Consider the following 144,179-nt stretch of genomic DNA (forward strand, 5'->3'; position numbering starts at 1 on the left):
AGTTACCAAATGGAGTCAAAGAATCATTGTAAATTGTGCAGCCTCTTCCATGTGGCATTATGGTCATTCTTTTTAAATGGTAAAAGTGAAATTTCCTAACACACACACAAGAAAAGGATTTCACTCTCTTTCCATTTTACTAACATTACCTTCTTGTTCATATTTTCATCTACCAATGGCTCTTAGTTATGACACCAGTTATATAAGGGTATCTATCAGTCTACAGGAACATAAGGAAACATAAGTCATAAGGAAAGTAATGAATACATTTCTTTTTGAATAGCATTACCCCTCCCTCATTCCCCCCCCCCCCAGATTGTAAAAATTTCCAACATAGTGTTTAGTAAGTTTCATTGTTGCATTGGTTCACCCTTTGTCCTTTGTCTCACCATTTCTGTGATTCCCCTTCCCTTCCACAAATCAAGTGAACTTATATACAGGACAAGGGGTACAGAAATCAAAAACAGTGACAACAGGAAATAAACCAGAAGGGTAGAGATGAGGAAGAAAAAGAGAAATAACTGTAGACAGTACACACACACACACACACACACACACACACACACACACACACCTCTTCTTTCCTTTTCTTGGAGTTCATTTCAATAAGCATTATTGAGCTTTTGTGATGAGAGCACCTACTTTCTGTGACCCTTTTGGGAAAAGGAATTCTGGTTTTTATGACTCCAGGGAAAGAAAACAGGATAAGGGCAGAGAGACTTTGCTTCTGAGGATTTTCCATTCTTTTTCATTTCAAAATATTTAGCTTATAAAAATGTCATACTTTGGGGGTAGGGTTCTTTTTCTTTTCTGAACCTCACTGTCAATATGTGATTTGGAGATGTTTTTGTTTGTTTTTTGTTTTTTGGCCAGTCCTGGTGCTTGGACTCAAGGCCTGAGCACTGTCCCTGGCTTCTTTTTGCTCAAGGCTAGCACTCTGCCACTTGAGCCACAGCGCCACTTCTGGCCGTTTTTTGTATATATGGTGCTGGGGAATCGAACCCAGGGCCTCATGTATACGAGGCAAGCGCTCTTGCCACTAGGCCATATCCCCAGCCCCTTGGAGATGTTTTTATAGGAATCTCTTTTTTTATGTTACCCCCTCCCTTGTTTTTTTCCACTTTCCCTCCCCCCAACTCCCCTCCCCCACAAGTTGTAAAGTTCATTTCCAACATAGTGTCTTGTATCACTGTAGCAGTGGTTCACCCTTTGTCCTTTGTCTCACCATTTTGTCATTCCCTGTCTCTTCCCCAAATTGGACAAATGTATATATGCAAGACACAGGGTATTGAAATAAACACTAAGTCATTTATAACATGCCAGCAGTAGCTATGTCAATTGTCTCCTGTGGATGATGTGTTACTACTGAGATAGGAAGATACTAGGAGTAGTTAATCAGGTTGAGTTGCTTGTGTCCTAATTTTAGATTTATAATATCTGTTTCAGCTTCTCATTTCCTTTCTGAACATGAGGAGATTGATCTAGAATATTTTCAGGTAACATCTAATTCCTAAGTTCTGTGATTCTCAAACGATTATTTACTTTAAAAAAAGTTTCATTACGCTGTTATCACAGTTATGTGATATTGTCTCAAGCAAGATAATATCTTATTTATGATTTCTCCATCTAAAATAGTTACATCTTTTTGCAGGTTAACAAGAGAGTGTAGCATAGGCTAACATCATCCTACATATGATCATTAATCAGGCTTATCAAAAATGTACATATGTGTATCACAAAACATGATCAGTTTTCTTTGTCACAATAATTTTAATATGTATTTCAATGTAGTGCCAAAGGTTTTGGTACTTTAAAGTTTTAAACAGATTTTCTGACTTCGAGAGAAAACTGATTGATAACCATGTTTGCATCTCTTTCTATATAGTAGAAGTAAGGAATATATTTCTAAAATAAATATGGTCCATATACATATGTGGCTTTATGTTCTAAATAAGTACCAAAACTAGAATGGACTTCCAGCCAATGGCTGACCTATGCAGTGATTCTGAGTCAGATTTTTGTTGACTAATCCAAACTCCCTCTAGCATGAGTGGCTGAAGGATCCTCAACAGCCTTGAGAAGTCTCTCTGAGCTAGCAGCGATATCTACAATACATCTATGCACTTCCATTTGAGGGTTCCTGGCTCTCCCCAGCTTTTTGGACTTTGTATTTCTTTCACATGTAATTCTTGATCATTTAGTTCCATCTTCCCATCTGCTTCTTCTCAGAGCACCTGGCCCGACATAACCAGTGAGTAATAAACGATGTAAAGCAAAAGTAAAAGAACAATTATGACACTGGATTAGAAGTGTGCTATGTTCTCCTTCATAAGGCCAGGAAAGGAGGAAATGCCATTTGAGCCATGTTGCTGGCTGATTTACAAAGTAAAAGTAAATTGCTTGGGAAAATAGGATGGGTTAGATCGGCTTGTACATTTCTCACTCCAAAGCTGATACTTTTAATTACAACTGCTTTTAAATATTATTTGAGATGGTGATAAAGTATATGTAATGGGAATGTGTATTTGTATTACAATCCACATTATACAAAGCATTGCAAATATGTGGAAAAAATTAGCCCCAAAGGGGTTAGGAAAAGGCTTCAGAAACCGTAAAATGAGACAATTAGCCTGTGTATGGCTGAGGTTGTATTTCCTCTCATCCTCCTTCCTTCCAACTTTAGTTTCTCCCATCTCTTCTATTTATTTCTTTAGTGATCTAGCAGTTTCTATACTAATTCGCCACTTAGCAGTTTTAAAGTAGCAAATGACATTGAATTTATCTTTTTTTATATTTCCTTCTGTCTTTTCCTGGTACTATTTCCTGAAACATCTCCATTACCTAAGTTAGTATTTAATGCATTTCAAAATATTGCACTGTATAGATTAATAAACACATTCTTATTTGGATCTGACACACAGACTCTGAGAAGAGCCTTTTTAAAAAATCACTTCCCATAGGTACCAAATCTTCCTGTTAGAATCACATTCATTGAGAAGCCCTTCCCCTAAAATAAGAATTCAAAAACAACATTTTCTTATAAGCCTTTGAAAGTCTTACATGGTTTTACTTCTTTTTGTTGTTGTTCTGTTCATTCAATAGTTTAAAGCTTGGTAATTTAAAAACATCTTTTTAAGCTTTTGTAAGGACTTTGATAAGCTAGTTTTGAATGGTTTCCCTTGCTTGTTCTTTTGGCAAACCTGGCATTTCTCCCCTTTTCATAATCAGAGAATAAATGTCCTTCTTTCTATGGACCAGAGTGTATGGGAAGACTTTTCATAAGAAAAAGAGCATTCAAAGAATTACTTTCCTAAGCTTAATAAAAAGCAGTTGTGGCTGAAAAACTAATGATGTCATCTAAGTGTTAGATTGCTTAGGCAGCAATGAGGAAATTCCAGAATTAACAAGTGTGCTGGTACAGCTGTGCCCGCAGTTGAACAGTTCAGGATGTTCTTCTCATACTCACAACTGACATTTTGCTCCATATTGGAATCTGCAAGAATGATTGACTCCCTCCATTTCCAAATTGCTAAAACATTTATAAATGACTCTATTTAGAAAGTATAAAATTTTAAATTGATGCAATGCATTGGCCATTTTAACTAAAAGTTATTGTGTATTATTTGGCTTGATTTTGTAATAAGCAGTAATTGCTCATTTTAATTGGCAGGTCCTTTCAAATGATTTGCAACATGGAAAATACTTTTAAGAAATGAGTTTAGGAAGGAGAATTAGAAGCCAATGATAGCCGGGCACTGGTGGCTCATGCCTGTAGTCCTAGATACTCAGGAGGCTGAGATCCGAGGATTGTGGTTCAAAGCCAGCCTAGAAAGTCTGTGAGATTCTTCTCTCCAATTAGCCACTAGAAAACCAGAAGTAGCTCTATGGCTCCCTGGGGTACAGCTTAAGAGTATAAGAACTCTTGGACAGCTCTCAGGCCCTGTGTTAAAGCCCCACAAGGCAATGATAGCCTTTGGATTGACTGTTGAGTTCTCATTTCAGCTCTAGTTATTGTTATCTAAAGGATAGATGGATGCTGATTATCCATCCTACCAATGAGATAAGAACAAATTGTCTAAAATAAAACAGTAGGTATCATTTCATAACTCAAATCTTTTGGACAGCATAATAGAAATTGAAAGAACATCTAAGCATTTTCATTTGAAGGAATGGTTTTGAAGGAATGATTTTAGTATGTTATTACACTATATTATTCCTTTGGGCCTATGTTTATTGTGATCATAATTTCTTCCCTCTTTTTTTCTCTTTATTTTTCCCCTTTGCAAAAGAATGAAAAGGAATATTACACAGATTAGCAGATTGTACACCATACCAAGCAGAAATTAATGGGTTTAGACAATACAATTTTTTATTTATCCATCAAAATTAAATATACACATGTTTATTTTCCTTAGATCAACACAGGCTGAAAGTTCAACTCTTTTATAATTATGTCTATATGTCTTTCACTACTGAAATTATTCACTTTACAGCTATATTTAACTAGAATTAAGATAATGGAAGTTTTTTTTAAAGAATTTACTTAAACATAGTAAAATTATTGTCTAAATGTGATCAAAATTGATGGTATTTGATTAGGTGTGATGAAATGTAATTATGTGTCAAAATGTACTATAATAATTTAAGGCTGTTACTTCTGAAAGAGAAGTTATAACTGTGGGTTATAATTTAGAGTATGTTTTGGAGCAAGCCTTATTTAAAGTCACATTAGTCCTCTGAGCCTCAGTTTTATAGTATGAAGCTTAAATTACTTTATTATCTCCCCAAGAAGATATTTATGGATGAAATATATATTACATTATAATTATAACATGTAAGTATATTATATCTTATATATTCTATATTTCTATATTATATATGTTATATATAGAAGATACATAGTATATATACTACATATATACTTATCTGTGTATATTTGAACATATATATGTATATTCTATACACAAAAAGGCCTTTATGAAACAAGGAGTATAATGCCTCACAATTAATAATATATCAACAAATATTATTTTCATTTGTTTGCTTTTTTTCAAAGAGTCTTCCTATTTTGCCATGTCATGAATAAAAGTGAACATGGATAAACTACCAGAATCTTTCTGCTCTTCTAAAGAAACAATGATATTTCTTCTATTTTGAAAAATTCTACTGGTTTCCAGGTCAACGGAAAACTCATTCAAAATTCTTTTTCAATTGTGTAGCAACCAAATGAAAGTCTGGCATTTCTAAAGGTGTCAGCTGAGCCTGAATTAGGACATTTCCAGGAAAGGAAGAAATAAGATAGTAAATAGAAGGTTATTTCATCATTTTCTGGTTAATCTTTTGAAAAAAAAAAAACTTCAGATTTTCTCATCCTATGTCCTCTTTTATGATATTGGGATATACTGATCTACAGCTACCATATTTCATTGTTATTCTTCTTTCAGTGGTAACACTGATGAGATTATTTAACTATGATTTGAAGGTTCAAATGATTTTAATTAAAATTTCAATTTTATTAAAAACTATTAACTCATCTCTAATGGTAACACAACTCTAAATCATTTTAGCAAAATACATGTTAGAATATGATTACTGTACATTTCTCCTTCTTCACATCAGACAGGTAATGTGCCTACATCATAACAAGGTTTGAGGGTAGCACATGTCATGCAAGCACATGAGGACCAAATTATCATGCTTATGAACTGAAAAGGGATCATAATTATTATTTTTTTATTTCTTACCAGTTCTGGGGCTTGAACTCAGGGCCTGGGCATCATCCCTAACCTTCTTTTGCTCAAGGCTAGCACTCCACTACGTGAGCCACAGCTCCCCTTCCAGCTTTTTGGGGCTAGTTTACTGGAGACAAGAGCCTCACAGATTTTCCTACCCAAGTTGACTTTGAATCATGATCTTTAGATCACATCCTCCTGAGTCGAGGATTACAAGTGTGAGCCACCAGCAACTGGCTTATAGTTAAAATTTTAAAGATTAAACTGAACAAAATATGGTATGACAGGATCCTCATAAGTACAGTGCATCAAGGATTATAACAAAATATATGTATTATATATGTATAAAATATACATACATTTGTGTGTGTGTGCATGTGCCCGTGCGTGTGTTACAAGAAGTTGAACTGAGTAGTTTTCTAGGCAGGCAGTCTATGAGTTGAGCCACAACACAGCCTTTTTTTTGAGTGTGTTATTTTGGGATAAAGTCTCTCACTTATACCAGGATCAGTCTGGACCACAGTCCTCCTATTTACACCTTCTGCATAGTTGACATGATAGGCATGTACCACAATGCCCAGCTTTTATAGGCTGAGATGAAGTTTCTCAAAGTTTTGCCCAGGCTGGACTTGAACCATGATACTGCCTCCTGATCTGTACCTCCCAAGTAGCTGGGATTACAGATATGAGCTACCAGAGCTCACCTTTAAAGCTATTGTACCTTATTCAAATTTTCTATGATGATAGTATACTATCAGAGAATACTCTGACATTTGTCACTTTCTAGAAGGCACATTTTTGTAGCATTAAGGTTTTCTCTAACAAATCCTGAAGATAATTATAACATTATAACATTATAACTAGTTTGCATGCTACAAACAGGTATTTTGTAAATTTGTAAAGAAATAGTGCTGCTTGTTGGGCACTGGTACCTAATGCTTGTAATCCTAGCTACTCAGGAGGCTGAGATCTGATGATTGAGGCTCAAAGCCAGCAAGAAGGTCTGTGAGACTTTTATCTCCATTTAACCATGAAAATGTGCCCGTCAACCTATAAGTAAACCCAACGGATAGTAAAAGACAAATAATTACACCTGGACTTGATAAATTAACCAGCAGTCTAAGCATTGACACAGTGAGAACAAAAAAGGATATTCTTAGGAGAGGACCACAAGAGCTCAATAACTATGTGCATATGATCATATAAAATGATGCTTATCGAAATGAACTCCAAGAAATGGAAGCAAGAGTTTTTTTTTTTATACTATTTGCAGTTCTTTTTTTTTTCATTTCTTCTTTCTCTTTTTCTTTGGTTTATTCCCTTCTGTCCCTGTTTTTTACTTTTGTACCCTTTGTCTTGTATATAAGTCTATCTGATTTGGGGAGGGGGAGGGGAAGAGGAAGCACAGGAACAGTGGGACAAAACCCAATTCAACAGTGAAACCCACCAGATGCTATGTTGGAAATGAACTATATAATTTGTGAGGAGGGAAGTAGAGAGGAGAAAAGCTGGAAGAGAATGAGGGAGAGGGTGACAATGTTCAAAAGAAAATGTTCTTATTACCTGCCTTATGTAACTGTAACCCCTCTGTACATCACCTTTACAATCATTGAGAAAGCTAGAAGTAGAGTGGAGCTCAGGGACAGGTCCCAGGCCTTAAGTTCAAACTCCAGGACTGCTCCCCCCACAAAAAAAAGAAGGAAAAAGAAATATTGGTACTTGACATTCTTATTTACTACACATTCTCCATCCTTCTTTTGCCTCACTTTAATCTGTATTCTGTGAATGAGACATTTCTTACTTGCTGTAAACACCTACCATAGAACTCATAACTGAATTAAAATGTGAGAAACTGATGTTACACAGTTCCTATATTATATACATTCTCAATCATACTTTTAGATATCTCTATAGTTCTATGTTAGTTTAGTTAATATCTTCTCTACCAGCACATTCAGATATTTTATAATAATAGTGTATGTTGCTTTTATTTCAGGTCCTTTTAACTTTTCTACTCTTTTTTTGTTATGTTTGATCACATCTGACTTCCTAGTACTTAAGGATTTGGGCAGGAAAAAAATATTCAGCAAATGGGGCTGGGGATATGGCCTAGTGGCAAGAGTGCCTGCCTCGGATACACGAGGCCCTAGGTTCGATTCCCCAGCACCACATATACAGAAAACGGCCAGAAGTGGCGCTGTGGCTCAAGTGGCAGAGTGCTAGCCTTGAGCGGGAAGAAGCCAGGGACAGTGCTCAGGCCCTGAGTCCAAGGCCCAGGACTGGCCAAAAAAAAAAAAAAAAAAAAAATATTCAGCAAATGAAAACTCCCAATCCAATTTTTACACTCCTTTTCACATGTTTATTTGCATGTATATTTTATATTTTTTCTTACTCTTCTAAAATGCAGATATAAAGTTGAATCAATATTTTGCATTAGATTTTTAGAACGTGAATTCTGAGACACACTGATTATTAAAACTACAGCAGTGTAAAAGTCCCTTACCCCTCACTCTCTCTTAATCTCCTTGTCTTAATGCTAACTGAATGTAACAGTGCACTGGAATTAGAATGTTGTCCAGCATTTTCAGTGACAAAGGAAAAGATGTCATTCAGATGTACTGTTTTGTCCTGGTCACCATAGAAGAAGCAGCCAATCCTTTTCTCTGTCAGTACATCATAAATAATCTTCTATAGCTTTTTCCATTAGACAGAACTCAAATCTATATAGATTACATGGTCCTTTGATTCTAGAGTCTGTTCTTTAAAAACTTCATCTGGAATAACATTAAAATGAACCAAAGATGAAAATTCTGTCAGTTATTCTTCCCTCTGAGTTTGCACATCAATTAGGCTAGACTGTCTAAACCAAGTGAAGATGAAATTACAGATGAAGACAAACAAATCATAAGTTTTTAAAGTAATACTTTAATTGTTCCTTAGTATTTCAGCTGAGATTGAAGCCAAATGCCAGAAAAAAACTTCTTTCATTGCTATTGAATCACTACTACTAGTGAAGAATGTAAATGGCTTTGTTAATAAGCCGGGTGGTGAGAGAGGAGCTTTCTTTTGACAGGCTTCAGTAGTGTGAATGGCTTCCTTCTCAGAGGTCTTCCGATTCTGGCACAGCAGCATCCTCGGCAGGTTCTGAAGTTAGAACGATGGGAATATTCTCAGATATCCACCCTTTCGGAGTCCTATTAAAGGACCGTCTGCCAGAGAGAGGATTTGCAAAGGCCATGAACCTGGGATCTGTTAGCAGGAGTAGCTCAAAATCTGGAACTTTGAATTTGACCATTTTGGAAGCTTTTTCAAAGCCTCCAAATGGGGTGGCAACTCTGTGAGAAATGAAAATAAAAAGTAATAACAATTAATGTTCAAACCCATTTGCCAGAAAACAGAAAAAAAATCTTAATTCGCAGTTCTGTGGGCATGTTGTTTTGGCATTCTAAACATGTTTTTCAGTATTTGAGCTCTGAGTCCAAGCCTTTCCATTGAAATGCTTATATGCTAAGACAGGCATTTGATAGCAAACTATTTAAAAGCTGCTTTGTATATAAACTTCCTTTTGGGTTAAATTATCCCTCTCCTATACCATGAGCTCATCACAAATATTTCTTGCCTCTATGCCTTTGCTAATCATGTTTTTCCTATTTAAGATACTTCTGCCTTTCCTCTACTTGGTTCATCTCCCCACCAGCCATCCCAGACCACACTTCCTTAGCTCAGTTCCTGTAGCAATTAAGTTATAAATGTGCTAGATTTATGACTTTTTCCCTTCACAAATATAAAAGTGAAATTTGATTATTTTCTTTATGCATTGAATTCTAGATTTCTTGTTTCATTTTTAATACTCTGTCATCATTTTTTCTAGTAAGTTTATGTTCTTCTATTACCAGATAATATCTTGAGCCATCTAAAGAAACCAAATAAAATTATGAATATCCATTATTTTCCCAGATTGTGCTTACAAGTATATAAATAGAAATAGAAAACATTGCCTTTACTCTCAAAGAGCTTTCAATGCCCAAGTACACCTGATCATGCAAAATAATACTTATAAAAATAAACTCCAGGAAATGGAAATGAGAGTTTTTTTTTCTTTTGGCTATTTTTCTTTTCTTTTTGTTTTGTTTGTCTAGATGTCTTTGGGAGTGTAAGGGGAGGCACAGAAAGAGAGGGACAAAGGGTAAACATGCAGCAATGGTACTCACTGGATACCATGTTGGGTAGGATAGGAGAGAAAACCTTGTGGGTGGGATAGGAGAGAAAACCAGGGAGGGTAGGGGTGAAATTGTCCAGAAGGAAATGTACTCTTTCCCTGACTTATGGAACTGTAACCTCTCTGGTTTTAGCATTCTCAAAGAAAATAATCTTAAAAAAGAACTTGCTATCTTTTGAGAGTCAAATTTTTTGTCTTTCCCATAGAAAAAGTGTACTAAATTATGTGAAAGGACTCTCCAAGGAAGGAAACAGACAACACAATAAAAATAAATGAATGAATCTATACGGAGGATATTCAAGCTTCCAGAGGAAAAAAAACCAAAACATTAGGATCGTAATGAGGAGCCAAAGATACAATCAAAGACAACTTTCTTGAGTTGAAGTAGAGGTTACAGAGCAAAAGGAGTCTCCAAATTCTAATCTAAAGTAATGAGGAGGGAAAAAGAAAAAAAGAATATACTACCTGCACATTTTTGTTAAAAATTTAATGACCCATGTGGGGAGTGAGAGGAGGTGTGAAAAAATTGAGTTGTTATAATCTTTTTCAAAACATTGAATACTTAAAGGGAGTGGGAAAATGTCAACTAAGTGTTAAAAAGGAAAAAGGCTTTAATTCTTCATGTACCAAAGTTAAAAAAAATAGGCATGCTTGGATTTAGATTGGTATTCTCTTCCTAAGAGAACGACTTCCTATGAGATTAACATGTTCCAGTTAACAGATGGATGAATAATTAAGTCACAATGTGAAAAGGTACTGGCAGTGACAATAAAAACACTTTAAAAATGTGATCATGGGCTGAGAGCGGTTCATATCTGTAATTCTAGCTGCTCAAGAAGCTGAGATCTGGGGATAAATGTTCAAATCCCACTAGGACAAAACCAAATCCAAAAGACTCTTATCTCCAACTAAGCAGCATAAAGCAGGAAATGGAGGCATAGCTCAAGTGTAGAGTATAAGATGTGATTGGAAAAGCAAAGCAGGAATGTGAAGCCTTGAATTCAAGCCGCAATACTGGCACTATATGTGAATATATAAAATTAAAATTACCAAAGCTAGATATTACCGAGAAAGAAGGCCTATCTGGTTTACAATATTTATACTACAGAGAAGTACAAATTAGCCAGTATTGCCTGTGGCAAAGTACATGAGTGGAATAAGTAGTTGTAGACTTTATCCTCTCATGTATAAATGGTAGTCAGAAGTCATAGTTTTGTTATTGAACATAATGTAAACAGATTTTTAATATATGCATTTAACTACACAAAAAAATGATGTGGGGTAGCCAGATGTCAGAATCTCATGCTTCGGAGGCTGAGGTCTGAGGATCATAGTTCAAAGCCAGCACAGGCAAGAAGGTCAGTGAGACTTATCTCGCACTTAAAAAAAAAAAAAAGCCAGAGATGCAGCAGTTGTGGCTCAAGTGGTAGATCACTGGCCTTGAGCAAAAATGCTTAGGGACAATGCCTAGTCCCTGAGTTCAAGCCCTAGTACTGGCACAAAAACAAACAAAAATGGTGGTTTGGGAATGTAGCTTCATGGTAGAGTGCTTTCCTAGCATGTATGAGGCCCTGGGTTCAATTCCTCAGTACCACAAGGGTGTGGTGTATAAATAAAAGGATTTCTGTCTTTCAATTGACACATATAATAAAAGCAAATGATATAAATTATAGAGCAATAGACAAAGAAAACAGAACCATATAAAAGGTGGCATTCTTGAGTCAGTCCAGCTACCTTGAAATCTCATTTTCACTTGAGACAAATTAAGTCAACCTTCCCAAACACAGGGCTTTCCAAGCTTGTAAAATTTATTAGTTTTTCAGAATGTGTTTAATAAGTGCCTACAGATGCCCGGTGGTGTGGTGGATGCCAAGATCTCAGTGCTAAATAAGTGCACATAGTTGCTGCTCTCCTCTGTGTCTGCATCTCAGGAAGACCCAGTTCTAGGAAGAGGATAGATTAACCAATAGCATAATCTAGTGAGTAGTGCTATGATGAAAAGTAAAGGAGAGTGAGGAGTTGGAAGTTTATATGCTTATACCATTGCTGAATTTTTAGTTCAGGGGAAAGAACACTAGTTAAATATATCTGTAAAATGGCATTTCAGCAAAGCACTGAAATAGAATGACTAAACTACTGATAATATGAGGAAGACATTATGGACTAACAGAACAAAAAGGAAAAAGGCACCAAGGTACGATGGAGTTTTGTTAAAAACAATGAAGAAGGCCAACATGGCAGGACCTGTGTGATGAAGTTGGAGACATGGGGGCAAGCACTGTAAGACTGCAGGCCCTGATGGCAAGTTTGCACTTCATAGGTAATAGCATGGTTAGCAGGAAGTAGCTGTGATCTGATTTTCACTTAAAATTTTTATATGTTTGTTAGACACCCTGAGAGTTATGTCTGGTGGAAGGCTGGGGTGCAGGGAAAGGTTAGGGGTTTTTGGCATTACTAGCAAGTAGATGCTCCTCAAACCCATGGAATCTCATGTAATCATAGCCCAGAATGATCACACAGAAAGAGAAAAAAATAGTGTCCTTCCATTCAGAGGTTGGAAAGGGAGGAACCAGCAATGGAGGCTAAGAAAGAGGAGGCTGGAGAGTTAGTGCTCTCAAAGGCAAGGAACATAATTTGTGTTTAGGAGAGAAGATAAGTCATATTCTGTTGTGAAGCTGAATGAATTTATAAGTGAATTCACTATCGGACATGAAAACATGGGGAATATCTCTTTATGTTCGAGTGGTTTGATGCATTCAGACTGAAATGAGGTCAAGAGATAATGAGACAGGAGGAAGTAGATACAGTGATAAATAGCTCTTTGAGAATAGTTTTATTATCAAGAAACTGGATAGAAATCCTAGATAGTCGGTAAAGAAGTCGAGAGAAAAGGAGGATTTTTATTTAAGAGACATTTTAATTTGTCTCTCTACTAAAAGTAAGAACTCAGGAGGGAGAAATTTATTTTTTTTTAAAGTCTGATGAAGAAGATCAGGTAGGCTGAGTCTGAGAATGGAAAAGAGGGGTTGGGAATAATTGCATTTGTAAGGGCTGATTTTAGGAGCTGTTATATAACTCATCAGATTTCTGATGAGAAAGCAGAGAGTTTATGGAATCAGCACTCAGTTGGTAACCTTGGTAACGGGAACATAAGTTAGATCATTTCTAATTTGCTTTCACTCTTATAGAAATAACACCTGGGGCTATCAGGTGATGGCGGTGTGGGTTGGGAGTTTGCCTATGTGGGGAAAGAGGAGATGTAGCCTGTCCTTAGGACACTGGCTATAGCATGTTCTAAGGTTATCTGATAGTGCTGAGATATATGATCATCAATCGAAGGGGAGACAGTCAAGAAAGCTTTTTTTTTTTTCATTTAGCTCACATTTTACCTGTGAGGAAACAGATGGTATTGACCAGAACTGAAGCATTAGCAGCTGAGCACAACAGAGAGAGGAGCAGGGAAGACATGAATATATGCAGTGAAATATTGGTGGACTATAAGAATCTAAGTAAGTAAAATACGTTCAGAAGGGCATGATGACCTTTTCTAAATGAGAACAATGCTGTTCTCAAACCAGAGAGAGAGAGAGAGAAATCTTTGGCAAATGAGAGGAATGTATGTCCAGTGGCTCTGTGGCTCCGTGGCTCCAGCCACGGCTCTAACAGTCATGCTGTGCCATATTATTAAAGCCAAGCTTTCTTGACTCTAGTATTTTTCTCCCCGCTAATGAACTAGATACTTCATATCCTACTATACCTCTTCTCAAGATGGCTGACTTTATCCTTTTAGTCCTAACTTGCTGGGAGAATAGATCATAAATTGGTTCCAATAACCTTGTCCCGATCACTATTTCAGCAGTCATGTTAGAATGGACTCCCGTCCAGGGCTGAAACACACTTTTCTAGAAATAAGAGGTCAATTAAAAAAAGCCTTTAACAATTTAGATCAGCATTCAAGCATTATTTAGGATTATTAATAGGATTTAGGATTATTAATATTCAGAAAGCATTGTACTGCTAAGAGCTAGTATTTATCACATGAATGCTATGCACCAGACGCCACTTTAAGTGCTGGTCAAACTGTTGGTATTGATACCACTTGGGGTGCTCCTTAGTTTGGGTGCTAATTTTTTCATCCTGGGTAGGCCCTGGAATTCTAAATTTCTGTCTAGTTTCCAGGTGATGGAAGTGCTTTTGATTTGTGACCACACTTTGCTTACCAAAGGCTTTACATGAATATCTCATTTAATCCTCACAGCAACCTTTCTGAGCTGATTTTACTTTTTTACCCCATTTAAAAGGCAGAGATTAGCTAAATGACTAGCCCAAAGTCATGTCCCTATTAATTTAGGGAACCATGATTTGAACCCAGGTATCCAGTCTTGCTGGAATTCTACTTTGCTAGTCATTTTCACACCCCCACAAAAGAATTCTTACATTTTTTTAAAACTCAACCCTCCTAGGCATGGGCTCTTCCACAGAGCTAGATCCTCAGACCTCTTAGACCACTTGCTAGGTCCAGAAGTGTGTTTTAGAGTCTCAGCCTACATGGGCTGTGTACTTACATCATATCCAACCCATGGTTTCATGTGTAATTGCTGTCAGACTCATAACAAGATCATCTACTTCAGTGATCCACACTTTGTTATCTGACTTAGTGATGAAAAATGTCTGACTCAAACTTGCTTCAGTACAAAAGTAAATGTCTTCTTAGATGCTTAAGATGTGCAAGGCAATCTTTTATCACTTTAGACATTTGCCATTATATGTCAATAATTTGCTGATTCATTCATTATTCATAGCCTGTCTAGATAGTCTGCTGTGTGAATACCAAGGAAAAGACTGCACTGTACTTTAGTCACCAATGAGCTTACAGACAAGCAAAGAGTGAAAGGGGGACAAGGAGACATATATTAAATAAACTAGTTACTGTAGCAGAATTGCCTGAGGGCAGAGGGGAAAAAAGCACTTCCTTAAATTTAGTTTTAGACCAAGTCCAGCATTATTAGGGATCAGTACAAAACAATGAAATAACACACCTTGTTAGAAAGTTACTAAGAATTGGGGGTTGGGAATGTGGTTCAGTGGCAGAGAGATTGCCAAGAACACCCAAGGCACAATCCTCAAAATAGAAAAAAAAATTATAGTAACTTAAATTTGAAAATAATTTGGAATTCTTTTCAAGGCGTCTGGGCAACTTGACAGGTGGCACACCTGTTACTGGGGTTTTTAAGAAGGGATAGAGTCACCTATTAGATCCAAGATGCCAAAGAAGAACATTTCTAGATTGAAGCTGAATCTGATTCTAGAAATAAATTTTATTCACATATGTATTTTCAGGTCTAATCAAAGAAGAAGAGCTCCTCTGTACTCAGATCCACTGTTGGGTTTTATACTTAGTGAGCTGCTTTTGCTCTTCTTAGCCAATTCTGTGGGCTTCCTCTCCCCCGGTATCCACCCCCAGATGAATTAGTGGGTCATTTTCTTTCCTTGTAAACATCAGAATTCAACCTCTGTCCTACCATCCATCTCCTACCTCCTAGTACAGAGCCAGTAAAAAAAAAATGCTGTTTAGAAAGCAGGATTTTATTTTCTTTGGCAATACTGAGACCACATCCTGTTTATTTGAAATTTATTACCTTCTACATACAAATGAAAGGGAATCCTTTAGCATTCAAAGTGAGAGACTTTTTGTAAGATTAAAAAAATTCCATGAAAAGATCTGAAATACCCTATTCAAAGATACTTACATCTCTATAATTCCCACAAGAGTAATTCTGTAGAAATAGGTCTGATTTTAAAAGGTTTTCACATTCTGTCATCTGCGTTTTGAATAATAGGCCTGTTTTATCCACGTTCACAGTTAATAGATGCTTCCTAGTTAATGTTGATTGGCCAGTAGTGGGGATTATATTCCTAAAAATTACTAACACTGGACATACAATACACCCGTAATAATTACTAATTATTCTGTTGGGTAGAATGATTGCATAGAAATTAAAATAAGGTATTCTACAAAATAGCTAATTTATGTATTTTTAAAGGTATCAAATCATAAAATTAATTTTACCAATGAGAAAAAATAGAGACTAAGTGCTAAACCCAAGACAATATACCTATTTGAAGCAAGGCCAGAAATCTCTTTGCTCCCAGCTTACCTTTTCTTGCAGGTTCCATAAGTTTGAATGCTGCATAAAATTTGACTACAGTCAAGAGAGTACAAGAGTACAAAGCTGTATTCAGCCATTTTGAAACTGTGAATGTACTTGGGATCTGATATTCATCATGTTCTTATCACCGCTGGATGTGGTCAGACTACATCCTGCTTCCTACATCTTATTAACATCTAATAATTGTGTGTCATAACATGGGATACCAAATAGTATTATTTTACTTTTAACTTTTAGGGCATCTGGAAACTGCTTCTCCCCCCCGCTCCCCACCCCGTTTGGTTTCTCAACTATGAAAAGACATATCAGAAAAAGTTCAATGCAACAATGACTTGAATTATGTAGTAAAGTGAAATAAAAATGATATGTATTACATTTTATTTAACTATGTAGAATTGTGTGAAGACCTAATTCTTGATCACATTGTTTTCTCATAATCTTCAGTATTTTGGTAAAGTAAAATCATGTTATCTACAGCAGAAGAAGCACCCTTTTGACCCTAGAAGCTACTTTAATCTCTCTTCTAAGTGATGGATAAATTTAGAGAATGACTTCTGAAGCACTTACAGTGGAAAGGCTCAGATAACTATTAGAGTTCTTTTCCTATGTAGTTTTTTTAAAGGAAAATTTTAACTACAGTGTAAGTAATTAAGTATCAAAGCTGGAAATAGAGCTGTGGTTCAAGTGCTAGAGGGCTAGCCTTGAGCAAAAAACCGCTCAGGGACAGTGCCCAGGACCGGTGTTCAAGCCCCAGGACTGGCAGACACACAAAAAGAAGCTTACTTAAACAAGCTTTTCTAGTTCTTATGAAATTAGTTCAACACTAGAATTTAAAATTTTCATATATAATATTTCATATTCCCATTTGCAAACATTTAAACCAAGAGATATGATTGTTCAGTAACAACATGCTGCAACAATGCACATAATCATCAAAGCCTTAGGCATTGCCTGCTCTTGCACATGTGCTTTCAGCAGTTATCACCCTTTGTATTTTCATCATGTGTGATCCACTGAGTCCCTGCTGTTAATTTTCTGAAAATCTACTTTCTGAAAAGAAAGTGGAGCCCAGAAAGGATGGTAAATCTGCAATGTGCTTAATAAAAATGATAAAGTCAAAATTTTAGATTGGTTGGAAGGCAACATGTTTATAGCAGAAGTTGGGAAGTATCATGGGGGATATAAACCAAGCATCAGCAGTACAGCCCTGGGCTCTGCTTCCTGACTATGCATGGTTTTTGTCACGAGCCATCTCCTATGCCCATGCCCTTGCCCATGGATACCAAGGGTCAACTGTATTTTATTCTAAAACAATCATCAAGTAATCAAGAAATGGACTATGAGCCATTAAAAATATCCAGTGCCCCCATGGAAATATATATGTATTATATATGATATATGTTATGTAATATAAGATAACATTATATAATATATGTGATGTATATGCACAAATGAATACCAAGGAAAACTAGTTCCCATTATAGAAACTAGTCCACATACATTGCTTCAGAGACATATTCTCTGGCATAAATTTTTATTTGTACATGTGCTGGGATATTTTGGGACACTGAATTTCTAAATTACATTTAATCTGTCTGGGAGCCTATAAAATAAATAATAAAGTGGAAGTTTAGAAACTCTGTAACTGAGGTTACACAGTAATTCTCATAACGCACATTAGAATAATTTACCTACATTACATCTGAAATTCTTGAATAGCTTCTCCACTTACCACCGTATATATTATAAAAATTTTTTAAAGTATGGGGGAACACAGATATAGTGGGATAAAGGGTGAACAAATGTAGCAGTGGTACTCACTAGACACTATGCAACTTCTGGGTGAGGATGGGCGGGAAAAACAGAGAAAACAAGGGAAGAGGTGATATTGTCAAAAAAAGAAATGTACTCTTTATCTGACTATGTAACTAGCCCCTTCATACATGACCTTTACAATAACAAATAAATTAAATAAATTATGGGGGATAATTTTGCAATTATAACTGTCGTATCTGTATCATTGTTTATACTAAAAAGGTGCATGGCTCAAGTGGTAGAATGCATGTTTAACAAAAACCTAAGGTCCTAGCTCAAACCTAGCACACACACACGTATTTGCCTTGTCGTAGATTATATTCCATATTTCTATTTCATTTAAACATTTGTCAAAAGACAAATACTTGTTTGTTCCTCCCAGAGGATTCAGTCCTGTGCACACGGGAAACATCTTAGCCTCACGCGCCAGCAGCGTCACCTCCAATGACCGAATTACCTGTTGAAGCTCCTGTAATCGGGCAGCTCTGCCTTTCCTTCAGGTGTGAAGAGTTTAGGATACAAAGCTGCCAGGAGCTCTGGATCTTCACTGATGGCCTGTTCCCAGGGGGACTGGTAGTACTTGGGGACAGCGGTGCTATTGAATCTTTCAGGGGGAATTTCCTTCAGGGGCCCAGCATATCCTTTGGAGAAACAGTAAAAACAGTTTGTTGTCAACAAACAGCATCTCCTAGAGTTCCTAAACACCACCTACCACTTCCTTGTGTCCAATTTTCCATGCTGGGATAAATTTATGAGAAATTACCCATTTTTATAACCGCTCACAAAACAGCAGACAGAAAGTGGTGGACTCCTATAAGCTTCTGGAATTTAAAAAAGACATTCCTCCTCGCTCCTCCCTCCTCCCCTGGTCAGTCCTGGGACTTGAACTCGGGGCCTGAGTGCTGTCCCTGAGCTCTTCTGCTGAAAGCTGGTGCTCTACCACTTGAGCCACAGAACCACTTTTGGTTTTCTGGTGGTTAATTGGAGATAAGAGTCTAACAGACTTTCCTGCCCAGGCTGGCTCTGAACTGCTATCCTCAGATGTTCATATTCTAAATATCTAGAATTACAGACATGAGTCATCAGCACCCAGTCATGTTTAATTTTTCTAAATCATACATTATTTTCCCCTTGACTATCTCTCTATTATATGTCTATCTATATTGTCTACCCACCTATCATTTATCCTTCTATCATCTATCATCATCTATCTATCTAGGATCTATTATCTATCATCTATCTGTTCATGTAAAACTGTTCATTTAGGGGCTGGGAATATAGCCTGGGGCAAGAGTGCTTGCCTTGTATCCATGAAGCCCTGGGTTCGATTCTTCAGAATCACATATACAGAAAAAGCCAGAAGTGGTGCTGTGCCTCAAGTAGTAGAGTGCTATCCTTGAGCAAAAAGAAGCCAAGGACAGTACTCAGGCCCTGAGGTCAAGCCCTAAAACTGGTAGTAAAGAAAAAGAAGAAAAAAAAATGCGTTCATTTAATTATTTGAAAAATGTGCCCCTTATATTTACTTACATTAGACTTGAGACCTTATAACTAATTTAATTAAAAGCTGAATACTGATTGTATGCTAAGCTGCACAAAAATAGCAAAGAAAACAAACTCTTCTCTTCTTTTTTTTTTGCCAGTCCTGGGCCTTGGACTCGGGGCCTGAGCACTGTCCCTGGCTTTTTTTGCTCAAGGCTAGGACTCTGCCACTTGAGCCACAGCACCACTTCTGGCCGTTTTCTATATATGTGGTGCTGGGGAATCGAACCCAGGGCTTCATATATATAAGGCAGGCACTCTTGCCACTAGGCCATATTCCCAGCCCCACTATTCTCTTCTTAAAGATTATTCTTCAGAAGTAACATCTGGGTCTTAGCTTTCTTAAGTATTTGAGTGGCAGATTTTATAGGCGGAGATGTTTTATAGGCCATTCAAAAAGGCAAACTATTATTCAGGTCCCATCCTTCTCCATGCCTCCATCCTTTACTTTCTACCTCTCTCTATATTTTTTAACCTAGATTTTCTGCTTCTGGTCTTACCACTCTGATTTATTCTTTTTTTTTTTTTGCCAGTTTTGTGACTTGAACTCAGGGCCTAGGCTCTGCCTGAACCACTCTGTGTTCAGGCTAGTTCTCTACCACTTGAGCCACCGTGCCACTTCCAGCTTTTTCTGTGTGTGTGGTACTGAACCGAACCCAGGGTTTCATGCATGCTAGGCAAGCACTCTACCTCTAAGCCGCATTCCCAGCCCCAACTCTGATTTATTGTTCTTAAAAAAAAAAACTAGAACATTTCTAGAATGACTTTTAAAACCACTTTAAAGAGGCTGAGATCTGAGGATCAAGGTTTCATACCTGCTTAGGTAGACAAATCTGAGAGACTCTTGTCCTCAATTAAGCAGCAAAAAGTCAGAAGTGGAAGTGTGGCTCAAGTGACAAACAGCCTTGAGGGAAAAAGCTGAGCAGTGCACTAGTTCCTGAGATCAAGCCTTAGTACTGACACAGACCCAAAAGTTATTGTCTAAATAGATGATAGAGTGATGTCATATAGTGGTATCTAACAATATTTCTAAATACTGTTCTAGTTAAATAATAAAGATTTGGTTTCCTTTTATGACAATGAACAAATATTTATATTCTTTCCTCCTCCCCCTCCTTCTCCTCCTCCTTTGAGACAATGCCTTGTTAGACAACCCACATCTATCTCAAACTTACTATGTAATTAAAGCTGGCTTCAAACTCACTCAATCTTTATGCCCTACCTACGTTCACAGTGCTAGGATTAAAGGCACAAGCACCATGCCTTTAATACATACTCTGATTTTTTGTTTGTTTTTCTCAGTTGTGGAGCTTGAACTCTGGGCCTGGGTGCTGTCCCCTGAGCCTCTCTGTACTCAAGGCTATTGCTCTACCACTTGAGCCACAGCACCACTTTGAGTTTTGGGGTGGTTCATTGGAGATAAGGGCCTCACAGACTTTCCTGCTCTGGCTGGCTTCAAACCTCAATCCTGAGATTTCAGCCTTCTAAGTAGCTAGGATTTAGGCATGAGCTGCTGGCACCCGGCTGGTATGTACTCTTAAGGGACTGCATTTGAAATCCTTCGGGAGAGCAGAAACTAATGAAAGCCATCTCTACATCATATGACTTGCCTGTAAATGTGCGATAGGACCTGGGTTAATTCTTGATTAATCAATATGGCTTCAGATGCATTCACAAAGCCTTAGTCCTATCTATAGAGTGAGAATTGTAAAATGTGATAGAGTTAGTGAGAAAGATAATATGTAGCATTGTGGTTCATAAGTGACTCAGTCTTATACAAACCATTTTAATATAACTACAAATGTTGTAATTTCCAATATAGCATGATTACAAACAAATAGGATGGAGTATGTGAAAGAATACAGTACATGGCTCCTAGAAATATTTTTGATTCCTTTGAATTTGAATGTTTACATTTATTAAAGTTGCCCATCAGTGAGGAAAGCTGTTTTTAAATGCCACTTAATTGCCAGGCACCAATGGCTCATGGGTGTAATCCTAGCTACTCAGGAGTCTGAGACTTGAGGATCATTGTTTTGTTTTGTTTTGTTTTGTTTTTGGCCAGTCCTGGGGCTTGGACTCAGGGCCTGAGCACACTGTCCCTGGCTTCTTTTTGCTCAAGGCTAGCACTCTGCCACTTGAGCTACAGCGCCACTTCTGGCCATTTTCTGTATATGTGGTGCTGGGGAATCGAACCCAGGGCCTCATGTATATGAGGCAGGTACTCTTGCCACTAGGCCATATCCTCAGCCCGTTGAGGATCATTGTTTGAAGCCAGCCTGGGTAGAAAATTCCCTGAGAGTCTCACCTTCATTAAGCACCCCTTCCCCCCCCCCCCAAAAAAAAAAAGGCCAGAAGTAGAGATTTGGCCCAAGTGGTAGAACACTAGCCGTTGAACAAGAAAACTCAGGGCTAGTGCCTGGGCCTTGAGTTCAAGCCTCACAACAACATACATACATACACACACACACACACACACACACACACACACTGCCACTTAAGGCTTCAAATGAGTCGCAGAGGCGAGCACATGCCTGTCTTGTGTTTGTAAGGGGATCGCTTACCTGGTGCTATGCTCTCTGGGTTTGGAGGGCTTCGTGGATCTGGGGTGTTGGGGGGAGTCAGGGGCGCTTGCTGTAAACCAGCTTGCATAGGACTGCTGTCCACTTTCTCATTCTGCATAGCAATATTGTGCTGTATTTGGTTAAAGAACAAAAAAGGAAAACCTTTGTTGAAAATCCATTATGCTAGACAAACTAACAGGAGCTGTATATTTAAGATTCTATTTAAATTTGGAATGCAATGCCATTATAATGGTTCACAAGGCCACTATACTTTACATGGTAATAAGATCAAATTCAGGGGAAAAAACTCAGTGGAAAGCAAAGCAAGAGATACCAATATTGCCTTTTCTGCTTTATGACACATTAGGAAATTAGTATATATTTAAGAATATTTAGGAAATATTCAATACTGTGTTTTTCACTTATACACTTATTAGATTTCATGGTCAATACATTTTAAAATTTATTGTTCAGAAACAAACTACTCTTATTTTATAAAACTTGGATAATAAAAGTCTGTTTTGTCATACAATTCAAATGCCAGAAATAAAGGACATAATTAAGAGCTTTACCTGATATGTGAAGAAGGCAGTACAATTGACAGTTATTTTCATACTCTGCCTGCCTTTTTCACTCATGTTAATCATGAAGCATACAAATAAAAGTCTGCTTTTAAATCCCTATTATATTATAATTCTTTATTTTTTTTCCTGGCCATATCAAAACCCTCATGTATTCTGCAGATAATGACAAGGATAGAATGAAGTTATCATGTATAAATTACATTTGTGCAGTGGTGATCATCTGACTTGATGCTTCCTTTCTGACTATTTTCAAGAAAATTGCTTTTTTAAATAAAAAGACCCTGTTAGGAGAAATCAGACAGACTTACTTTGGGAAGGCCTTTTCTCAAAGCAATCTCTGCCTGAGGTTTAAACTTATAGCAGAAATACTTAAACTTTGAACCTAAATTACTGTGAATAAAGCTTAAGTGTTTTAGTCTTGCTCTCAGATCTACCTGTCTAGCCTCATCTGTCATCAGTTTCTGAAGATATAACCTAAGTTTCAAACTAAATCATGTATATACAACCTTTTTTAGTTTTTTAATCACATATGCTTTCCTGCTTTTGATACTTTGATCAAAGAAGTTCTGTGGCAAGACTCTACTTTTCACTCACCATCACACGAACATCAACCTTCTATTTATTTCTTACCACTTTAAGTCCATCTAGTACTTCTGAATAGAACATGACTTTAATCTTTAGAAATCCTTTCTTGTTGCCTATTCAATAATATGCAAATTAATGCTCAGTAATCATTGATTTGTGTGTGTGTGCCCATGCACACACACACATGCTGGTCCTGGGACTTGAACTCAGGGCCTACGTACTGCCCCTGAGCTTTTGTACTCAAGTCTGGCACTCTACCAATTGAACCACATCTCCACTTGTGGATTTTTGGTGGTTAATTAGAGATGAGTCTCACAGACTTTTCCTTCTTCTGAGATTAGGCGCATTCAGGGTGGTATGGCCTTAGACTCTCACAGACTTTTCCTTCTTTGAACCACAATCCTCAGATCTCAGACTCTTGAGTAGCTAGGATTGCAGGCATGAGCCTCCAGCACCCAGCTAGGACTCATTATCTTATACCCACTTAATACACATTGTTTCGTGCTTTTTAGAACATTTCCACTGGCCAGTTTCCCATTCCTGGGGCAGGTTCTACTCATTCCTGCTTCACAGCTCTGTTTCATCTGCTTGGAATGGCTCCCCGCTATTCTTTCTCAAACCAAATCCTAGATTTTCTAGGACTTGTGACCTATCCTAAAATCTCCTTCCTTCCAACTTTACCTGCCTGAAATGTCTCCATATTTTATATAAACACAACTTATGAATACATTTGTTCTTCTTAGCTAGATTGTTAACTTCATTTGGTCATTTGGGGTCCCCACCTAGATTCTAATCTGGTTTAAATGTAGTTGGGCATTATCATTCTTTTTCCTTAGGTAAGACAATGCTACACTTAAAGACCACTTCTAGTAATGATTTCTTTTTTTTTTTCTCAAATTTTTATTATCAAACTGATGTACAGAGAGGTTACAGTATCATACGTTGGGCATTGGATTCTAGTAATGATTTCTAAAGACAAAGCCTTTGTATATGTACACATATTTCCTTGAGTGTATTTACATTTGGAATTTAGCTTCTATCTTGAGTGTTTAACTTCATTGACAAAATTAGTTTTGTTTTGACTTTTTTTTCACTTCTGAGCCTACATGCCTTCTTTAAAAGGTAGAAAGTTCTTGCCAATTTTAACTGTAAATAAAAAGTGGGATAAACATAGGAAGTTTAGATATGTAATGGATAAATATTTATCTTTTCTACATTGGTAGAATATATCCTTCAAATAAATTTTACCAGACCTACAAGCCATTCCACCTACATTAATTTTTTTTCTTATTTATTGTCAAAGTGATGTACAGAGAGGTTACAGTTTCATACGTAGGCCTTGGGTACATTTCTTGTACTGTTTGTTACCTCCTCCCTCATTCCCTCCTCCCCCGTCACCTTTCCCTCTCCCCCCATGAATTGTTCAGTTGGTTTACACCAAATGGTTTTGCAAGTATTACTTTTAATGTTGTTTGTCTTTTTATCCTTTGTCTCTCGATTTTGGTATTCCCTTTCACTTCCCTAGTTCTAATACCAGTATATACAGTAGTATCCAGGGTACTCAGATGAGATACAGTGATAGTTCAGGTACAACCACAGGAAGAGGATACAAGAGGATCATCAACAATAGAAGCTACAGTTTCACATGGCATGTTGAAAGTAATTACAACAGTGATATAACAGTCGTTTCCATAACATGGAGTTCATTTCACTTAGCATCATCTTTTGCGTTCATAAGGGCATAGCTATTAGGCTCTTGTGATCCTCTGCTGTGACTAGCCTAAACCTGTGCTAATTATTCCCTATGAAGGAGACCATAGAGTCCATGTTTCTTTGGGTCTGGCTCACTTCACTTAGTATAATTTTTTCCAAGTCCCTCCATTTCCTTACGAATGGGGCAATGTCATTCTTTCTGATAGAGGCATAAAATACGATTGTGTATATGTGCCTCATTTTCCTTATCCATTCATCTACTGAGGGGCATCTGGGTTGGTTCCATATTTTAGCTAGGACAAATTGCACTGTGATGAACATTGTTCTGCTGGTGGCTTTAGTGTATTCTTGTTTGTGGTCTTTTGGGTAGATGCCCCAAAGTGGGGCTGCTGGGTCATAGGGGAGCTCTATGTTTAGCCTTCTGAGGAATCTCCATACTGCTTGCCAGAGTGGCTGAACCAGTTTACATTCCCACCAACAATGAAGTAGGGTTCCCTTTTGGCCACATCCCCTCCAACAATTGTTACTGTTAGTTTTCTTGATATAGGACATTCTTACTGGGGTGAGATGGAATCTCAATGTTGTTTTGATTTGCATTTCTTTTATGGCCAGTGATGTAGAGCACTTTTTCTTATGTCTCTTGGCCATTCTCATTTCCTCATCAGAGAAGTCTCTTTGTAAGTCTTTAGCCCACTTGTTGAGGGGGCCGTTGGTTCTTTGCAGTTTTGTTTTGGAGGAATTTAATTTTATTAGTTCTCCATATATTTTAGATATGAGGCCTTTGTCCATTGTATGGCCAGTAGAGATCTTTTCCCAGTCTCTGGGCTTTCTGTTTATCTTGCGAGCTATGTCCTTTGCCCTGCAGAAGCTCTGCAGTTTGATGCAGTCCCATTTGTCCATCCTTTCTTTGATTTGTAGCCTTTCTGGGTCTTTGTTAAGGAAGTTCCGTCCTGTGCCAAGGAGCCCAAGTGTTTCTCCTACTTCTTCTTTTAGTGTTTTCAGGGTGTCTGTTTTTATTTCGAGGTCTTTGATCTATTTGGAAATGATTTTGGTGCAGGGTGATATATAAGGATCTAGTTTTAGTTTGTTGCAGGTGTTGAACCAGTTTTGCCAACACCATTTGTTAAAGAGGCTTTCTTCCATCCTATTTTTTAGCTCCTTTATCAAAGATTAAGTAGGCATAGTTCTGTGGGTTCATTTCTGGGTCTTCAATTGTATTCCATTGGTCTTCAGGCCTGTTCGGGTGCCAATACCAAGCTGTTTTTATTACTACAGCTTTATAATACAGCTTGAAGTTTGTTATTGTAATTCCTCTGGCCCTGTTCTTTCTGCTTAGGATTGGTCTTTTATTGTTCCATATGAACTTCTGGATTGCTTCCTCTATTTCATTAAAAAATGGTTTTGGGATATTAATGGGTATTGCATTGAATTCCTACATTAATTTTTTCGTGTGTGTGTGTGTGTGTTTTGTTTTGTTTTGTTTTTTTGCCAGTCCGGACTCAGGGCCTGAGCACCGTCCCTGGCTTCTTTTTGCTCAAGGCTAGCACTCTGCCACTTGAGCCACAGCACCACTTCTGGCCACTTTCTATATATGTCGTGCTGGGGAATTGAACCCAGGGCTTCATGTATGGGAGGCAAGCACTCTTGCCACTAGGCCATATTCCCAGCCCCCTACATTAATTTTTAAGAATGTTACTAGCAGTCATCTGAAACCTTTTCCTGGAGATTAATGATGAGCAGGAAAATCAACTCTTTTGGTTATCTGGAGACACCCACTAGCTCTATTATCATTGTTAGGTATCAAACAAAGTCTGATAATGGCTAGTGACTTATTTTGGTTATGATACAAGCCTTAAATTATAGTGTTTCATCTATCCATGAACAACTTTAGAAAATTTGGAAAGGGCAAATGGAAATGTGTTTTCTTTTATCTTTGTTGACTCTAAAAAAATTAAAATAGAACAACATCTTACAAGTTATAGTCATGTAACTTAAAATATATATGATATTTTATATGATTTCTGTTGGAATATCAATAGAGATGGAAGTAATTGTTTTGTTTGTGGTATACTTTGTATACCACACTTTGTATGCATGCAAATTATGTTTTGGACAAACTATATATATATATATATTCAGACTCTGAAGGTATATAGTTTGATCTTATTTCAGATTCTGTGTGTGTGTGTGTGTGTGTGTGTGTGTGTGTGTGCATGTGTGTGTGTTTTGCGTGCGTGCATGTACCCGTACTGGTGTTTGAACTCAGGGCCTGGGTGCTTTCCTTTAGCTTTTCCCCTCAAACCTGGGGCTCTACCACTTGAGCCACACCTCCACTTCTGGATTTTTGGTGATAATAAGAGTCTCATACTTTCCTCTGGCTTCAAACATGACCCTCAGATCTCAGCCTCCTGAATAGCTAGGATTATAGTCATGAGCCACCAGTACCCAGCCAGAATTATTTTTTTATGAAACCTTTTCCTTTTATCCAATATTATACATTTTCTAGAGCTTTCAAGAAGTTCAATGTCTTTTTGAGGAGATCAACAGAAGAGAATTTTAGTTAATATGAATTTCTCTCTTTTTTATGATTCCTTATTTTCTTCACCTCTTTTTTTTCTGCCTTTTATTTAAGAAATAAGTGATCTCATCCACTAGGGCTTCAAAACTCGTGGAGCAAGCAATGCTTTTTGTTTTTTTAAAGAATAAATATTTCCTCTCATTGTTTGGGCCACAGAAAGTATAATATGTGGCTTGCATTTGCCGGTGTCCTTGAGTGGTAAAGAAAGCTCAAAGCTGTATCATTTCTGTTTTTAGAAGGACACTTGACAGTTGAACAAATAGCATTGATTACTGAAGATTTAGCTTTTCATTTGTTTGAGCTCCTAACCATTATAATAAAATCAGAAATATATAAAAATAAGTTAAATCATTATTTTGACAATAGTTATAACTCAAGAGAATTGGTAAAAAGCATTATCCAAACATTATCAGTAAATTAGGCTTATATAACATAACTCATATAAAGATAATTCAAGAACTAGTCTGTAAGTTAACATCTGCATTTTATCTTCCAGTGTTAGTTGGTCTTTTCCTTACTAGACAAAGGCTGTATTTACTCATCTTTGAACTTACAACATAGTTCCCAGAACATAATAGACAATTCTTATTTGACAAACAGATATAAACTTGATGCAATGTTACCTTTAAAAATTCTGTCATTTTAATAGTGACCCAGGTTGTAACCTGAACTTGGACAAAGTAATTGTGTCATTATATTATGAGGCTTATACTCTTCAATGATTTCTGTGCAGATAATTCTTAGAATGAAGACAACACAGGTTATTTAAATCAGAAGGCATTTTTTGAGAACATCTGAGATCATATTTTGCAAATAAGAAATCCAGAAAGGCAAAAGAAAAAAAGTTTAAATTAGCTTCACATCACATGGTGGGTTGGGAGAGCCGTAATTATCTGATTCCCAGGACAACATTTCCTTTATTTACACCAAGCAAGGTGTTGGTCCCAAAGTCATAGAATTCTAACACCTGGATCCAATCTCCTTTATTATGTTATTTCTTCAATCCTACTTTCCTCATCCTGAAGAAGGGAGAGTGGATTTCATCAGACTTTAGACTACATTAGATAATTCAACACAGTGTGGTTTCATTGCAGACTTTATTATTACTTATTGTTGTTTCTTTTTCAGCATTTGTTTATTGTAAGATGTCTTTGTGGATTATTTGATTTATTTAGTGCCCTGTTTCCTAGGAATAGTGAAGAATTCTCATGTTTTTGATTTTTTGTTTACACTTTTGAATAACTGTAACTTTTGACTACTGACAAAGAAAATCATTGTCAATAATTTCAGAAACCAGGAGAGAATATGTATAGTCTACACGCATTTTAAATCTTGTATGTTATTCGGAATTGTAGAGTAGTGTTCTCAGAGTTGTGTCACTATCCATTCTCAGTGGTGTAAGTGGCACTATTCATTCACTTAGATGTCTAGACTCGTAGATGATTTTGCAAGACTTTCCTGACATGACCTTGCCCAATATTATTTCATGAACTATCTTCTTTGTTGTCATTATTGAAAGAAAGCGATTACATAACAAACTGTCAGTGGAATAGGCATTATTTTCAGCTCATATTGTATTTGTCACAGATATTTTCTGATAGAAGGATACTGTGCGTAATTTAAGGGTCATTATCTTTATTTACCACTTCAAGTGAAAAATCATCCTTCACATATGTAAGTATTGTGAATATGAGTTAACATCTCACTAGATTCAAAACTGCAACTAGACAATCTATAGATGTTGAAGAATTCTCATTCATATGAACAAATTTTTGTTTTCAGTGTTAGAGCTAGAAGCCAAGCCCTCACATGTGCTATACAAATAAATGCTCTTCTTCTGAGCTACATTCCCATTTCCAAACATTTTTCATTTAAAATATACTTTCAACACTTAATACTAAGCAGGTCAAGATAAATGGAAAATTTTAAATTAATGCAACGCAATTATTTTTGCTGTCGTGGGTATTATTTTTTATAGTTTCTTGTGGTAAGTCTGGTAAAAAAAAAAGATAGTAAGCTCAAACTGTAAAGAAATGAAATGTTCAAAATACTTCATTATTGCCAGACATTAGTGGTTTATGGCTGTAATCCTAGTTACTCAGGTGGCTGAGATCTGAGGATTGGGGGCCAAAGCCAGCCCTGGGCAGGAAAGTCTGTGAGACTCTTATCTCCAACTAACTACCAAACAACAACAACCTGGACTCAGGGCCTGAGCACTGTCCCTGGCTTCTTTTTGCTCAAGGCTAGCACTCTGCCACTTGAGTCACAGCGCCACTTCTGGCCATTTTCTGTATATGTGGTGCTGGGGAATCGAACCCAGGGCTTCAAGTATACGAGGCAAGTGCTCTTGCCACTAGGCCATATCTCCAGCCTGAAAGTGGAGTTCTTAATCATTGAACTAGGTTAGAAGCATGGCTCGAGTGGCAGAGCCTAGAAAGCTCAGAACCAATAATTAGGCATCCTTACTTTGTCCTCCATGGGTCCCAAACTTCCCTACACAAGATGGAAAAACATTCTTTGACAGGAGACAGGCTGAGTCTGCAGTACCCTGGCATTTTCATGACTGCAATTTTATTTAGCTAATAAAATCTTATCCTTACTTTGTAGAGTGCAATGTGCTTTGGAAGTGTTTCCAATCTCAAACATTGAACTGGTAGTGATAAGACCATGGAAACATTTAGTACCAGTTCTCTCCACTCCCTCTCCCTTCTTTGAGCAAAACAGTCAAATTTCTCAGTGCCAAATCTACAAGCTTACAATGTCTCTATTGAATTGAAAGCAAGCTCATATCATATGGAATAGCTCTTTTGTTTATCCACCCAAACTACTCATTATCATTAAAAGAATGTCTACCAAAATCATTTGGAAGAAAGTATGTAGAATAATTAGCTTGGAAATCTAGTCAAACATATAAAATGTAGACCTGTGCCCCATGCATTTAGATGCCATATGGTCAAGTTATACCTACGTTTATTTGTGCTCTAGACTCATACTGGAAATTCTCAAATGTATATTTGTCAGATCTTCTTTGACGCATCTTAAACAGTCTGGCACCACGATTACTGAGATGGGACAGTTCTTCCAACATGATGTCTCTGGGGATGCTGACTTTTTTCCCCAGATCCATGCCCTCTGCATCTGCAAAACAACATTCCGATACATAAAAACCACCAAGTGAACATTTTAAAATGCTTTGCTTTTCATCTTCCTTCCTTCCTTCCTTCCTTCCTTCCTTCCTTCCTTCCTTCCTTCCTTCCTTCCTTCCTTCCTTCCTTCCTTCCTTCCTTCTTTCCTCCCTCCCTCCCTCCCTCCTTCCTTCCTTTCTTCATTTTTGCTGTCAATTGTGAGGCTTGAACAGGGCTTAGGTGCTGTCCCTGAGCTCTTTTGCTCAAGACTAGTGCTCTACGACTTTGAGTGACAGTGCCACTTCCAATTTTTGAGTGGTTAATTGGAGATAAGAGTCTCATGGGGACTTTTTCTGCCTGGGCTGGCTTCAAACTGTCATCCTCAAATCTCAGCCTCCTGAGTAGCTAGGATTATAAGCATGAGCCACCGTTGGCAGGATAAAATGATTTTCTAAGGTCCATAGTTTGTTACCTAGTAAATGCTATTGGGAGCTCTTAAATCAGATGGTGTTGGGTTAACCTGCTTCCATCACTTTCTAACTGCACAATCATTGATATATTTGCATGATCATGTATATACACATACATAGAAATAGATCAATCCAATAAGTAACATATATGCATATATATGTATATATACACATATGCATATGTGTGTATATATGAATATATATGTTACTTATTTGATCTAAACCTCAATTTCTTTATCTCTCAATTAAAGCTAATAGTAACAGTATTAATGTTCATGTGAAGAGTTAATATAAGAATTAAGTAAGCTGGGCTCTGGGGTCTCATGCCTATAATTGTAACTATTCAAGAAGCTGACATCTGAGGACTATAGTTCAAAGCCAGACCAAGCAAGAAAGTCCATGAAACTCTTATCTCCAATTAACCTCAATTGAAAAAGCTCAGGGACAGCTTCTAGGCCCTGAATTCAAGCCCCAGGGATGGTCCAGCATTCTCTCTCTCTCTCTCCCTCTTTCTCGCTCTTGCTCTCACTCTCTCTCTCTCTCTCACACACATGCACACAAACACATGCATGTATACAAAAGAAATAGATAAAATGTTTCATATAAATTAGTATGATATCAGGAAGGTAAGATGAATTATCTGCCAATCGCATAGAGTTCCTATGTTATTATGCTGTGGTTATGTTATCATGTAGTGGTTCACAGGAGTTGACTAATACATTTTCAGGAATTATGAAACCCAGTAATATTAAGATTGTCACAAGCTGGGCATGGGTGGCTCATGCCTGTAATCCTAGCTACTCAGGAGGCTGAGATCTGAGGATCACAGTGCAAAGCACACCCGGGTGGCAGGAAAATCCATGAGACTTTTATCTCCAATTAACCACCAAAAAACTGGAAGTAGTACTGTGGCTCAAAATGGTAGAACACTAGCCTTGAGTGGGACAGCACCCAAGCCTTGAGTTCAAGCCCATGACCAATAACAACAAAATTTACATAATTTTAATAATTAAATAAATCACATAAAAACCAAAGCAATAATTGCTCAAAGTATCCACCTGTAATTGTCTTGCTACTTCTTTTCTATTAGGCTCTGGAAGTTCTATCTATTTTAGGTGTTTTGTGAAAATACTGTAGAGCTCATCTAATGTTGTATTATTGCACCTCCTCCCAACTCTACATTTACTGCCTGTATGATGGTTGCTTGAAATTATTTTGCTATCATTGGAATATTTAAGTACAGAAATAAGCAAACTCTACAAGTCAAGGCATTTTTCTCTTTAGAGAACCAGTTATTAAATATCTACTATTATACTAGACACATCCATCAATGTCAGTACTATGTAAGTCAACATCCTTTGCATAAACAAATAACAAGCAACATAAATTATACAAGTTTCATTCTCTTCCCTTTAAAAAGTTAAATTTGATCGTGTCCCTAAAACAGGAATTCCAAAGACCATTTGTGACTTGGAAATCTAATATATGATTTACTATCATTACTTAAACTTCAGTAAAGAATGCTATCCACGGAGAAGATAGATTCCAAGTTCAGCTGTTCCCTGCCCTTTGCTGCAAACCCCACGTGCAGGGTCTTTAAACATAGTATGTTTAATCTTGATACTTGATAGATGATGTGTCTTATTCAGGGTACATATCCTGGCCCTCGTGGCTTAGAAGGCTGTCTTTGTGACATTAGATCATCTATTGAAAATAATATTGCTAAGCATACTTTCCTACTGCTGTCATTCAGAGTGATTCCAACTCACTCACAAATAATTGAAGTAAGAATAAAGATTGTTTAAAACTGTTTCCTATGTCTGAGTACCATCTACAGCTCTGATAGAATGGATGAAGCCATCAAAGAGGAGTTAGCTAAAGTTTATTGGCTGATTTATTTAGAAACTTACAGAAGCAAAGAGATTCTGTGTGCCCTTGCATAGGACTCTACAAACAGTTGAGTCATTTGGTCAGAATGTGCATAATTCATATATTACATATAATATACTTATATATCATATAATGTATAATATGCAATTATATAATCTATATGTTTACATTTATATGAATTATTTATAATTTATATGTAATATATGTTATTACATATATTTTAATGGTTTTACATATATAATAACCAGCATTGTTCAGACTGTGATATCTAATAATGCACAAAAGATGCCAATCAACAAACATTTATTGATATTTTTTCTAGATAAAAGATTTGAAACCCATCTGGGATTCTCTGCTTCTACTTCAAATACCTTTGGGTTTTCTTCTACTTCAAATATCTTTGTCTCAATTTGAATTCTAATATAAAGTCTTCTAAAATGTGCCATTAATAAAAGTAATATACTATTAATCTATTAACATCTAAGACAGGAGATTGCCAATGTAATGAATTATGCAGGTTAAAGTATAGAAGTAGAACATCTAGTGCTACTTATAGAAAGTATATAAAGAACCTCATTAAAAAAACAAACTAGGATGATGCTGAGCACTCATAGCTCATTCTTATACTGCTAGCTACTCAAAAGACTAAGATTTAAAGATTGAGATTTGAAGCAAAGTAAAGTCCATGAGACTCTTATCTCTAATGAACCAGTGAAAAGCTGGAAGTGGAGCTGCGTTTCAAGTACTAGAACACCAACGTTGAGCAAAAAGGCTGAGACAACGCCCAGACCCTGAGTTCAAGCCCCAGTACCAGTATAAACTAACAACAACAAAATACATACATACATACATACATACATACATACATACATACATACATACATACCATCTAGGGTGATAGCATAGTATGGCTAGAATTAAAATCTGCAATTTCAATTTTGATGTAAAATGATTCAGTTTATTTTCTGGTTTTAGTTTTCTGAAGGGTCATGTTAGTATAAGATGTTCAGAAAATCTGTGAATTATATGATATAAGTCAAAATAAGTAAAAGAAAGTGAAAATTGTATAAAATAATCCTATGCTTTTTAATAATAAAAATGTAAGCTTTCTGGGCTCTGTTTTTCCCCCACTTGAGATTATGACAGTGCTGGTATAAAAAGTTAAGTCAACTAACACTCACAAACCTATCCACTGAATTCTTGTTTTTTTTAATTTCCTTCCAAGTTTTTATATTTGATGTGAGTTATATCAGGCCTGCCTGAAATCCCTCATTTTGATGCTGACTCACGGGAAAAGTCAGAGAAGTCTTCACAGAATCTTCCATCTTAAATTCTATACCTTACGTCCTTGTGATTTATGTCAATATTACCAATTCTTTTGTTACTGGTGAAGAAACTCAAACACACTGACATTTGCCTTCTGTTCTGGGCTCAGTAAATCAGGACGGTGGAATCTTAGAATCTGTTGTACAAGCAAGTTCAGCCTTCTACACTTTTTGATTGACAAGTCCAGCTTCTACACGTTTTAGTTAACAAGTACCGCCTTCTATACTTCTTGGTAAGGACTCTGAGGCCTAGTCTGGAACCAGGCTCCTGGTACCATTTCAACAACATCACTCAGCTTAGAACCTGGGCTTCCTGTTTTTTGACTACAAAGCTAAACTGTCTTCCTGATATAATAAAAAATAATCTGTCCAGCTCGCCTCTGTGTGCCTGGGGAAGCCTTTTCCCAGTCACAGGAGAAAAACAAAAGTGAACCAACAAACATAGCAAGAGAAAAATGGCTCTACCAGAACCAAGGTTAAAAACAAAACCAAAAACCTATAGTGTGAAAAATCCTATGTATGAAATCAGCCTTCTGAGCTAATTGTCTCTTTCCTTATCCTCCTCTATCAACAATATCTGTGTGTAAAGACAGGGAACATAATATTCCCTGGCCAGCTTACAGTTATTTTAACTCCATTTCCCTTACCAGCGTTTCTAACCAGATGCACATTGATCTAGAGTACCTCTCCTTATGCATTTCTGATTGCTCCATTTCTTTCTCTGTCAATTCATTACTGGCTCTCCTTTTCTCCTTCCCCATTCCTCTACCTTTAGCCTCAAGTTTCAAGTGTGTTACTGAGAACAGAATGTGATTAAATCTGGGAAAACACATAGAGATTTGGGGTAAATTGAGCAGGACTAATGGGTGAGGGACTCTAATGGGCCATCTTTTCTTGTCCCCCACATATGTGCCCAGGTGATGGCAAAATGCTTTTTTGGGCTGTCTTGAAAACAACAGTTGTTAGATACTAGCAACTGTGGCTAAGATGCTTTTATACAAAGCCGAGATTTGTGTCACCATAGTAATTCGAGGGAACTTCACTGCTAGCTCTGCCATCGCAATAAGCTGATGAGATACAATATGCTTATAAGAAGGTCAGTCTGCAAGTAGACAGACTTGGTGATATATACTTTTTTATGTGTGGTTTTGGTGGTCCTGGGGCTGAACTCAGGGCCTAGCCAATGTCCCTGTGCTTTTGTGCTCAAGGCTACCACTCTGCCATTTGAGCCACAACTCCACTTCTGGCCTTTTTGAGGCTTAATTAGAGGTAAGAGTCTCATGGACTTTCTGGCCATGGCTAGCTTTCAACTGCGACCCTAAGATCTCAGCCTCCTCAGTAGCTAGAATTACAGGTGTGATCCACCAGCACCTGGTTGAAGATTTTTTTTTAATGTTTTTAATTCTTTTCAGAACTTGTTGGGCGTGTGATATATTTGCTTCTGATATATCACCAAATTGTAATGGGTCCATAATGAGCATGCTTTGGGGTGTAGTTTACAAAAGTTTGGAACTTTCCACCTCTTTACAACTTATTCTACCCAGTGAGTCTATATGAACAGAATTTTTCAGTGATTTTTATGGTTGTGTCTCCGTCTGGTGGAATAAGAGATCTGATATAATGCTCTCCCTTTTTAATTCTCATGTTTTCTTACAAATTCATCTCAAAAGATACTATCTGTAGTCTCTTTCCTATATAATAAAGATACTAAATTTCCACCTCATATTTAGAAGACACTGTTATACTTCATTCTCTTTTAGGCTAAATGTTTTTGAAGTGATGTTTATAAAATGTTTAAAAGATTTTTTCAGCCTTGTAGGTCTAAGCAGAACAAACACTATAACAAATGCATGACTTAGACTGAGATAATGTTAAATTAATTGATTGACTTTTCAAAATTCTGCTTCAATTAAAAAAAATAACTTTGCCAGGCACCAGTAATCCTAATTACTTGGGAGGCTGAGACCAGAGGATCACAGTTTGAAGCCAGCCTTGGTAGTAAGTCTGTGAGTCTCTTATTTCCCACTAACCACCAAAACAGCTGGAAGTGGAACTGTGACTCAAGTGATAGAATGCTAGCCTTGAGCACAAAAGCCCAGGGACAGCGCCCGGTCCCTGAGTTCAAGTCCTAGTACCAGCATGCGTGCACACGCACACACCCACACCCACACACCACACACCTATCCTAAATCTAGTTTTAAGGTAAATAATTTTAATCTCAAGTTCAAATGACTATTTGACTTTCTTTTTCCTTCTTGGCAAGGAAAACTATACAGACAGTCCAAGTAAATTGCCTGGAAGCAGAGCCACAAGGATATATAAAATTTAAAAGAAAATGGGAATTTGGAACTTAGGATCAGTAAAGATTGAATTCTGGCATCTAACTCAGAATTATTCTCATTTTATCCAAACTAATCTGATATTGTAGTAAAATCTGAGAAACAAGGTGAACCCTGCACTGTGATATTGTATTTAAAAAAAAAAAACAGTAAGCAAAACTTAACAACAGGTTCCTTTAGATTGTGAAGAGCTCATAGAAGTCTCTCCTTGGTTCTGCTCAGCTTGTTTGGTGAAGGGTACCACATTGCAAACACTCAACCATTTTCAGATGTTCCAAGCTGCTTGCAGCCCAACAGGAGATCCCCTTCCTTGACAAAAAGGGGACATGAGACATCTCAAAAATTCTACACAAGTGTCTAGAATGGCCCAACTTTGCCTGGAAAGGATCTTATGCTTAAACTGTTACCCTTTGTTTATGAACAAAATTGAATTTCCCTTCCAACATTCAAAATGTGACTGTTGAAAGCATTGCTCTCCAGAGTTATTTGGTACTTTAAAAAATTCACAATATCATAATAACCTTGTCTCTAAAACACATTAAATTTTTGGAGTGGTTTTGAATTTTTGGAATGTTTTGAAACTCTAAAAACTATTTTCCTCAGAAATTACAAACAAAAGTAGATTTTGCCCACAACACAAATGAGTGAATCAGTCACTAAATGTAAATTCTGGATTCAGGGTTAAACAAATAAGCAATGACTATAAATGTCAATTTAGCCAACAGATTTAGTAAAAAACAAAACAAAACAAAAAAACACCGTAACAGGGTGATAGAACATATTTAGAATTTTTTATGGACCATATGTGAAGTGGACAAGAAAGACGAGATTGTGTAAGACTCATCCCATAACCAAAGCAATTCAGAGTTATGAGAGTGATATTTACTGATAATGTGGAAGGCCAGCCAGGCAGAATGTACATCAGCTGTCAGATTGCTTCATTCCTTTTACAGCAGTTGTTCGTCTGAAAATAGCTTTCAAATAAGAGAGGATGACTACAAAAGGATTAGTGACCATGGGCCTTTCTGCACCACCCTAGAGCTCCAGCCTGGTAGGACAGAAAGAAGGAAACTACAGAATATTGATGTCAGGGAGGGGTCTGTATTCGGCAGGGCTACGTTAATGCTATGGAGGGGTTTCTTGATACCATTTCTGTAGCTTTCCTTCATGACGGCTGATGCTGGCTGCTTCCTCTGCTTCACCAGGGTGCTATGTGATAGCATGGCGTTTGTGCCCTGTAGAAAAATAAAGAGGGTGTTAAGGAGGCAATGGGAAAACTTCACTTGGTATCTGATGATGACCCTTTTGAAGGAGAACATCTTTATGCTTTCTGAAGGATAACTATTATTTTCCATGAAAAGCTTTCACAGGCCTTGCTTGTCTGGAGAGAGGGCTTGCTATTCATTGACCAGGCCATGCCTCAATAAACAGAATGACACTGAGGGCTGCAGACCCAGTGTGGATTGCACATTAATACAGCGATCGTCAGACAGCAAGAAACAATGAAAAAGCCGACTGCCTTTCTTTGCCCTTTCTCATTTCCACAGCTTATTTTTAATCTGCCCATGTTTCCTTCCTGGCCCCTATTTACCAACAGCACAGCACAGCAATTCCAGCAAACTGTAAGAGGGAAAGAAGACATCAAATTCAATCAGAACTCCTTGGTAGTGACATTTTAATACTGGCACCAACAGCTGTCTCTTCAAGCAAAGAATGTTCATTTATGAGTCACAACTCTGAACCTCTGTGGGCAACTGACTAATAAAACATTTTAAGAAAACAACATACTCACCTTGCTGTTAACAGACTGCTTTTCAGCAGGGAGGAACCCCAGTGGTAGAAGAAGATCTAGAGATGGAATATGATGGCACTAGGGCCCGATGGGTTTTATCCTTGAACTTGGGACGGCATGGTCCCTAGCTCTGGCTCAAACTGGGGACTGAGCCTTTCTGAGGAGACTGGCATCCAGCTGATGTCAACTGACTATATATAGCACCACATACTTCAGCTACTCATATCTTCCTGGCAAAAGGGAGGAACGGGGAAAGATTTGCTCCCCATTGTGTCTGTGAGAAGGCTGAATGAAATCCATACTCATTGGACATGCAGAAAGTTTTTACTGAACATCTTCTATTTGAGGAAATACTAATCAAAAGGGAGTTTCAAAAGTCTTTAAAAATTCTTATGTTCCATCTCAATGGAGGTGACAGGAAGCATATACATGAATAAGAACACAATCGTGGATTTTTTTCATAATCCAAATGAATCATATGCACAATATAGAGACTCAGAAAGAAAAAGAAGAGTTTTAGGGGGATTGATGGAGCCAGTCCTCAAAGCAAGGGTAGAACTTTTGCCAGGCTTACAGGAAATGGACAGTGGAGGGGGATAAAAAGTGGGCAGTGTTTTGAAATGAACCATTGAGAGCTTTGAAACTGTAGGAACACTTGGAATCCTGACTGGGTCATACTTTTTGAAGAGATCCCCACGGAGAACAGTTCTTGCAAATCTGACTGGTCTCTTCAAGGCTTTCTGATGCAGGAATGGTGCTGGTCTTTGAACACACAAGCTTGTTCCCTCCTCGGGAACTTTGCTGACTGTCTTCCACTTTCTAGAATAATCTCTAGCCATGTAGCTCACTCTCTCCTGTACTTTGGACTCTGCTCCAATACTAAATCCTCGGGCAATCTTTCCCAGTCTTCCTGCCTACATCACGCTGCACCACTCCCTAGTTCCCTCACTCACTTTTCCTAACATTTTGTACTGGTCAAGATGAAAGACCTATAAAAATGACAGAATCCTCTTCAAATGGAAACATAAAAAAGATGCAAGTTCTTTTCCCTTGTAGGTAAGCTTAATCTAGAGGAAAAGAAGCATGAGTAGGTATGATTGAACTAATTATCAGGGACTCATTTACCTTCTAACTTGTCTCTATTGACCCTAAAACGCAGACTCCTGGACCTATCTAATTCCCAGTATGTAGTAAAAAGAAGTAATAAGAAAGGCACTACCCCCTACCCCCTTTGGAGCTTGCCTTGATGTTGTTCAGGCATCTTCTATTTATATCTTCTTGAGCAAAGCTTAGTTATGTAGCCCCACATAATAATTCAAGAGAGGTTGGGAATTGAGGCTTATGTCCGGGATAGCTATGTAGACAATTAAAATTCAGAAGTTAACTTGCTGAAAAAGGAAATGATAGATGTTGAGAGACAACATTTATTTTTTTGCTACAAGAATATTTCAGCATTGTTTTTAATCTATCCACCATTTACCTACCGCATTGATTTATCTGATACATCCATCTTCTTTCTAAAATGAGAACTTCACATAAGCTTGAGCTTTGATTTTTTTTTTTTAATCTTCAGTACTTACAGTTTTATCTGATATGATAGCACTCAATGTCTACTGGGTGAATGGGCAAGTACAGAGATCGGGGATTAATTATAGAATGCATTTGCAGTTTGGCATGGCTTCAGAAGCAGTATGTTTACTACTGGGGTTTGGACTCAAGAGTCTTGTGTTTTCTGAGCAGTTGCTTTCCTACTGGGCCACAACTCCATCCCCTTGGTTTTAGAGTTCTCTTCTTGGTTATGTCAAATGCTTGTGAGGAAATGGGATTAAAATCAATGAGCAGTCACTTGATTATAAGATAATGGTGGCCATTAATGGGAGGAGTTGCACTGAATGAGATTGAAATGGATTATATGACTCAGTACTACATCATAGTCTTGAACCTTTAAGGTTGTCCATGGTAGGTCTAAGTTAAAATTTTGCAGTTAGCTTTGGAATTATTCATTAGGAACCAGTAAGAAACCATTTAAGCAAAGCTGATGAATTTAAATTCCCCCTCAAGATCCTTCAGTTGCCCTTTCCCGTGGCTGTAGCATTAGCTGTAGCACACAATTAGGTCTTTCAAATTCCTAGTTTCCTCACCTGTAAAATGGAGTCATGGCTTCCTCTAGATGGAGTCATAGTGATTTTAAGTACAGCAATGTTAGAAATTCCTTACAGTTCCATCGGCAACTCCTTTACTATTTGCTAAAATAGAAGAAAAAGTCCACTTAAGGTGTCTGTTGCTGCTGTACCACTCCCTAAAAATCCACACCACGAGGCCCATGGAAAGCAGCCATATTCATGCCAGGTAAACAGGAACAATCCAGCCAACAGGTAAACAAGGTCTGCCCTGATCTTCCCCTCACTGAGTACTTGTTTTTCAGTTCCGTGTTCTTTCTGTCCCATTTGCAGTCTCCATTAGGTGGCTGGGGGCTGGTGGGGGGAGGGTTTAGGGGAGCAGTGGGAGGGGCAGGATGCGGAAGCGCACTGTGTGCCAGGCCAGTGGAAAACACATTCTTGAAGCCTGGTTCCAAATTGATGCATGCAAAACCTAAACAGGGCAGCTTCCACACTGGTGCTGAGTAATGGTTAGCATACTAACAGGAAGGAAAGACCTGTTTGAAAGGATAACAAATGGGCTATAAACACCTGACCTCCAGCCAGGCTGTCCAGGGAAAGGCTGGCTTTAGTTAGCTTTAAAAAAAAAAAAAGCGTGGGGCTGGGGATATGGCCTAGTGGCAAGAGTGCTGGCCTTGTATACATGAGGCCCTGGGCTCGATTCCCCAGTACCACATATACAGAAAACGGCCAGAAGTGGCGCTGTGGCTCAAGTGGCAGAGTGCTAGCCTTGAGCAAAAAGAAGCCAGGGACAGTGCTCAGGCCCTGAGTTCAAGGCCCAGAACTGGCCAAAAAAAAAAAAAAAAGCCATTTTTTCCCTCATAGTAATGTCATTAGTATATATGAATTCTACATAGGGATTTCTGTTGGATATTCCCAAGCATAAATATGCCATGTGCTTTGATTAAATTTAACCCCTTTAAAGTCCCGCTGTTCTTACGTGCCAGTATGCATCTATTATGTCTTTGATGGTTTCTTTTTTCTTATACTGAGAAAAGTCTGGCCCAGGAAAGGCAGCCACCTCCTCATCTAGATGCAGCCAGGGCAGAAAACTAATAACCAGTGCTATGGAGACCATTCCCAAGGGCAATGTAGGGAGGAAGGTAGGAGGGACAGTGAGTTAGCAGCCAGTTTCCTTGTCCTATAGGACCATAAATGAGAACCACCACTGAGAGAATGCTTGCTAGGCCTGGTTAGTTCTGCTTTTAGACAAGTAAAACTCTACTTCTGTGAAATTAAGAAACCCCAAAGCTTCAAAATTGTGATATGCAGGCATAGGATTATAAATTGGTTCTGTCTGACCCAATATCTTTTTTTTTCCTTTCTTTTGAATAAAGAAGAGAAGTTGAGCATTGTTAGAATAATTATTATAATATATTCTTTATTGATTTCCTTTGAAACCTAATGGGTAGCACTGTTTCTTTGGGCTGAGGTACTTTCCTTTTTATTTTATTTTATTTTATTTTCTTCAGTACTGATGCTAGGACTTTAAGACAAGGGCCTGGGTGCTATTTATGAGCTTTTGTGCTCAAGTCTAGTACTCTACCACTTCAGCCACAGGTCCACTGCTGGCTTTTTCCTATAATTGGAGATAAGGGTCTCATAGACTTTCCTGCCCATGCTGGCTTTGAGCCTTGATCCTCAGATCTCAGCCTCCTAAGTAGCAAGGATTATAAGTATGAACCACCAGTGCCTGGCTCCAAGGTACTTTTTATTTATAGTGTTTCCAACTCATGTTTGTTTCTGGTTTGCCAACTTCTACAGGGCTTCCTGGCATCTGTTCTCGGGGTGCTTTCCTTTTCTTCAGCTGTGTAAATACTGGAGTTATTAAAATATTGAACATAAACAAATGGGAGCCCAAGGTTTTTGCAGGCCAGGCCTCGCCTTTCACCTTTCTCCCCTGGCCTGGCCTGCCCACTCCGATCACAAACAGGCGCGCCTTCATTGCTTGTTGAGAAGCAGCGAGTTCAGCTGCAAAGAATGCACTGACAGGAAAGGCCCATGTGTTACTTGATGTCCTTTGTAAGTTCATTTGTTTCACTTAAACATTTCCTTAAGTGTGTAATTAAGTCAAAGTATGCTGGGGGCAAGAAGGAAGAGTAAGCAGAGGCTGCTAACCAGCCTGTCATGGACAAGCTGCAGTAATAGGTCTCAAAAGAAACAGTCTTGTATACGGGAATATTAAGAAAAAAGTTGCCAAAGCAAACCCACAAAACATTTTTCCCCTTTGCTTGCATAAGCCTGACATTTATCCAGAACTTAGCCACATTTCCTTTCACAATTTTAGCCAGCTTGTATTTTTCCTACACAGATTCAAATACTGAAGCTATTTTCCCTGGGTTGTGTGTGCGTGTGTGTGTGTGTGTGTGTGTGCGTGCATGTGTGTGTGTGCACATGTGCATGCTGAAGCTTGAACTCAGAGCCTTGCATTCCTGCTTGACTTTCTTGCTCATGGCACTCTACCACTTGAGCCCACAGCTCTACTTCCAGCTTTTTGGTGGTTAATTGAAGAGAAGAGTCTTATGGACTCTCTTGCCTGGCCTAATTTAGGACTATGATCCACAGATCTCAGCCTCCTGATCAGCTAGGATTACAGGCATGAGCAACTGGCACCCAGTTAAATTTGGAGTCTGAACCATGTTGTTCTCTATGATCTAACACATGTTGCCAAGCTATGTTGGGGTGGGTTCATTATATAAAATGCATATGGACTTAGGATATTTTCATCGTTCAAAGGTTATATCAGGAGGTATTTTGGTTTTTTTATTGTTTTTTTTCTTTCAAATTTTTATTATCAAACATGTACAGAGAGGTTACAGTTTCATACATTAGGCATTGGATACATTTCTTGTACTGTTTGTTACCTTGTCCCTCATACCCCCCTCCCTCCTCCCCCTTTCCCTTTCCCCCCCTGAGGTGTTCAGTTCACATATACCAAACAGTTTTGCAAGTATTGCTTTTGTAGTTGTTTGTCTTTTTTTTACCCTGTGTCTCTCAATTTTGGTATTCCTTTTCAATTTCCTACTTCTAATACCAGTATACACGGTTTCCAATATACTCAGATAAGATTACAGAGATAGTGTAGGTACAACCACAGGAAGGTGATACAAGAACATCATCAATAATAGAAGCTACAGATACAGATGGGATGTTGAAAGTAGTTACAACTGTAATATAACAATCATTTCCATAACATGGAGTTCATTTCACTTAGCATCATCTTATGTGTTCATAAGGGTATAGCTATTGGGCTCTTGTGATCCTCTGCTATGACTTGCCTAAACCTGTACTAATTATTCCCAATAAGGGAGACCATAGAGTCCATGTTTCTTTGGGTCTGGCTCACTTCACTTAGTATAATTTTTCCAAGTCCTTCCATTTCCTTACAAATGGGGCAATATCATTCTTTCTGATAGAGGCATAGAATTCCATTGTGTATATGTACCACATTTCCCTGATCCATTCGTCTACTGAGGGGCATCTGGGTTGGTTCCAGATTCTAGCTATGACAAATTGTGCTGCGATGAACATTGTTGTGCTGGTGGCATTACTGTGATTTTGTTTGTGGTCTTTTGGATAGATACCCAAAAGTGGGGCTGCTGGGTCATAAGGGAGTTCTATATTTAGCCTTCTGAGGAATCTCCATACTGCTTGCCAGAGTGGCTGAACCAGTTTACATTCCCACCAACAATGAAGTAGGGTTCCCTTTTGGCCACATCCCCTCCAACAATTGTTACTGTTAGTTTTCTTGATATAGGACATTCTTACTGGGGTGAGATGGAATCTCAATGTTGTTTTGATTTGCATTTCTTTTATGGCCAGTGATGTAGAGCACTTTTTCATATGTCTCTTGGCCATTCTCATTTCCTCATCAGAGAAGTCTCTTTGTAAGTCTTTAACCCACTTGATGAGGGGGCTGTTGGTTCTTTGCGGTTTTGTTTTGGAAGAAGGTAATTTTTTTAGTTCTGCATATATTTTAGAGCTGAGGCCTTTGTCTGTTGAATGGCCGGTGAAGATCTTCTCCCAGTCTGTGGGCTTTCTGTTTATCTTGCGAGCTATGTCCTTTGCCCTGCAGAAGCTCTGCAGTTTGATGCAGTCCCATTTGTACAACCTTTCTTTGATTTGTAGCCTTTCTGGGTCATTGTTAAGGAAGTTCCGTCCTGCGCCAAGGAGCCCAAGTATTTCTCCTACTCCTTCCTTTAGTGTTTGCAGGGTGTCTGTTTTGATTTTGAGGTCTTTAATCCATTTGGAATTGTTTTTGGTGCAGGGTGATATATAAGGATCTAGTTTTAGTTTGTTGCATGTGTTGAGCCAGTTTTGCCAGCACCATTTGTTAAAGAGGCTTTCTTCCAAACTATTGTTTTAGCTTCAGGAGGTATGTTGAAAGACATCTGGATCTGTAGTTTGTGCACTGAAGAGGAGAGAGGCTTCAGTTTCTAGAAAGGAAAACCTCACATATGTGTGTGATTGTGTATGTGTGTTTTGGAAGTGAACACATGAGCATATATGGTGATAAAAAGAAAAGGAAACATTGATGCATGAAACAAAAATTCTGGTAATTTGAGATTTAGGGTAGTACAACTCTACAGTTTGGTTTGTGGGAGAAATTGTGCTTCCAAGTTTTAGCCCTTGGACCCACCCTTTTGAGTCTCTGGCATATAAGATAGACTGTCATGGGGAGCTTGTTGTCAGCACTTCTTGAATAACAGTACCCTGCATGGCACATGGCAGAAATGTAGAATATAGATTGTTTTTACCACTTTTTTGTGTACCTGTACTGGGGCTGGAACTGAGGTCCTTGCACTCTTTTTTTTTTTTGCCAATCCTGGGCCTTGGACTCAGGGCCTGAGCACCATCCCTGGCTTCTTCCTGCTCAAGGCTAGCACTCTGCCACCTGAGCCACAGCGCCCCTTCTGGCCGTTTTCCATATATGTGGTGCTGGGGAATCCAATGGAGAGCTTCATGTGTAGGAGGCAAGCACTCTTGCCACTAGGCCATATTCCAACCCTCCTTGCACTCTTGCTTAGCACCTTTCCTTAAGGCTCCACTCCTAGCATTTTGCTAGTTAATTGAAGATAGAAGTCTCACAAACTTTTCTGCCAGGGATGGCTTTGAACTTCAGTTATCAGATCTTGGCCTCCTGAGTAGCTAGGATTATAAGCATGAGCTACCAGCACCCAGCTCATTCTTACCACTGTTATCTCAAGCATCCATCTTAGTCTGTTATATGTAATGGTGAGACAAGACATGGTGATTGGTCTTTAGAGACCTTGGTTTGGATCAAAGCTCTTGAAGCTGAAATACTGTACATGCTCTGCTCAAACACAACTTAGGTCTTAAAAAAAAGCCCAGCATCTTCAATATTCTACTTATCTTATTTATTATCATCAGTTGTACTAAAAGGTTTCAATTCAGCATCTCAATTTCTGATTGCAATGTGTCTTGGTCAGTGTCACCCCTCCCATCATTCTCCCTCGTCTCTCCCAAACCCTACCCATCCCCTCAAGTTACCAGGTTCCATTTTCATATGTTCAATATACGCCTTTGCTTAAAACATTGTTCTCCCTTGATTCTAGAATGCAATAGTCTACTGTTTTTCTTCTGCAGCTTCCTCTCTCGATTTACTCAACAAATAGACTCAGAGCAGCTCTCATATATTCCAGGCACTGGGTAGTAAGTTTAAAAAAATAAATAAAACTCCCAACCTCATGGAGCTTACATTCTAGTGGGAGAGAAAGGCACTGTGTGAGAAAAATGTACTACATGTTAAATAATATAAATACAAAGAAACACAGCAAAGCAGAAAAAGGCTGGAATTCAGTTCAATGCAAGGAGGAATAATCATTGTGATTTTTCATGGGAGAACTGAGAAAGGCCCATTGAGAAGCTGACACTTGGATAAGGACCTGAAGACAATGGGAAGAATGTCCCAAGTGAAAAGAGCCAGCTCAAAGGCCCTGGAGTGGGAGCGTGCCCACTATATATTTGAGGAAAAGGAAGAGGCTACTGTGAGAAAAGCAAACTGTGGAAGAGACAAGTTCAGAGATGATTAGGGAGGCCATGCCAGCCTCACTAGCCCCAAGAACTCTGCTGTCAAATAGACAACCAAGAACCATCTCAGCCAGGCACAGAGAGGCACATGCCTATGATTGTAGCTACTCAGGGAGCTGAGATCTGAGGATCACAGTTCAAAGTCAGCCAGGGCAGGAAAGCCAGTGATTCTTATCTCCAGTGAACTTCCAAAAGTAAGAAAAAAAGTGGATGGATGGCTCAAGTCGTAGGGCACTAGCCTTGAACAGAATAGCTCACTGCAGCCCTGAGTTCAAGTCCTAGATCTGGCCACCAGGTATGCACGCACACGCGCGTACACACACACACACAGTGATCTTGGAGATCTTTTAACAGCCTTCTGTCCATGGATCAACTGATTCTAAAGATTAATTATTAATGCACTTGTCTTCTCTGGGCACTTGTTCTTTGAATGGCTACATTATTATATCCAAGAGAGAAAGAAGGGGAGTGGATTTTTACATACAGTTGCTTTGAACCGAAATCTTCAAAAGTTGCTGTACATGTTGGTGAATAAAGAAAGAAGAAAAAATCTCAAGAATTTGCTTCATAGTAACTTCTGAGCCCCAGAAACTAGCGAGTCCTGTGCCAGGAGAATGGTTCTGATGATATGAAAGCCCTCAGGGCTCCTTGGATCCAAACTCTATTTGTTCCTAACTACTTTCATTGTGTTTGTTCACCTCCTCACTTCATTTCATGAGTACAATATTGTAGAGACAATTTAGAAGTCAGCTTAAGTGACCTTATGTCCTTTCCCTTTTTCTTTTTTCTGTTTATGTTTAATAGAGAGTGCCTTTGTCTTGCTTTATGTTTTCAATCTTGACGTTTCCTTGATATGTTGAACAGCTTAAAGAAACAAAGCCTGATTTCATGTCTCTCTCAGTCTTAGGGCTCTTGAAAGCCATTAGAAGCTGTAATGGATTCCACTACCACCTGAAGGTGTATGTTCTACTCCTGGTGGTTTCTTGCACGGTTCTGAGTTGTGTTTTAAGGACAGTGATCAGCCCTCAGTGCAATGCAGTCTGGCTCTGATGTGGCATTGCTTAGCTTGGAATACAGGGCCAAAAACAAAACAGACAAAAACAGATTCCTGTCTCCACCCAATCCTGCTGTCTCTGAGACTCTGTGAGTTGAGTGCAGTGAGAGGAGGCCATGGTTTTACAAAAGCATAGTTTCAGTTTGGGACAACATCTCTGGAAATATAAAAGAGAGAAAAACAAATTGGCTGGAGAATAGAGGAAAGGTGTGAGGAGATTCCACACAAATGATTTTGAGTCTTTTAAAAAAATTATTAATTTATTTACTCATTTTTAGTGCCAGTCCTGGGGCTTGAACTCAGGGCCTGAGTACTGTCCCTAAGCCATTTTGCTCAAGGCCAGCACTCTGCCACTTGAACCTCATCTCCATTTCAGGTTTTGGGGTGGTTTATTGAAAATAAGAGTCTTATGGACTTTCCTGCCCAGGCTGGCTTTGAACCATAATCCTTAAATCTCAACCTCCTGAGTAGCTAGACCTACAGGTGTGAACCACTGGTACCCAGATAGTCTTTTATTTTTAAAAATAATTCTTGAAGGATGAAGCATACAGTTTCCTGAGGAGGAAGACGTGGCAGCATATTTTGGTCAGAAGAAGTGGCCTGAGGACAGGGATGAAGCAGCCTCTCGTCATACCTGCCCCAGTCGTGACTGGTGTAGCAGGGTTATACTGATGCCTGTCACAGGGTAAAGGTTGTCACAGGACAGGGCTCTGATCTGTGGATGAAGATGTGAGATGTCTCAAATAGCAAGGAATTGTCTCTTGATTTTCCTAGGCAAAAATTCACCAAGATTCTATAGTGATGTTTTGCCCTATAACTGTGACAACAATGTGGGGAATGAATTCAAGAAGCCAGATACCAATGGTTCACGCCTGTAATCCCAGCTTCTTAGGAAGCTGATAGCTGGAGGATGGAGGTCAGCCTGAGAGGAATAAATCCATTGGATTCTATTTCCAATTAACCAGCAAAAGGCTAGGTTGGAGACACAGCTCAAGTGGTAGAGGGCCAGCTGTAAGCAAGAAAGCTATATGAGTTCAAGGGCCCTAAATGTAAACCCTGGTACTTGCAAAAAAAGAAGGAGGAGGAGGAAATGAAAAAAGAAAGAAAGAAAACAAGGGAAGCTAAATTGAGAGGATGTGGCCTGTATAGGGAGCTTGGAGGCAGGCAGGAAAATTGGTAAACAGACACTCATAATAGTTTAGACAAGAACTGAACATCTGTTCATGATTTGATTAAATGGGTACCGGGTGTGTGTGTGTGCGTGTGTGTATGTGTTTCTGTGCACAAGACACAGCACATGTGCGTGGTTCCTGTGAACATGGTCAAAGAGGCAGAAAGAATTTGTGATGTCTATCAAATTGCTACTTTCTCCTCAAGGGAGGGGTTGTGGTGTAGTTAACCAAAAATAGCAAACATAAATAAGAGACCATGGGAAATTATGGTGAGTTTGAAGTACACATAGGCTATCCAACTGGAAAAAATATATAGGTATAGATAGGGATAGAGATATTGATAGCTATAAAAATATATATCATAGGCTGGGGATATAGCCTAGTGGCAAGAGTGCCTGCCTCGGATACACGAGGCCCTAGGTTCGATTCCCCAGCACCACATATACAGAAAACGGCCAGAAGTGGCGCTGTGGCTCAAGTGGCAGAGTGCTAGCCTTGAGCGGGAAGAAGCCAGGGACAGTGCTCAGGCCCTGAGTCCAAGGCCCAGGACTGGCCAAAAAAAAAAAAATATATATATATATATATCATATATGATTTTCCACTTGGAGATATATATATTTTCACTTGGAGATAATATATATATATATATATATATATACACACACACATAGATGCCTTAGATATAGTTGGAAGGGATAGTGGAAAGATATTAAACATTCTATAAATTATCAAATGTGTGTTTGTTGCATAAACTCTCAATTCTGAGTACTTGCTTTCCAGTGCCAGCTGTAGCACTTGCAGATGAGTGATCCTTAGCACATACCAGGTATATCTCCATGAGCAAACTGTTTATCCTAGCGGAGGCTCAAATTTCTCATCTGGTTAATAGAGTTAATAATAAAATCGTAGACTGCTTTGAGGGTTTAGGGATTGTTTTATTACTTTCTAAAAAGTAATCCCTGGGAGCATAATTGGTGTTACTTACTGATGTTATTTATCTTTGGTGCCAGTCCTGGGGCTTGAACTCAGGGCCTGGGTGCTCTCTCTGAGCATTGTGTTGAAGGCTAGCACTTCAGTCAGAGCCCCACTTCTGGATTTTTTTTTCCCCCAACATGAAACACAACTTAACAAACTTAGAATACAAAGAATGTAAGCATGCTTTCCAATCACAATGGAATGAATAACATAGATAACTGGGAAATACAAGACACTTCTGGATTTTTTGGTGGTTAATTGGAAATAAGAGTCTCATCGACTTTCCTGCTCAAGCCAGCTTCCATCCTTGATCCTCACATCTCAGGCTCCTGAGTAGCTAGGATTACAAATGTGATTCACCAGTGCCTGGCACATGCTATACTTTTAAGCCTTATTAGTTTATCCTTATAAACCAAGTGTGATGGTGAATGTCTAAAATACCAGCACTTAAAGAGCCTAAGGCTGAAGGAGCATGAGTTCAAGGCTATCCTAGGCTACATAGCCAGACACTGTAACCAACCCAACCCAACAAAATTAAAATTGAAACAACCGCCACAAAAGTTTCATCATTATGAAACTGAACAACACACTCCAGGTTAATCCTAAATCAGAAACCTGAAAGGCTGTTCTCTTCCAAGCCTTGAATTTTCCCTAATTGTGACAGTGGTTCCCAGTAGAGGTAACTTCCCTCCACCCAACAAACATTTGGCTTTGGTTTTCACAATCCAGTCCCTAAGTTTAAGCCCCAGGACAATGCGCACACACGTGTGTGTGTGCACACATACTCACACTCACAGATTTGAGTTTGCATGTAACAAGTAAAGAATGAGGTAATTCAATGGTTAATCTTGATTGTCAACTTGGCTGAATAGAGAGAAGCCTAAGCAACTGGTAAAGCACACCTCTGGGTGTGCCTGTGAAGGCATTTCCAGAGAGGATTGACTTGGGAGAGCAAGTCATGGTGGAGCAGACCCACACAAATGCCACCTCGAAGTGGCTACAAACCAAAGCTGGACAGTCATCACCACCCTCCTGATGCGTGATGTGACTATGATCTGAGATTGAACAATTAAGACACACACACACACACACACACACACACACACACACACACACACACACACCACATTTTCCTCTTCCTTTCTTGAGTAAGGAAGGCAAGGGTAGCCACCTAGCAGGAACTTCCTCTTCTCTAGGTGGGATACCAGAGTTCGAAGGAAGTGTCACAGAGGGCTCAGTGAGAGTTTTGACTTGAGAAGAAGCTGATATTCAGGCCCAACAGAGATGAAAGGCCTGGTAGCATTTATATGCCTGGTCTGTGTTCCTGGTGACAACCATGTTTGTATTCTTCTGCCAGTTTGATATCTGGAGCTAAAAAAAAAAATGGCGTCTTTCCCTTTACTTAAGGCTAGGCCTAATTATTTCTCTGACTCTGTCACCAGAGGAGTCATAAGTAAGATAAATGGGAAGAGGCAGAAACAGAATTCAAACTTGATTGCCATCACACAAACTACGTCCATCATGCCTGCAGCTGGGCTTCCCATGACTAGGGGGAATCAACTGTTGTGGTCATTAACACTGAGGAAAAGTAGCTGAGAATGGGTGTGCACACCTGTAATCCTAGCTACTCGGGAGGCTGACATCTGAGAATCATGGTTTGAACTCATACAGGGGAGGAAAGCCCATGAGACTCTTATCTCCAATTAACTACCAAAAAAGCCATCTGGAAAAAGAGTGTGGCACGAGTGGTAGAGCACTAGCCTTGAGACAAAAAGCTCAGGGACAGGACCCAGACCCTGAATTCACACCCAAGGATTGGCACCAAAACAAAAAACAAAACTACAAAATAACTAGGCAAGTCATGTCTGTAGAAAGATTCTGATGTTCTCTCTTGGCTTCTATGACCCTATTTACAGGATTGATGACTGTGGTAAGAAAAAGCACACTCAGGTAGACTGAGAATTACCTACATCCGGGAATGAAATGTGTTATTCAGTTACCTATTTAGAACTGGCCTTATCCTCCTTTTGAGTAATCAATGCCAAGTAAATGAAAATCTGAGCATTGTATTTCTTTGTTTTTCCCCAAATATGGATTTTCATGGCTTCCCAGAAAATTAAGTTTTAGAACCACAGCCAGCTCACTTAGTTTGACCTTCGTTCATCCAATTCCCAGGAATTAGAGCTGATATTTTCTGAATGACAGGAAATAGTTACTCATTCCTAGGAATGCACATGTATGTTACCATTGTGTATTTTGTGTATTATAACTTCTATCCAAATCTTTTCTCTTGTATATTGACAATGAATGAAATCTTTTCTCATGCTTCAAGTGGCTTACAACTATAATCCTCGCTACTCAAGAGACTGAGATCTGAGGATCACTGTTCAAACCTAGCCCCAGGCAAACAAATCTAAGAATCTCTTCCAGCCAATTAATTAGCAAAAAAGCTAGAAATGGAGGTATGGCTTGAATGGTAGAGCACCAGCTTTGAGAAGGATAAAACTGAAAGCTTGTTGTTTCAGAGTTAAAGCCCAATACTGGCAGACATGCACACACAAAATCTTCTAATCAATCCCATTTGTTTTAAGGCATATCTTAATTTCAGTATCATAAAATCTTTGACCTACATCTCTTTAATCTAAGTAATATTACTTAAAAGCAGATTTACATAACACATGTATGCATTTCTATATACATAGTATGTATATTATAGGAATAATACATCTATTCTGTAATATTTTTGCATAGGAGAAATAAAACTGAATTAAATAATAGTTATTAAACCCTATAATCCTAAATAATTATATTTTTAATGAAAACTCTTTGTGACTGCTAGTCCTTTTAAAGCATATTAAACTTGGGAAGAAATTTACTCTTGGATAAGCTCCAGACCTGGAAATTACTATGTCTGCACAATATCAAACTTATAAGAAATATCTGTGCTGAGGTCTTTTTGGCATTTTGAATGTAGCTACCAATAATATTGATGAATACCATTTGTTGTGAATGTTCAGTGAGGAGTGGTAAAGAGCAAACATCCTGACAGCTGTCGATTCAGTTAAGTGAGGGAGCAGGGTTATAGTGACGACTTCTGAAAGGACAAATCAGCTTTTGTTATGTTGCGTTCACTTGCCACACTGTGTGACAGGCCATCCTCAATGGCCTCTTTATCCTTCTGGGTTAGTGGCACTTCTGCTATCAAGAGAGGCACTGGAGGATCACTTCTATAATCCTAGCTACTCAGGAGACTGAGATCTAAAGGATCATGGTTCAAAGCCAACTGGGGCAGGAAACCTGTGACATTCTTAACGCCAATAAAAAAAAATTACCAAAAAGCTGTCAGTAGAGCTGTGGCTCAAGTGGTAGAACACTAACCTTGAGTAACAACAACAGAAAGCTCAAGGTCCCTGAGTTCAAGCCCCAGGACTGGCACAAAAATAGGGTGAGGTAATAAGCCCTAGAGCCAAGAAGTGAAGCTAAAAAAAGCTCATAGACCTCTGCTTGGGTTTTCCAGTCACAAACCCATCCTGGTTTATGGCTTTCTGTGAGTAGGTGTTATTTGGTTTTCTTTGCCAAGTCACCTGATTTCTGCAGTCCTGGTTTAAGGAGTGTGAAGGTCACAGTGCATGCCAATGGTTCCCTGGGGAGCAGCTTGTTACCTTGCCCTTTGTTTTATTTTTACTATATAATGAGCGACATGGCTGGCAATTGCAACACTCCATTGTTTATATGCTGAGAGGGAAGAAGGTAAGACATACTCCCTCTATTCTTTCTTAATATCTACTTTATGGATAGCACTTCTAGTTCATTAAATGCATATGTTTCAAGATATTATCTGCTGGAATGCTGATGTATGTTTTGATACCTGATTTACAAATGGTATCTGGGTGTATTTTGCTTTCACTACTCTCCATTGATTGAGTTTGTCTGATTCTAAATTCCCCATGCTTAACCTTATGTGAAGTTCAGAATAACTGAAAACACTCCATAATATTTTTAGATCTGAAATAACGCACACATTGGAGTGAGATTTCATTTATTTCTCATCCCCTCCACCTCCAAAAGAAGCAAAGCATCGATTTGATATCTACTGTAAATTTGGTGGATGATTGTGAAGAATATGACAGTATGAGAAATCACTACTTTTTAAAATTTTTATTTTAAAAATTGTCTTTGGTTGTACAAAGGGGTTCGGTTCACTGTGTCAGTGTGTGAGCATAGTGCATCCTGAGGGATCTACCTCTTCATTGGTCTCTCCTCCACTGTCCTCACCCCATGAGGAATCATTTCTTTTTTCCTTTCCTTCCCTTTCATCTCCTCTCATCTCCTTTCCTTTTTCCCTCTTTCCATTTTATCTTGTTTTCTTTTCTTTCTTTTTTCTCTTGTTTTTCCCCAAGCACTGGAGTTTGAACTAGGGCCTCCTGTTTGTGAAGCAAGCACTCTATTGCCTGAGTCAAACTCCCTATCCTCTTTTTGCTTTATTTTTCAGATAGGCCTTTTCTCTGTGCTTCTTGCCTAGCTGAGATTGTAGTCATGTCCTCCCATGCCTAGCCTACTTACTGAAATGTGTTTCTCTTTACCAGCTTGCCTCAAACGAAAATTCTCCTGACCTCTGCCTCCTGAGTAGCTGGAATTATAGGTATGAGCCAGTGCACCTGGCCAAGAATTCATTTCTTTCTAGAGAATTGAGAACTGGGAATGTGGTTTAGTGGTAGAGTGCTTGCCTTGCATGCATGAAGCCCTGGGTTTGCTTCCTCAGTACCACATACATAGAAAAGGCTGGCAGTGTCAATTGTGGCTCAAGTGGTAGAGTGCTAGAAGCTCAGAGACAGTGCCCCTGGCCCTGATTTCAAGCCCCAGACTGGCAAAAAAAAAAAAAAAAAAAAAGTGAAAAGGAAATAAATAAAGTTACTCTAAACTACTACTCATTAATAAAACCCAAACATTAAGTATGCATTAGGTTGCAATGATCATTACTTATACATTTAAATGTAATTTATTATACTTGTATTTTTTTTTTTTTTGCTTAACCTTCAGAGCAATGTGCATATCCACTTCATAAATGTGAAATCCAAAACTTGAGATGACTAAGAAGCTTTTCCTTCAACTTAGGTGAAGCCAGTTTGATTGGGTTCTAGTTTTTTGTTTGTCTGTTTTTATTTTTCGTTTATGAGACAGGAACTCGCTATGCAGCTCCGGCTGGCCGGGCTCAGCAATTCTCCTGCCTCTGCCTCGCTTAGGCTGCTTGCCCCTTATCCTCCTCCCACTTTCAGGTTCTTGAAAAATAATATTTTAAAAAGCCCTATATTTTGGCCAGGTACAGTGGTACATGCCTATATTACCAACTACTTAGTTCTAACATAAGCAAACAAACAAAATCCTCTATAGCTTATATTGTAGAAAGAGTTGTTGGAAGCCCTCATTCTTTCTAATCATAAATTAGAATCCTAAACACTATGAACTTCTATTTGGTGAGAATTTCCTAATTAATAGAAGACAGGACACAGTTCATAAGCACACAGTGTAACCTTGTGTCTGTTTTTATTATCTTGTTAATGGGGATTTGAACTCAAGGCTTTGTGCTTGTTCACCTGGCATTCTACCCCTCGAATCACACCTCCCGTTTAGCTTTTTGCTGCTAATTTTGGAGCTGGAATCTCACAGCCTTTTCTTCCTGGGCTAGATTTAGACTTTGATCCTCCAGATTTCAGCCTTCTAAGTAGCTTGAATTACAATGCCTAGATTATAAATTTTTAAAGGCCATTGTCTACACATTCTCCCACAAAGGATTAAACACAGGTTTGTGTGAGTAGTAGGGTGCTAACCTTGAGCAAAAAAGCCCAGGGACAGTGGCAAGGCCCTGAGTTCAAGCTCCAGTACTGGTACAATAAAACAAAACAACAAGAAATGTACTCACTGCCTTATTATGTAACTGTACCCCCTTTGCACAACACCTTGTCAATAAAATTAAAACAAAACAAACAAATGAAAAACAGATTTGTGTGGAGAAGTCACAGTACTTGGATCTTGAATTAGCTATTTCCCATTGCAATAGAACTCTAGTGCTAGAGTAGCAATGATAAGGAAAGACAATTTTTAAAAAGTTTTATGCTGGTGCTGGGACTTGAACTCAAGGCCTAGAGCTCTCACTCCACTTTTTCACTCAAGCCTAGCTCTGTACCACTTCAGTCATGTTTCCAATTAGGCTTTTTGTTGTTGTTGTTAAGTGGAGATAGAGTCTTGTGGGTTTTCCTGCACAGGCTGGCTTTGAACTGTAATTCTCAGACCTCTGCCTTCTCCAATCAGCGTGAGTCACTGACATACAATAAGAATGACTTGCTTTTGCCTTTTGGATCTTCCCTTTTTTTTTTTTTTAGTTATTTTCTACTTTTATGGCCCTGTGTCACTTACTGTTAACTGCTGGTGATGGAGGGGGAGAAATGGAGTGGCTTTGATGTCATACAGTCACTGTGCACGCGGAAGGAAGTTGAATGTTTGGAACTTAAGTTACCTACCCCGCCAAAAACGCAGCAGAGAACTTCCCTATTATAAGTATGACATGTGCTGGGAATTTTATTAATCTCTGTGCTTTCCCTTCAAGACAATGATGTTTTGGTGGAATGTGGATGGGCTTATCTTTGAATGTGATCACCATTTTTCACTAGATTCACCTGGAATTTAGATGTATATCTATGTTTGGCATAGAAACTTCAGTTCTACTTTGAGATGTTAAATTTACAAGTAAAAATTACATGTGGGTTGCTCCTTTCCTGGGACAAAGTTTGTCCTGATCATTGTTCTTGAAGAACAAAGGAACTCCAGGCAGTGTTGAATCAAGCTGCTGGTATGCGGAATGCAGACAGAATGACCCATTGCCCTCATGTTTTGAGAGTTTACAGCCATGGAGCATCTACCTGGCTTGCTGTGGCATGACGTAACACTTGGGGAAAGGTGCTGATAGCCTGGAGTCTCATCTGACTTCTAGAATCCATTCCTCACAAGATTAAGTATTATATTTGTAATGCTTGAAAGCTTTGAGATAAATCACTTATTATTATTATTATTATTATTATTATTATTATTATTCAGGCACTGATACTTGAACTCAGGGCCTGGGTGTTATCCTTTAGGTTTTATTGCTCAAGGCTGGCACTCTACCTCTTGAGTCAGAGCTCCACTTTTGACATTTTACTATGTAGTTGGAGATAAGAGTCTCAGGGACTCTTCTACATGGTCTGGCTTCAAACCTCAATTCTCAAATCTCAGCCTTCTTAAGTAGCCACAGGTTCTGGCCTCATTGTTTTAATTATCCTAGGGCCTTTTTCCCCCTAATGTTGCCTACCATACTATTTCTTATATGGCAGTGGACTTTATCACTGTTTTCTCTATGAGAATAGACTTGTTGTAACTTAGTTATTCTTCACAAGACCAGCTGCAGATGGCCCCAATGGGACTGAAGCAGCAGATTTCTTTGTTGATGTCTCCTAGTAGAGTGGATATTAGTAGGAAAAGTTCAACCTTGCATAAGTGCCACCTTTCACCTCCCCTTCACAGACCTTGAAAGGCCGGTAGGGATGGAGAGCATTGCTGAGTCAAGGAGTCTACATTATCTACATTCTTTGTATCCCATTGTACCTTCCTTAGACAGTAACAGCCATTGTACCACATGATACATGCCCCGCCCAGCAATGTGAGCCAGTCCCCCAGCCCTGTCACATGACATTTCCCCAGAGCTGTTGCACCATCTCCTAGTCACTCTTGGAATGTATTTCCAACTCCCCCCCCCCCAACTGCATTTCTTGCCTTCATTAAAAATGCTACACAGCTTCTTCCTGGGGTGTTCCCTTGTCTGCTCTTCTGACACATTGGGTTTATTGTCTTCACAGAACCTACAACAGAAATAAAAGTAATCGGCAGCTGTAGTCACCCATCTCCATGGGCGACCCAGAGAACAGTCACATTCTTCTAACCATCTGTAATCTCATACTTGCTAGGTCAGTATGTTATAGAAATTAAACCTTACATCTCACCCTCTTGTCTATTGCAAGAGGTGAACTGTGGTGTTCTTATGTCATTCAGGCCTTCCCCTGATGCCCTAGCTCTCATCCTCTCTCCCCCACCCCAAATTCAGACCCTACTTCCCTCACTTACCCTTCTTTTCTCCCTAATTACTGCAGACTTCTCTTCCTATCAGAGTTTTTCCATCATTGTTTGGGACATGCTGTCCCATATCTCATCAAAAACAAAAACAGAAAAGCCCACAGACAGAAACAGCGCATGACAAAGCACGCCCCTGGACCGCACTTGCCTCAGGGGCTATTGCTCAATTCTCTGCTCCAAATGTGTCCTTACTTGCTGTCTTCAGTTTCTCCCCGCTGATCTAATGAAAACTGGTTTTCATCATGGTCACTAACTTGCTTCAGCTGGAACCTTGAAAGTCATCCTTAACTCCTTCTGTGCTCAGCAATCCACAACACCATAATCAGGGACACTGATCAAGAGGCATGCACTCATAAACTGATGCATTAAAAGGAAACCTCTTTGTATGACCCATTCAAAAATAATAAAAACTGATAATACAATGTTTTTTATGAAACAACTTAAGCCAAACGCCTGTGGCTCAAGCCTGTCATCTTCACTATTCAAGAGGTTGAGCTCTGAGTATGGTGATTCAAAGCCAGCCCTGGCAGGAAAGTCCATGAGACTTTTATCTCCAATTAATTCCCCCAAAGCTGGAAGTGGAGCTCTGTTGGTGGAGCATTTGCCTTGAGTAAAAATGGTTCAGGACAGTGTGCAGGCCCTTAGTCCAAGTCCCAGGACTCACAGGAGAGAGAGAGAGAGAGAGAGAGAGAGAGAGAGAGAGAGAGAGAGAGAGAGAGAGAGAGAGTTAATTAATTAAATGGAAGAATGATTTATTCAGATTACAGTTTCAGTCCATTAAGGCAGGGAGTGACAAAATGACAGAAGAGCAGCTCACCTCCTGGTGGCCAGGAAACGGAGCAAGATAGAAAAAACAAACAGAACCTGATTCTTGTCAAATCACAACCACCTCAGCTAATTGAATTGACAATCTCATCTCTCCTGGACTCCTTACTGTCAGAACTCCTGAGTGGTCCTTGGCTCCTACTCTGAGCCCCTTGCCCACCATATTATGATTATGATTATTGTGCTGGGGCTTGAACTCAGGGCCTGGGCACTGTCCCTGATCTTTTTGTTCAAGGCTAGCACTCTCCGACTCAAGGCACAGCACCACTTCCAGCTTTTACTGTTTATGTGGTGCTGAGGAATCAAACCCAGGGCTTCATGCATGCCAGGCAAGCACTCTACCACTAAGCTGCATACCCAGCCTCAATCATTGTCTTTTAACTGCCTTTAACTCCTGTGGTTTTCAGCTCATTTGAAGATTAGAATGGATTCCACAGCTCCTATGTGCCCTGGCTTTGGCCTCTTCTCTCACCTACTCTCTCTCTCATCTGTTGTCATCTGGGCTCTTATTCTTCCCTTTACACCCACGTTGCCATCTTCAGTCTGTCTACTCATCATGCCTTCCATTAGAATGAGCTTCCCCAGGCATCCTTATTCCTTTTACGATGCACCACGTCAGGACGTCTTACTAGAAAGATTTCCTCTAATGATCTAAAACAGCAACTCCTCTGAGTCAGTGGCTTCCATTCTCCCAGCACATTTTACTTTGCTTCAAGGGGCTTATCTTTATCTAAATGATATCATCACTTATGCCTTTCTTTTTCGTAAATAATATTTTATTTGTTCTTAACATTTCTTATTATCTTTGGGTAGTTGTACAAAGAAGTTGCTATTTAATAAAATTGCTCAATGGAGCAATTCCTTTTTATATCTCGTTGATTTGCACTTTTCATAATGACAGTGTAATATACTTCCCCTTTCTTCAGCTTTTTCATGCCACTTCATCCCAACACTAAGCTCCGTTGGCATTGACCACTCCTTTGATTTCACAACTTAGCCTTGCAGGAGATATTTCATACTCTCTGTGTAGAACAAAGCCTGTACTAGATAGATGAACTTTTGATGTCTGTAGTTAAGATAGAAGAAAACAAACAACAACCTCTGCTGGATCCAATCAGTCTAGGTGACTGGAAAATTCTATGAACCTGTGGGAACTGGAATACCCTGGCAGTGAAGTGATGGGGCTATTTATTGGAATCTTGGATTATGTTTTTGAAATAGGAGGTTAAAACACTATTGTGTCCAAAAATAATCTGAAGTGTGGGTTATCTTACTCCCTGGAGGGAATTCACAGTTGCATAATATCTGATAAAAAAAAGAACTATGTGTCTTTGAATATGCAATTGCTTATATGCTGTGAGCGGGTGCATCAGATAGGATCTGACAGAGATGTTCCGATATGGTCACTTCTGTGATTCGATTCCAGTAGACAAGAGACTAGACAGTGCCTCGAGACAAAAATGGCCCCCAGAGCCATGTGATTTGCTGCTTCCATGCTGTAAGTAATGACATAGAAGACCTCTTTCTGTCTGTAGTTCAAACCCCACTGTCTTCATTGACTTCAGAGATTTACTCCCTCACAGGTCTTCCATTGATGTGGACCCTCTAAAGCTTTATGGATCTTAAGATACGTGCCAATGGCAGAGAAGTGGTTCTTCATGAAGATACTAATTTCCCAATAGCTAAGTAGGCTGGTAAATTTGGTCTATGTTGAACAATATCTAATTAATAAAAGTTTTACCCTTTATACTAACTGCAGCCCTAAACAACTTGTATGTATACTAAAATACTGTATACTACTGCTCTAATTACTAAACTGGTAAAAACAAAACAAAATTAAGCAAGAAAACAAACAAGAAAAGCAATAAGACACTGGAAAGTTAAAAAATTAATCACAAAAATTAGTTCCAAACTATATAATATCAAGGTGATTTTAGTGTATGGTGTGTGTGTGTGTGTGTGTGTGTGTGTGTGATAGAGAGACACACACAGAGACAGACAGAGACAGAGAGTTCAAATAATCTGATTATTTTCATAAATTTTTGTCATTACTGCAATGCTAAATTTACTAAAAACATCAAATTTATTCAACATGTCCATAATTTTTTATGTGAAATGGAACCTAAATTTTGCCTAATCGTGTGGCAGAGCTGAAGAGAACTTTCCTTGGGAGCAGGAGAAACTGTCTGAAAGTGGTGCTGTTGGGTGGCATTCAGTAAGTCCATAACTTCTGTGGAGTTGATCTCCTCATCAGTAACAGGAAAAGGTCAAGTGAGGTGATTTTCTTCCCTTTCAGTGGTAACAGCTTTAAATTCTTATGTGAGTTCTTCTAGATGGTATTTATGGAAACAATTTCAGAAATCAGTTCCTGGGATCCAGATATATTCTCTTGCTTCCATTATATTTTTATTGTTGGCCTTCAACATTTCCTTCAGAAGAGGGATAAAATTAAATTTACTTAGTTAATTTATCTTCTGTTATTTCAAAGGCACACCCAACAGTGGGTCACTGAGAAAATGTTTGAACATGGTCAACAACAGATTTTCCTGTTGTGAAACCCAGCTCAGCAGACTCCTACACTGGGCAAGGCAAAGAAAACACTCCAGCCCAGGGACTGAATGCCTTTTAGGATTCTTCCTTAGCTTCATGCTCTTAATTTCTCATTTTTCTACAGCAATGATTTATTGCCTGAAGCATGAAGAGCCGAGAAGGATCGTGGGTAAGCAAGGTGCCTGGGCAACTTGACTGCTACCAGGTTGAGCAAACTCAAGATGGAGGACCATCTACTGCTGAACTGGGAAAAAACATATTGTATCCATGAGCTCGACTACTCATGCCAGGAGTTTTAGGAAGATGGGAACTCAAAGAATTAAGCAGAATAGAAATTTGTTTGTTTTGAGACAGGATCTTACACTGTAGCCCAGGCTAGGCCTTAAAACTTTGATCTCCCTGTCTCTGCCTCCTGAGTGCTGAGATTCTAGGTGTGTACCACCATGCCCAGCCTCAGAATACATCTTTCCAGGGTATTTCCTGGACTGAATGAACTTAGGCATTAATTTGTTTGACTTTTATGAGGATGAGAAACAAAGCCAAAGGCCTTCCTACTAGTAAGAGATACACCCTCTATAAAGAACACAAATAATTGTGCTCCTAGTGTAAGGGGGAAGCCTGTGTGTATAATGTGCACACAATTGCCCCTATATGATGCTTCAAGGAAAACTACCTGTATTAAAATGTTTTGTTTTATTTTTCTAGTCCTGGGGTTTGAACTGAGGGCCTAGGTTCTATCTCCAATCCTTTTTGCTCAAAGCAAGCACTCCACCTCTTGAGCCACAGCTTCTACTTTTGGCTTTTTGCTGGTCCATTGGAGATAAGAGTCTCACGGACCTTCCTGCCTGGCTTTGACTGAGATCTTCAGATCTCAACCTCCTGAGTATCTAAGGTTATAATAGGCATTAGCTACCAATGCTCAGCTCTAAATTAAACTCTTACAAATAGCAGACTTAAAAAAAAATACCCTGAGAATTTCTAACCATCAACTACTCTTCATATGTTTGAGGACAGAATTTACAAAATTTTATTAAGACAAAGAGTTTCAAGAAACCCTAGACTGGAAGTACAAAGGTTGACAGAAACAAGTAGAAATTCCCTTTATGGAACCTACTTCTTCCTTAGGTGTAAGACCAATAAAGGCCCAATGTAGATAAGCAGCTCATTAAAATAAACAGACACACATTCATGTGTGCACATGTAAACACACAGACACACAGACACACAGACACACACGCATGCACCCCATAAGAAAACACCAAAAGTGAAATCCAACCAAAGAAAAAAGATTGTCAATATTATGGAATTAGTATACAAACAGTAAAAGAAGCACAAATTATACACTTTAAGAGATAAAAGTTTTACTATCAGAAATGAATGGCAAGCAAGCACATTTAGAACAGAATCAAATTAATCAGAACTTTCCTGAATGAAATATGATGGAAACTAAGAATTCAATATAAATGTTGAATGGTAGACCGTTTATACTTTGCAAAATTAAGTCAGAAGAGAAGGAAGGTATGAAGAAGATAAAAGTCATGGAGCCAAGCTGAGAACTGGTGGCTCACACTTGTAATCAGTCCTAGCCATGCAGGAGGTTGAGATTTGAGAACTGTGGTTCGAAGCCAGCCCAGGTGAGAAAGTCCATGAGATTCTTATTTCCAATAAACCATCAAAAAAGCTTGAAGTTGAGGTATGGCTCAAGTGGTAGAGCCTTGAGCCAAAACAAAAAACAAAACAAAAAAGAAAAACGCTTAGAGGACAGGGCCCAGGCCCTGAGTTAAAGCCCCAGTATACACACACACACACACACACACACACACACACACACACACACACAATCACAGAGCATATTTTTTCAAAATATTTGGAAAATTTAAACAGACATCTGTAATATGAACAGATTTCAGAATGCTATTTCCACATATTTTCCCTCACCCCTTTTCAAACTATGTTTGTTGAAATTGTGCTTCACATTCACATATTTGCCTCCAAATCTTGTTTCATTTTGGTTTGCTTATGGTTAAAATAAAAGAAGAAAATAAAATTAGGAAATCATCCAGGAGGAGATCTAGCAGAGCTACTGGAAAGGAATCTTGAAGTTAGCCATGACCTGGGTGCGCTTGACTAAACTGGTGTGGATCTTTAATATTACAGATTTAGCACTCTATGTCATTGAGAGTTGGGTTGCCCACAAAGGCCCTGACATGTGTGTTACTTTATAACAGTGTGTGTTACTTTATAACAGTACAGGGCAATCTATCACAGAGCCTATGTTGTTCATTCATTCTAAATTCACTGAGCTCCTAATAGGATCAAAAGTTGACCTGCATGCTGGGATACCATAGCCCCCAAAGCTGCTGTTAGGGAGGAGATAGGAGTAAACGGAGAAAGTTTAACACATGGAGGGCTACAGAGAGGCATATGGAGAACTAAAGAAATCATCTAGAGGGAAGAAGGGCTTTTAAGGGGTACAATATGGGAAGATAGGATCAAGGAAGACTTGAAACCTAAGAACTTGTATTGAAAATTAAGTACACTTAGCACAACTTCCTGTTGTATAGCTGCTTAAGAGGGAGAAGGAAAAGAAAAAGGAAAAGAAAGAAAACTCATTCATTCCCTTCCTGTGGTTGTACCCCTGCTATCACTGTATCTCATCTGAGTACCCTGGATACTGTATATATATATATATGTATTAGAATTAGGGAAGGGAAAGGGAATATCAAAATTGAGAGACAAATGATAAACAGACAAACAATTCCAAAAACAATAGTTATAAAACCATTTGGTGTAAACCAACTGTATAACTCATGGGAAGGAGGGTGAGATGGAAAGGGGGAGGGGAGAGGGCAGGGGAAAAATGAGGGAGGAGGTAAGAAGTTGAACAAGAAATGTACTCATTGCCTTACATATGAAACTGCAACCCCTCTGTACATCACTTTGACAATAAAGGAAAAAAAAAAAGAAGAAAGCTCAGTTGGTAGAGCACTAGCCAATGAGCGAAAGCACCAGGTACCAAGTTTCAGTCCTCGTCTTGGACAAGAAAGAGAAAGAAGGAAAGAGGGAAGGAACTAAGGAAGCAGGAAGGGAGGGAGGGGAAAAAGGAAGGAGGGGAGGAGGGAGCCAGAACAAAACCACCCTGCTCCCGCCCCAGCTCCCCAAGCCCACCCCACAGCCAGAACAAAACCCCCACCCTGCTCCCACCCAGCCACTGCCCACGTTCCCTTACACTGTGTATACGAAACTTGTGACTATAGATGATCTGAAAGTCCCGGGACCGGAGGTGGGAGCAAGGTTGTTTTTTTTCTTCTTCTTTTATGGGGCCTGAAATGCATTTGACTTCAAATTTCTCTTTACAAAAAAATAAATGAAAAACAATTTCTTATTTAGAAATGTTGCAAATTAGAACAGGACTCAGAAGGAGCCTCTATAAATCAGGTCCCTTCAACTAGATCAGACCAGCTATTAGGGACAGAAAACTTCATTCTTTTCTATGACACCTGTGACTGTGTGGCACAGCAGCACTCATACTTTGGACTGAAAGGTTTTTCTCTGAGTATACTAGTTGTGTATAGTATTCTTTCCCTTTAGGCAGCATAGAGCAGGGCTTCTGATCTACTATATATTAACACATAGTAGTAATTTATATAGGAAATATATATTTATATAAATGCATGTGTGGGTTAATATACATGATATATAAACATATTAATGTATAGTATATGTTTATAGTATATATACATACTTATAACTATATTAAGGTATGTAGTAGATCATAAGCCCTGTTCCATGAGTTGTGCTATGAGTTGTTCTAGTGAAGAGTCTGAAGCAAGAGTTGAGGATAGCTCAGTGGTAGAGCACTTGGAAACACTCAGGAGACCCCAGGGCCCAGCCTGGGCAGAGCAGAGGGAAGCCTACTAGGCAGGTGCTGTATTCTGTGCTCTGATGATGGGATGCTGTAAAAAAGTGCTATGAGAAGATTATGGGAGGGGGTATTGTAAAGAAAAGGTAAGCTCTCTTTCGGGCAGAGGAAAAGCTTCAGGGAGCAGCTGACATGTACGTGGGGATGTTGTGGAGAGGCATTTCAAGCGGAGAGAAGAGTGTAGGGTTTGCCTCCATGTAGGTATTCATGGAGCTGTGAGAAGCTGAAATGGATGAAGCAGGGTACACAAGATGAAGAATGGAGGACTGGTGAAGAGGAGGCTGAAAGGCAAGAAGAAATGAGCCACTAGAAAGCTTTGCAGGAGCTTGGGGTTTAGCAACTGGTGTCTGTAGAGCAAGGGGAGTGGGGACATGATGTGCATTTACTTTTTGTGTGCCAGTCCTGGGGCTTGAACTCAGGAACTTTAATGCCCACGCTGGCTTTGAACTGCAATCCTCCTATATCGGCCTCCTGAGTAACTAAGGATTATAGGCATGAGCCACCAGTACCTAGCTGAGGTGCATTTTTGTCATGGTTGTTTTAGTTCCAATATGAAGAAGTCACTACAATAGGCACTCTGTTCAGGTAGGATTCTGGAAATTGTCCAAGAGAAAGGGGATGAAGGTCTGAATCCTGTTGTAACCATGGTGACAAGCAGAGACAGGTTGTAATGAGACATTACTGAGCAGGTGCACTGCACAGTCTGGTGATGGATGTGTTGAATAAGTCTGAGTCAAGGAGATAAAACAGGATAAGAATTCTCATCCCAGCAGGCAGCCAGGTGGGCAGGGCGGCAGCAGCCTGAGGAGCAGGTGGGAGGGTGGAGCGGGAACTAAGGTGTTTAAGGACTACTCACCAAGGCTTTGACTATACACACTCAGGTCTGGGCCTGAAAGGATGTGTAGAATCAGGTGTGGTTCTTGATTATATGTCACCACTATGTATGTGACATAGTTTAACTGATTGTTAAGTAATGGAGTCTCTCAGTGGAGAGCAGAAAGGAAGGACTAGAGATGAGAGAGACAACCCAGTAAAGGTAAGGATGATATTTGCTCATTTGGAAGTTCAGGGATCCCAATGTGTCTTGGAATTCCCACATTTGGACGTGGCACAAACACTCCTGTGCTGTTTCCAAAGTGCCCTGTGAGCATCTCCCTGGCTGTGAAAACACCCAGGCTGTTTCCAGATTAAATCCAACCTCCCTTTTCAGATGTAAGGTGGTGTTTGGTGCTTTTGTCTTCCTCATTACACGTAAGCAAGGGACTTGCTCACTTGGACAGCCAATAAGCAGTCTCTGAAGAGCTAGCTGTGGATTGCATGGTGTCTACAGGTACTGTGCAGGCAACAGTGCTGAGGAAAATCTAGTCGCTTCTCCTGTGCCAGGTCGCTGCTCAACAAGGCGCCTTTGAAGCTCAGGCAGATTTCATTACAGTGTTTGCCTCAAATACATTCTCAAATACAGTGCCTCAAATACATTCTGACTATAATGGTATCTATGGTCAGAAAAGTGGATGTATTTTAGCAAGAGCATTGTCATGCATTAAAATCAGTATTACATAACTCCTATTCTGTCATGTACAGAGAGCTTTTGCTTCCTGTTGGTTTTTCTTAGAAGTGAGTAAGATGTACTGACTTTCCTGGCATCAGCTCACTAATTGTGGGACAAAGATGTGAAAAAAATATATAGGCTCTGGGCCAGGCACTGGTGGCTCACACCTGAACCCTAGCTACTCAGGAGGACCAGAGGATTGTGGTTCAAAGCCAGCCTGGGCAGAATAGTCCCATCAGACTCATATCCAATTAACCACTCAAAGACCAGAAATGGTGCTGTGGCTCAAGTGGTAGAGTGCTAGCCTTGAGCACAAAGAGGCTCAGAGACAGTGCCCAGGTCCTGAGTTCAAGCCCCACAACTGACAAAAAAAATTTTAGGCTTTGAAATTAACAGCCTAAATTTGAGTTCTGAATTTTACAAATGTGAACTTTAGGAGAGATAAGTTAGCCATTCTTTACTTTCATCAGAAAAAATAGTTGCACTTGTAATCCTTTATAGGGTGATTGTAGGGATTAATTAATATATCATATAATTAATATGTAAGCAAAATCTGGAATATGGTAGGCCAGCCCAGTAGTAAATAGCAATTATCATTATACTGTGATGGTTCTTTTATTTTAAGACCTGTGTTCATATTTAAAATCGGTTTGCTTTTCTTGTAGTCCTCTTTATCTCAACAATATGTTTGATGTATTATATATTTATAATATGCATTTAAATATATGTAGCACATATAAGTAATATATGTATTCATAACACATATTACATTATTTATATTATATATTATAATATATTACATATAATACATATAAATATATGCATTTATCATACATACAAATATAAGTAATCATATATAACTTATAATTACTTATATGTAAGTTATATTACTTAACTGTATATCTCCTCCCTTTCTTTTACCTTTCACAAGCATTTTCTAAAATTTGCCAAATGTGTCTTCCAAACAACATCAAAACATGTCTGTTTCCTCTGTCTCTAATTATTCCACTTTAATCTTTGATTTCCTAAACACATCTGCAGGAGCTTCCTGGCTGCCTTTCCCACCTTTCCCCTTTAACCCCTTTTCCCCAGTTCTGAATAGTCAGACCAGTGCACTTCTGTCTAGTGAGCCCTTCCATGGCTTTCCATTTCTCTCAGAAGACAACTCACTTTCCTTATGCTCTCCATAAAGCATGCAAAGCCATTCACCGACACTGATCTGTCTACCTCTCCAACCTCTTTTCGTTCAATTTTCTCTCTCTCAACTCCATGACCACAGCCACATAAACTCTTACTGTTTCTCAATGATTCCGAGCCCTTTCTTTTCTACCTTGTTCTTTCTTCCTTGAATATTCTTTCTTTCCCAACTCCTTACAAAGATGATCATGCTCTTGTGTTCTTAGTTCAAGTATCATGTGCTTGACATGTTTCTAAGGTGACCTTCCTTGATTACTTTCTGTTTTAGCCACTGGTTATTACTTTCCTAACACTAGTATGTTTTTGTTATTGGCATTTCTTGCTAGTAGTAGCTTGAATGAAATCGACTTGGAGATTAAGAAAGTAGAGTATTCTTGGTTTTTAAAATATTCATTCAACCAGTTTGACTTGAGGATCCACTGAGTCACCTTGTGTTTAGAATGTAACAGAAAGTAAAAGGGGAGGAAGTAATTGTTGCTAATATTAAATAGGTATGAGGAGGGGTTACCTAACCCCTTGTCTGGAGATGGAGTGCTTTAATGAGGGACACTTGAACAGGCTCTTGAAGGGTGCACAGGTTCACAGCTAGGGAAGGAGAGGGGCCTTGGAGACCAAGGGAAGAGCTTGCTGAGAGGCCTGCGGAAGAGCAGAGCTGGAGTGAAGGACTTGTGATCCTTTGGGCTGTATAGAGAGGGATGCTTGATAAGTAGAGGCACAGCTTCAGGAAGAAGGAAAGGAAAACCATGCTGAAGAGTTCAAGAGCCAGGAGCCAGTGGCTCAAGCCTGTAATCCTAGCTACTCAGGAGGCTGAGATCTGAGGGTCAAAGTTAAAAGCCATCTCATGCTGGGAAGCCCAAGAGATTCTTATCTCCATTTTTTTTTTTAAGCCAGAAATGATGCTGTGGGTCAAGCAGTAGGGCACTCATCTTGAGCAGAAAAGCTCAGAGACAGTTCCCAAGCCCTGAGTTCAATCCCAGGACTGGCACACATACACACACAAAGTTTTATATAAACAGATCTGAGTTTTAGAATCTAATTACCAAAAAAAAGGTACTATTGGAATTGGAGGTGAAGAAGTACAGTAGAATTCTGTGGTATCTCAGGCAAGAGATGATGAAAACACAGAGCTGGGAAGTATCCCAGGAGAATGAAATGTTTTACACCCTCCACTGAGTGACCTCAGTGTCTTGTCCCAGCTCAGACTCAAGTTCCTCTCGGCAAGACTTGGCCTAGATAATGTCATGACCCCTGCCGTCGGATGACCTGTAGGTACCTTAGAAGTGTCCACGTGTTATACGAGGACATTTCTTAAGTATGGGAAATGCTGCCATCTCCATATTGCTGCCGAGTCCACATCAGATGAGTGTGTACAGGCTACCTAGATGGCGGGGCAGAATTCCAGGTCTGCCATGTTTTTTAGTAGTATGACACTCTGCTTTTTCATTTGTGAAATGGGGATAACAGTAACAACCACAAAAGTTAATCAAGTTAGTGAGAGACAATGAAACTAAGTTATTTAATACAGAATCTGGTGTGTTCTGGGGGTCTACAATGAGTCTCTGTCATCTACACCACCACTACCAGCAGCCTCTTCTGCATTCTTTCTACCTACTAGAGTGCTTCACACCTAGAAACCTGCTCATGCATCCCTGACAAGAGATTGGATGAATATCCTAAAAGGGAATAGCAATTCAGAGAAATTATGGCAAATCTCTACTTTGATTTTGTGAGTGTATGATGGTCCTGGGGCTTGATCTAAGGGCCTGGGTGCTATCCCTGAGCTATTTTACTCAAGGCTAACACTCTACCACTTGAGCCACAGCTCTACTTCTTGCTTTTCTGGAGTAATTAATTGGAGATCAATAAGAGTCTCATGGACTTTCTTTGCCTCAGTTGGCTTCAAATCTCAATCCTCAGGTCTCAGCCTCCTTAGTGGCTAGGATTACAAGTATGAGCCACTAGGGACCAGCTCTTTACTCATTTTTTTCTTCTTGATTATTTGCAAAAGATACTTGGTAACTAGATGAACATATGTAACCAGCAGCTAAATCTCCAGTGCAGAGTTTCACCTAGACAACAGGTTTTTAGAAGGAGTGACATATGTGATAAAATTAGAGCAGAAGAATATATGACAGAATTATCCATTTTTGTGATACTTTTTCCAATTATTTTTCTTTTGAAAATCCAAAATAATGACTTCACTCCTGTGACTATTTGTCATCAAGCAGATGAAACATCTTTGCATCATTCTTAAGCTTGAACTATTTGTGTGGGTCTAACAAGAAGACCAGCAATTTCCTGAGCAGCAATTACAGAGCTGCTTCAGTTACAATGAGTTACTATTGTAGGAGATGCTGGCATTTTCTGTTTCACACTTTTAGAAGCAGAAATTATTATAGGTCTTCCATTACCGTGTTCTTCTGCATCCTATGTTTCTCCATTTGGGGCGAATTTTGGAATGGAGATAATGATATAGTGCCATATAAAACCATCCTTCAACCACCAATGACATCACCTCTGTCTGTGGAACAGGAAGGGAGGAGGGAAGTCAGCATGGGCCATGTCTGGAATAATATTGACTCTGGTTTCATACATACGCAGCATTCTGAGGGGGAAAATGGCTCCCACAGGAGAGCCACATTAATGTCTGAAAATGGCACTATTCTGTAGGTGGGTCAAGATCACATCTCAAATCTTGCAACTGTCAGGGTACAAAAGCTCTGTAATTAGGTCTCTGAAGAAAGAACATGTTGGAGAAAGAGAATGTGGTCTCATACTGGCTTTTAAAATCCTTCCTGCATGAGCTCCAGGTTTCTTTTCTATTTTTATTTGTCTGTGAGTTTTGACAATGAACCAAAGACATTCCTCTTTGTTTTTAATTTTTTAAAATAATTTTTGGTACCAGAGCATTTTTGTGGCATATTTTATTTTTAAAGATGTTGAAATTGCCAGGCACCAGTGGCTCATGCCTTAATCCTAGCTACTCAGGAGGTTGAGATCTGAGGTTTGAAGTCAACTAGGGCAGGAAAGTCTGTGAGACTCTTATCTCCAATAAAAACTACCAAAAATAAAATAATCTGAAAGTGGAGATGAGGCTCAAGTTGTAAAGCATGAAATTTGAGCAAGAAAAGGTTAGGGACAGTGCCCGGGCTTTAAGGACCAGAATAAACCAAGATTCAGGATTCTTTAGCGAAGGATAAATTCTTAGATTGTATTGCATGTCTCTGAGACCACATTGCTTCATTCCAAAATGCAAATAGGAATGATAAAAAGACTATTATACTTTTTCTTTTTTAATTCAATGTGTCAGTTCATGAGTACAATGTATTTTGATCATTGTCATCCCTTTCATCATTCTCTCACATCTTATACCCAGATGCAGTATTGTTTTTCTTTCTTCAGCCTCAGACAACCAGAAAATAAATGCTCAAAAGTCTGTAATAAGCCACATACCAGTGGTTCACACCTGTAATCTTAGCTACTCAGGAGGCTGAGATCTTACTAAGGATTGTTGTTCAAAGCCAGACAGGGCAGGAAAGCCCATGAGACTCTTATCTACAGTTAACAACCAGAAATCCAGAAGTAGAGCAGTGGCTCAAGTGGTAGAGTGCTAACCTTGAGCAAAAGAGTGTGTAGGGACAGAGCCCAGGCTCTGAGTTCAAGCGCCAGGTCAGGTGTGAACACACACACACACACACACACACACACACACACACAATCAAAGTCTTGACTCTTGTCATGGATAGTTTCAAATGATAATAACTTTGGGGAGAAAAAGTGCTCTACATCACTGGCCATAAAAGAAATGCAAATCAAAACAACACTGAGATTCCATCTCACCCCAGTAAGAATGTCCTATATCAAGAAAACTAACAATAACAAATGTTGGAGGGGATGTGGCCAAAAGGGAACCCTGCTTCATTGTTGGTGGGAATGTAAACTGGTTCAGCCACTCTGGCAAGCAGTATGGAGATTCTTCAGAAGGCTAAACATAGAGCTCCTCTATGACCCAGCAGCCCCACTTTGGGGCATCTACCCAAAAGACCACAAACAAGAATACACTAAAGCCACCAGCACAACAATGTTCATCACAGCGCAATTTGTCCTAGCTAAAATATGGAACCAACCCAGATGCCCCTCAGTAGACAAATGGATAAGGAAAATGTGGTACATATACACAATGGAATTTTATGCCTCTATCAGAAAGAATGACATTGCCCCATTCGTAAGGAAATGGAAGGACTTGGAAAAAATTATACTAAGTGAAGTGAGCCAGACCCAAAGAAACATGAACTCTATGGTCTCCTTCATAGGGAATAATTAGCACAGGTTTAGGCTAGTCACAGCAGAGGATCACAAGAGCCTAATAGCTATACCCTTATGAACACATAAGATGATGCTAAATGAAATGAACTCCATGTTATGGAAACAACTGTTATATTGCTGTTGTAATGACTTTCAACATGCCATGTGAAACTGTAGCTTCTATTGTTGATGATCATCTTGTATCCTCTTCCTGTGATTGTACCTGCACTATCACTGTATCTTATCTGAGTACATTGGAAACCGTGTATACTGGTATTAGAACTAGGAAAGTGAAAGGGAATACCAAAATCGAGAGACACAGAATAAAAAGACAAACAACTACAGAAGCAATACTTGCAAAACTGTTTGGTGTAAAACAACTGAACAACTCATGGGGGGAAGAAAAGGGGGGGGAGAATGAGGGAGGAGGTAACAAACAGTACAAGAAATGTATCCAATGCTTAAGGTATGAAACTGTAACCTCTCTGTACATCAGTTTGACAATAAAAAAAACTAACTTTGGGGAAATGCCAAGTTCAGATAATTTATCCATGATGGGAGATTCCTTACAGTAAATTTATCACATGTGTTTTATGAAAATATTGGTGCCACAAACATAAAGGTTTTTTGGTATCAAAAAATGTTCACTAAAGACTAAGTAACTAGAACGTAATGACTAAAATTCATTTTCTCATTTCTCCCCACCCCACTGACTCCTACCAACTTCTTTAAAATTTTGGAATACTGCTTTTTAAATATGCTTTGTATTAAGTATAGTGATTGCTAAAGTAAAGTGGCTCATGCCTTTCATCTTATCTATTCAGAAGGCTGAGATCTGAGGATCGAGGTTCAAAGCCAGCCTAAGTAGGAAATTCTGTGAGCTCTTACTTCCAATTAAGAACTAAAAAGCCAGAAGTGGAGCTGTGGCTCTAGGCTTGAGCCAAAAATTTCACAGACAGTGTCTAGGCACTGAGTTCAAGCCCCAGGAGTGGAACATACACAAATAACAATAGTAATAACTATTATGCTTGCTGTGGTTTGAATGTTCATAGCCCTCCAATATTCACACTAAAACTTAATTTTCTATGTGATGGTATTAAGAAGCAGGGTCATTTAGAGGTGATTACCCACAAGGCTCTGCGCTTATGGATTGGCTTAGTATCCTGAGAGGGTGAGTCCATTCTTTCCACCCTTTCTGACACGGGTAAACATGGCAAGAAGTGCCATTTCAGAAGCGGAGAACAGCACTTAGCAGACTCAACTCTGCCTGTACCTTATCTTAAATGTTTGTCCCTTGCAAATCACCATGTCCCAAGTGTGAGTGTGTGAGTGAGTGTGTGTGTGTGTGTGTGTGTGTGTGTGTGTGTGTGTGTGTACTGGGGCTTGAATTCAGGGCTTTACCTTTTTGCTTGGCTTTTTTACTTAAGGCTGGTGGTTCTAAAGAGGTATAATTAATTATGTGAAAGCAATTATGCTTGGCCCAGTGATTTTTAGTTCAAAAGTAATAGTTCTGTGTGCTTTTCCTTGCCTAGGCACCTGTCTTGCTTTTGTCTCTTATTGTAGGCATAGGCATGGTGACCCTAACGATAAGCAAGTGGGGCAGGGCGGATCTGGGAAGATGAGGCCCTAGAGACAGCAGCCAGGAATTCAGACGCAAACACTCTGTTAGTGAGTAAGCTCTATTAGAAACACAGAAGCACTAGCTTCTTTGCTTTATGCCTTATTATACTCCCTGATAAGCTGCTGCAAAAGACAGCTCTCTCTCTCTCTCTCTCTCTCTCTCTCTCTCTCTCTCTCTCTCTCTCTCTCTCTCTCTCTCTCTCTCTCTCTCTCTCCTTCTAGCCCAACCTGCTTTCCCAGAGAGCTCTGAAAACTTGAAAACTGAGCAAGGGAATCTTAAAGAAAGGTACTCACAGATGACCAGAGAGAGGGATGGTGGGTCAATACGGTCACACTGCTTCATGTACATACATGAAAATGGAACCACATAATTTGAGGGGATGAGTGGGGCTGGGGGAAATGGGGAGAATGATGGAAGGATTGACATTGATCAAGATGCATTGACATCATGAACTGGCATGTTGAAGTGAAATCCCTTTGTACATAAAGATAATCATAATAATGAAAGACACTCATCTAGAAACACAAACATGGGAAAATTACTTCTCTTGGCATGAAATATGCTAAAAACTTTTAGTTATGTCAACGATAGACACCAGTCTTGAAGGAAGAATGTGTCTTTTGTTCAGCTGTTTGTTGACTCTGGGTCTCACTTTGCATATCAGGCAAGCTACTTTCTAGAAATATAAACCACAATGTCTTTAGAGGCTAGAAGTAATAAAATGCCTGTCATGAAATATATGTTTATAAAATTAGAAGTGTCATGGGTCTTGGAATTTTCCAGAGGTGTTGAGAAGGAAGCGCTGGGTTTGAAAGGCTTCTGATATGGTATGCACTATCCTTCGCTGATGGGTGCTGTTGAGAGATGAGCCTGGGAGTTGCACTCACCTTGTCTATAGTTGCCTGTTGGCATCGCGTGCAGGTCACGCCACTCACCTCTAAGTGTGTTTGAAATCTGTAGCTTGCTGAGCACCTAGGCACAGAGCTGAAGCACCTTAAAGCAGGAAGCCACACCCAGGCCTTATGTCTGTTTCCTCAGTTGTGCAAGTCTTTAAATGCTTTCCTGGTTTGTAAAGTGAATTTTCAAATGATGTCCCTTCAAAGCTATTTATAAGAATACCAAAGACACAGGGTAAAAAAGACAAACGACTACAAAAGCAATACTTGCAAAACTGTTTGGTGTAAGTCACCTGAACATGGGGGGAAAGGGAAAGGGAGCCAGGGGAGGGGGGAATGAAGAAGGAGGTAAAAAACAGTACAAGAAATGTATCCAATGCCTAATGTATGAAACTGTAACCTCTGTACATCAGTGTGACAATAAAAATAAAAATAATTTAAAAAGAATACCAAAATAGGTCAAAGTGGGGAGAAAATAGAAAAGGGATGACACAGATCAAAATGCATTGTATACATAAGCTGCTTTGTTAATGAGAAAAAATTATACATATCCTAAAAGAATTTTCTTTAGAGAAGTAAAGGCTGGGGTGGGCTGGGAGGTGTGGGTGGGCTCGTTTAAAGGAATGACATTAATCAGGATGCACTGTATTCATAAACTGCTTTGATGAATAGCCACCCCTTTGTACAACTACTTAGAGATAATAAAAATACGAGGAAAAAAGAATAGCCAGGCATCAGTGGCTGGCCTATAACCATAGTTACTCAAGAGGCTGAGATCTGATGATCAAAGCCGGCTGGAGCACGAAAGTCCTATAAGACTCTTATCTCTAATTAACCACCAAAAAGCAAGAAGTGAAGCTAGCCTTGAGCATAAAAGCTCAGGGATAACTTCCAGGCACACACACACACACACACACACACACACACACACACACACACACGCCTTTAAAACGTGTTATAATGACAAGGCTTCTCTACTTGACCAAACTTCAAACAGGATTCTGTTAAATCTTGGAAAATCTAGTTTCAGCAAAGAACCCCATGTAGTCAGTGTAGCACAACCCTGTACTCTGGATAGCCAATCCGGTTCTTATCTACCAATGGCCTCCCAGAAGATCCTCCATCACCCAGCCTATCTTCAGCACCAGCGCTGTTTAGGTTGACCTAGCCAAACCCCCACATCCCAGTCACACGGGCCTGTCCACAGAAGCAGTGCTGTTTAGGTTGAGTCTCCTGCACCCTGATCTCTTCTGGCCTGTCTTAAGCAACAGTGCTGTTTGGGTTGACTTAGCCAGAGTCCTCCACATCCCAATCTCTTTGGCCTATCTTTAGCAACAGTGCTGTTTAGGATTGTTGGAGAGAGTACAGCTGACTGCATCTTGATTAGGGAAACATGGTAGGAAATTCTGGGGGGAGTAGATTAGGCCAACCTGACCCCAAAATTCTGTGTCTGTAAATGGCTTGCTTAACTTGTTTGTTGCTTGCTCTACCCACTGCAACAACCCCCTGTGTCTGTGCTGTGCTTTTACCTTTATAAACCCCAATTTGAGGACTGCTCCGGGTCACAGTGGTAGCTTCCAAGTCTGCCCTGTGTCCCTGGCCAGTCAGCCCACTTTTCTGTGTCGCAGTTTCAGCTCCCGAGTCTGTGCTGCGTCCCTGGCCCGTCAGTTTGCCTTATGCTTCCCCAATAAACCCATCTTTTTGCTTGACTGTCTCTGATTGGTAGACTCTTGGAGGGACGAGGAGCTCCCTCCCTCGAACCCTGTAACAGGTTGACTTAGCCTGAGTCCTTGGCTCCTCTTGGTAATCTTCCACTCAGCTCAACACTGCTCCTTGGTTCTATATTCTCACTTGTGCAGGCTGTGTTTGGATCTGTACCCCATCTTTCTTGCTTGCTGGCAAGACTCTGGGGTGATGGGCCTCATACATGCTGGTTCTGAAAACAGTTTCCTTTACCATGTCTGAAGAAGCAGCACTGCTTAATGTTTTTTCTTTAACCACTGTGAAAATGTTGACAGGCTACATGAAAATTCTTCTAAGGTGTCTGGAAGCTGTTATAGAAAATTGAAATTTTAAATGCAGTAGAGAGGAAAAAAATCTCCTTAGGCATAAAGAGTTATTCAAAGCAATTTTTATAAGGAAAAAATGAAAAGGCTCCCTAACTTGATTTGCAAGTTATGTTTATTGTGCATATAATTTTTATTTTCAGTATGTGTCTTACACATACAATTATTGGGGATAAACAGAAGTGGGGAACATCAATTACAGGAGAACACAGCCCATTTTTTTAATAGAGGGAAAAATGTGTGAGCAACTTTGAATTAAAATCAAGTGTGAAATTCTGCTCTTTCTTATCACTGAAACCTTCCTGTAATTTCTATTTACTATAACTAAGCATATTTGACATTTTTTATCCAAAGTTTTTATCCAAAGTTTTTTTATCCGAAGATAATGTGAATAAATCCTAATCAGGTGGTCCTTTCCCAATGTGTGCGATGTTGCTAATATATGTCCAAGATAAATGAACTAGAGCCTGTGCACCTGTAAACTCAAACTATAAGGGAAAGTTCCATCACCTTAATGACAGCATTTTATATGCATGCAGAGTACATATAATATCTAAAATCAGGAGGGAAGGGAAAAAGTCAACTAGTGTCTCAATTACTGGCACACTGTAGTCATGGAAAAAGGTTTTGGTTTTTTGGTTTGGTTTTTTTTGCCAGTCCTGGGGCTTGAACTCACAACCTGAGCACTGTTCCTGAGCCTCTTTGTGCTCAAAGCTAGCACTCCACCACTTGAGTCCCAGCGCCACTTCTGGCTTTTTCTGTGTGTGTGGTACTAAGGAATTGAACCAAGGGCTTCATACATGCTAGGCAAGCACTCTACCGCTAAGACACATTCCAAGCCCCAGTTTGTTTATTTTAAACACACTACAAAATACCAACTCCTTTTCATTTCTGGTTGTTACTAATTGAAAAGTGTCTTACAACAGATGTAGTTCACATCGGCAAAGCAGCACACATGTGTTTTCCACATGTGTTGTTTTATGGCAGATGAATTCAACCCCCTTCACTTATGTGAAAACCATAGTTTTCTAAATCTTCCTTTTAGGAAGAATCACATCTGGATGGCAGGTGTATGCTCACAAATATTTGGTGAATGGAAATAACCTTACTGATTCCAAGTACACTGGAGAAATGTACCCACAGTGCACTTGCTAATGATTTGACAATAGTGTTTTTGCTTTTCAAAATCAGCATCTTTAAAGTATGTCTGAGAGCACTGAATTATTCAAACTGGAGTTTGAACTCAGAGCCTTGCACATGTTAGGCAGGCGCTCTACTGAAGAGCTGTACCTCCAGCCCAAGGAGCATTGATTTTTTTTTTAAATGGGATGTTTAGCTCAGCGCTAGTGGTCGCTCACACCTGTAAGCCTAGCAACTCAGGAAGCTGAGATCTGATGATCATGATTTGAAGCCAGCTCAGGCAGAAAAGTCCATAGGATTCTTAACTTTAATTAACACCAAAAAGCCAAATGTGGAGCTGTGGCTCTAGTGGTAGAGTGCCAGCTTTGTGTAAAACAAGCTCAAGGACAGCACCCAGGCCTTGAATTCAAACTGCAGGACCAGCACAAAAAGAAAGGGATGTTGATGTTCTTGTTAGCAAGACATGTGCAACTTTCTTGACAGCTATTCTTTTTCATGTTCATAATAAATTCAATACAAATGATAATTTGAATACAGTATAAGCAGAGAGGGAAGTGTGTTTTGCAGTGACATCTAAGTTTAAAATGTCTGCTTCTGAGTCTACATTTTAGTAAAAAAAAAATCATATGTATCAACTGATGGGAATAATATCTAACACTTACAAGAGAAAACAACAAAAATAGAATGTGGTCCCAGCAAATGAAATATTTTCTGTGAAATCTCCTATGCCTTAAAACATTCCACTCAAGGGGCTGGGGATATGGCCTAGTGGCAAGAGCGCTTGCCTTGTATACATGAAGCCCTCGGTTCGATTCCCCAGCACCACATATACAGAAAATGGCCAGAAGTGGCACTGCGGCTCAAGTGGCAGAGTGCTAGCCTTGAGCGGGAAGAAGCCAGGGACAGTGCTCAGGCCCTGAGTCCAAGGCCCAGGACTGGTAAAAAAACAAAAACAAAAAAAATTCCACTCAAGAATGGTTCAAATTCTGCCGTAAATGTGAAATCAAGTAAGGATGCTATGTGAAAGATCTTTGATACTCTGTCAAATGAATCCATATAATTGACATTTTTTAAAGATTTCATAAAAACTAAGCACTTACGGCTGTCACCTGTAATCCTTGCTACTCAAGAAGCTGAGATCTGAGGATCATGGTTTGAAACCAACTGGAGCAAGAAAGCCTGAGAGACTCTTGTCTCAAATTAACCTTCAAAAAGTCAGAACTGTGGATGTGGCTTAAGTGGCAAAGCTCTAGCCTTGAGCAAAGCTAATCAAGAGTGAGTTCAAATGCTATACACATACAAACACACAGATGCACACACTCTTTTTTCTCCACCCCCCTCCTGTTTCACACTATATCCATTTAAGGTACTTTAACAATAAAACTTTAGACTGTATCCATTTTCTTTTCTAATTGCCTTAGTATCTGGCTGTTTCCATGCTAATAGAATTTTCTGTGGTTTCTTCAGCACATCAGTTTTAACACCAAACTAAGGGATCATTTGTACTCCCTTGGCTTTTTCAAAAGTTTTATTCTGTGAAAGCTATCATTACAATGAAAATAAGAAAAGTTAACAGGTAAACTAAAACAAATGAGAAGTTTGAAATTCTCAAGCTTTTTAAACATTTCAAACCCATGCAGGTGATTGTTTATGCAGTTAGCCACTTTAAATCTATCCCTCAGTGGGTCAAAGAGCAAGGAGCAGACTGCTTGTTTACTGGGTATGCTCCCAAGGCCCAGTGCTCACAAGGCCTAGGTCAGGGGATACACCCAGCGGCCAGGTGACTCCCTGAGAACATTTGTAATGCTGCCTTCCAGAGAAGCACACCTTGCTGTCTAGGCTCCTGTGGCATGTTTTCTGTTCCCAAACCACAGGGTCATGAGTGACAGTTGTGTCACAACAAGCATACTCACCTACCACTTCCTTAAATCCACAAATGCTTGCCTCTTCACATCAATCCCCGGACCACAAAACACGTAACACAAAACCTGCCTCCCAGACATTCCTTTGGGGCTTTTAGTGACACATTATAGCTACACTAATGACCTAATCCACTCCTAAACTTGATCTGATATTTTTACAATGAGCAACCAACATTAATCAAGCGTCATTCGTTCTAATGGATGGGTCTCACAATATCAGATTTGTGAAGGATCTGAGAGACTAGATAATACGGTCTTCTCATTTGAAAAGGATGGCTCCTGAACCTCCAAGTCTACCTCAGGCTGCTTGCTTGAATGCAGTGGATATCCGTCCTAGGCCTTAGTCACATCACACCACACCATCACACCATTTACGCTGCAAGTCCATCTGAACTGCATAACAATCTTTTTTTTTTTTTTTTTTCCTTTATGGTGATACTGGAGTTTGAAATCAGGGCTTCACCTTTGCTAGGCAAGTGTTCTACTAAAACCATGCCCCTGGCACTCTTAAGCATTTATTATTTCTAAAAATTTATATAGTCAATTTTTTTTTGCACACCTTCACTTTCAGCTTTTTAAGAAAATTCAGTGTGAATTATCTGGGTACTGGTGGCTCATGCCTACAGTCCTTGACTACTCAGGAGGCTGAGATCTGAGGACTGTGGTTCAAAGTCAACCTAGGCGCAAAAGTCAGTGAGATCATATCTCTAATTAACTACCCTTCCAAAAAAATCTGCAAGTGAAAAGGTGTGGTAGAGAACCAACTTTAAGTGAAAAAGCTTAAGGATAGCATCCAGACCCTGAGTTCAAGCCCCAGTACTGACACAAAATACATGTAAATTAGACTTTGAACTAGGGGGAAAAACATTAAAATAACAACAAGAAATCCTTTTTTTATGTAAGCATTGTTATTTGATACATTCTTGTCATGAATTTCCCCATTGTTGACTAGGAGCGTGAACCAATGGTAGAGCACCTGCCTAGACAGTGCAAGATTCTCAGTCCAATCTGTAGTGCTGAAAAATGGTTTCAATTCCACAATGTTCTATTAGCTATTACAACTAGTAATAGCATACCATCATTCCTTCCTAGATTAAGGCACATAGAAAGAAAATTTGGTATTACCTCAATTATGCAGAGTTTAGTTGTGTAGGCACCCCTTATAAATGGTTTTAAGATTCTGAATTTCAAGTAAGTGCCAGAGAATCACAGCAGAAATAATGGTTTGTTTGTTTTTTGAAGAAATTCTCTGCATCAGCTCACAGAGAAGTGATTTATCCTCCTGTGTATATACCTAACATACACACACACACACACACACACACACACACACGTAGGTGATCTATGAAAGCCAAAGCCAACAGTGGTTCTAAATCTTTTAAAAAAGTAAAGAACCCTACAAAGAAACATTAAAAGAAAAAAGATGTTACATGAGTGGTATTTTAAATTTCATGTTTGACGTCTCCATCCCCTTGGGTGTGGGTTATAGTTGCAAGTGGCTAGTGGAAGGCAGTAATCAGACCTGGTTTCCAAGGACATGATTTCAGAATCATTTCTGGAGCCTTGCCTATAGAATGCATATGGTGGCTGTGAGCTGTATTGGTAGTTGGTGGACATGCTGTTGTTGATTGGGAATGCAACATTATCATCTAGCCTTTCAAGTGAGCTTGTGGTGGTCTGAGTTTGGGAAACATAGGACATCCTCTCACTCCAGTCTTCCACAGGCCCTGGAAGCACCTTCCTTCGAGCTGCGGAAACCACATTGGCCATAATGGATTCCTGAATGCTTCTGGGTCTGAACGCCTCATCCACCAGGCCGAGAGGAGACCTTGCTGCAGCTTCCCAAGGAGTTGGTCTCTTGTTGGCTTTCTCCAGCCTGTTGATTGGTTTGGCAGGGTAGCTGTAAGCAGGCTGGTATTCCCACGGAGATGGAGAAATAGTGGGTGGGATGGATCTTCCCGGAAGAGAAAGTGAGCGCCCCCCACTTTCCTGAAAAACAGTAAAGATGTGAATGCACCCCATGCATCTCGCTCTGTGGTGATTATTAATTATTATTCCAAGCATGCACGACACCATTACAAAGCACTACAAAAGCCCAGGCCCACAATGCTTAAGTGGGACAGGGCGACCTGTTGTCTGGTGTTTTCTCCCTTTCCACTGAATTCTCAATGACTTTCCTTCTTGCCCTCCCCCTCTGATCCCATAGCTCCAATGGCTGTTCTCTTGCCAGGCGAGTCTCCTGCAGGGGGGCCCTGTCACTGGTAGGAACCCGTCTTCCATTTGTCCTTCACAAATTCATATCTACATCCACAGCCCACCTCCCTTCCAGGCCTGTTTTCCTGGTACAAAATAAACAAAACATGTTGAGAAGCCCAGGAGCCATAAACTACTTGACCTTTGACTGTTCTCAAATGACTTTTAATCTCCTTATCTCACTTTGGTTGACTGGTTATAGCAAAAGCAAACAAGAGCCATGACATTTTGCTAGTTACCAGTGAGATTTGAGTGCCTGGCCTTTGTCCCTTCAGAACTCAGGGGGTGAAGGCCCCGTGGGTCTTTAATTTTTAAGTGGGGAGCCCTGCCCACATCTCTGAGGGAGCTTACTCTGTTCCTTTCATTTGTACTCTGCTTCCTTTTATAAATCGTACATTCTGATTTCTCTGAGTGTTTATGTCCCCAACACAGGCCTCTGTGTGTACTAACTGTTCTGCCTGGCTAATCTGCAGCAATGTAATTTACCAAAAGCCCTTTTATACTTTTGCCTTTACACTTTTGCCTTTCCCAGGTCCCTGAGCCATTGCTTCTATGCCTTATTTCCTTCTACATTCATTCCTATTTACAGGAGATTTCCTTAGGACTAGTTCTGGAAGAAAGAACCAAGGATATACTTAGGGAAATGAAGTCATCTTTGAAAGTATGAAAATATTCCCTTTCTTGGCCAAAAGGCCATCTGTGGGATTTCATGGTGGGATTTCATCTCAGAGCCTTGTACTTGTTAAACCTGGAATCTCAAATCAATGTGTAGTAACCATGTTTCTATAGTAACAATGATACCGCAGCATGTCACTTTCAGTGAAACACAAAACTATCTCTCTCTTTAAAGGGAAATACTGGCTAAAAACAGAATCAGATTTTTTTTTCTACAAATGAATTCTGAGAACCTTGATTCTTGCGGCTTTACCACAGTAATCCTGGTAACACAGAAAAAAAAAATTGACTGTTTTCACACAGCCATTCTCACTTAGAACCCCTCTAAACACCTTCTCTGTGCTTCATAGAAGTAACATCCGCCGTGGTCATTTCTTCCATTTTTCCTTCCTCCTCGAGTTGGGAAGCCAGACACATGCAGGCTCCATATTGTGATTGTGTTAAGTACATCAAGGCAAATACCACAGTCTGAGGAAAACCACCACTCAAGCTGACTGTGGGGCTGTGTCACCTGCCGTGTGACAGTTCACATACTGCCTGTGTAGAGTTCTCAAAGAATGTTCTCAAAGGGTTCAACGCATGCAAGTGCACACCTAATGTTAGCTAGACCCATCTGTACACAGCAAAGACCAAAAGATTCCCACGGAACTCAGGAGTTCTCTGGTGTTAAACATCCCCACAAAAGAGCTGAACTCCAAGGAGACGTGATCCCACCTTTCGCCTTTAATTATCATCAACAGGAATGGACTGATCTTTGTGTACCAGGCAATGGATGTTAACAGGTTTATGTGGAGTTATTTCATTCAGTCTTCTCAGCTCCATGAACAGATGTTCTATTATTATCTCTGTTTTTCTAGATGACAATAAAGTCTGCCACCTGGCTACAAAGCTAATTGCATTTCAGTGTGGAGAGCTAAGCACAAACCTTTTCATAATATTGGGGGTTCTTAAATATTGGAGGAAATATGTAGAAGTGGCATTCACTAAAAAGCACCAGCTCCTTCCTTGGGCCCCACAAAGGTAACAAAAAGCAGAATAAATGGAGCCATCCTTCCCTCCATTTCACATTGATTTCACTCTGAGAAGTCACCTTGAAACCACCTTGAAACCGTTGGAGGCCAGGACTACCATGGCATACAGCTGACAAGTAACTGCCTTGTGTCCCAAGTGGAGGTGACCCTGCCCCTCAGAAAAGTAACCTCAGGCTCGCAAGACAGACCACCCCCGAGGGAGGACAGGTACCTGCTGTGGCAAGGTTGCACACTGAAGCAGGAGAAAGCGTCTTATGGGAACCTACTGATGGCGGCCACAACCCCTCCTCAGAACCTATCTCCAGCAGAACCAGAACTGAGATCAGGAGCAACTGCCCTTGTGGAGCCCCCCTCTCTTCCTAGCCCTAAATCTTCCTCTATTGAAATCTAAACATATGTCTGTACCCCAAAGATGGGCTGAAATGCTTGCTTGCTTTTCCTTTTCATGTGCAATAGATCTTGCTCTGCCCTTCACCATACTATTTGGTGTATGAGTGGCCAGACCTGATATGGGGAAATTCTGGAGTTGGGCCTCTGGCCTAAAGCTTCCAGTTACAATAGTGGGCTATGCTTTCAATGAAATATGAAATTACTTTGAAATCATATGTAGTATATATATATATATATATATATATATATATATATGTATGCATATGTGTGTATGCCAATACTATGGTTTGAACTTAAGGCCTGAATGCTATCCTTGAGCTTTTTATCTTCAAGGTTGGTGTTTTCCTACTTGAGCCACAGCTATACTTATGGCTTTTTGGTGGTTAATTGGACAGGAGACTCCTGCTTGTGCTGGCCTCAAATCTCAGTCCTCAGATCTCTGCCTCCTGAGAAGCTAGGATTAATGGCATGAGCCACCAGCACCTGGCATGGGAGAGTATCTTTAAAAAAGAAAGACTCAAATCCATGAACACTAAATCTGATTCTTCTATACTAATCTGAACATGGCCAATTTCATCTGAGAAATGAGAAATTGGAATGAATCATCTAAATCTTGACTATATTTAGGTTGAGAGTGACATTACATCATGCCACTTGCCACAGGAACAGGCAAGCGACTGGCACACAGGGAAATGGAGGCACTGCTGCAAAAAGGGGAAAGACACGCGAGCTCTGTATTCAAGACGCGCGGGGGGGGGGTGCAGGGGGGTCTTCCTTAGCTTCATACAAGCCATCTTTTCATGTCAATTAATTGTCTTGTTATGAAGCAGCTTAGTTCATTTCCTGGTCAAACTGTCAAAGAATCAACCAGCAGGTAACATGAAATATGTAAACGATAATAATAACATCCTCCTGGCATGGGGCCGCATATGTGTAATCTCAACACTGAAGAGACTGGAGCAGGAGGTTGAGAGTTCTTGCTACCCCTCTCTCCAAAAAAGGGAAAAAGAAAAGGAGGAAATATCACGTGATCTTCACATAGGACCAAGAAGTAGATTCTAAAGCAACGTAAACAGTCCTAGCAGCCAAAGTTGAATGAGCTATAGATTTCACAGTTCTAAATATTTCTATTACAAATCTTGAAAGTGAAACAAAACTTCATTGGGTTGAAATCCTGCCTACACTTGCACTATAGAGAAGGTGTCCCGCTGATTAATATTATTTCATTCCCTGTGGTTCCTTTCTCTCTTAAACATATAATCAGAAAACACTTAGTATAAATATATACTCTTTTATGAGTAGGTCTAAAACAAGCAAACAGCAATAAAGTCTCTTTCCTCTGTCATTTTTTAAGAAATCAGATCAGAAGCCAGTGTCTGTAATCCTAGCTACTCAGGAGACTGAGATCTGAGGATCAAGGTTCAAAGCCTGTCAGGGCAGAAAAGGCCATGAGACTCCTATCTTCAATTCACTACCAGGACACAAGAAATGGTGCTGTGGCTCAAATTGGTAGAGCATTATCCCTAAGCACGAATAAGTTCAGGAGCAGTGATCAGGCCCTGAGTTCAAGCCCCACGACTGACAAAATAATAAAAAATAAAAATAAAAATCATTCATTGGAATTTCTGAAAAGCAGAGGTTCTAGAGGAAGTGCACAAAAAAGAAGAAAGCTTGCGAGAGGCACGGGCCACCTCCGTTTGTCCATTCGCATTGGTGAAAATCTCTGCAGTGAGTTTTGAGTCTTTTCCAGCGCACGCTCTGCACCCAGCTGTCAGCAGGCTCAGCCTCGCTGGCCTCACATCCGGGGCCTGTCTGTTCTCACCTTGTCCATCACCACCAAGGTTCGGCAACCACCAACAGCCCTCGCCGGGACATTGCCACTGTCTTCACATTGCCTTCTCTATTTCTGCCCTTCGCTTCCTTTAGGATTTCTCAACGTGCCAGCCACAGTGAAAGCCTAAGTCAGATCATGTCTCTCAGTTCTTAAATTAAAATACTTCTACTGTTTCCCGTTTCAAAAAAATAAAGAAAAATCCAAATCCATCCATCAACCTATATGAGACACCATAGAATCAGCCGGAAGTCCCTTGGATTTCTGGTTCCATTTGTTTCCCTCTTCAGATTCCCTGAACACACCCGACCCTCTGCTGCCTGGGGACCTTTTCACTTGCTGGCCCCCTATTTGGAACAACATCCCAGACACCAATGTGGCTTCTACTTCATTTCCTACAGCTTCCCTCAAATATCCTAATCACTCTGCCTTTCCCACTCCATGTCAAAATGTCAATCTCTAGCCTTTTTTCCTTCCCTCCCTTCCTCCCTTCCTTCCAGCTGATGGTTTATATCTGTGATCCCAGCCTGGATCATGATTTGAAGCCTTTCTGGACAAGGAAATCTGTAAGACTCTTATCTCCAATTAACCACCAAAAAGCTGGAAGCAGTACTGTGGCTCAAGTGGTAGAGTGCTAGCTTTGAGCACAAAAGCTCAAGGACAGTGCCTGGCCCTGAGTTCAAGCCCCAATATTGGCAAAGAAAGGAAGGATGGAAAGAAGGGAGGGAGGGTGGGAGGCAGGTAGGCAAGCTAATTTCTAAGAATTCCAATTTGTATGCACTAGAACTCACTCTACTATGTGGTTACAAGACAGGAGGAGTCCCTTTTCCTAAACCAGTGGGAGATTTCAATATGTAAATAAATAATTTGCATTCAGGTCAATACACTTGAGAATTTCAAATGACTTGATTCTACAAGTAAGTCTTAGAAAATTATGCTTTGAGTGCAAGGTAAGCCTGAAGTACATTTGCAAGATTCATCAAATAAAACCTGAGAAGGGAAAGGTAATGGAATCTGTCGTTTATTATTGTTGGATGAAGACACTAACTATATGGTCTTGAAGTTTCAACTGTTTTCTAGAATAAACCTTCTGAACTACTTGTTTGGGTCACTCTCAGTTTCAATTACAATTTTCTTGTCAATGCAAGTAGTTCAACATGGGAAGAGATTTCTGCATAAAGATGTGGAATCACTTTAGAGGCCTACAAACACAAGGCAAAGGTTCTCTCATAGTGATCTAGATACAACAGGGGCAAAGAGAAAATTTAAGGTGCTTTTGTTTCTAATGTCTTAGTATAACAATCTCTTTCCCATATATTCTGAGATTTGCCTTCATCATGTGTATATATGTTGTGTGTGTGTGTGTGTGTGTGTGTGTGTCACAGCCCCACTTCCAGCTTTTTTGTGGAACAGAGGAGTCTCATGGACTTTCCTGTCCACACTGGCTTTGAACCATGATTCTCAGATCTCAGCCTCCTGAGTATTTGCAATTACAGGCGTGAGTGCCACTACCAGACAAGATTTACCATCATACAATGGATTTTGAGTGTTCTTCCTGCAAGCAGAGGTCTTGGAAATTTCCCCAAGCTTTCTTTTAGAAGAGTGCCTATTTCATTAGGCAAAGGTTTGTTTTATTATTCTACTTGTGAAGAATAGGGCAGACAGAACTAATAAGCTCTATTTTTCACCACGAAAATTAACCACACTTAAAAATAGTTCTGAGGGCTGGGGATATAGCCTAGTGGCAAGAGTGCCTGCCTCGGACACACGAGGCTCTAGGTTCGATTCCCCAGCACCACATATACAGAAAATGGCCAGAAGCGGCGCTGTGGCTCAAGTGGCAGAGTGCTAGCCTTGAGCGGGAAGAAGCCAGGGACAGTGCTCAGGCCCTGAGTCCAAGGCCCAGGATTGGCCAAGAAAAAAAAAAAATAGTTCTGAAAGTGAGAGAGGAAGATGGTGCCGTCACAATAGGGAGGCACCCCAACTCGCTCCAACAGAATAGTGAGCTGGGAACTCCAACACCCAACACCCCAGCAAAAGACCAGCAAACCCAACAACCCGAACAAACAGAGAAACACAGGAAATGAAAAAAAAAGAAGAAGAAGAAGAAGAAGAGCCTATAATCTGCACAGAGCCGGCGGGATACCCCCCGCCCCCCCCACTGCCCCCAGGCCGAACAGGGCCAGGTTGGGAAAGGGGACCTGGCGCCGGTAAAGGGGACCACAGACCGACAGTGACCAGAGAAGCAACAGCCGAAAAGTGACGCCAGGCGTGCAGAGTCCAGCCAGACAGCAGGAGCTCCACAGGCCCCAGATGGAGTGCAGACCAACCGAGACAGACGGCAGCACGGAACCGGAGGTGCGGGACTGAACAGCTGGGAACAGACAACAACAGCAGGGGAACCGGGCGGCACAGACAGGGAGAGCTGGACGGGGAGAGCCGAACTGCCACCACCAAACGACCGATCGCCACACCCCAGCACCCCAACCCCGAAAAGCCCACAGCAGCGCGGGACACACACACAATCCAGGACCAGTAAGTTCCCCAGTGCCCCCCCCCCACACACACACATACAACGGGAGACCAACTCTAGCAGAGACCCAAACCCTACAAGGAAGCTAGAGCTCCCTCCCTTCCCCTCCCTACCCTGAGGGAACAAAGGAGCCCCATATCTGACAGCTCTAGGATCCTACAGCCTCTGGGAGGACACAGGGGCTAGCAGAGGCGGAGCAGCGCCCAACAAAGTGACCGGGAAACACCTTAGACAGGTGTCCCCCAAAGCCCCTGCTGGGGAGCCCGAACCTGTCCGCACCAGCCACCCCCCCCCAACAGGGACCCGGGGACTAGTAGGCATTGGAACACCACCAGAAGCGCCCTGGTCTGCACGGACTTTTTGAACAACAGTCACAGGCTTGCTGGTGTGCAATACCAGCCCAGCAGGGACACCTGGGCCCGAACACACACACCCTCACAGTGGAGGCGCAGAGCATCTGTGGGCACTAACCCATGCCCAGACACTTGAACCTGCTGGGTTCCACGCATACCGCCCCCCCACAGCAGACTCGCGAGAGGGCACAAGCACCCTCCAACAATTCAGGGCAGCACGCCCCCAAAGGAAACACTAGGGCGCACGCGCACGTGCCCCCCCCCCCCCCCACTGAGGGCCAGAGTGGGTCAACATGCCCTCCAGCAGGAGAATCTCCTGCCCAACCCCCCACGGGAGCCCACAAGCAGGCAAGCTGCAACACCCGCTCTGATAGGCGGCACTCCGCACAGGTGGGCGGGCCACCCCTCAACAGCAACACCTGCTCCGACAGGAGCACTCTGCACAGGTGGGCAAGCTGCCTCTCAGTGGCAATTCTCAAGCTGAGAGGCGAGCTCTTTTGACCATGGCACCTAGTGGGAAAAGAATCAAAGAAAAGAAAAGTCTCCACACCACACTGAACCAGCAAACCGCAAACCTCCATCAGAGATACACTAGGGTCAGCACAACACAACAGCAGGGCACTGTCCTGCAGAGAAAGACACAGAACCTACCCACCCCCGAGTGCAGTGAGGGTGACCACCTCGGCAACAACCAAGCCAATCACACCCATTGGGCAGTAAGGTTCAACAGCCAAACTCAAACCCAGAGCCAGGACACAAACAAGTCTCCACTGATGGACCAGCGGGAACCAGCACAAAGCCAAGCCAAGGTCGCTACCTACAGATCTCCAGGTGTGCAAATCACAAAGAAATATTACAAACTTCATGAAAGGCCAAGCCAACTCGCCAGCTCCAAAAAGTAGTATGACTGAAGAGGAGATGGAGAACAAAAAAACAACTGAGGCTATGATAGCAGCAATGATGGAAAGCCTCAGGAATGAATTGAGAAAACAATTCCAGGAGTTTAGAATAGAAGTCTTGAAGGACCTTCAGGAAGTCAAGAAAGAAATGGAAGCAAAAATGGATACAGTGCTCCTCCGTTAAAGAAGACCTTAGCATCCTGAGAAACAAAATGCATGAAAAAATAGATTTAAAATACAACTCTTTAAGGGAAGAAATTTCCACGATGAAAGCTGATCTGGCAACGATAAATAGCTCACTGACATCCATAAACTCCACACTAGAAGCCACAGCACAAAGAATTGATCATATCGAATCCCGAATCTCTCTTTTGGACGACAATGCAGCTGATAAGGACTAGAAAATTACCACACTCCAAGAAACGGTTAAACTCCAGGGCAGACTAATCCAGGAGCTAGTGGACAAAGACAAGAGATATAATCTGCGCATAATTGGAATAGATGAAGGAGCCGAATACCAGAGCAGAGGGCTACAACATATTTTCAATAGTTATTGCAGAAAACTTCCCCAATCTCACAAGGGACCTCACCCAAGTAAGCGAAGCCTATAGGACGCCTGGCAGACCAGACTCTAGAAAATCCTCACCCAGGCACATAATAATCAAGACTTCAGATCCCAAGAATAAAGAGCAAATTTTGAATTCAGCCAAAATGAAGAAAGAGCTATATTACAATGGGAAAAGGATCCGAATCACAGCAGACCTTTCCACACAAAATCTGATTGAAAACAGAAAGACCATTCAACAAATAAATAAAACTAAAAGCTGGTTCTTTGAGAAAATAAATAAAATTGACAAACCCCTTGCAAGACTTACAAAATAAAGAAGAGAAGAGACTCATAGCCGTAAGATCAGGGACTCCACCGGAAAAAATTACAACAAATACACAAGATATTCAAACAATCATAAGGAACCTCTACTCACTAAAAAACAATAATTTTACAGAAATGGATCAATTCTTAGAGAAGTATAAGCTGAAACTGAATCAAGAAGAAATAAATCAACTAAATAAACCAATAAATTACAGCGAGATACAGGGGGTAATCAAGAGCCTCCCAACAAAGAAAAGCCCAGGCCCAGATGGATTCACCAATGAATTCTATAAAACCTTTAGTAAGGAGCTAATACCAATACTCCTCAAACTCTTCCGCGAAATAGAAACAGAGGGAGAAATCCCAAACTCATTCTATGAAGGTAATATTATACTCATCCCCAAACCAGGCAAAGACCCAACCAAAAAAATAGAATTACAGACCAATATCACTAATGAACACAGACGCGAAGCTCCTCAATAAAATATTAGCTGACAGGATCCAGAAACTGATCAAGAAAATTATACATCATGACCAAGTAGGCTTCATCCCACAGACACAGGATGGTTCAACATCCATAAATCTATTAATGTAATTTACCACATAAACAGAACTAAAATCAAGAATCACATTGTTATCTCAGTAGATGCCCAAAAAGCCTTTGACAAAATACAACATCCATACTTATTAAAAGCTCTGGAGAGAACAGGAATAGATGGAACATTCCTGAAAACAATAAAAAAAACCATATACAACAGATCAACTGCTAATATCATATTAAATGGAGAGAAACTAAATTCATTCCCCCTAAACTCAGGAACAAGACAAGGATACCCACTCTCCCCACTTCTTTACAACATAGTGCTGGAATCCCTAACCATAGCAATAAGGCAAGAGGAGGACATCAAAAGGATCCACATCAGCAAAGAAGAAATCAAACTATCCCTATTCGCAGATGACATGATCTTATATCTGAAGGACCCAAAAAACTCAGCTCCCAAACTCCTACACCTAATAAACCATTTTGGCAAAGTAGCAGGATACAAAATCAATCCACAAAAGTCAGCAGCTTTTCTGTACACCAGCAATGTACAAGCAGAAAAGGAAATTATGGAAATAATACCATTTACAATAGCTAAAAAAAGAATAAATTACCTAGGGATCAACCTAATTAAAGACGTGAAGGACCTATTTAATGAGAATTATAAAAAACTAAAAAAGGAATCAAAGAAGACACAATGAGATGGAAAGACCTCCCATGCTCATGGGTAGGCAGAATCAATATAGTGAAAATGGCCATATTGCCCAAATTGTTATACAAATTCAATGCAATCCATCAAGATCCCAGCTACATTCTTCAATGAAATAGAGAAAGCAACCCATAAATTCATATGGAACAGCAAAAGACCTAGAATAGCCAAATCAATTCTAGGCAAAAAAGCAGTGGAGGAGGTATCACAATACCAGACTTCAAGCTCTATTATAGAGTCATCATAACAAAAACAGCCTGGTATTGGTATAAAAACAGACCTGAAGACCAATAGAATAGAATTGAAGACCCAGAAATTAAACCGCACTCTTACAAAAGTCAGCTGATATTCAACAAAGGAGCTAAAGACATGCAATGGAAAAAACATAGCCTCTTCAACTACTGGTGCTGGGAAAACTGGGCAGCCATATGCAGCAAACTCAAAGTAGACCCTAGCCTATCACCATGCACCAAGATCAACTCCAAATGGATCAAGGACCTCAACATCAAACCTGAATCCTTGAAACTTCTGAACGACAGAGTAGGAAAGACGCTAGAACTTATAGGCACAGGAAGGAACTTCCTGAATAGAGTCCCAGGGTCACAACAGATAGGGGAGAGACTCGACAAATGGGACTACTACAAAATAAAAAGTTTCTGCACAGCTAAAGACATAGCCTCCAAAATAGAAAGACAGCCAACCATATGGGAAAGGATCTTTACCAGTATAGCAACAGACAAAGGCCTAATATCTGTCATCTACAGAGTACTGAAAAAACTAAGCCCTTCCAAGCCCAGTAAACCAATTAGGAAATGGGCAAAGGAGCTAAAGAGAGACTTCATAAGAGAAGAGATAAAAATGGCAAAGAAACATATGAGGAAATGTGCAACATCCCTGGCAGTAAAGGAAATGCAAATAAAAACAACCCTGAGATACCACCTCACTCCAGTTAGAATGGCCTATACTCTGAACTCAGGCAACAACAAATGCTGGAGGGGGTGCGGGGAAAGAGGAACCCTTCTCCATTGATGGTGGGAGTGCAAATTAGTACAACCACTTTGGAGAACAGTATGGAGGTTCCTCAAAAAGCTCAACATAGACCTACCCTATGACCCAGCCATACCACTCCTAGGCATCTATCCTGAACAGGCCTCAAGATAGCAAAAAGACATCTGCACTTCCATGTTTATCACATTACAATTCACAATAGCCAAAATATGGAAACAACCCAGATGCCCCTCCACAGATGAATGGATCCAAAAAAATATGGTACCTATACACAATGGAATACTACATAGCGATTAGAAATGGTGAAATATTGGTATTCACAGGGAAATGGTCAGAACTTGAATAAATAATGTTGAGTGAGACAGGCCTAGAACACAGAAAACAAAGGGGCATGATCTCCCTGATATATGACTGTTAAGGTGGGGGGAGGGGGAGACAGTAGAGACCAGGTCTGCGAAACCAAAAACTTCTTGTCAAATGGTATTTCCCACAGGTTTGGGTCAGTGACCCAGACCTCTCAGTGGATCACAATAGCTCAAAAGCTATGTATGTATGTTCATATAAGACAAGGATAAGCAAACTCTATTGTTGACATTACATTTAAAGTCCTAAGTGAATTTCCTTTGTCGTAGGCCATGTGGATACTGTATATGTTTTTGGCACACTGTGTATTGTATATATGTCTACCTGATCTAGGGAAGGGAAAGAAAAACAGGGTGTAAGATATCACAAGAAATGTACACACTACCCTATTATGTAACTGTACCCCTTTTGCACAACACCATGTCAAAAAAATTTTTAATTAATAAAAAAATAGTTCTGTAATCCCACCCCACCCCCTAAAATGGTAAATGCCTGTAATCCCAGCTACTTAGAAAGTGGAAATTGCAAGGATCGTAGTTCTAGGCTAGACCAGGGAAAAATGAACAAGGCCCATCTCAATCAGTAAACAAGATATAGTGGTGCCAGCATGTGGAAAATGTAAGTTGAAATTCAAGGCCAGCCATAAAAAGAAGCACAATGCTCTATCCTTCCCCAAAATAACTAAAACTGGAAAGGGCTGGGAGCATTGTCCAAGTGGTAGAACACCTGTTTATCAAGCATGAAGATCCTGAGTTCAAATCCCAGTACCATAAAAAATAAACAATAAATAAATAACAGCAATAGAGAAGCAATAACCATTACTCCTGTGTGAAAATAAGACGACACAGGTTGTCATTTCATCACAGTTTGGCTCTGTCTCTGACTTTTGTCATGTGGAGAGTGTTTGAGCTTAGAGATCACACAGACTGGGCAGTGACTCTGCCTTTCATTCTTCCATGAAACTCAACTTCTCCCAGACTGACTTCTCTTAATTGCAAGGTGGGAAATCACAATGGCTTACTATGTCAACATTGTAGGGAAGGCTGAGTGCTAGTGGCTCACACCTGTAATCCTAGTGACTCAGGAGGCTGAGATCTGAAGACCATGGTTCAAAGCCATACAGGAAAGCCTATGAGACTCTTATCTCCAATTAACCAGAAAAAAGCCAGAAACAGAGCTGTGGCTTAAAGTTCAGGTACAGTGCCCAGATGCTGAGTTCAAGCCCAGCACTGGCGCACACACAAAATGATGATAGGGAAGGAGAAATAGAGTTCATACATTGAGTTGAGTGCCATATGGCACAACAAATAGCAATATGTGTGTGGGGTGTGTGTGTGTGTGTGTGCATGCACGTACGCGTGTGTGTGGTGACACTATGTGGCCTTAAAGGTGGCAGAAAACTGGCAGAACGACTTGTTCAAGAGGCAACTCCATGGGCAGGTTGCCCATCTAGGGTAAAAATAGGTGCTCGTGTTGCCTTTGAAGTGGCATTAGCCGTGCACGCCCTGTTCACAGGTCATCAGGCCTGGCCAGGCCTCCTGCCCACCCAGCAGCTAGCAGAACATGGGCAGCTGGCTGGCCTGAAGCAACCACCAGCCTCAGCCCCCAGACTGGGCTGAGCAAGCCAACATACAAGCCCTGATAACCTGAGCAAGATCACTTGGCTGTATTTCCTGTCACCAAGATCAACATTCTGAAGGAATTTGGGCGTATCCTCTTACAGACTCTGCTTCCAGTAGTGATAATAATAAAACATGTAGAGTTTTATTGGGTGCTAATCAGCTCTAAGTAATTGTGTCTGTCACACCCTTCAATCCGCTGAGATCTTTAATCCTTCCAAATAAGGAAACTGAGGTATGAAAATGAGGCCATTTGCTCTAGGTCTCCTTAGTTCTGTTTATATGGGGAAAAAGAAGAATTTAAGACATAACTAACAGAAATTAATTCGAGAGCTGGGAACATGGCCTAGTGGCAAGAGTGTTTGCCTCGTATACATAAAGCCCTAGGTTCGATTCCTCAGCACCACATATATAGAAAAGGCCAGAAGTGGTGCTGAGGTTCAAGTGGAAGAGTGCTAGCCCTGATCAAAAAGAAGCCAGGGACAGTGTCCAGGCCCTGAGTTCAAGCCCCAGGACTGGCGGAAGGAAGGAAGGAAGGAAGGAAGGAAGGAAGGAAGGAAGGAAGGAAGGAAAGAAAGAAAGGGAGGAAGGGAGGGAGGGAGGGAGGTATGGAGGAAGGGAGGGAGAGAAAGAAAGAAAATTAATTCGAGTAATATCTCTTAAGTCTTAAGATTTGCTCACAGAAAGAACTGTAGCAATAATTTTTTTACTTTCTTCTTAAAAAGAGAACTATGCCACTCTATAAATTATAGCTTATTAAATATTTTGGGGATATAAACAATGCCCTATTTAAATAGTTAGAATTGTTATTTTACATTTGTACAATGCGGGGTGGGGGAAAGCCTTAAATAAGTGTGGCTTGTTTTGGTGTTTTTTGGTGCAGGTCTTGGGGCTTGAACTCAGGAGCTAGGTACTATCCTTGAGCTTTTGTGCTCAGGGCTGCTGCTTTACCATGTGAGCCACAGCTCCACTTCTGGCTTTGTTTGGTAGGTAATTGGAGGTCAGAGTCTCATGGACTTTCCTACCCTGGCTACGTTCGAATGATGATCCTCAGATCTCAGCCTCCTGAGTAGCTGATTACAGTAGGGATTACAGGTGTGAGCCATCTATACTAGGTTCTTAACTATATTTTTATAAACGTCTAATTAGTTTGAACATAAAAAATAAATCATTTAAGTACACTTCATTATTTTCTGAAAAGTTTTCCTCCTGAAAAGAAATGATGCATTGCTTTGGTGGTACTGGGGTTTGAACTTAGGGCCTCACAGGTGCCAGGCAGACTCCCTAGCAAAAGATCCACACCACAGGCCTTCTTTGCCTTGTTTGTTTTAGGGGTAGAGTCGCATGCTTTTGCCTCCCTTGTAGCTGGGATTAAAGATGCTTGCCCAGCTGAGACAGATCTCCATAACTTTTTGCCCTGATGTGCCTCAAACCCCCATCCTCCTGAGCTCTACTTCCAGAGTGGCTGGGATTATAGTTATGTACCACAATGCCTTGCCTTCCTTAAAAAGACTTAAATAGTAAAGGTTATTCATTCTGTAGAAAAATGAGTAATAGGAAACAGAAACCGAGTCTTCATTTGTTTCTAAATTGAAAAAAATGAACTTTGAGAAGAAATAAAGGATGTTGATCTTGTATGATGTAGATCTCGTATGGACTTTGAAAAGTACAGTGCCTAGGGCGTAGTAAGCACTCAATAAAGAAAGTCAGGGTCATTACAGAAATGAGCATGCTATGTTTCTTATTTAAGGTATTATTAGGACCAGTTATAATATCCATTTAAAATGTGCTTGGGTGAATGCAGCTGTGGATCTCTGTGAAAATCTTAAAATACCCCCTTTAGAAAACTAATCAAGGCAATTATCTTTTTTTTAAGGTCTGAGACCAGGATTTGAACTTGGGACCTGATACTTTCACTCATTGGTTAGTGCTCTGTCAACTGAGCCTCCAACCCCTGCAACTGTCTTCTCCTCCATTCCTGGAAAGCAAAGGTGCTGTAAATGCTGCAGAGCCCAGAGGGAAAGGAAGGTTCCAGGGGAGGGGAGAGGAGGATGCTCTTAGATTGTGTGCTTGCTGCTTGCAGGAGAGCTAGGATCTCACAACCAAACTTCCAGCTCAAGTACAGAGGTAAGATTTTAAGAAACGAGGTAACCCTCCAATAACCTCCATGTGGCATTTGCCACATGTTCTCACACTTTCTGCTGCTGTGTTTGTCAGTCATTAGAATTCCCTGACAGAACTGAGCAGGGTGGCATGCTTGCAATCCCGGTTTTATGAGAGGCTGAGCTAGGAGGATCTTGAGTTCAAGGTCACTCAAAGCTACATAGCAAGAGAGTGTGGTTTTTTGTTTGTTTGTTTGTTTAAGAAAGGCTGGACATGGTGACTTACACCTGTAATGCCAGCTACCCTGGAGACAGAGGTAGAGCGGACTGAGGTTTGAATCTCGTCTGGGTAAAAAGTTAACAAGGTCCCCAACTTAATGATCAGAAGCTGGGTATGGCAGTACCTACCTACTATCCTAGGCCCATGGGACATGAAACTAGAAGGATCCTCACCCAGCCTGGACCAAGCATAAATTGAAGACTCTAGTCAAAAAATAACAAAAGCAAAGAAGGCTGTTGTGGTTCAAGTGGTGAAGTCCTGGCTCACAAGCACAAAGCCCTGAGTTCAGATTCTGGTGCTGCCAATAAAAGCGTGTTAATGGCGAGGCCGGAGGCACACCAACCACACGGCCATTGACAGAGAGCCACACAGCCGTTGACAGAGCACCACACAGTCTGGGGGATCTAGTATGAGGAAAGAGACTTCATTTCTGCCATTACTTTTCTGCTTGTTGCATTCCTACTTATGAAATGCTTTCTTTGATGCATATTATGAATATTATTTTTCTTTAGAGATTTAAGAGTACCATAATGTATGGGGTAGATTTCCTAAGATCTCCAAGTGGAGGGTAATTGATTAAAGTAGAATATGCAATATTAGTCCTGACTTTATGCTTTTCAAATGCAAGTGGAAATTTTGTAAATAGCATTTCTTTGTGTGTGTGTTGGGGGATGGGGGTGGGGTCCTGGGGTTTGAACTCAGGGGCCGGGTACGGTCCCTGAGCTTTTGTGCTCCATGCTAATACTCTTATCATGGAGCCACAGCTCCACTTCTGACATTTTTATGCTGCATGGCGATAAGAGTCTCATGGACTTTCCTCCCCAGGCTGGCTTTGAACCTCAATCCTCAGATCTTAGCCTCCTGAGTAGCTAGGATTACAGGCATGAGCTACCAGTGCCCAGCTTGTAAATAGCTTTCTCAGAAGTGTCCCAGGAATATTTCTTCACCTGAAAACACAAATCCCAGATGTGTTTGTAGATGGCCATCAATGATTCAAAAAGATGCCTTGTGCAGTATTAGAATGCATATCTACTTACCTAATTTTAAATATAGAGAATAAATGTTGAATTTTGCCCTGGGTACTCATTGCCATTACAGCTATTGTCTATGGCTTTAGCTTTCCAAATGAAGTCATGCAAGCACAATGTGCAATTACTTAGATATAAAATCACCTGTTGATACCACAGCCATTCTTACTATGCCGAGCTCACACTTATTCAAATGGTCTCATTCTCTATTATTCTCTCAAAGCTATTAATGTACCTGTGTTTGAGTATGCTATTAGATACTCATTATTACATACGTATTGACTGGAAGCTAAACAACTTTTTCATTTTACTTGGTAAATGCACTGATGAATTTATTTTTTAAAAACCAACAACTTGGGAATTAACTGCAAATACTACATTAACCCTAATCATTTGGTTGAGTAGTTTTAGCCTAAGAAAAAGAACTCTGGCCTTTGTTGGTGCCTCACGCCTGTAATCCTAGCAACTCAGGAGGCTGCGATCTGAGGATCAAGGTTCAAAGCCAACCTGGGCAGGAAAGTCCATGAGACTCTTTTGTTTTTTTTAAGTTCATCTTGATAAACATTTTCTTATAGGATCAGATGCACAAAGGCATTTTGCCTTTGTTTTCCTCTCCTCTGTGAGACTCTTAAAAGCCAGAAATGACATTGTGGCTCACAGTGGCAGAGTGCTAACCTGGAACACAAAAGCTCAGATACAGCTGAGTTCAAGCACCAGGACCAGAACAAAACAAACAAAATCCATCTGAAGGTAGCAAAATGTTTAGACTCTCATAAATGAACACATAGGAGTAAGGGAAGAAAACAGAGACTTTACAGTAATATGGTTATCTGAATGCTTATCCATCTGGCTATTAAAATGGCTAGGGGAAGGAGGAGAAAAGAAACTTCCAGAGCTTATCTCTTTGCGAAAGAATGTGAACTGATATCGATCAAAATGTTCCTCTTAAATCTAATTTGAGTTGGGTTCTAGAAATCAGTAGAGCAGGAGAAAGTAAGTACAGTGTGTGTATATATGGAAATATCACCACAACAACTCCCTTCCTAAAGTTAAAATAGACTCGTAACAATAGTAGGGAAGAGAAAACTTAGGAAAAACCAAAAGGAAAAAAGGCAGGGATGAAGGAAGAATAGAAAGAGGAAGGGAAAAAGAATGGAAAGAAGGGAAGGAAGGAAGGAAGGAAGGAAGGAAGGAAGGAAGGAAGGAAGGAAGGAAGGGGAAGGGAGGAAGGAAGGAAGGGGATGGAAGGAAGGGAGCTCTGGGCTTTGCACTTGCTGGCTTCTTGCTCATTTTGACTGTACCAGACTTTTCTGCCTTTGAACTGTGATTCTCTGGACTTCAGCCTCCTGTGCAGCTGGAATTACAGGTGTGAGCTACTCCCAATGTCTCACACACCTGAGGCATGGAAATATTCTAGTCTTCACCATTATTTTTAATTGTCTATTTCAGTATTGCAAAAGCTCATGCAGACATGCTGCCTCAAAACAGAAATACAGTTTGTAGGTACAACTAAGTACACCTGAGTACAACTGTGCAGCCACCTGGGTTAAGGCTGCCCTCGCTCACCAAGCACCAGTACCTCCTCTTCTGTGGACTTTTCTCCTCCCCCTGGCAAAAGGGCAAACTTCCAGATAGGCCATCAGCATTTTTTTTGGCTTGAGAAATAAACTGGAGTTCATCAAAGGTTTGCAAGCATTGTAGGTTGGGATCAAAGCTGCTCATGGAAGGCGAGTCTGTTTCTTTGTTCTGTGAGCTTATGTTTTGTTTTTCTTAAGTGGCCTCTCAGGGATGTGGTATTTTGTTGATACCTTCCATGATTTCTCAGAGAAACAAACAAAAAATAGTAGGGTATTTCCTTGTGACAGAAAAGGAACCGAACTTCCCTTCACAAGTGAATACCTTGCAGTCCTATTTGTTTTCATTTGAAAAAAAAGCTAATCACCATTCACAGGGCTTCATAATTCTCCTCTAGCCTAAATCCCAAGATAAGAATGTTCCCAGTACTGCCAGGGAGTCTTAACTTAGCTGTGAGAACACTGTTGATTGGATACCAGGTTCTAAGTCCCCACAGAAACAGGAAATCCTGCAATCTCTTTTCCCAGAGATGAGAAAGAAAAATCAAGAAACTCAGGACAACTCTTTGTGGAAATGATTAAAGAGAAAATTAAATCTCAGGGTTCCCTTTATTCTTCTATTAAAAAAAAAAAATGAGGAAGACAAGCTTTCTAAGGCCATCTGAGGAGGGAACAGAGTTTGCTGCCATCTGCTGGACATGCTGTGCCAGTGCATGTTGGCTGCCTCTCAGAGCAGGTGCTCCTTACAAATCTGGCAGGCACTGAGGATGAACACACAAGCTATTTATGGATTTTAAAGAATAAAGTTGACAAGTGTTTTGTGTACTAGCAGGGATATCTTCAAAGTGTGCACTTTGAAGGCTCAGGAGCAACTGGGGTCTGTTATACAACAAATTCTTGGCCTCTACTCAGGTTGGATAAATCAGTCTCTAAGGTGCCAGGGGACTCTTAACAGCTCTCTGGAATAAATGTTGGGAAACTGTTAAAACACGATTAAGGCAATAGCTTCCTCGCCAAATGTGTTGGATATAAAGAAAACCCTGTTTTCTGATGAACTAAGGTGGGCCATTAAAATTAAATAAATTCTAAGCAATCAATTTAGTTTTAGTTTTTATTTTAATAATACCACACAATGAGTTATGAATTTCAGTGACTGTTTCTTTACTTTTTCTTTTCTTTCTTTCTTTCTCCCTTTCATTCCTTCTTTCTTTCTTTCCCATCCTTTCCTAGTTCCTTCCTTCCCTCCCTCCTTCCTTCCTTTCTCCTTTCCTTTCTTTTTCTTGTTTCTCTCTCTTTCTCTCTTTCTGTCTTTGCTGCCACCAGAATTTGAACTCAGCACCTCAGACTTGTTTTCTCCCTTGCTCAGCTCAGACTCTACCACTTGAGCCAAGATTTGGGCCTTGAACCTTATTCCTCAGCCTCCTGTGTAGCTAGGGGTGAGTCACTGCTTCCTGGCTGGGATTGTGTTTCTTAGTAAAGATTTCTACTGAGCACTTGTATGAAGCTTATGAGAAGAATTACAGTCAACATCATTTGATAAAGACTAACAAACACTACCAGCATCCAGACCAGACTCAACAAATTCTAAATATAATTTTTAAAAACCCGGGGACAAGAGGCATGGCTTAGTTTGTAGAGGACTAGCCAATGAGCGAAAGTGTCAGGTACTGAGTTTGAGTGCTGATCTCAGACCTAAAAGAAAAAAAAAATCCAAAGACTAATTGTGGAAAGATTGGTACCACGCCTTTATATGAACCAACACTTTATATGAACTGATTTATTCCTTAGCAATTCTTGGCAAAAAAGGTTTGTTTTTAGGACATTTTTTTCTAAGTCTGAAATACCCTGGGAGAAACAAAACTAAACTACACTAAAGAGTAGCCAGTGCAACAAAGAGAGCTAGTTTTATTTTGTTTTAAGATATAATTAGAGCTGGAAGCTGGTGGCTCATGCCTGTAATCCTAGCAACTGAGAAGGCTAAGATCTGAGGATCGAGGTTCAAAAACAGCTCAATCAAGACAGTCCCTGAAACTTTTATCTCCAATTAACCACTGGAAAACCAGAAGTGGCAGTGCAGCTCAAAGTGGAATAGTGCCAGCCTTGACCTCAAGAGCTCAGGGAGCTCTATCTGAGACAGGCCCTGAGTTCAAGAGCTCAGGGAGTGCTCAGGGACAGGCCCTGAGCTCAAGCCCCGAGCCCTACCCACCAAAAAATAGATATAATTAGATGTAACAAAAGGAAAACTAAACCATGTCCACTTTTAACAACAACAACAAACTATTTGTGATCCTGAAAATTTCGCAACCTTTGCCAGGCACCAGTGGCTCACGCCTATAATCCTAGCTACTCAGGAGGCTGAGATCTGAGGATCATGGTTCAAAGCCATCCCAGACAGAAAAGTCCCCAGGAGACTCTGATCTCCAACGAATCACTCAAAAACCAGAAATAGAGCTGTGGCTCAAAGTGGTAGAGGGCTAGCCTTGAGCAAAAGAGTTCAGGGACAGCACCTAGACCCTGAGTTCAAGACCCATAACTGACACTCCCCCCCAAAAAAAATTCAGAATCTCAACTTTTTTTGATGTTTTCTTTTTCCCCTTCTTTAAGGCCAGTCCTGATGACTTTTGCTTCTGACTCATAAAGATTGTACAAGTACCACAAAGCCCACTATGACCCCTTGGCTGGACTGCGAGGCCCACCCTGGCACCCATCAGTCAGGTCGGCCTCTGGGAACTGCTGCCTTGGAGGCGGGGACTCATTGTGTTCCAGGCCGAGGTCTCACCCCTTCTGCTTCTCAGGCAGGGGACCAGTTACTCCACACAGGCCAGCTTGCTGACACTGTCCTCCATCCTAGATCAGTTGGAGAGCAGGGAGGGGGGACAGATGGCAGCAGTGCCCCCATCTCCCACCCTAGGCTTCCTGCTTCAGGGCTGCAGAAGTGGGGTGATCTCTCAGGCAAGGGGCTGCTGACAGCCCCACTTCTGCAAGCCAGACCTATTTTGAGTTTGGCCATCCCCTACTGAAACCCCACTAAGGTATCAACTATTCGTGTATTTATGAATATCCCATTTATTGAATAGGCTGAGTGTGCAAGCACTTTTCCGTTTGAGTTCTTATCAATAGCTAAGTATTACACACAGTACTTCCTTTTCCTTGTTGTTGATCCTATGGTTTGAACTCAGGGCCTGGACATTGTCCCTGAGCTTTGGTGCTCAAGGCTGGCACTCTACCACTTGAGTCACAACGCCACTTCTGGCTTCTTTTGTGTGTGCTCAATTGGGGATAATAGTCCTAGGGACTGTCCTGCCCCGGGCTGGCTTCACATGTGATCCTTGGCTCTCAGCCTCCAGAGTAGCTAGGATTACAGGTGTGAGCCACTGCATACTGTACTTTTATAATAGTACCATTCTGTAATGAAATACATTAAAAATATAGAACCAGTCATTTTGCACCTCTGTCTCATCTTGGTATGCTAAGGAAACAAAGTAAGGAATACAAAGGAAACAAAGTTTCAATCAAAGGCAAAGTATGAGAAACTGGAGGCTCACATTATAATCCAACTCAGGAAGCTGAGATCTAAGGATCCCTGTTCAAAGCCAACCAGGGCATAAAAGTGTGTGAGACTATTATCTCTAACTGGCAAAAGGCCAGACATAGAGCTGTGGCTCAAGTGGAAGAGCATCAGTCTTGAGCCAAAAAAGCCAAGCAAGAGATTGAGGCGCAGAATTCAAGCTCCAGTGCTGGCAATCCCCTCTCCCTCTCCCATCTCCCCTCCAAAAACAACAACAACAACAACAACAACAACAACAACAAACACCCTGAAATGGTAGAGAAGAAACAAAGATGTCTCAGTAAATTTTCGTGGGGACAGATTTTGATTCTGATATGAGGTTTATGCAGACAACTGCATCTACCTTGGTATCCATGAGTCCTTCAAACTCGGATTCATACAAAAGGACTTGTATCATCGGAAGTTTTGAAATAGTAGCAATTGTTTATGAAGGCTTTCTCTCTAAGGATATTAATATCTAACACGTGACTAATACTTTATGAGTGCTCAACACTTCTATGCTTATAATGTCTATACTGATTTCTAGAAGCTTCACAGCCTGTGAGAACATGCGTTGGTGGGGGAGGGGGTGGAGGCAGGCCACCCACACTCAGCCACTACCTGCGCTCTAGTTGTGAGGAGTGCCTGCAATGACTTGCTCGATTGCATGTGGAGTGCATTAAGAACTTCACCTCACCGGGCCTCACTTGCTCGTGCCTGTAATCGTAGCTACAGGAGGCTGAGATCTGAGAACTGTGGTTCAAAGCCAACTCAGGACAAAAAAAAATGTCCTTGAGACTCTTATCTCTGGTTAGCCAGCAAAAAGCTGAACAGAGAGGTATGGCTCAAGAGATAGATCACCAGGCTTGGATGGAAAAGAAAAACTAAGCGAGAGTTCAAGCTCCAGCATTAATACACACAGATACACACACATACACACACACACACACACACACACACACAAGAAAAAGAAAAAGAAGTGGTTATCTTTTGCCTGTTGTCATGCTTTTAAAAAAATTTTACACATTTTAGGAAATGTTTTTCTGCATTATTGTTACTTCCATTTGGGATGGTTTCCCCCTCTTTATCTGGAATCTCTCTTTCTCCTTTATCTCCACGAGTCTTGTTGGCTGGAAGGGGCACCTTTTTGAAGTGTTTGCTGTAATGCAATGGTGATGTGTATTCAGGGCAAGCCAGTAAAGTGTGGACTTCCCTTCTCTCATTCACCAAGTTCTAAGCAAGTAGGCCAATGGGAACAAAGATGGAAAGCTTTCCCGAGTCCCAGTGTGCTTGCTTTGTCTGTCATCGGGAGCCACTACATTGCCACTTCTTCAGTCAGTTCTTACTGTAGATTCCGTGCAACCCCTGAGTAAGTTCTGAGATGTGTAAAGCTCATACTTTGGATGAGCAATTCCTCCACTGCTGAGTCTTCTTGGGACCTGGAGGAGAAATCCATCTCCATTCCATAGATCTCAGGGTGGACTCCTGGGCTGTGAATCAGCCTCACGCTAGACCAGTTCCTCATCTTTCCTCTACCTCCCTCTTCTCACCTGAAAGTTGGATAATAGAGAACCTGTTGGGATCCATCTTTCCCCTTGATGGAAGGGGCTTGATGCCCCTCCCCCAGCCCTGGGGAATGCGGCCCTGCTACCCTCTCTGGATCAGAATCCAGAGAAACCGGTTGGGCAAACAGCCCCCCAACCCCCTAGCCAGCTCTGCGCCTACCAACCCCGCCCTGGCTCGGCGCGCTCGAGTGATGTTAGCCCTTGGGGGTCAGGTGATACCTTTCAGCCTATCGACATCCTGGCCAAACCCCTCCCTCGGAATCATCTCCCCTTGTCCTTGTCTCAATAAAGTTAGTTCGCTCTAAGAAGCCAGCCCCGTTGCATGTGTACGTCAGACTTCTAGCGATAAGGAGGTGGGCACACATCTGCGGCAGATCACGTGCGCGACAGGTCGGAGCTAACTCCCCTGTTCCACTCTAGTTTATCTGCAGGTCGGATGACTAGGGGAGAGGGCGTGAAAGGGAGGGTGGAAAGAAAGAAGTAAGAGTACGAGCCGGGAGGGGCAAAAAAGCCCAACAAGAACCCTTGTCGTACTTTGGTTATTTTAGGATGTCTAAAAGAGTTAACATTTATGAAGGACTTACCACGGTTCCCTGTCTATAGTAAGTCCCTTAATTCTCACCCCCTTCATAGCTGTGGGATGATATATTAAGATCCTGAATCTTTGCAAACACACTGAGTTTTTGCAATAGAGCTACAACCTTTTGAAGGTAGTGTGAGGGAATGTTCTAGACTTCTATTTAAACCTCTATTTATTATTATTACTTATTATTCATTCCTCAGGAGATGTTTTCTAAATAATGATGAGGCATAGTTTAAGAAAAGGAAAATTACTGGAAATATGTGAGGTGCAAAAAAAACACAAAAAAACACCAAACCCAACAACTCCTTTCTGAGAAGTCTTTGACAGCAATAACTATTGAGGGGTTGTCAGGGGGTGGGGGGACAACTGGGAGCAGGAAGGGTTCGAGGCCTGGTGTTGGTGAGTCAGACTCAGCAGGGAGAATAGTGATCTAGTACTCTGGTGTAAGGTATTCTCCGAGACACGGAAAACCAGTGACTCCTTCAGCATTATTCACTTTACAATTGTTCTGATTAAGGTGGCTCATGTTACTAGTGGTTGCTTAATAAGCCAATCTCAGTGTCGGTGTATTACCTAAAGAAAACTCCCTGAATTTTATTTGCTGAGAATGGCATCCAGCCAAAGGGAGCCATATTCATCCTGAAATCAGCACATGAAACAATTTGGGGAAACTCACACAAAATCACTGTCAACGCTACCTCTCTCCCTCTCTCTCTCTCTTTCTCTCTTCAAAAAAAAGATTTCCAAAATAGACTAATGTTGTTTTCTCAAAGACTGTTTTTGTTTTTGTTTTTTATCAAAGTGAGTCCTTTCTTGAGCCACCCAGCATGATCACAGCTAACTATAGTCTACCCGAGCAGGTAAAGCCCAACACAGCTGACAGGTGTCACGGGGCAGGATCCCAGGGAACCATGTGGCTCCATTGGCCAACCCAGATTTGATGATGGGATATACAATGAACCTGCTTGAGATTACTTGGTTTGTTAAATGAGAAAATACCTTCCTTCTCAGGAGAATTCACATAGTGGAATGGCAGTGTCATTAGTAAGGAATGCAGGGGGCAGACTGAACTATAAGGACCTACTCCTTCCAAATGAGCATTTGGACCTCACAATCCATACCTTGGGAACAAAGATAGTAGTTGTCTTGTGTGGACCACTGTTTAGAAGAGAAAATGCAGGGAAGATATTCAGCCCAATTCTGGGCAAGAAGTTTTGCTCAGTATTAGTTATTATTATAACTGATATGAAATATTTGATGTCATTCCGGGTAGATCGTGAGAGCTCAATTCATGAATTTCTCTCCCCCTCCCTTTCCTTTGTGCCCCCAGAAGCTGGTTGGATGGCTGCCACAACTTCTCCCACCCATCATCCTGAAGTGAACCTGAATACTTCATTGAGGTGGCTGGGTGAATCTGGAAACTATTCATGCCCCCAATTAAATGTGTCTAATCTAATTATCGTTACTACTCAGGAAGCTGAGATCTAAGGATCGTAGTTCAAAGCCAGCCTGGGCAAGAAAATCTGTAAGTCTCTTATATCTAGTTAAGCAGCAAAAGGCCAGAAGTGGAGTGTGGCTCAAATGGTAGAGCACTAGCCTTGAGAGAAACAAAAAGCCTCAGGGAAAGTGCCCCCCACCCAGTATCAAAGTTTACCTGACTTTTAAAACTTGTGGTGAAAAAGGCAAAATGAAACATGGTGCTGTTTTTCTTTTACTTCCAAGAAGAACGTAACCCTACTGATTCCTACAGTGAGCATTCACCTTCCACTCCAGGGCCAATTACAGTGCTTCACTTTTGAAATGTGTTCATGAACAAGTCCATGCTACTGCTGAAGGAACTGAAGGAGTAGGAGGTGTAGAAGCAGGATAGCTCCACAGTCCTTGGGTGTTGTCATTTTGATTACTGTCCTAGCAGGTAGAGGAGAGAGGGGCCCCAGGAAGCAGGCCCCTTGTGTAGTTTGATTGGAGACCTTGAACTTGCATTTGAGTAAGTGTGAGGCACACCCAATGTAGATAATCAAGTCAAGCCAGGGGTAAAGACTGATAAATATGAGAACTTCAAATAAAAATGAAGTGAAAAAATAGAAAAATTATTTGTATCCATGAGTGATTTTGCTTAAATTAGGACTTATGAAAGTCTGAGTTCCTCTACTTACATCAGAGGAGTGCTTTATTAGCTGGAAAACCTTTGAGGAAATAAGGAATCTGAGAAATGTTTAATAGGGTGTGTGTGTGTGTGTGTGTGTGAGAGAGAGAGAGAGAGAGAGAGAGAGATCTAACCCAGGGTCTTGCAATTGCTTTACCACTGAGCTACATTCCCAGCCCCAGATATGATCACTTTTAATTAAATTTCTCTTCGTTCAATTCCCTCTTCTGTAATTTGTGGATGCCCAGAGGTAGCTTGGTGTACATATACACATATTATCTTTAAAAAAAGTGAGGAAAGGAATGACATTGAAGATGCATTGTGCTCATAAACTAATATGTTGAATTGAAACCCTTTGAACAACTACTTAAGAATAATAAGAAAAACAAATAAATAAAAATCAAATAGTGTGTGTTCCTGATGGTTCTGACTCAAGTTTCGTGCAGCAGATGGTGAATTGTGAGCTATAATTTCAGTTCCCTTTTGTCAGGACTACAGAGGGATAAACAGAGGCTGGTCTCTCCAGTTTGTGTCCAGTTTGAGAGCCCTATGGGAATTTAATAGTCTGATTCACAGTCTGAAGCCACCCCATGTGGAAATCTAAAGAATTCCAACTCTGTGTTTTCCCACCAGACTTGTTGACTGGTCAGCACTCTGGAGGGCTACCCGGGCTCTGCATCCCCTAGAGTCCATGATGTAAGGACACGAGACCAGAGAAGAGGTAGTTCTTCTGGGAATGCGATGTGAGTTGTTGAAGTTTCCATGCTTTTCTCATGAACTTTAACACAAACATGTTTTGGTTTTAGAAGATAATGACCTTACTTGCCACACTTCCCAGTGGAAGTATTTCAAGCATGTTTAGCCCTTCTGAAAACAATCACTTTTGATGCCCCTGACTTCAACCAATGTTTCCTGCTGGGCATGAGTGACTCGTGCCTGTAATCCTAGCTACTCAAGAGGCTGAGATGTGAGGATCACAGTTCAAAACCAACTCAGGCAGAAAACCTCCAAGAAGTGTTTCTCCAAATAACCAGAAAATCCAGATGTGGAGGTGTGGCTCAAGTGGTAGAACATTAAGTCTTGAGTGAAAAAGATAAACAAGAGTGCAAGGCCCTAGTTCAAGCCCTAGTACAGACATGCACAGACACACACACACACACACACATACACACACACACACCTGCCTGGTTGGTGGTGACTCACTGGAGAGGACTCACAAAAATGGGAGTTTGAAGTTCCTTTAATATGTAACTATTTGGAATAATGTACAGCAGAGATATTTTATTTTTAAAAAATTCAACCCAGGGGCTGGGGATATGGCCTAGTGGCAAGAGTGCTTGCCTCATATACATGAGGCCCTAGGTTCGATTCCCCAGCACCACATATATAGAAAATGGCCAGAAGTGGCGCTGTGGCTCAAGTGGCAGAGTGCTAGCCTTGAGCAAGAAGAAGCCAGGGACAGTGCTCAGGCCCTGAGTCCAAGCCCCAGGACTGGCCAAAAAAAAAAAAAAAAAAAATTCAACCCAGGCACCAACAGCCAAGTGGCTTTGACTCCATGAAGGAGGCTTTACGGAGATAGCCACCTGGTCAGTGGCTTGCATGCTGACCAACAGCACCAGAACAACTCCTGCTCTGCTTAACCTGGTTGCTGCCAGCAAGAAACACAGCTCCTGGGGGTGTGAATCCCCCTTTAAATGGGGACCATTTGTTTCTGGTATTTCAGAGAAAGCTGTCTGGTAATTCCCAGCTGTCCCACAGTGAAAGCAGTCTGCCCTGTCTAGAGGAGGTGACTGACCCAGTGCCTAGGTTTGGAAATGATCTGGAACTTGGATCCGTTTCACCAGGGTTCACGAGGATTGCTTCTTGTGAAGATCATGTGAAGAGAGCTCATGCAAGACAATACAGTGGACATGTTATCATGAGCAAGCGTACCAGATGTATTTTGAAGTATAAAAGTTTTCGGGTTCACACCTCAGGGGGGGAAAGGGGGAGGGGGGTGGTGGGTATGAGGGACAAGGTAACAAACAGTACAAGAAATGTATCCAATGCCTAACGTATGAAACTGTAACCTCTCTGCACATCACTTTTATAATAAAAACTTTTAAAAAAAGAAAGTTTTCAGGTTCTATCTGGGAGTGGTGGCTCAGGCCTGTCATTGCTAAGATCTGAGAATTATGGTTCAAAGCCAGCATGGGTAGGAAAAGTCTGTGAGACTCTGATCTCCAATTTTAAAAAGCCAGAAGTGGAATTGTGGACTCAAGTGGTAGAGCACTAGCCTTGAGCACAAAAGCTCAGGGACAAAGCCCAGGCCCTGAGTTCAGCCCTAGAATCAGTACTCTCTTCCTTTCTCTTGCATGCTCTCTCTCTTTATATATGTATATACATATATCTGTAAAAGAAATGTTAACGGGTCCTATGATAACCACCCGAATGTGCATTACAGAACACAGTCCTTAAAATGTATGCTTTATATCACCCATGGATCTAATCTAAATTCAGAAACTGTGTCTTTTCCTCTCTCAAAGCCAATTATGTCTATTATGGAAATATTAGAAATAACATAGCCAATGTTATAAGATTAAAAGTGGCACAGCTCAGACTCACACGTTCACTGACCCTTATTTCATCTGCCTAAGAGCATACCACTGTTCTGATATTCACAGATCACCTATATGTTCTAGAATCTTCTGTGCTGCCTCACCTCCTGACAGCATAACACTCTACCAGAAAGAGTTTTGAGCCATTATGAAAGTGTGAAAAAGCAAAAAACAAACAAAATTACAACTTTACTTAGGGTCCTTCAGTAATTCAGTGAGTGTGATTACTTTGCAGTTGACATCCCAGTGTGTGTAGCACACAGTGGATTCCTGGATGTGCACGGGGCGCCTGAGGTGATGCAGGCACTTAGCAGGTGATGGATGATATCACAGGGGCCTTGTCTAGGAGTAGACTAATAAACAGCAAGGGAAGGAGCAAGGTGCTAAAAAACTAAACTGCTTGACCAGACACCACAGCAACCTAACAACCAACCCCGTGACCTCACGCCTACAAAACGAGTAAGACACGGCTTGCACCCTAGGGCCAGTGAGAAGAGGCTTCAGTCTCTGGTTCAAATCCGCCTGCCTGCCACACCAGCCCTATCTCCATCTAAAGAGTGATTTACAGCTCCCTAGAGGGTGAAGAGAAGAAGAGAAACTTTCCTTACTTCAAGGAGTTGGGGAGCACCTCCGTCACCTCCTGTACCCTCAGAGAGGGAGGGGGAGGGGGTGGGGGTGTCAGACTCTGCTGTGGACACTGCATGGAGAATTTCCCCCTTTCCTCTATCAAGTGAGATGCTATGGTCCAGGATGAGCCTTCTGCCACTACCTTCTGGTCACTACAGTAGCCGCTGTGCCTTTATGCCAACCACGTTTCTTAAAAGCTCCTGGGATTTCCCAACAGGCCCCCAATGATAAGGAGACACAGGCATGTTAGTTGTGTCTTTGGTCATCAACTCCAAATAGTGGCTCAGCTAAGACTGCCACCTGTCCAACAGGAAGTGCATCGAAAACACTTCTCACCCTGACAGACCACAAACCTCTGGGCAACTGGAAATGCCTCTGGCTTGTTATCATCCCAGGATGCTTTTGAACAGATGATCTCAAATTGATTACTATCTGTGTGTTTTATGCCTGTCCTCTAACTTATGCCAAGCTTAAATGCTATGTTAAGAATGCAAAATTACCTAGGTGCCAATTAACCACTAAAATGCTGGAAGTGGAGCTATGGTTCAAAGTGGTAGAGCATTAGCCTTGAGCACAAAAGCTCAAGAACAGTGCCCAAGCCCCTAGTTCAAGCCCCAGAACCAGCATACACATAGGCACACACACACAGAGGCAGGTACAAACACACACACACACACACACACACACACACACGCAAAATTACAAAATGGTCTTTTTCTGATTCCTTCTAATGGAATTTTTTTGATTATTCTATTGGTAAACATACCCACCAGTCTTCTTTTGCAGGAAACAAATAATAGAAACAACCAGGTTACTGAATGATATGCTGCACTTTTCTTGATCTTGCATTTTCTGAATTCATTTCTCCAAAAGGCAACTATAGGACTAAATTACTGCCTACGGTTGTATTAACACCAAACTCAATGGGTGACCTGACAGCAAAAAAGCAAAACACCACTCTGTCCCATGGACCTCTTGTTGACGGAATTATCCTTTTGTGTGTTATCTTTTAGAAATACTTAAGACAGGTAGTTTTGCAATCTATGAAAAATTAGATGCTTCCCTCTCCCACCGTCCCCCTCTGAAAAAGGAAACTGAGGAATAATAAGCAAAATAGCAGAGAAATCACTTAGGATAGAGTTGCTCTTCAAAGAAGAGTTCTTTTAACAAAAATATGTACAATGAACAGATAAAGAAGAAAGTAATATTTTAATAGAATAGTGAAAAACATAGCAGGTTGACAGTGACAGCAGGAAAAGAACCGGAGTACAGATATTCTCAGAGGATCAAAGTGGCACCTAACCAGGCAAGCTTTTTCTGGAGAGCTCTGTACATACCTACTGCCTAGAGTAGGTAGCTTTCCTTGGAGTCATCATCAGCACTTTGGAGTTGCCTCAAATTCATGTTGAATATTTTCCATGGAGGGTTACGCTCCCTCAGACTTAAAATAGATATGAGAAAGGTCTTCAGGTTTACTTCCAGTAGTATTATTCACTTCCTAGCCAGCTGGGTGACGACATACCGTGTGATCCATCCAGATTCACAAGGTAACCTTGCCTGAATTATCCTGGTCCATCAAATAGAAACACTAGAAGTATAGGTGCAAGAATAGAATCGCAAGGAACAGTGGAAGAAGCGCTCATCAGGAAAGCAAAGCGAACACACGGGAAGAAAATCTGTGAGCTCACATGGTGGTGACAGTTCTGTGTCCTCACCCTACAGCACTCCTGCACTTGGACTCCGTTGCTCCATCTTCACCCTTCCTGTGGGCAGGAGCCCTTTCATCCCAGCTATGTGATTTCCCAAAGTAAAATGATGACTGAGTTTGCCTCCCCCTTCTGATGTTACTTTGTTAGGCTGTACCCTACCCCTTTCCTCAGCTGCAGAAATCAAACCTTTGCTTTCATAGGCAATTGGTGATGCGTGCACTTACTTCCTGATGTAATTGGCAAGGGAGAATGAAAAATCCATCTTGAAAGATAATTACCTCTCTCGCTCTAATTTATTTACATTAAATAGCTTCTGAAATTAATCAATATATGTAAGATCATCTGACAAGGGACTGAATACATATTAAGTGCTCAGTAATTATTTAGATCCTATTTTCTTACTAAACTGTATACATTCCGACAGTTCTCAGAATACCTTCTCTATAGTATCAAACAGGGACCTGAGGTTGAAAGATCCCATCCTCAATATATTTCTAATTCTCTTAATACTAGTAATAAAGATAAAGCATGACTTAAAGGAAATCTAAAAACAAAGGAAAAAAAAAAAAAGCCCGGTGTGGGTGGCTCAAACCTATAATCCTAACTATTCAGGAGGCTGAGATCTGAGGATAGAAATGCAAAGCCAGCCTGGGCAGGAAAGTCCATGAAACTCTTATTTCCAATTAACTACCAGAAAAAGAAAGCCAGAAGTAGAATTGCAGCTCAAGTGGTAGAGTGCTAGCCTTGAGCACAAAAGCTCAGAGACAGCACTCGGGCTCTGAGTCCAAGCCCCAGGACCAGCACACAAAAAGGGAATTCTCAGGCAATCACTACATATTATAATTGCATTTGAACCTTTTCACCCTGGGAGCACAGCTGTTACATCAGTAAAGGCTGTGTCCTAGCAGTTGCTAACAGTCATCACTGTCTTGAGGCAAAAGCATAAATGCTAACTAAGCCTCTCACTTCCTTCATGTAATGGTGCCTGTCCCCAGGTATCTTTTTAAGTGTGGGAGCTAGAGAAATACGTTTAAATAAATCTGAGTTGCTTTTTTTTTTTTAAACACTAGAAACAGACTTCTTGGACCCAGCTTTGGGTGGTGCCTCTCTGAAATGAAGCTGAGGACTCGCTAGGACTGAGGGTCGGGGTGGCGGGCGGGGACTTAAGGGACACTGCAAACAATTCATCCCAAAGCAAAGTGGGCGCCCGGTGTCGGGCTCTACGATCACTCCTCCACAACCGACGGTTTCCACACCTGGACTGTGACACCGCTTCTCTTGGCTGAAAACTTCGGCCTTGGTGCCACGAAATAAGACGAGGAGGCCACTTCGTGCTTGGGAGAGGCGGGAAGGCCCGGGGGCACCGGGGACGCGCTGGCAGGCGAGGCGGCCTCGGGGAAGCTGGCTGGGGGCTCGGTGTAAGGCGCAGCGTAGGCCGGGACCGAGTACACAGACCCGGACGAGGCCTGCGCGCGCACGGGGGAGCCCACGCTCACGGGCCGGGGAGGCAGCGCTTGCCTGGTGGCTGGGGCGGCACTGACCTTCGCCGGGGGCCTCTGGGGAAGGCTCTCTTTTGCATCCGGAGGCTGGAAAGTAAACAAGGACGCACTGAGCTGGTAAGGCTGGTGTTTCATAACGTCCAGAGTGTTGAGGGGCTTCTTGCCCTTCTTCTTGCTCACTTTGGAGGCCTGTGGGGCTGGGGACTGGGACTTGACGGCCGCCAGCGGGTAGGAAGGGGAGTGGATCGGGTTGTAGGCCACCGGAGGGGGCGCGCGGACGTTGGAGGAGTACTTCCAGCTGGCTGGGAGGGACGGCGTGGGGGACTGCGCGCGGGCCGCGTGCGCCTGCACCGTGTCGGAATCCACCACGTACTTCTCCATGCGCGACTGCCTCTTGGCGAAGAGCTGTGCGCCCTTCCCACTCATCCCGGGCAGCTCATTGGTTGGCCCCGCAGTGGGCGTGGCCGCCGCAGGCTTGGGCCCGTAACTCTGATTGGCTACTGCGTCTTGAGGGCCTTTGAAGGGACCAGCCAGGTTCAGGGCACTCGCAGGCCGGACGGGAGCGAATGGTTGGGCTATTTTGATGGCGGAGACGGCGGGGCCTGGCGCTGGGTTGGATGTGGGAAAGGCTGGAGGCTGGGTCCGAGCCACAGGTCCTGGAGACCAGACTGGAGAAACGGGGGGCGCTGGCTGGGAGGCTGGCGATTTGACGGCGGGCTTGGGGGCCACGGGCGGGGGGCGTCTTCTGCTTGGCCGAGGAGCTCTGCATGAAGTTGCAGGCCTCGGCGCCCAGGCTCAGGTAGTCTTCCTCGGGGCCCGAGTCGCCCCCGGCCCCGGCGCCCCTCTTGCCTTCCGAATTCTGTAGGAGCGACAGCAGTTCCGGGTTGGGGCTGACCTTGGGCTCCTTGAAGGTAAACATGGGCTTGGTGGTGCTCCTCCTCTTGGCCTCCTGCAGGATCCCCGTCCTCTTGGCGGGCACCGCGATCCTCTCGTCCCGGGAAGCAATGCGTTCCGAGGAGTCGTAGAAGGCGGGCTGCGCCCAGGGCCCGGGCTGGGGCCACGGCGGGGGCTGCGGCGGGGCCCTAGCGAAGGTCTCGGGCGGCGGGGTGACGGCAGAGTAGGGCGGCGGCGCGGGGAGGTCCGCGCGGGGGCTCGTCGGGTGGCGGGCCGGGTCGCCGAGCGCGGCCGGCGGGGCCCCGGTTCCCGGGAAGGGCTTGGCCGTCCTGTTCATCATCGGGACGGGCCTGGGCGCCTCGGGGGCCCCGGGTGCCGCGCCCAGGCCGTTCTGCTGTGGCAGATGGGCGGCCCCGCGGCCCAGCGGGACGTAGCTCGTGCTCACCGAGCTCTGCACGCTCACCGATTCCTCCTCCTGCCGTCGGTAGGACATGGCACTCCGCAGGCTGTCCACCTGGACTGCATCTGCCTCCCGGCCCGGCGCCACACGCTCCTCCTCCTTCTGCGCGGTGATCTGATCCATCCGCTCCCTCCGCTTGGCGAACATGACGGCCCCCTTGCCCGTGCTGTCGGGTAACAGCTCCATCTTGTCCCCCTGGCGCGGCTTCCGCTCGATGTCCACCAGCCCCGAGTCCCAGTCGAAGGTCACCACCTGGGGCCCGTCGTCCGCCTCAGACAGCAGCTCCTCATCCACCTCGGACTCGCTGGCGCCCACGAATGCCGCCTCGAAGGCGTCCTCTGGGCCCTCCTCCTCCTCGTCCTCGTCCTCCCTCTCAAGCTCCCCGGTGCCGTAGCTGACCAGCGTGTACTTCCTCGCCCTCCGCCGGCGCTTCTTAAACATCAACACCCCCTTGGAGTTGGGGTTCGGGGCGTCTGTCAGAAGGAGGGCGATGCTTTTGCATTTAGACTTGGCTTCCTTCACCTGCTTCTCCGACAGGCTCTCACTCCTTCGGAGCCCTAGAGAAAGCACAGAAACGGAATTGAGGGGATGCCGTCGAGGAAGACTCCATGGCAGCCCGAAGTGCATGCCCCGTGGGGAAAAAGAGCATGTGAACAATGCTTAGGATTGGACATTGGGTTGTAAAGAATACGATTTCCTTCCTTCCCTTCCCCCTTCTCTTCCGCCCTCCCTCTCTTCTTCCTCTCCTTCTTTCTCTCTCTTCTTATTCTTGTTCCTTTCAGTGCTGAGTATTGAACTCCGTCCTTGCCCACGCAAAACACCAAACCACTGAACTATATCCCATGCCCTATTTCTTTTCAAATCTGTACTTCTATAATAATAAACAATATATAACGACACTTATTCATGTGGATACCATCCATTTTAGATGCTGATTAGAACTTATTTCATACATTTGTTTTTCTATGCATTTAAACTTCAATGATAAAAATTAAATTAGAATGTGCCAGTTAATAGAATACAAGTTGAGTTGATAAAAACATAATTTAAGAACACTTCTGAAAAGCAAGGTAAGACATTTTCAATTTCCGTATTAAAAAAAATAACACCTCCGTATATGACGACTTCTGAACATCTTAAGGAGGAGAGTGAATGGAGCTATGGCTTAAGTGGCAGAGTGCCAGCTTTGAGGGGAAAAAGCCAAGTGAGGCCGTGAGTTCAACCAGCATGTGCACACACACACACACACACACACACACACACACACGATATGCATCAAGGGGAAAAATGTTAAAATATTTTAGTGTAATAAATTTAGCTACTTAGGATTTTTCTTCTTTTATTCCACTTTGGCATCCATCTATACTACTACTGCCAGAGCTACTGAACTAAAGCAGGCCACTGAGTTAATAACCCAAGGTACTGAATTACCAATGAGTTATACTAGATTATCATGAATAATAAACTAGCTACAAATTTGTCTAGACCAATTTGTTGGTAAATATTTTGCTATTTTGAGAATACAATGTTGCTTTAATGGCAGTGAGTTGATATAAATCTTGAGGAAATTTAAAATGTATATGACCTGTGGTTCTTCCAACTGGTAGAAACTTAGACATTAGATTGCTTGGAACATGAGCTTCACAGTTATACAGTAATAAAACTTACAAAAAATTATTTTACTATTTTGGTAAAAATGGTCAATTTATAGCATCAGTCAATTATAGTCACATTTTAATGAGTATGATTATAAATGTCAATAGTAAAATTATAAGCACATTTTAATTAGTATGATTTACAAGATATTGAACGGAAACTTCAGGAAAGTCTTAAGCATTTTGTGGCCACATTGATATTTTTATTAAAGTTTAAATTTTTCAGAATAAAATCAGGGAACATAAATTTTAACACAAAGCTACCTATATTTGCTGGTGATCAGATTCTGTGCAGAGGAAATAGTTAAAAGTGTGGTCACTTTACTGGAGGTGACCACTTTTTGGCCATTGTTACACAACTGATCATTAAACTGAGAGTCACAATTTTACAGTTGTTGCTAACTTCAGTGCCAACATTTAGAATATATGAATGCTGTCTTAACACTCTTGTTTAATATGCTATAAATGAAGATGGCCCTCAGATGCCTAAAGGATAAGGAATGACTGACAGCACTTGCCAATAAAAGTACAGATGGTTATGCTAAAAATATGCTTTGAAAGGCATTGAGATGCCTTTCAAAATATGCTTTGAAAGGCTTAGTTCACTACTTTGAATAACCAAGTTCATTGCTAGTGTGTACCATTCATGCATTCAAGGGCCTTCATATCCTCAAAGCCTTCCCATTTGTAAAAGAAAAAAAGATACATGTACATGCAAGAAACCAGCAAAAGTCATGACACCTAACTACAATCCTCCCCCCACCCCCCGGCTCCCATTCCTCAGCTCTCTTCAGGAACCAACAACAGAATGCCACAAAAAGTCTGAAATACCAGGCCATTTGGGGGAGTAGGGGGAGACATTTAAATGTCTATACTCGGCCCTGGAGATGGCTGTGTGTGTCTAGAAGGTAAATGAAGCACTCTGCAGTCTGCTGCAGACTTACACAACAGAGAGGATCATGTAGCTTCTCGGAACCACACATGCCCCTGTCTGTCAAACTCACTTCTGCAAGCATCATCAAGCTGCAAAGGGGGTTTTGTTCAAATGAAGGTCTGTTTTTAATATCAGTGGTGGAGCCTGCCTCTGAAATGCTCTTTCAAGTGGCAGGCTGAACTGTTTTTGCCATTTAAAGTCAGAGTCCACATGACTTGGGATATAACTCTATCAGGCTAACAGGAAATAGTTCAGCATTCAGAAAACAATCAAAAAGGCCCACTGACCATATTGTTTTCTTGAGCCTTTAAGAAGAAGAAAAAAGTTAATGAAAAAAAATGTAAATCTACTCTGATGTATCAACCCACTGTTCCATTCACAAGCTGAATATGCTCCATAACTTCATATTATTTTTGCATTAATTCATTGCTTAAAAAGTTAATGAGATAAAGAAAAAAGATTAAAAAAAAACACACACAATTCATGCAGGCAAAGCATTCGTATAATGACTTAAATGACCAGTGGCCCTAGGGCCAGGCGCCCACCCAGGACAGGACTTACTTGCGTGCCGAGCTCTGTGCTTGTGTGGTCTTCTATGGTCTTTGTCGGAGCATGGGTCTTCTCCCTGCTCTGTGCCTTCTGATGAGACGGCAAAGGAGACCAGAGAAGGAGGTGCTTCTGACTGCCCTCCTTCCACCGGGGAAACCACACACCCCTTTCCTGCCTGCAGCCTGTGCCCTTCTGCCTTGTGTCTGTCAGAGCAGTGGAAGATCCCTTCCACACGGGCCAGCCCCGGGTCGTCCTCTGCTTCCTCTCCCTGGATCACTGTCAATTCTCTGCCACTGGAAATCTGGATGAACTTGCTGGACCTCAGAGAAGGGTCTGCTTTCTCGTGAGCAGTCACTGAATTTATGTGGAAGGCCTCCTCATGGTAGAAGCTTGAGTGTGGGTCAGGAGATTTGACATGTTCAGCTCCCTGGACAGCCCCTGCAGGGCTGTGGCTGCCCCTGTGGCTCGCCTCTGAGAGTGACAGCTGTAGCTCCACCACAGGGCCTGTTCCCACCTTCTCCCTGAAGATGGCTTCTTGGGAGTGAAGAATTTGGGGATCCCTTTGGTAGCTCAGATCTGTTTCCTCTATGTCTCTTATACAATTGGAAGCACTCTTTTGGTCTTCAGCTAGGGGATCCCCACCCTGGGCTGAGGTGGTAAAGGGCTCCCCACCCTGAGTCTTGGTGGCTGGGCGGATCTGCAGGGTTGTACTTTCCACATACTCCAAATGTGGGAGGTGTTCCTGGGGTTTGTTCTGCGTTTCAGAGATCAAAGCTTCACTTATTCCACTAGATGGTCTGCAGACAGAAGAATAATTCCAGATAGTGAAATCAGAGTGAGTCCTACCTGCCAGAGAGTTTCCTAACATTTATGATGTCTAATACACAATGGGATCAAAATGTTTACTCTGTGACCATGCAGTACAACATAACTTGAAAACAGGTTCATGTGATTATTTAAAACACCTTCAGACAGCCAGGTGTTGGTGGCTCACACTTGTTATCCTTGCTACTCAAGAGGCTGAGATCTAAAGATCATGGTTCAAAGCCAACCTAGGCAGGAAAGTCTGTGAGACTCTTATCTCCAAAGAACCACCAAACAAAGCCAGAAGTAGAGTTGTGGTTCAAGTGGTAGAGTGCCAGTCATGAGCAGAAAAAGCTAAATGACAGTACTTAGCCAGTGTCATCACACACACACACACACACACACACACACACACACACACTTCCAAATAAACTATTCTTTACAGCAAAACAGAAAAATTTACAAAAATATTTGAAGCCTAATTCTATCCTAAAGTCAATTTTGTTTTTTCTAAGTACAGAGTGTAATTAAATGTCCTGTTTTTTTTAAAGTGTTTTGAATATTGCCATATCATTGTGTTTGTTACAAGTTGACAAGACATTTATGGGGTAACTTTTGGTCTAGACATTTTCATGCCACCCAAACAAATCCAACAGATTCAAACTAATCTTAAATTACAAATAATTCAAGTAATACTTTTACAGGTTGTGCCTTCTTGAAAGAAATGAAATAGAAGCTAGGCTTGTTGTTGTTTTTAAGCTCCATCAGGCATGTGTTTGGTAACAAGTGGGCCCCAGCCTGGTACTCTTGTGTGAAGAGAAATGCTTTTCATGCTGCACTGAGCCATTAAGTCATGGAGTATTTATAACTGGGATCTCTTCCTTCTACTGAAATGAGTCTGTATAGCATTCTCCCTTAGGATTTCTGAGTGCAAACTATTCCTTTATCTCTCCCAGATCACCACAATCCTTTTCAATGTAGACTTATCCACCAATGTAAACTTAACAGCTCTGGAAGCTTGTGCCAGTTTGGGTTTGTAAAAAGAAGCAATGTCAGTTTAAGAGTTAAGTAACTTCTCTCTAAAGATCTAAATGTCTAGAAAAGAAACAGCAGTCACAGAAACAGCTATGAGATACTCTCATTTTTCACACTCGTATGGTGTGTGTGTGTGTGTGTGTGTGTGTGTGTGTGTGTGTATGCATGCTAGTCCTAAGGCTTGAACTCAGGTCCTGAGTACTGTCTCTGGGCTTTATTTTGCTCAAACCTAGGGCTCCACCACTTGAACCACAGCTCTATTTTGGCTTTTTAGTTGATTAATTTGAGATAAATATCTCATGGACTTTCCTGCCTGGGCTGGTTTGGAACCTTGATCCCTAAACTTCAGCCTCCTGAGTAGGTAGGATTACAGGTGTGAGCCTCTGGCTCTTGTTTTTCTTTTTTTATTTTAAAGCAGTCAAAGCTGCCTCTACCCCTCAGACCAAGGCAGGAATCAGTCACCCAAGCAAGGAATTCTACTCCTTCCTACTCAATGAAATTTACCTTACAGTTTATGTGGACAGAGAATTTCTGACCAAGGTTCAAAATGTTTTAAATGTTTGCTCCCTAAGTTTCCTCTTGGCTGCATTTGGCAAAACAAAACAAAAATTAATAGAACAAAACATCTTTATATAGATATTCTGAAAAGCTTCCTGGTAATATGGTATTTTAAAAATATTGCATCAAAGAGTTTTTGATAGCATTTTTACATAGGAAACGATGACTGCACTCTGTCAAATGGAATCTGAGGGAAGCAAAATATCAGAGTTTTAATCTAGAAAGACCTTGAGAGAAAAATAGAATAAATCATTTTGAATCATATAAGCCAGCTAGGAGTGATTTCAATTCATTTCCATAGACTAGAATGCAGACAAATGAGCCAAATAAAAGTTCAGATCTCTTGTTGAGCACCAGTGACTCACATCTGTAATCCTAGCTACTCAGAAGGGTGAGATATGAGGATTTGGGTTCAAAGCCAGCTAGGTAGGCAAAGTCCATGAGACTCATATCTCCAGTTAAGCACCAAATGAAAAAAAGCCAGAAATGGAGTTGTGGTTCAAGTAGTAGAGCATTAGCCTTGAGAAAAAACACTCAAGAGCGGTGTCCAGGCCCTGAGTTCAAGCTCCAGGACCAGGACACACACACACACACACAATCTCTTCATAATTGAATTTAAATGTACGTATGTGAATAAAAGCCTCACATAGATGAGAGAAGGATGATATTAAATCTTTAACCACTCATTTCTCTGTAGTTTCTACAAGAACACACAATGTCTACAGCATAGTTCTATGGTCACTTACGCTTTTTATGTCCTATCATTTCAATAAAGTTTAAGATAACAGAGATCTAGCATGGAAAAGGGGCTTTTAAAAATAGTCTTCCTCGGCCGTCTTTGGGCACTAATCCAGAAAGAGTCAAACACTTGTCTAGTGAGAGCAAGCAGGGAAGGAAAGGAGAGAAAAGCTAGTTGAAGGAAGCCATGTTCAGATCTCCAGAGCACAGGTGGTGAGGGTGAGGCTGGCAGTGGCCTTTGGGGTGATTTTAACCAAAGACTTCATATTGAATCCCATTAGTGAATGATTTATTTCTTTTTATTAAAAAAATAAAAAAAATCCAGGATAATGATCATAATAACCATGTTTCTAGTTATTCAGTGTAGTAGAGACCTAGCTCATTTGTTCCAGAACGTAAATCAGTACCTGAAACTCAACTTTTATACACATTTTTTTTTTTTTTTTTTTGGCCAGTCCTGGGGCTTGGACTCAGGGCCTGAGCACTCTCCCTGGCTTCCTTTTACTTAAGGCTATCACTCTGCCACTTGAGCCACAGCGCCACTTCTGGCCGTTTTCCATATATGTGGTACTGGGGAATTGAACCCAGGGCTTCACGTATACGAGGCAGGCTCTCTTGCCACTAGGCCATATTCCCAGCCCTGAAACTCAACTTTTAAACGACTGGGGATTTTAATTTTAATTATTTTTATTTCCCCAGAGATAACCATCATAATCAAAACAAGAACTAGAAGATGATGTCCTGAACAGTAAACATGTTCTGGAGAAATTGGCCTCATTAAGACATTAAAAAAAGAGGGAATAAAATAGAAAAGATTGTTTTCCCTGTTTTGGACATGACTGAAACTCTCAAACATGGCGATCTTCGAATACCACACAGATTTATAGGGGATGACGGCAGCTATTCTGTAGAACTGAACTTGCCAACATTCCTCACTGGGTTCCCTGAAAGAGCAAATGGCAGCTTTATAAATAGGCAAGAGCCGAAGAGATTGGTGAGTTGAATGTGTAGGTGTAAGATTCTAAGAAGATGCTAAATTTCCCTTGTTGTTACAAGATTTGATTCGTGGAAGTTCATGTCTATGTAGAAATGGAACCCTAATGCATGACTGCTTTAGGTTTAACTCTCCATGCAATACTTTAAAACCCAGAATCTAGAGAGAGAGAGAGAGAGAGAGAGAGAGAGAGAGAGAGAGAGAGAGAGAGAAACAGAGAGAGAGAAACAGAGAGAGAGAGAGAGAGAGAGAGAGAGAGAGAGAGAGAGAGAGAGCTGCCAAGACCTCAGTTGCAAGATCAGAGATCAGTATGGAGTGTACTGTGATTTGTACACTGCAAAAATGTGGAGGCTGTCATTTTTATGATTGCCCTCAATCCTGTGTCCTTACTTTTACCTTTTAAAGTTTTCTCCTTTGCATTTTTAAATCATAGCAGTATTTGGAGAGATTAAATGAACAAATGATTTGCTTTGCTATGCCTATGTGGGGGCTTGAATTTAGGACCTCGCACTCTCATTTGGCTTTTTCCCCTCAAGGCTGTGCTCTACAACATGTGAGCCACAGCTCCACTTCAGGTTTTTTGCTGATTAATTGGAGATAAATCTCATGGATTAGTCTGCCGAGGCTGGCTCTGAGTCTTGATCCTCAGATCTCAGCCTCCTGAATAGTTAGATTATAGGCATTAACCACTGGCTGTGTGTGTGTGTGTGTATGTGTGTGTGTGTCTGTCTGTTTGTGTATGTACAGATGCATGCATATGTGCATGCCAGTATTAGAGCTTAAACTCAGGGCCTGGGCACTGCCCCTTAGCTTTTCACTCAAGGCTGGTGCTCTACCACTTGAGCCATGACTCTACTTTCAGCACTGGTTGTTAACTGGAAATAAAACTTTCACTTACTTTTCCACCCAGGGTAGCTTCAGACATCTATCCTCAGACCTCAACTTCTGAATAGCTGGAATCACAGACATGGACCACCGGCTCTGTGTGTGTGTGTGTGTGTGTGTGTGTGTGTGTGTGTGTGTGTGTGTGTATGGCAGTAGTGCAGCTGAACTCAGAGCCTGGGCACTGTCCCTTAGCTTCTCACTCAAGGCTGGTGCTCTACCACTTGAGCCATGACTCTACTTTCAGATTTGGATGGTTAATTGGAGATGAAAGAATCTCATGAACTTTTCCATGAAACTTCAATCCTCTATCCTCAGATCTCAGCCTTCTGAGTAGCTACGATTATACACATGAGACACCGGTGCCTGGATTGCAATTTACCTTTTTTTTTGGTCAGTTGTAGAGCTTGAACTGGAGGTCTAGATTCTGTCCTTGAGTTTTTTCCTCAAGGCTGGTGCTCTACCACTTTGAGCCACAGCTGCATTTCCAATTTTCAGGTGGTTAATTGCAGATAAGAATCTCACATTCTTTCCCGCCCAGGCTGGCTTCAAACTACCATCCTCAGATCTCAGCCTACCAGCTATAGTTTACTTTGGATAGCTCAAAATATTTATTGTATTGTCCTGGAATAAAGATTTTTTTTTTTTTTTGGCCAGTTCTGGGGCTTGAACTCTGGGCCTGAGCACTGTCCCTGGCTTCTTTTTGCTTAAGGCTAGCACTCTGCCACTTGAGCCACAGCGCCACTTGTGGCCATTTTCTGTATATGTGGTGCTAGGGAATCGAACCCAGGGCCTCATGTATATGAGGCAGGCACTCTTGCCACTAGGCCATATCCCCAGCCCTGGAATAAAGATTTTTAAGAATGTGTTTTTTATCTATTTTCAAGTACTGATTCCATTGGAGGTTATGGAAGGCATAAATTTGGATGATTTTAAGCTTTTCTTTTTGCTCATTTTTCATTAATGTTTTTTCTTTGTTTTTGTTTTGTTTGTCCCTTCTCCTAGGTATCCTCTGCAAAAATTTTTTGTACAGGCCAATATATATATATATTTTTTGGCCAGTCCTGGGCCTTGGACTCAGGGCCTGAGCACTGTCCCTGGCTTCTTCCCGCTCAAGGCTAGCACTCCGCCACTTGAGCCACAGCGCCGCTTCTGGCCGTTTTTCTGTATATGTGGTGCTGGGGAATCGAACCTAGGGCCTCGTGTATCCGAGGCAGGCACTCTTGCCACTAGGCTATCTCCCCAGCCCAATTTAACACATTTTTAATTCATCTGTGAATCTGGAAACTACAACTAAGTAACCCAAATCTGTCAGAGAATCTTAATCTTGGAAGGAATGATAAAATTGTGCTCCATAACCTGAGCACTAAAGTGCTTAAAACCAAAGTACTTTAACTCTTCACCAGAAAGCTTGGTTGGACAGAAGTGGCCATGTTTCAAACGCTGAGGCATTTCTGTTTAGCTTTCCTGATCTACGAAGTGCCTTACCACATCCATCATAAATGATACGGTATATATGCAATGGAGGCTCTAACTGTTCCCACTTAGCTTTGAGCCCGCAGACTGTACCTTTTCACCAGCATCTGCAGAGAGTCCACTATGCTCTCCATAAGCTTGATGACTTCAGGGTAGGTGAGCTCTGCGCAAGGAGTGCCGTTGATGGACACCACTTCATCCCCCTCGCACAGCCCTGACCCCGACGCTTTGCTCTGGCTTCGAATCTAGGGAGAGCAAAAAAAAAAAAAAAAAAGAAAAAGAAAAAGGGAAGAGAATCACTCCACTTGTAAAAACCACACCACCATCTTTGAGAAATAGAGAAATAAATCTGCAAACTGGGAAAGCAGCCCTGAGTTTTCATTTACGTATTAGACTATAAGCCTATTTTCACACACACACACACACACACACACACACACACACACACACACACACAATTTATGATATACCATAATGATGTCATTTCATGAATCATTGCAATAAGACAGGAAAAGGGAACGTGTATCAATGTGAAGAAACCAGAAGAAAGAAGAAAGAAAGACATTAAATGTTTAAATCGAGCACATATTGGAAATAATCATTCTACATTGTAAAATATCTTTAACCCAGTTGGAAAACAATTGTTTCCATTCAAATAAAATGTAAGCCTGGCCAGGCACTGGTGATTCATGCCTGTAGCCCTAGCTAATTAGAAGGCTAAGATCTGAGGATCATAGTTCAGAGCCATCAGAGGCAGAAAAGTCTGTGAGACTCTTACCTCCAATGAACTACTCAGAAAAAGCCGGAAGTGGCATTGTGGCTCAAGTGGTAGAGTGCTTGCTTTGAGCACAAAGAGGCTCAGGGACAGTGCCAGGGCCCTGAGTCCCAAGCCCCAGGACCAGAAAACTTGCCTGTAATCCTAGCTGCTCAAGTGACTGAGATCTGAGGATTGTGATCAGAAGCAGCCCAGGCAAGAAAGTCCATGAGACCCTTATCTCCAATTAGTGAAAAAACAGAAGTGGAGGTGTGGTTCCAGTGGCACAGCACCTGTCTTGAATTGGAAAAAAAAAATAGGTAGAACTCAAGGCCCTGAGTTCAAGCCCCAATATTGGCAAAAATTATGAAAGAGGAACGAAAAGAGCCAAGCTGTAAGGATGGCATCAATTCTCAGCACAGAATGACGTGTGAGAGCAAATGAATAAATACCTAGAAGAAAACTTCAGAGGCATTGAATAATGGTGACGGGAGCTGAAAGCTTACCTCACTGTGATAAAATGTTGGGCTGATTAATTTCCATCTGCTCTTCCAGGACGGTTCCCTTCCCTCCCTTGAGTGTTGAGGAGGAATGGCCTCTGGTGATATACTCAAAGAATTGTTTCCAGCTAATGTAATTTGGGGACTTAAAAGCCATCTCTTGAGTATATCACTTCCTGCTGCTACCCTAATGTGCTTGGATTTCATTTACCAATGTCAGCTTATTTAATGCTTCTTAATCATCTATGTAGCATAATCCTAAAACTTCAACTGTTAGGGGCACTTGATGATACTGCTCTGATGTTTTCTGCTCAAGGCGATTCCTCTCCGATGATTAAAATCCAGACTCTGAGTCCAGAGAGTCCAGTAAGAAGTATTGTGTGTGCATGCTGACCCTGGGGCTTAAACTCAGGGCTGACCACTGAGCTGCTCAAGGTTAGCACTCTACCACTTGAGCCACAGTTCCACTTCTGATTTTTTTAGTGCTTAATTAGAAAAAAAGAGGTTCAAGGACTTTCATGCCTGGACTGGCTTCCAGCCTGAATCCTTAGACCAGAGCCTCCTTAATAGCTAGGATTGCAGGCATGAGCCACTGACACCCAGCTTAACAAGCAGCAATTCTTCTATAATATTTACACAGTCAGGTTCATGGCCAGTAGGGCTGGAAACACTTCAATTCATCAGTGTTAGATGCTCAGGCATTCCTGATAAGGTCTTACTGCAAATGTGCATGCTAACTGATAGAGTCTGAAAGTGTATATTCTAAAATATGAGTACATTTCAAATAATATTCTTGAAAAATAAAGCCCAAACTATAGCATTGTTGAAATGAGAGATTGGATTAGCTTTATTATTGGTGGGCCTGCTTGTATTGGTGTAAGTTATAATCTATACGATGCCTTCCCGTTTTCTTATGAATCAATCTCATTACTTTTGGGGGAGAATATATAATTTTTTCCCCAGAACTATAAGGAAGCAACAAAATAATAAGAGAGAGCATTCACTCAATTATGAAAATACCAAGTAAACTGGCAAACATTTTTGTTTTGACTTGCCTTACTATGCCTGACTTGTTATGTAAAATGATCACAAGAGAGTTGTTAATGAGCCAAAAATTGAAGTTAGAATTAGACTTATCAGTTCATCTTTCATTCATTGAAATTTATTTCTAAAGTAAAAAGCTTTATCACTGATGCTGCATCTTTTTGAGGTACACACATTCACTCAGCGGAGTGCAGTGCCCTGGCTGAGAGCTCAGTCTCTGGAGCGCAATCAGGTTTCAGGTTTCAGATGTCTCAAAGTCTGAATCAACCACAGCCCAATCTTACACAGAAGTTTCTTTTTTTTTTTTTCTTTAAGCAAACAAATACAAGTTACCCGAGCTCTAAGCAGCTTCATGAGCTTGAAGGACACAATGAAAAATTGATTCTTGGAAAGTAAACCCTCAACTTAGCAGCGCTTTCTATGGTGGACACATGTGTTGCCTGACTGCCCCCAAGTTCATCATGGCACCCGTCAGGTGGAACTTCTCATGGAAGCCTGTCAAGGAGGACGGTTCATGGCGGAGATGTGAGCCATCAGCATTCTTTAGCACACACATCCCCAGGTCAACACTCAGAGCCAACTGCTGCAGTGGCATTCGGCTGAGCTTCTACATTTGTGGGAGCCACAGGAAATATTATCCCTTTAATATCCATGTGAAGGGTGTGCTATTGCATGCCTCTAAGTCCAGCACTCAGGAGGCTGAGGTAGGAGGATTGCAAGTGTAAGGTCAGTCTAGGCTGCATAGAAAGACACTCTCTCAACAGAGAAAGAAAAGGGAATAGGAAGAGAAAAAGAGAAGAGGAAAAGAGGGATAGGGAAGGAAGAAAGGGGAGGGGAAAGGAAGGGAAGAGAAGAGAAGAGGGAAGAAGGGGGGCAAGGGGGAAAGAGAAGTAAAGAAAGGGAGATGACGGGAGGGGAGAAAACCATGTTAAATTTTCATCTCAAAATCTATTCTGAAGAACAAATCTTTCTCCATTTTCCCAAGAAATATAAAGCCAAATAAAAGAATGTAACATACAAATCACACTCAGATCACACACAGCACACACACATTACACACATGTGTGTTTGCATACCACCTATTTATCACACATATATTACACACAACATGCATCACATACAACATATATCACATAGCACATGCCACAAATCACACGAAACATGCCACATATAAAGCACATGCAGATCACATACAACACATAACATGCATGTATACATACCACCTATATGTCACACACAACATACATCACAGACCACACACCACACATCATACAGGACACACCATATGCAAATCACATACAGATCACATGCAACACATCACCCACAACCACATGTACCTACACCACATATGCATTAATGCAGATCAAACATATCACACAACATATCTCACATACAACATGCACCACACATAACACACATACACACAAAAGATATCACAGGACACACCACATGCAAATCACATCGAGATCACATGCATTACACACGTACACACACCACATGAAAGAAATTTGCCAAATGAAAATAAAAGCTGTAAAAACATTGATACTTAGTCCACAAGCAGTTTAGAGATCTGTTTTCTGTTTCTCTTTTTTTTTTTTTTAACTTGGGGGAGTATTTTGGTGTTGTTAGTAGTGGACCCTAGAGCCTCACTCGTGCTCAGCAAATGCACCGCTGGGAGCCACACCCAGCCCTCCATTCCTCCAGATATTTGGCCTTATCTGACCATAATGCTATATCTCCTAAGATGGTGTTTTATCTTGCTTCTTATGAGGATGTTCACATTTCATTATTGGAAGGGAGAGAAAGGGGGCTTGTTTGTCGCATTCCTGAACACAAATAACAAGATATGTAATTAAATATCAGTGTCATTCTTGTTGACCATCTACTACCAAGTCTTTCACATTCTGTGTCCTCTCCTGCTATGAAGCTCTGTGAGGAATGCCAATGTGCTTAGAGGCCTGCAGGTGTGCAGATGGACTGTGCTCCTCTGACACTGGACAGAGGAGTGCTAACAACACTAGGGAAGGCCCTTCCCCTGCAATCACACAGGGAAGACCAGAACTTGAGCCTGGGGATTCTGGCTCCAGAGCCTGCATTTCTAATGACACAAACTTCCTCCTTCATCAATGCTCTCAGTTATCTACCACAAACCCTAGAGGGAGAAGAAGAGGAGGGAAGATCTGTGTAATGTAGAGTGGGGGGCAGTCAGAGAGAAAAGAGGGAGGAAGGCAAGGGTAATAAACTCTGCCTGATCACTCAGTAAACCAATGGTTGGTTCTGTTTTCCTTTTTCTCCTCCTTCTTTTTTTTTTTTTTTTTGGCCAGTCCTGGGCCTTGGACTCAGGGCCTGAGCACTGTCCCTGGCTTCTTCCCGCTCAAGGCTAGCACTCTGCCACTTGAGCCACAGCGCCGCTTCTGGCCGTTTTCTGTATATGTGGTGCTGGGGAATCGAACCTAGGGCCTCATGTATCCGAGGCAGGCACTCTTGCCACTAGGCTATATCCCCAGCCCCTCCTCCTTCTTTTTTAAATTAGAGTTTTAGGTAAGATACCCTTTCAAATTTTAAAAATGGATCGATATTATGCTTCACTGTGTTACAAATTCAAAATTGGCTATAATGGCTTTCTGCAAGCTACGACATGACATGACAGGCCCAGGAGAGCATGTGACTCCTTCATGAACATTATTTCAGAGATCTCTTGTGGGCTGAGCACACTAGACTATGAGGGAGTCACTGACCATAAAACATAGTTCATTCCCCTTCAGTGTTTCTCAGTTCCATGAGATCTCATAACTCAGAGATACTGATGAGGTAAATATTTACCAAATACTGTGTATCATGGCTTATTTCTCTTTGATATATGCCAGGAAAGATTTCTTTTACTGCAAGAAAGAAATGGAGAGCTAAGACTTCTCTAGGAAATTTGAGATTTTTCAGCTATGCTATTTAGTTTTATGAATCATTTCTTTCTTTTTTTTTTTTTTTTTTTGGCCAGTCCTGGGCCGTGAACTCAGGGCCTGAGCAGTGTCCCTAGCTTCTTTTTTGCTCAAGGCTAGCACTCTGCCACTTGAGCCACAGCGCCACTTCTGGCCATTTTCTGTATATGTGGTGCTGAGGAATCGAATCCAGGGCCTCATGTATACGAGGCAAGCACTCTTGCCACTAGGCCATATTCCCAGCCCTATGAATCATTTCTTGAAGAAGAAAAAAACCTAAAACTATTTTTTCTTTCCTTTTTCAAAAAATTGGAAAAGGCTGAGTATGCCCAAGGGCATTTCTTTCTCACACTTTATTTTTTATTTAATTTTATTGTAAAGGTGATGTACAGAGGGGTTACAGTTACATAAATAAGGTAATGAGCACATTTCTTTTTGAATAGTGTTACTCCCTCCCTTGTTTTCTCCCACTTTCCCTCCCCCCTGTCTTTTATCTTTTCTTTTCTTTTTTGTTCTTAGTGCTTTATTTCTGTATCTCTCAGTATTAACTAGAGAGCAGATATCAGAATGGAGTTCCCATAATGCTCTGCACTGAACTACCTTATGTCATATGTGTGTGTGTATATATATATACTTATATATGCCATATATATGCATATGAGCCATGGCAGTCTGCTACCTAGAAAATTAAATTTTATCTCAGGAATTCCATTTTCATGTATGATTCATGAATAAATCCTCTTGGAAAATGTCAGAGAAAATGATGGTCCAGGACCATCTTTTCCTTAAATTCTATTACTATACTCTACTGAAAGATATGGAGGAGAAAAAAGTACGTATCAACATGAAATCTAGCCTACCCTGTTCAAGATGACCCATAATCCATACAATAAACTTCTAGATTCTGGTGATCATGAAGAGCCCAAGAGAGAAGATCTTGAGCAATACTTAAAGCCTTTAAATGGAAACTCTGAAGTAATTTATGATTACACAGCTTTTTATAAAGCTCTGGCCCTTTCTCAATATTCTAGTTCAGGCACTTGGCAAGACTTCCTCATGTCTATGTGGCAAAAATTAATAACTATTCTCTCACTTCAGTTGGTTTTTCAACCATATCTCTTCAATGGACATCAGAGAAATGACTAGAATGATCACCAATATTCACAATAAGAGCAAAGGCAGTAGCTGAACCAGAGCTAAGTCATTATTCTCTTAAGGGACTACTATCCAGAGCCTACACTCTCACCTTGGCCTGTGGTAGAATAGTTTCCTAATGCCAAAACTGAGTTCAGGAATTGCTAAAAAACTGACCTGGCACCTGTGGCTCATGCCTGTAATCCTAGCTACCCAGGAGGCTGAGATCTGAGGATCACTGCTCAAAAACAGCCTGGGCAGGAACATCATGAAACTCTTATCTCCAATTAACTACTCAGATAAATGCCAGATATGAAGCTGTGGCTCAACTGTTAGAGAGCTAGCCTTGAGCAAAAAGCTCAGGGACAGTGTCCAGAAGGGCTTGAGTTCACACTCCAGGACCAGACCCCCCCCCCAAAAAAAAAGATTTGCTAGAAGTAATGTCTAGTAATGTGAAGCATTTCTGGACATCAAGAGCAAATATTATTTTGTAAGGACAAAAGGTAAGAACCAGGAATTATAAAATGAAATAGTAAGTCAAATATACTAAGTGAAGTGAGCCAGACCCAAAGAAACATAGACTCTATGGTTTCCCTCACTGGTAATAATTAGTACACATCTAGGATAGTCCTAGCAGAGGATCGTAATAGCTCAATAGCTATGTATGTGTGATCACATAAGATGATGCTAAGCAAAATGACATTCAAGTTATAGAAATAAATGGTTCACCATTGTCAGTGTCATTCTCAATGTACCATGTGAAATGATGACATTTCCTTTTGTCTTTCTTCCCCAGGGTTTTACCCCTGACACCACTGTAAATGATTTCTGTACCCTGGGTTTGTATATTGTATATATGTTTATTGGAACTAGGGAAGGGAAGAGGAACATCAAAATGGACAAACAAAGGCTAAAAGGTGAACCAATGCAACAGCAATACTTATAATATGCTGTAAACCAACTGTACAACTCGGGGAGGGAGAAGTGGAGAGGGGGGAAGGAGGGAGAAAAGTGAGGGACGAAGTAACAAGTTGAATAAGAAATGTATTCCCTGCCTTACATACGAAACTGTAACCCCTCTGTACATCACTCTGACAATAAACTAATTAATTAAAAAAAAGAAAAGAAACCCCATAGGAGATGGACAAATCTGTAAGAAATGTAACTATGAGCTGGGTAAACCAACTGTGAAGGGAAGGCTAGCAAAGGCGGGACAGGGTTGCTCCAGCTCTGCCTCACCAGCCTACCAGGCACTGCAGAGCCCAGAAGACAGAGGAGCTTTCCCCAGACTCCCCTCCGCATCCCCGGTGGAGGGCCAGCGCCAGCACCACAGTGGCTGGTGTGCCAGCGTCTCCGGTCTGCACCAGCATCGCAGGTGCACCTGCTGGAGACTGGCCCTGGGAACCGAGGGGGGCAAAGAGAGGGCGCTGGCCTGGGCAGCTACCCCTTTGGTTGGTGCTACCTGCTCGATGACGGTGACCTTACTCTGGGCTCCACTTTGCTTTTACTCGACTGGCAGCTTCCTAACCCCAGACTGTGGCTAAAGTATGCAGCCCTTGGCCCGGCCGTGGTCCCAGGAGTCTCCCAGCTCCTCCGTTTCCTGGTTCTGATGTATGTGGACAGTCCCTTGGGTAGGTCGCTCTACCAGTGCTGTTGGAGACCAGTTCAGGGCCTAGGGGTGGGGGTCAGCCTCCAGATCTCAATGAGTTCTGTAAGGACCTATTACAGCCTTTCTGACTCCCAAACTCCAGAGGGCTTTTGTTTCTTTCCGTGAACTCAGAATGGGAACAGGATGATTGGATAAGAATGATCATAGACACAATGGAATACTACATAGCGATTAGGAATGGTGAAATATTGTTGTTCGCAGGGAAATGGTCAGAACTTGAACAAATAATGTTGAGCGAGACAAGCCTAGAACACAGAAAACAAAGGGGCATGATCTCCCTGATATATGACTGTTAACAAAGGGAGACAGAGAGACAGTAGAGACCAAGTCTGTGAATACTGTATATGTTCTTGATACATTGTATATTGTATATATGTCTACCTGACCTAGAGAAGGGATAGAAAAACAGGACGTAAGATATCACAAGAAATGTACACACTGCCCTACTATGTAACTGTACCCTTTTTGCACAACACCTTGTAAAAAAATTTATGTTCAATTAATAAACAAATAAAAAAACCTTTAAAAAAAAAAGAATGATCATAGAAGGTAAAGAGGAAAGGTAAGCATTTCTTATCGATGGAAAAAAAGGTAAGGATGCAGAGCCTGAATTTTTCAAGGAAGAGGAGAAAGAAAATCTAGGAACTTACATCAAATAACTGTAGAAAGTCATCCTCTGCTAAATATAAAGGAGAAACAGGAGATGGGTTACAACTTCACAAGGAAGTCAGACCCTGAGTTCAGCTCAAAACTACACACACACACACACACACACACACACACACACACACACACACACACACACACAGAGACAGAGACAGAGACAGAGACAGAGAGAGAGAGTACACTTACAAAACTGAACAATGGAATTGAGGCCCTGAGTTCAATCAAACACTACACACACACACACACACTTACAAAACTTGGCATTGAAGGACGTTTAGGAGAGCTATTAGAGAGTGCACAGTAGGAAGCCAGTGTGAAACATCACAGCCAGCTCTGGGAAGAGCTTGTGTTCCTTTAATAAGAAAGCAGCGTGTACCCTTCCTTGTCTTGAAAAGAAAAGTAAGTGAGTCCTGAAAATGAAGGAAGACTTTCTCTCATTAAACCATGGATTGAGAATTGATAAAGGATCATATAGGGACTCAATTCCAGGAATCATTTGTGTGACTCATGACAACGTATACCAAAAACTCTATTCAAACCAGGTCAGGTGTTCAAATGCAAGTGGATACTGGCTTTTCACTCATTCGAGTCTCCATTTCTCGATTCAAGCTCAAAACCAGGCTCTCATGTTGGGTTCTGATTTGAAGATCAGGTACTTTCTTGTGCACACAATTCATCTGTGCCCATACACTAGATGAAAATGCTCTCCTTCTGAGGACCAAGATGCCATAAAAGTAAAAAACACTCCTGGTGGTAGCTTTGGAAATGTTCCTGAAGTAATCACCATGGTCGACAGCAGTGAGGCCCTTAATCCCTGTGACTCTGCACTCAGGAATCTGCATGCCAATGAGATTCCGGGGAGGAAGAGGAGTGCTGTGCTGTGGGCTTGTGCTCAGCAGCCGTTGCTGAGCTCAAACACTAACAGGAACAAATAAGGAGTTGTATTCTCTGCTTGTCTTTCCACCCTAAGAATGTAAACATCCCAGCTCTTCCAGAAACAGAGCCTAGGAAGGAGTGGACTGTTATGAAAGCTCACATAGAAAGTTTTGAACTACAGGCTGATTCCTTTAAAAAAAATAATAAAAACTTACTCAGAATATAGAGAAATGCTTTTTATATAAAATACTCACTAACAAAAAACACACAAAAAAGAACAAGCAGGGGGTGTAGCTCTGGGGTGTGTTTACCTGACATGAACCATGTCCTGAGTTCTAAGAGATAATTTAGTGAGGCTAATGGCGGTGCTTTGCATCTGTGTAGTTCAAGATGGCTGAGTTCTCTGGGTGTTTCTGTATTCAACCTGCTGTCCTGCACAGTGCTGACAGACATGGATTGGGCTGGGGATATGGCCTAGTGGCAAGAGTGCTTGCCTCATATACATGAGGCCCTGGATTCGATTCCTCAGCACCACATATACAGAAAATGGCCAGAAGTGGCGCTGTGGCTCAAGTGGCAGAGTGCTAGCCTTGAGAAAAAAAGAAGCCAGGGACAGTGCTCAGGCCCTGAGTTCACGGCCTAGGACTGGCCAAAAAAAAAACAAAACAAACAGACATGGATGCAAACATAAGGCCTCAGGCAGATGTGTAGTTATAAAAGGAGGTGTACTTGAATGACCTTATAATTTTGAATTTTCCTCTTTGATACTAAATGCAACTTAAAGAACTACTTGTTTCAAAAGTTGCATATGGAGCCAGGCTCTGGTGGCTCATGCCTGTAATCCTAGCTATTCAGGAGTCTGAGATCAGAGGACCATGGTTCAAAGCCATTCCAGGCAGCAAAGTCAGTGAGACACTGTGAGACTCTTCTCTTCAATTAACCACCAGAAAATGGAAGTGGCACTCACTGTGGCTCAAGTGGTAGAGCTCTAGCCTTGAGCCAAAGAGCTCAGAGACAGCACCCAGGCCTATAGTTCAAGCCCCACAACTGACAAAAAAAAAAGTTGCAGTATGGAATCTGATACCTGAGCAATGAACTTTTTATATTCTATTGTATTAAAATCCATTGCTCCTGCTGAGGGCTGGAGGCTCATGCCTATAATCCTAGCTACTCAAGAGGCTGACATCTGAGAGTTGTGGCTGGAAGCCAGCCTGGGCAGGGAAGTCCATCAGACTTTTATGACCAATTGACCACAAAAAGCTGGAAGTGGAGTTATAGCTCAAGTGGTAGAGCACTAGCCTTGATTCCAAAAGCTCAGGGACAGCGCTCAGGCCCTGAGTTCAAGCCCCAGGATGAGCACACATACATGCATGTACATGCATTCACATACACACATACACACGCACGCACATGCACACACATAATCCATTGGTCCATTTCACATTTTAAATGGATATTTTTACACATTTGTGATTGGATTGCATCATAAATTGGCCATTCGGAAAAAAAAGATTCACTGACTTAGGCAGATCCCTTAAATATTGGTATATTTCAATACATAATAGCCCCAAACAATCACAGTGTCTCATATCATGAAAGATTCCACCAAAGAGTCATTAAGTTACTGGGAAGCTGCAAAATTCACAGTAGCAGAGGCATTTCTCAGAGTTGCAGTTTTCTCCTAGCAGCACAAATGTTGTTTGTTGTTTTCCTTGAAGGGCAAGACTGGTTTTGCTTACCCTCCAGAGAATGTCTAATGCATACCATCATCTGAATAACCACGGTGTGTCGGTCATTTCTTTTGACACTGTGGGGGAAGGACAAAACTAAGGTTTGAACTCGAGCTTTCTGTTTGCTTGGCAGGCGCTCTACCACTTGAGCCACTTCTCTAGCCTTTCACATGCTTGTTATTTTCCAGTTCGAAGCTTGGGTTACACTCAAGTTGGCCTGGACTAAGATGCTCTTACTTATACTTTTTGTGCAGCTGAGATGACAAGCATGTACCACCATGACCAGTTTTTATTGGTTGAAATGGGGGAGAGCCTCAAACATTTTTCATCGGGGCTGGTTTTGAATGGGATACTTTCTGTCTCTGCCTCCCAAAGAGTTGGGATGACAGGCACAGGACACCATGTCCAAAAAGTTAGTCATTGTTTAATAATAATGCTCCATGCAAAGAAATGGCTAGTTAAGCTTTCAATCCAAATAAGTGTACACATGACTCCTGGAGATAACTACTATATTTTCATCTTCAGCATAAGTGCTTTATATGTACTTTTTATGTTCACATCTATATTTTTTTTAAATGATGTGGACTCACAGCTGAACAAAATTTCAACATTTACTGCCTCATCCAGGGTGTCCCCGTGTGAAAGTGGACTTGGTTTTCAGTGTGAGTGCACAGCGATGATGGCTACTTGACTCCTGCTACAATTAGGGGTCACTGCCATAAGAAAACTAGAAGGCCTGGGGCACCAGTGGCTCATGCCGGTAATCATAGCTACTCAGGAGGCTGAGATCTGAGGAACACGGTTCGAAGCCAGCCCAGGAGGAAAGTCCATGAGACTCTTATGTCCAATAAACTATGTAGTAAAAGCCAGAAGTGGCACTGAGGTTCAAGTGGTAAAGTGGCTTACAACTCTAATTCTAGCTACACAGGCTGAGATTGAAGATCACAGTTCCAGGCTAGTCTGAGCAGATAAATCTGAGATACTTTTAACTCCAATTAACCACCAAAAAGTCAGAAGTATAAGTGTGTCTCAAGTGGCAGAGCACCAACCTTCAGCAAGAAAGCTAAGGGAGAACACAAGGCCTAGAGGTCAAGCTCCAGTACTAGCAAACACACACAGAAGAAAGGAAGGGAGGGAGGGAGGGAAGGGAAGAAGGAAAAATATTTTGGATCAGTTTTGGAGACTCAAAGTCCTATGTGAAGAGCCAACACAAAGGAGAGAAGAGTATCTAGCTGTCTTTGGAAACAGTTCATATTCTTCACTTCCCCAAATACTGGCTATGTGAAATTCCTTGAAAGCAGATGTTGCGATGCAAAGGTCATTGCATCTTCCACAATCTGAAATATGGTGTGCACATAGTAGGTCCACAACAAATGTACAGCATTTAGCAATATGAGATAATTGGATGCTGCCTTAATTCTGCCTCATGTTTCCTTAGTCTCAGAGCTAACAAGAACTCCAAGTTCACCATTTCCTTCCTTCCTTCCTTCCTTCCTTCCTTCCTTCCTTCCTTCCTTCCTTCCTTTCTTCCTTCCTTCCTTCCTTTCTCTCTCTTTTTTTTTTGCCAGTCCTGGGGCTTGAACTGATGGCACCGTCCCTGATCTTCTTTTCTCAACGGTAACCCTCTATCACTTGAGAAATAGCTCCACCCCCAGCCTTTTCCGTTGTGTGGTACTGAGGAACCCAGGGCTTCACGCATGCTAGGCAAGCACTCTACCACAAAGCCACACTCCCAGCCCCCAAGTCCACCATTTTCTAATCACTCTTTGTTATCATCTTTATTATGATGATGTGATTATTACAGAAGGGTTTTCATGGCAAGGAACTGGTTCCAGTGAATGTTGACGGTGGAAGTCACTGAAAATCTCCAGCAAAGACATCCGCGATGCCGCGGCGTAACAAGCAGCTGGGCGTCCATCACTGCTTTCACCGTCCCTTCTGCTCCACGAGAGGTAAAGTCACAAGGCCCTCAGTCAAACATGAGCGTTCCTGTGTAGGCTGCCATTTGTGGGGACAAACACAGGTGTGGAAGCAGAGGACCCGCGGGGATGCTGGCTGCACCAGGCCTGAACTGGGCTGGGAGAGAAACTTCCAACGCTGCACTTCTAGAACAGAAGCCCAGTCTTGCCACCTGCCCTGGCTCCTGTCTGTGTCCTCGGGGCGTGCGTGCAACACGGTCACGCCTCCTTCTGTGGCTGGCTACTCGTGCTCCTGGTTATTTCTGCTTGCTGGCGTGTGCCATCTTGCCTGGCAGACTCCGCCCCAGCCAGCCCAGGGGAGTTTTGCAGAGACAGGCAAGAACTCTGGAGACTCGCTCTCTTCACCAGGCAGAGCTCTGCACAGACTATCTGCAAGAAACACAGTTGGAGCACAGGGCTTGGCTGAGGAAACCCCTTTTGATTAACTTGTTAATTCTAGCTCATGAGCCTTGGTCCGGGGTACGCTTGACAGGCTTAGAAGCGCTGACAGACAAGAATGAATAAAGCCTCCAAGAGGCGGTCCCCGAGAAGAAACTAGATCATTGGAGCCCCAGACAATAATATGTTAAAGCCATTAAAGCCAATACCCCATGCAATGGGAAAGCACAGTAGGATCAGAGCAGGGAAGGCCTACTGAATAAGTCTCCTAAATGCAAAGTAAATGGCGCCCTTAGGAAGACAGAGCTAAGGAGGTGGAGAGACCAAGGTACGGAGTCCAGTGTGGAGAGGAGGCTGGGCCAGCACCCACAGGGTCCACTCAGTGCAGCGAGCTGCCGGTGAATACTGCAGAAGCTAGGAGAGGACGTGGAACAAACACTGTGGAGGGGAGCGCACATAAAGCTACCGCGCCAATGAGTGGGGAAAAACACGCTCCTGCGGTTCCAGGTGAGATCCACAGACCCCCAGGGCTTTGGAGCCAGCTGCCCAGGGCCTTGCTCCCCAGCCGGACCCACCCGGGGCTGGCGGTCCCTGTGCCCTGTGCGCTTTGCCCTGGTGGCTGGTAACCCTTAGTGGCTAGCAGAGCCTCCTGGGCAGCAGGTGAATTTCCAAATGGAGAAATCCAGTGGTCAAAAATCTAAAAATCTAGAGTCCAGGCATCTGGCTTATTTATATTTGTGATGTTATTTTATTTTTTTATTGTTATTAAGGTGGTGTACAGAGGGATGACAGTTACATAGTCAAGTAAAGAGTACATTTCCTTTCAGACAATGTCACCCCTTCCCCTGCTCTCTCCCAGTTTTTCCCTCCCCACCTGCTCACCAGTTATAGAGTTGATTTTCCACACAGTGCCTAGTAGGGATCCTCTTGGTTTTTGAATGGTGCCTGGGTTTAAACTCAGAAGCTCATTGGACCAGAGCTCTGTTCTTTCTTTCTTTCTTTCTTTCTTTCTTTCTTTCTTTCTTTCTTTCTTTCTTTCTTTTCTTTCTTTCTTTCTTTCTTTCTTTCTTCCTTTCTTTCTTTCTTTCTTTCTTTCTTTCTTTCTTTCTTTCTTTCTTTCTTTCTTTCTTTCTTTCTTTCTTTCTTTCTTTCTTTTCAGACTGGGAGTTGAACTTGGTACCTGATGCTTTGCTCATTGGCTGTCACTCTACCAGCTGAGCCATGCCTCTAACCCCATGCCTCTGCAGTTTTTAAATGGGCGTTCTTGATTTTTGAGATCAATTTTTTGACATAGCATACTGTTCTTTTCAATATACTACTTTAAGGAAATATAATGAGAACCAAATCAACTGTATGCAGGGGGAGGAAGAGAGCAAGGAGGGAGGGAGAGAGAGATGGAAAAAGAGGGAGAAAGGAGTTTTGTTGTTTTGTTTTGTTGTTGTAGACCTCACATTCAGGATCTGGATGCTATTCCTGAGCTTTTATGCTCAAGGTTACACTCTACCACTTTGAACCACAGCTCCACTTCCACTTCCAGCTGGTGGTTAATTGGAGATAAGAGTCTCACAGACTTGCTTAACTGGATTCGAACTGCAGTCCTCAGTACTCAGCCACCTGAGTAGCTAGGATTACATGAGTGAGCCAACCAGTGCCTAGCTGAGAGAGAGGGCTCTTGTTCCTTCCCTTCCTTCCTCTCTTCTTCCTTCCTTCCTTTCTTCCTTCCTTCCTTCCTTCCCTCCTTCCCTCCCTCCCTCCCTTCTTCCCTCCCTCCCTCCCTCCCTTCCTTCCTTCCTTTCATTCACTGAATGAATTTCCTCTGTGGAACCATATTATAACTATTAAGATTCAAATCACTGCACATTTTAAGGAGATTTGATGAGTAGGATCATTGTTTCATAGTTTTTATGATTTGTTTGCATGACCTTTTAACAGTATGATCTTATTGTTCTACAAAGATAGAAGAAAGATGCCCAATAGTCAGGAGTCTCTGGGTTAGGAACAGCAAACAATGTAAGCGAGTGTGCTACTGCAGATGAGCCACTCACGTGAGAAGCTAGCACAAATTACACCTGTCAGCATCATTTCATCATCCATTTCATCATCACGTGTGCAAAGAGTGAACTCTCCAAAAATACGTTACATAGCCTTCATCCACGCAAACAACACCATGGACCATCTTGTGAGACTGATAAAATTGCTAGAAGTATCATGCAAATATAACAATGCATGCAAATTCTAATTTTCCTGAAGGAAAATTTTTGCTAGCTCCACCTGGTCATGAAATTTATCTGGTGGAAAAGAAGGGAGTTTCCCTTTGTGCTTGGTCTCCATTTGCATCTAAATATGATAAAACTTCAATTTCCTCTTTATTATTTCATAAACGCAAAGCACAGAGAAAGGGAATTAGCAAGTACTTGCTTTAGAGGAAAAATGATTTCCTTGCTATTAAATTAGTTGTAAATAATATGGCATCTTGTAATAGTGGGGGGAAGTAGAACAAGAAAACTACATGTAAATATATTAAAGCATCTTACAAAGAGTTAAAGTTCAGCATTTAAAAAAATATGTAACCCAAGAAAACTACACAGCAGTCTAGATGAATTATATTTGTAGAGGAAAAAAATAAACCACATCAATTTCTTGAGATAAAAGTTTCAAAGTTCTAAAAACTGTGTTTGAAATAAAATATAAGTAATGTTGAGTTTTCTCCCTCTTGCAACAAAACCGCGTGGAACACCCTGACTCTTTCTCAAGTGAATGGCTTGGCAGCCATGTTGCACAACACCACTGTACAATCTTGGTTATTAGTTCATTTATACTTGCTAAGACACTTCATTCAAAAAGTACCCAAAAGAAAGCCTGCATCATTGAATCCAATGTGTGCACAACTTTCTACAAACCATTTCATTTGGTTTTAAAGATATTCATCCATTCATTTATCCATCCATTAATTCATCCACCCATTCATTCATCCATTCACCCATTCATTCATCTGTTCATCCATCCATCCATTCTTTCATCTTTCTGCTCATTCATTGAATCATCTATCCATCCATTCAGTCAGTCAGTCAGTCATCCACCCATCCATCCATTTAGTAATCCATTCATGCATTCATTTACTCATCCACCCATTCATTCATCCATTCACTCACCAAGTACTAAGGACTTCCTCACACAGGTAGTATTCCAGCTTCTCTTCCTCAGGCTAGACTCAAGAACTTGGCCATCGGTTCCCCATTGTACAAGACTAGCCACATGACATTCCTTGATAGTCACAGATGATCACCAGAACCCACATTGAGAAGGTCACTAAGGTCATGAAGAATGATTTAATAGAATTAAGCAGAAGGAAGGACAAGGTGCTGGAGGATGAGACCTATGAAGATGAACAGGATGGAGTTGCTGCCCATGGCCTCTCAGAACTAGAAAGCTTTTGCACTTTTCTTTGCTGATTCAGTTTCCTGTTGTGTTTTGTTTTTCTGTACTCCCTCGCTCCCACTGTGGAAAAAATAGTAATACATTCTCCAAATTCTTTATGGGCCTGCACCTGTGATACATTCCGAATGGCTCTTTTATAAACACATTTATATTTCACCTAAAATGCATGTAACAAAAGTCCTAGATGACTCTGTGTGTGTGTGTGTGTGCGCGTGCACCAATAAATATGACTTGAACTCAGGGCCTCAAGCTATCTCTTGGCTTTTTCATTCAAGGTTGCTGCTTCACCATTTGAGCCACATCTTCACTTCTGGGTTTTTGCTGGTTAGTTGGAGAGAATGGACTTTCCTTGCAGACTTTTCTACCCGAGCTGTCTTTGGACTGCGTGCTTCAGATCTCAGTATCCTGAGTAGTGAGTACTACCAGCATGAGCCACCAGTGCCCAACTAGCATGTATGTGTGTGAGTCAAATGTCCTCTGTTTCTCACAATGGAGGTGGGAAACATACTGCAATGCCTACTAAATGGGAAAAGGTGTGGCTGGAGCAAGTATAGAGGGAATTCCAGCACTGTGCGCTCAGACATAAACATGCAGGCAGAGGCCAGGGCAGCTGGCTTTCTGCTGCTGCTGAAGGTAATGGCAACTTGGTCTTGAATAGTGCAGTTGTTTGCTAATAAAAGGGTAAACATATTATGAAACCTGGATTCATCCTATTTTATTTTTGGTGCTGGTCTGGGGCTTATTATACTTGGGGCCAGGGCATTGTCCTTGAGCTTTTGTGCTCTAAGCTAGCACTCTACCACTTGAGCCACAGTTCCATTTCCAGCTTTTTGGTAGTTAGAGTCTCACAGACTTTCCTGCCCAGGCTGGCTTCAAACTGCAGTCCTCATATCTCAGCCTCCTGAATAGCTAGGATTACAAGTGTGAGCCACAGGAATCTGGCCAGGCCCAGATTTTATACATGCCATTTAAGCCAACATCTCCACTATATGAAATTTCAAGATATGAGTCTAACTCTATGGTCTCCCTTATTGGGAATAATTAGTACAGGTTTAGGCAAGTCATAGCAGAGGATCACAAGGGCCCAATAGCTATACCTTTATGATCACATCAGATGATGATAAGTGAAATGAACTCCATGTTATGGAAACGATTGTTATATCACAGTTGTAACTACTTTCAACGTCCCATCTGTATCTGTAGCTTCTATTTTTTTTTTTTGCCAGTCCTGGGCCTTGGACTCAGGGCCTGAGCACCATCCCTGGCTTCTTCCCACTCAAGGCTAGCACTCTGCCACTTGATCCACAGCACCGCTTCTGGCCGTTTTCTGTATATGTGGTGCTGGGGAATCGAACCTAGGGCCTCGTGTATCCGAGGCAGGCACTCTTGCCACTAGGCTATATCCCCAGCCCTGTAGCTTCTATTATTGATGATGTTCTTGTATCACCTTCCTGTGGTTGTACCTACACTAACTCTGTAATCTTATCTGAGTATATTGGAAACCGTGTATACTGGAATTAGAAGTAGGAAATTGAAAGGGAATACCAAAATTGAGAGACACAGGGTAAAAAAAGACAAACAACTACAAAAGCAATACTTGCAAAACTGTTTGGTGTAAGTGAACTGAACACCTCAGGGGGGGGAAAGGGAAAGTGGGAGGAAGGATGGGGGGAAGGGACAAGGTAACAAACAGTACAAGAAATGTATCCAATGCCTAACGTATGAAACTGTAACCTCTCTGTACATCAGTTTGATA

General features: G+C 41.2%; 2 protein-coding genes and 1 non-coding gene across 4 annotated transcripts in view; all 3 read right to left on the reverse strand.

Moving 5' to 3' along the window:
* Positions 1-5,613: 5,613 nt before the first annotated feature.
* LOC125341735 lies at positions 5,614-5,717 on the reverse strand. The gene has a single exon (XR_007209072.1). It is a non-coding gene; the product is annotated as a small nucleolar RNA U13 (small nucleolar RNA).
* A 2,952-nt stretch (positions 5,718-8,669) lies between these two features.
* Myoz2 (myozenin 2) lies at positions 8,670-58,078 on the reverse strand. Of its 2 annotated transcripts, XM_048333689.1 has the most exons (7): positions 58,006-58,078; positions 40,582-40,686; positions 37,796-37,883; positions 30,468-30,637; positions 22,040-22,169; positions 18,394-18,577; positions 8,670-9,067 (listed from the first exon to the last, which is right to left on the reverse strand). In XM_048333689.1, exons 2-7 carry the CDS (start codon positions 40,618-40,620, stop codon positions 8,833-8,835), a joined length of 846 nt encoding a protein of 281 aa, XP_048189646.1. In that variant the 5' UTR covers positions 40,621-40,686; positions 58,006-58,078; the 3' UTR covers positions 8,670-8,832. The 2 variants fall into 2 exon arrangements, with proteins under 2 accessions (XP_048189646.1, XP_048189647.1); XM_048333690.1 differs by lacking the exons at positions 40,582-40,686; positions 58,006-58,078 and adding an exon at positions 38,441-38,562.
* Positions 58,079-81,304: 23,226 nt separating this feature from the next.
* The window catches only part of Synpo2 (synaptopodin 2), a 117,878-nt gene continuing 55,003 nt past the window's right edge, over positions 81,305-144,179 (reverse strand). The window contains 5 exon segments of the mRNA XM_048333571.1: positions 81,305-81,996; positions 114,098-115,078; positions 115,080-116,251; positions 118,845-119,629; positions 125,413-125,564. Of these exon segments, the coding sequence (XP_048189528.1) occupies positions 81,457-81,996; positions 114,098-115,078; positions 115,080-116,251; positions 118,845-119,629; positions 125,413-125,564 (3,630 nt within the window). The 3' untranslated portion in view covers positions 81,305-81,456.

This window comes from Perognathus longimembris, chromosome 24 (genome assembly GCF_023159225.1).
Source record: "Perognathus longimembris pacificus isolate PPM17 chromosome 24, ASM2315922v1, whole genome shotgun sequence".
Taxonomy (NCBI): Eukaryota; Metazoa; Chordata; class Mammalia; order Rodentia; family Heteromyidae; genus Perognathus; species Perognathus longimembris.

Coding starts and splice junctions, on each gene's coding strand:
- Myoz2 (XM_048333689.1), bottom strand. CDS start 40,620: ATGACTCCATCTAGAGGAAGCCATGACTCCATTTTACAG. Junction 30,638..37,795: donor GAAGGAAAGCTACAGAAATG/GTATCAAGAAAC, acceptor GTTGTTTTGCAG/ATGCAGAGGGCATGGATCTG. Junction 22,170..30,467: donor AGTCTAGAGCACAAATAAAC/GTAGGTATAACT, acceptor AACCAAATACAG/CACAATATTGCTATGCAGAA.